General features: G+C 43.7%; 2 protein-coding genes and 1 long non-coding RNA gene across 8 annotated transcripts; 2 read left to right on the top strand and 1 right to left on the bottom strand.

Annotated features, from left to right (window-relative positions):
* Positions 1–622: 622 nt before the first annotated feature.
* Positions 623–98,148, bottom strand: LOC114668202 (dedicator of cytokinesis protein 7-like). Of its 5 annotated transcripts, XM_028823864.2 has the most exons (50): positions 98,031–98,146; positions 79,380–79,470; positions 73,172–73,347; positions 70,088–70,156; positions 69,784–69,913; positions 69,471–69,683; positions 68,646–68,731; positions 68,011–68,077; positions 66,848–66,997; positions 66,535–66,615; positions 66,233–66,389; positions 64,348–64,472; positions 63,482–63,575; positions 63,237–63,399; positions 53,676–53,793; positions 51,184–51,254; positions 50,225–50,363; positions 49,993–50,094; positions 49,367–49,453; positions 48,832–49,063; positions 47,391–47,555; positions 46,882–47,057; positions 44,765–44,869; positions 40,866–40,955; positions 36,737–36,832; positions 36,504–36,644; positions 36,211–36,324; positions 35,912–36,082; positions 35,052–35,191; positions 34,670–34,839; positions 34,224–34,378; positions 33,922–34,104; positions 32,716–32,842; positions 31,702–31,786; positions 28,743–28,839; positions 24,975–25,109; positions 24,133–24,285; positions 23,523–23,681; positions 22,345–22,445; positions 20,275–20,467; positions 19,998–20,141; positions 18,745–18,876; positions 16,323–16,337; positions 13,319–13,444; positions 12,794–12,883; positions 9,404–9,640; positions 9,084–9,227; positions 6,843–6,949; positions 5,008–5,175; positions 623–2,952 (listed from the first exon to the last, which is right to left on the bottom strand). In XM_028823864.2, the coding sequence occupies exons 1-50, from the start codon at positions 98,078–98,080 to the stop codon at positions 2,910–2,912; spliced, it is 6,363 nt and encodes a 2,120-aa protein (XP_028679697.2). In that variant the 5' UTR covers positions 98,081–98,146; the 3' UTR covers positions 623–2,909. The 5 variants fall into 5 exon arrangements, with proteins under 5 accessions (XP_028679697.2, XP_051776532.1, XP_028679694.2 ...); XM_051920572.1 differs by lacking the exon at positions 16,323–16,337; XM_028823861.2 differs by lacking the exon at positions 40,866–40,955.
* On the top strand, positions 50,360–55,936 carry LOC114668205 (uncharacterized). Its single transcript, XR_003718845.2, has 3 exons — positions 50,360–50,544; positions 53,194–53,257; positions 54,213–55,936. It is a non-coding gene; the product is annotated as an uncharacterized LOC114668205 (long non-coding RNA).
* On the top strand, positions 57,546–61,831 carry angptl8 (angiopoietin like 8). Of its 2 annotated transcripts, none has more exons than XM_028823866.2 (4): positions 57,546–58,157; positions 58,601–58,768; positions 59,409–59,516; positions 61,395–61,831. In XM_028823866.2, the coding sequence occupies exons 1-4, from the start codon at positions 57,819–57,821 to the stop codon at positions 61,404–61,406; spliced, it is 627 nt and encodes a 208-aa protein (XP_028679699.1). In that variant the 5' UTR covers positions 57,546–57,818; the 3' UTR covers positions 61,407–61,831. The 2 variants fall into 2 exon arrangements, with proteins under 2 accessions (XP_028679699.1, XP_028679698.1); XM_028823865.2 differs by having other exon boundaries at positions 57,554–58,157; positions 58,598–58,768.
* Positions 98,149–121,896: the final 23,748 nt, after the last annotated feature.

Below are 121,896 nucleotides of genomic sequence, written 5' to 3'. Positions count from 1 at the left end.
GGGGCGCCCGAGGAAGCAGATGTTTTAGATGACGGCCAGGCCTGTCAGGGGGCCCCGTGAACGCCCTCTGCCACACCTCAGTCTGGTTTTTATTAGGACCAAAGGCTAAAACGGGCAGGTCGCCCACCCGTTCGGCTAGTCAGGAAGCTGAACAGCTGTGCTGCTTGCTGCCAATCTGACAATGATAACAAATAAGATGGCCAACATGGGCAGGCTGAGCTCGAGGGGAGTGGAGCAAATCTGTGACATGTTGGAATAATGCTAACAGAGAGCAGGGGGCACAGGTCTGTGCTTAAGTGGCACTTGTTGTGGTCCAATTTGTCCATGTGTATGATTTAGCTAGATATGAGTGGATGGCAGTCGCCCATTTTAAAGGCGCTATATGAAGACTGCTTCAAATCCTCCTGTGGAATTTTCTTTCTACAACCCCAGTTAACCGTTAATTCTATGGCTGTGCACTTCAATGATTGGCTCTTGCCTTGCGCCCAGTGTTGCAGCGATAGGCACCCCCCCCCCCAAAACTGTAAATATCTGAGTTGTAGGCAGCACATGTCCATACAAGCCGATATGGAGAGGCTTGGCACTCACATGCCAACACACAGACACAGAAGAGCCGTGCCACTGCTGGCCAAACGCCACTCTCCCACTTTTATTTCTGCACAACAGCACAGCCTTGTGGTGTAAAGGAAATGTGCGCTTGGTACACAGCAGTTGAAAAACCTCATTGCAGCTCCAGAAATAATTAGGAATAAATTACAAGGAGAAGGCCAAAGAAGAAACAGAGAATAAGGCTGATGTCCTATTTAGATGCGACAAACTAGAAGTGGGGACACCTTTGGGTGTCTGGGGGTCAAGGTCTGATGTACCTCACTCAGTGATGGAAAACGAAACTGAAGGAAAAGCAGATCTCTTGGGTTAGGACGTGGGGACAAAAGCAGTCTGGACTGAAAATCACACTACACGCTCACTGGCAGGACGGGTCACTCAATAAGAGAACTTAGAATGGGCAACAAACTCTGAGAATTCCAGCCAGGAGCAGACATGAAGGCACTGGCTGGGAGAATGCTTGGCAGTGTTATGAACAGGTTAAGCCATCCGTACTTGAGGAGACCTGACTGATACTGGAAACACAGAGCTATTAAACGTCCAGTTGGAGGAATTCCAGGAAGTATTGGGAATGACGGCACCAACCTAAAGAATTCCAGTCTGCATGGACAATCAAGTGTTCAACTGAAAGAATTCCAGTCTGCGCCGGGAAAAACAAGCTTCTGGCTGACAGAATTCCATTTGGTGTTTGGAATCAAGCTGGTAGAAGTCCAGTCTGATATCCGGCAGCAATGTTATGACAGCTAGAATTCCAGTCTGACACAATTTAAATCTGCACTGGGAATAAAGCTTCCAACTAGCACAAGTCCAGTCTACAGTGGGACTTAAGCTTCTGAGCAGCAGAATTCCAGTCTGACCTTCTGGTGGACAAAATTTCAGTTGGTGTTTGGAATCAAGCTTTCAACTGGTGGGACTCAAGGCTGCATTGGGAATGAAGCATCCAACTGGCAGAATTTCAATCTGTAAATGGGAAGGGAAGTCCTGCTTGACAGAATTCCATTCTGGTTCCAGGTGCAACGTTCCAACAGACAATTCCAGTCTGCACTGGAACACCAATTTTCACCTGGCAGAATTAGATTATGCACTAGGAAATAAGCCTCCCACTCTGCACCTGGAATCCAACCCTCATCTGACAGAATTTCAGTTTTCTCTGGGAATTATGCTTCCAGATGGTATTAGGAATCAAGTATTGGATGGGCAGAATTGCCATCTGCACTGGGGTGACAAATTTCTATTATGCACCAAGCATCTAACTGGCAGAATTTCAAGCTGCAGTGAGATACAAGGTCCTAATTGACAGAATTCCTTTTTAGTTCCCAGTGCAATCTTCCATCAGACTCAAATCCAATCTGCCTTGAGAATCCAGTTTTCACCTTAGGTTACACACTGAGAAATAAGGATCCGACTGACGGAATTTCAGTCTGCATCTGGAATCCAAACCCTTGTCTCACAGAATTCCAGTTTTGTCTGGAAATTAAGCTTCCATTTGTTATTAGGAATCAGGCTTTCAGACTAACAGAGTTGCCATTAGCACTGAGATGACAAATTTCTATTATGCACTGGGACTCGAGCTTCTGACAGGTGGGGTTCCAGTCTGATTTCCTGTCCAATCCCCAAATTCTTAGAACTGGAAATGAAGGATCTGAACTGGTGGTATTCCAGTCTGCATTGCGATGGCAAAATTTCACGATACACTTGAAGTCAAACTTCCGACTGGTAGAACTCCATTGAGCACAGGGCTTCAGGAGAGCCTTTGGGGGCACCACTGTCTATTCAGAGGTCTAACGTCTTCTGAAGGGCCCTCAGGGCGCCAATGACAGTTTTCTGCTTCACTCAAAAGTGTCCGATTTATCCATCCCAGCTTCCTCCAGAGCAGAAATGAAGGCTAAAAGGTGAAATGAAATGAAGGCACTGTTGGCCAGGTCTCTCTAGACGCCATCCACCCAACTAAGACCCCTACACAAAGCCCCCAATATTGCAAGCTGGTTTCCAGTGGGTTTCTTTGGAAAGAACAATTGTTTGTAGTGCAAAGATGAGGAGCAGATTCCACCCTTCCGCCATGAAGGCAGCCCCTTGTCCACCTTCCTCAATGTCAATTCGGAAAAAGTGTGCCACCCGCAAACCACGGGGGTGGGGCTTGGGCAAGGGGTATGGTAGTGGGGGCGGGAGTGATTAATAAAAGCAAAGGCAGGCCCATCTATGCTTCAGGGCCAAGAAATAAACGCCATATGCACTTCAAGATGTCTCAACCCCACGCCAAAATGATCCAAACATGTTTCACAGCTTACAAATTCGGAGCATCTTCAACCTTCAACTTTTCGGAGACTTGATCGACTGAAGGAATTCCTATGAAAAGAGGATGAAAAACAAAGATCAACACATGATTGTGACTAAGAGTGCCATTATTGGCACATACAAGTAAAGAATTTCACTGTACTCAGTTTGACAAGAAGGACCACCATCCATCCATCTTCTATTGCTTATCCAGTCCGGGTCATGGGGGCAAAGTTGCCCAGACATTCCTTTTCGCTGCCACATCCTCCAACCCAAGGTCTCCTCCTGGCTAGACATGGCCAAAACACCTCCACAGGAAGGAGTCCAGGGGGTATCCTAATAAGGCGCCCAGACCACCTCAACTGGCTTCCTTTGGATGTGGAGGACCAGCAGCTCTACTTTGAGCTCCTCCCAAAGGTCTGTGGTTCTTACCCTCTCGTTAAGGATGAGCACAGACACCCTGTGAAGGAAGGTCATTTCTGCAGCTTGTATCTGTGATCAGGTTCTTTCCGCCACTTCCCAAAGCTCATGGCCATAGGTGAGGGTAGGAATGTGGATTGACCAGTAAATTGAGAGCTTTGCCTTTCGGCTCAGCTCTGTCTTCACTACGACTGATTGATATAATGTCTGCAGAACTGCTAATGCCTCTCTGATGTGCCCTCTCTTCTGCCCTCACTTGTGGACAAGGCCATGAGATAGTACTTCATCTCCATCCTGGACAGGGCACTACATCCTTTTCAGGATGAAGGATGTCCAGTTTGGTGACCTCAGGATTGCATCTCTGTCCTTTGTAGATGATGTGGTCACGTTTGCTGCATAAGGTGGCAAGAGTCTACAGCTCAGTGTGAAGTGGTCGGCGTGAGGTTCTGTACCTACAAGACTGAGGTCATGTTTCTTAGCCAGAAAAAGTCGGTTTGGGTTGGGGGGAAAAGGAACGTATAAGGCCATTACTTACTGCATATGTCATAAAAGAACATTCTCAGACTCACTTAACCAATTTAAGGAAATGATGGGACCAGAGCCTATCCCTGTGGCACTAGGCCCAAAGCAGGATGATGCCCGTCCAATGAAGCGACTCTTCATTTTTACATGGAGCTCTTCACGTTACTGTATAAGTGGGCAAATGATGATGAGCAGGAGAACAATCAAAAAGTCATGAGATATCACAACCTGGCCAGGATGCCCTATCAGCTTGCTCTTGACTGGAGTTCATTAAAAAAGAATGAGAATCCCTCAAGCCACTGGTGAAGAGGTGGATCAGCAGCATCTCCTGTCTATGGTGACTCAACTCCCTGCAGAGGCTCTTGGGAAGTGTAGTTTTTGCATGAGGGCTGACTTGGAAATACTCCCTGAAGAGCTAATAGGCACTAGAAGGTCTTCTTTCTCCTCAGTTAAAAGAACTTGGAGTTGGGAGAGGAGGAAGACAGGAAGCAAGGCAGGACCTCACTTGGGGGTTTAGCTACTTAACTTGTCTAACAGTGTTAAGACAGATCCAGGAAGGCCAGGGTTCAGTCAGTCATTGCCCAACCTGCTATATCCAAACACAGGGTCACGGGGGTCTGCAGGAGCCAATCCCAGCCAGGAACAAACACCGGGCAGGGCACCAGCCCACTGCAGGGCACACACTAGGGACAATTTAGGATCGCCAATACACCTAACCTGCATGTCACTGGACTGTGGGAGGAAACCAGAGCACCTGGAGGAAACCTATGCAGACACGGGGAGATCATGCAAACTCCACGCAGGGAGGACCAGGGAAGTGAACCCAGGTCTCCTTACTGCGAGGCAGTAGCGCTAACACTGCGCCACCGTGCTGCCCAAAGCCAGGGTTTCTCTTTATTATTTTTTACACTTTTTTTCTCATGTGCATTTTTTTTGAATAATAAATGAACCCCACAGCCCCCTACTGGACAGTACTGGTGTACCTCTGGGTGTGATGCCCATTCTGTCACATGTGTTAACAAACACTCATATCCGTAACACTTCTAGATCATTCCAAAATACACTACATGGAGAAGAGCTGCCACAGAAAACAAGCACTTGTGGCCATCATCTCTGTGCCCTTTGGATAACAGAGCCTGGGAGATCCTGAGAGCCCCCCCAACCTACCATACCCCTGGGCAGTACCTCTGGCTTGTGGGTGAGACGACCGGCTTGTAAAGCTGTGGAATCTTCCGGTGGATGAGGGGGTTCAAGGCCTCCTTGAGCCGGTGGTAGTTGCGCTCCAGCTCTCTGTGGTACTCCTTCTGGTCGGGACCAATCAGGGTCTTGTTCTTGCGGAGGGCATCTTCACACCTGAGAAGGTCAGCCATCACAAAACAGTTAGTGTCTGCCATGGCTAAGCCAGAGTTCCTCACCTGTCTTACATTTAAAATTTCCCAATTCTGTCTTCTTTGTTCGTTGTTTTCCATTATCTATACACAGTTGTGTGAAAAATTAAGTGCAATCCATGGAAATGGTCGTCTTTTCAACATATGTGAAGAGGCAAACAGTAGATCTTCATGTAAACAGTGCCAACCGATAAAGGGAAAAAATAAGTAAAACCGCAAGGAAAATGTTTTTGTGGAGTAAATGATGGCACATCAATGGATGTAATTAAGAGCACCTTTGGCCTCAGATGCTGGTACTACCCAATTAGAAGAAATGACTCCTTACAGTCATTTTGAAAAACTGCCCACTGGTCTCTGACATCAACAATCAAATTTTTGAACACTCAGCCATGCAAAATTCTTTCAGTTGCCAGATGTTTGTGGGTTTTTCTTGCATGCCCTGCCCATTTCAAATCCCCCTAACATTATCTGAATGGACTTCAAACCAGGGCTTTGACCCGGCCAGTCCATAAACCTCCATTTCTTCTCTTTCAGCCATTCCTTTATTAATTTGTCAATGTGCTTCAGATCATCATCTTGGTGAACAGTCCAATTCCAGTTCAACATTTGGACAGATGGCCTCACATTTACCTTGAGCAGAATTCATAGTTGACTTGATGACTACAAGCCGCCTTGGCCCTGAGGCAGCAAGGAAACAGAACATTTCCACCACCGAGCCTCATAGCTGGTATAAGGTTCTTCTCCTAAAATGCTGTCAAACATGTCTACTGTTACTGTGACCAGCCAAACAATCTGTCCAGAGCACATTGTTCCAGAAGGTTTAGTCTTTCTCTAGATGTTCAATGGCAAACTGTGGACATACCTTTCATTATGAAAATTGTAATATTTGGTGGCGACTTTAGAAGTTCAACATGGAAATTGAGCATTAATTTTAGAAGCCTGTATGAAGAGTAATCCTAATTGAAATCAAGTTGTCAAGTTTGTGGTTAATACAAACATTGGAGCAGATCCAGAAGAAGCGGACTTTATGGAATCTTTGCTTCAAATGCCTAATGGTGAACTTGAGATAAAATTTACACTACGTGACACTGCTGTGGCCATTCTGCACATCTGCATCCTTGACTATGATGAAGGACGGGATAATATTGACCATATAATGAAGGCAACGTCTGGATCATCTGCTAACCCTGAATGACTAAATGAAATAAAAAGCAGCGTGCTCCTTTGCTCTAAGAACATACAAATCACACATGAGCTGACAGAAGGCGCAGACAAGACAGACTTCGGTACAGTCAGCAAAACTTCTGAAGATGAAAGTGATCAACCAAACTTCTGCATTGAATTCATTAACTTAGCTAATTAGGGCGAACATGTCCAAAAGTGGTTTGGAGCTCCCACAAGGGGGCACCACCTGGTTTATAATGTTAACTACACTCCACAGACAAGGCTGATCTGCCTGTGAGATTTCAGAGGGCTGGCCAAGCCAAGCCAGGCAGTGTATGGCATCAAGGCTACCTACTATGGAGAATTTCCCTGACCAGCCATTTTACCTCCCAATCATTAAGCCCAGAATTTTACCCGTTGACTCCCACCCTCCACTACATGGTGACCCAACTGGAGGAGGCTCCCCACCTCTTGGTGAAGTCTTTGAAGCACAACCGCAGCTTGTTATGGTGTCGAAACAGTTTTGGATCATCGGGGATATCGGCCAGGAAGACTTGGGCAACTTCAAGGGGGCCCTGTGTAGAGAAGGGAAAGAAAACAAACAAAAAAAAAAAAAAGATGTTCAGAGTGAGTCCTGGCCAACAGAAGACCAAACCACAGCCTACAGGTGTGTCCCTCAAAAGTGCAGTGGGAATCCAAAGTTAAGTCAAGAATGCTGGGTGCCTCCTGCCATTTTCCACAAGGTCTCGCTTCTTAACTGTTACATGTTCTGCCTGGTGACAGTGGCATGCCAAAGTTGGAAATGTAGTCGCAGACTAGAAGGTGGAAATCAGTTTAAAAAAAAAAAAAAGGGTTAAAAAGTCAGAGTCATCAAAGACCTAAAGTCAAGGTCAATCTCCCTAAAATAACCTTTAATAACCAACACACAAAACATCCTTTAAAATGCAATCAGAAACTTAAGATGGTGACAACAGTGGGGTTCCATCTTAAATAGTGTTTACTGCCAGATTCTAACTTCAATCTGATAAGTGTTCACATTAACGGCAAAAACAATTTGCACAAAATGGAGGCACCCAATAACACAAATAATCACACAATCAAAAATACCCTCATAGTCAAAATAAAAATAATAAGACACAGAAATTTGAGTTTAGCACACCTCAAACCCCAGAAGTCTTTACATCAGTGAACCAATGGAGTCTGATGAACTGAATGGTCTACTCTCTATCGGCAAACCTCTCATATTCAAGAGACAGTTGACTCAGTGAAGCACCCAAATTGTTACTGCTAGCCAGCTGGCCACTGTCCGAAGTGTCCGGGCACACTAACAGCCCCACCACAAAATGGCCACCTTCACACCTTCTGCTCCTCACTGGACATTAAAACTTTACTTTATATAGCATCTTACAGTGAGCCATTGTCAATCCAGTCTGACACCACCACTACGTCCTGCAATGCGATCCTCTTGTCATGTGGCGAGGACTTGTAGCTACAGGTAGTGACCTTTCAGCGCAAAGATGCTCGGGTGCAAACCATCAAGCAACTTACTTCAACCGATGAATGTGTGCCGAGGCTTTTCAAGTAAGAAAGGCAGAAGTTTTGAGGTCAGGGAGATCTGTTAAATAATCATTAACACCTGAGAGTGGAGAAGTATGTCCTGTTGATTAGCACTTGTGAGTAAGAATTTCACTGTACCAGTAATAATAATTAATAATAATTTTTTGCATTTATATAGCACTTTTCTCACTACTCAAAGCGCTCAGCAATTGCAGGTTAAGGGCCCAACAGAGCAGAGTCCCTATTGGCATTTACAGGATTCGAACTGGCAACCTTCCGATTGCCAGTGCAGATCCCTAGCCTCAGAGCCACCACTCCACCCTACCAGTGACAATAATGACAATGTAAACCTATAAAAGACTGACAGAGATGGATATGAAAGGCACTATATAACAGGCAGAAAGAAAGATAGACAGGAATGGCATTATAATACATAGACATGAAAGGTGCAACAATATATTAGGTAGATAAATAGATATAAAAGGCACTATATGATAGATAGATGTCAAAAGTGGACTGGTAAATCTTCTCTGCAGAATGTTTATTCACAGTCTCCATTTCCCTCTCTAGAATGGAAGAATAACATCCAGAACAAAGCTGGCACCACTTCTACCCCAAGGCCCACCTCTTTCTTCCAACCAGAACAAAAAAATGCAATTCCTAAGATCTAAAAGTCATTTGAGCAAAAGAGCTGTGCAGGCAGTTTTGTAGTTATTTGTTTTTCCCACCAGAGGGTGACAAAACACCCTTTTTTCCTATTGGGAATTATTCTTGTATTTTTCTTTTTGTCTTTTCCATTATACAGGCATCTGGAGCCCCACAACTTTGGTGCTGCTGAATCTCCTTATTTACAACAGATAGGCAGAACATATATGAAAGGCACTATAAAACAGATAGGTGAGGAAGACAGAAGTTTCAAGGCAATTAAGTATTTCCCCGGACTCTGTACAGGTGATGGAGATGATGCAATGACCCTTAGAGTTTTACATACACGATGAGCGTTCACTCAGTGTATATAGGACCTTTCATTGACTCACTGGAGTCCTCTACATCTCAAAGCATTTTTGATCTTCTTTCAGTAATAATACTTTTTTGCACATATATATCACCTTTCAATGTACACCACCAGCACTTATGTCTTGCTCTGCATACCTGGTTGACAGTGGTGCCCACACACCCCTGCAGCACCATTTGCAGCATCTTGGCATCGGCAGGGTCCTGATGTGTGGCAAATGCCAGCTCCTGGGTCTTCTTCTGCATGTCTTCAATTGCCACCTCGATAGGAATGAGGATGATCTACAAGAAAAAAAGTAAGTCTAAGAGGGACTCAAAACAATGTCAGGGGGCACCTGTGCCACTCTGACTGATGCCAATCATGATAATGAATGTGATGAGTCAAGAACTACAGTGTGGTCCACAAAAGACTATTTCAAAACTTTAAAAGGGGACCCAAAGCTCCCAGTCCTACTCACCTCCTCTTTCTGGATGACGTTGATGCGTGTCTTGATGTAAGGGAAGGCGTGTGAGGTGGTGAGGATGGTCTTGCGCTTGTACTGCTCATGGAGGTCACCGTGCGCCCGGCCATCCAGTGTGAAGGGCGTGCAGAACATGAATGTGCGCAGGTTGTAATTCTTGTCGAAGTACGTGACGCGGTCCTTCAGCTCATATGTGTCAAAGAAAGGCTCCACATAAGTGATTTGGATGTAGGCCTGGGGAGAAGAGGGAAGTCAGAACTGTTTGCTCACAGGAGGGGACAATACAGAGAAGTTTAGCATTAACACCCATGGAAGATGCCATACCATTCTCAAAGCAATTCAGGGTCACAGTGAGCCAGAGTTTATCCCAGCAGAATTTGAAGCAAGTCAGGAAAGGATGGCAGCCAGTCGCAAGGCTCCCTCCGAGTTAATCTAATGTGGACCTCTCTTTGGGAATCAGAAATGGGAAGAACAAGCAAACTCCACATAGTCAACATCCAGGCATGGCATTTCAAACTTGGGATGCTAAATTTGTGAGGTGACAGCACTACCCATAACATCACCATACCACACAGACACAAATAGATGGTGACCCTGCCCTCATCAAACTGCACCCTGAATGGAGGCACACTCTTCACATGTGGGCGGGGAAAATGAGGACATGGGCACACATACCAGTCTGGGTCATCGCCCAGCACACTGCTGTGTTGTAACTCAAACAAACTACTCAGAGTTCACTCTGGCATACATAGTTGTTACCACATAAAGTCTGTGCCCATTGTAATCAAATCCAGTGGTACTTGAACACACCCCATAAGGGGCATGTGGGCAGCTGCAGCCCCCATGTTGGACCAATGCCAGAGAAAAGTCGTGCTGATTAAAACATGAAGTCCACGCCAGCTGCGTTTGGGTCCACAGGTGCTGCTAAGGCTTCATGCAGGCTGCAGTTAAAGTGACTCCTTTCTCATTTTCGGCTCATATCTCATTTTTTTGTTTGACTGTTTACATTAATTTTGCAAGTGATTCAAATCTGATATGACTGTGTCCCAATGTGTGTCCTGAACAGCCAAAATTAACACAAATGAACTCATTAGATGGGTGCAACCTATTAGACAAAAATGAAAACTAACAACACGCACACTGCAGATTACTTACAGTGCAGGAGGTGGAGAGAGGCTTTGAGTGGAACCATCACCGCTAGATTGGCACATAGAAACCAGCAGACACAAGAGACGAGAAATACGAGCATTTCAGAAAACGGGCCGCAGCTGGACTGTACTGGCAAGTTTGTTTTTTGCATGTTATATTTATGCAAAATGATTGAATCTTTGTCATATAGTGATAAAAAAAATTGACTGAGCAGTATAAATGAGCATTACAAATAGTGGCAGCCTATTAGATCCACCAGCCTAAAAAATAATATCCAACTGTAGAGCCACCACGCTGTAAGTCAGCACAGGTCTACACCAGCAGTTCCACAACAGAAGTTAAATTTGGGGGTCAATGTGGTTATCATGTAGTGAAAATGGTGTCATGCATGTGCGAGTAGGAGGACGTCGTATGGACCAAGTGAAGGTAATTCCACGGCAGGCCAGCGGGTGGCAGAGTGCATTTCCAGTTTCCCTACGTCACTTCCGGCCTTTCCACTTAAAACTGCCATCTTCCCAAACCTCAAACAGTTCATGTCTGGACTCCAACCAAGACACTTCTGTCAAACAAATCAATCCATTGCAGCCAGGGATTATATATGGGCGGCTGCCCCAAACCTTTTTAAGTGTGTTGAGTCAGATCTTTCACAATGGTTAAGATCAGGGGAAACTGGAGCCTGATAAACATATAAATTAATGTCCCCCAAATAAAATAGCCAACCTAATACAGTCACATAACTAACTGAAATCAAAGTATTTAGATAATGTACCCATAATTTTCTGTTTACAGCATCTAAGTCAGAGTATGCAAAGAATGCAATATCACTATCCAATCCAGTCAATGCATAATGTCACAAGTTTTTCCAGCGAGAGGACGACTATGGAGAACTTTCTGAGCATGAGAGGAGCAAAATTGAAGGGTGAAGTTAATAATGGTGAATGACCGAGGACGTCATCTGTGGAGTTTTAACACAAGCTTTAAGTCATGTGCATCTGAGAGAGGTTTACACTTTCAATGAAATCAGCAATGCTCTCAAAGGCCAGAGATGCAGTCCTATTACTGTGTTGATCTTTCAGTTTTATTTTATTGCATTTGTCATGACGGTTTATGGATTATCATTATTTTTGCTGTTATTCTTTGATTATTATCTTTGCTGTAGCCCCACCCCCCACTCCCCTATCAGTGCCCTGATTTGAAACCTTGCAGCGCCTGCTTCTTAATTCAAATGCTGCCAATATTTAATCTCTTTGTTGTTGTTCCTGAAGGGCTAGAGAGAGGAAAGTCACACAGCATTCTGAGAACAGTTTTCTTTGGCCAGTTTGAATTTTGTTTTTTGATTTTTCAACTTAGTATTATACATTCTTGAAGTTTTTGCTATATGGAGCCAGATTTGAAGAGCAATGGCCCTGTTTGTTACACGTATCACTCATGTTCTTTCAAGCTGTATTGTCTCTAGTCCATAAAAGCAATAACACTTGATTTCAGTTTTTGATGATGACGATGATTCATAGTTCTGTCTCTCACTTCCTACTAACCCACTCAGACAATTTCAAACACTTTTTCACTGATGTTCCCTTGGCTAATGTCGCATTCACTTTCACAGTAGGCACTGGAGACAGAAATAAGGCAGACAAGTAGCTGTGTGTTCAGGAAGAACACTCAATCCCATCTTTACTGACTCGAAGAGAGACGGTATATTTTTAATGAAAAGGACCAGGACAGAATAGAATACAAAGTCAAAAAAACTACCCAAGGTCAAAATTGAGAGTCAGCTGGACCCATCAACGAAGCTAAAACAAGAAGAAAAATCAAAAAAGGTGTGGGTCAAGAGCTAAAGATTCAAGAACTGGGAAATCAAACATAGAGGTCTTGGAAGTCAGAAAAGAAGATGGATTTGTTCGCAGCAAACCTTGATACAACATGACAGTTGATTCCACCTTTAAACCTCTTACTACTTGACCTCAAAGTCGAGGTCACAGTCATCACATCATCAGGACAGAAACCACAAAATGGCAGCGCCCAACGTAAAACAAAATGGCCGTGTGGCTAAACACAAAAAAATGAGAAGTTCCTCAAAAATGCAGGAAAACATGGAATCTGACTTCGGAATCGAAACCCATGAGATTCAAAACTTCAAAAGAGACATACAGTTAGCCAGAATTAATTCAGGACAAAGCATTTGAAAATATATGAAAAATAATAATCATAACCCTATCCTCCACTAGATGATCGCCTTACCTTGTTGGGGTCCAACTTGGCTTTGTCCACAGGGTTGGAATCCTTTATAATTTCAATCATCTCATCACCAAAGCGCTCAGCATAAAACTCCTGAAGTATTAAAGAAGAAACCACAATTTTGTGAACTAGTGACAAACTTCAATGGTCTAGCACAGCCCCAATCCTCTCACGCAACTTCTGACATGTCACCTTGCCCTTTAGGAAAGCAAGGACCACCCATACAGTTACGAAAAGGGGGTCTTGGAAGCCTCACCCAGCCACTTACAGCAGCTGAATGCCTTTCCCCCCTTCCATAGGGCCAGCACAGGCCACATTAACCACCAGTGTGTGCCCACCAGTGGATTCAGAAAGTCTTCAGTCCTCTTCACTTTCTGCACATTTCCCTGTGTTGGCGATTTAATTCTGAATTGATAAATTTGCTATTTTTGCTCATCAATCTACACTCAATAATCCCTAATGACAAAGTGAAAACATCTTTTCAGAAAGGTCTGCAAATTTTTTAAAAATCAGTTACAAGTGCCATACCTCCAAGCGATGGGAAATCTCTGCTAGCTTGGTGATTGATGGCTCCTTGTAGACAAACTCCTGTTCATCCAGATCTCCAAATTTGCAGCCATAGAAGCCAACTCGGAAATAAGTACCGAACATCCTCTGTGAAAGCTGTGGGATTGCAATAGGAGAGCAAGGTGAAAATGGGGACTAGACATCCACTGATGGCTAGGGACAGCCATGGGGCCCGTCCTGTCTGTCTGTCTGTCTGTCTGTCGGGAGGGAGGGATTCTGCTCTTTCCATCAATAACAAAAAATGCCAGTGGATTTATTTGCTCTGTACACACTTTGATTTTATGCCTACAGTAAAAACTTCCAAGTTGAAATGAGTGACCTCTGTAGACTAAAGAATCACTTACATCAAATGAAAGAAAACCAGGAGGTGCTTGCATGTCTTAACTATGACACAAAAATAAATTGTATATGCTTTGCACTGTAAGACCACCCAGTTATAAGGAGACAAACTGTGACTTACCCCATTCGGGATGAGGCAGGAGGAGTGGGTTCATGTGCAGGTCGATGAGACACAGCAAAGAGAAAGACAAAATAAACAGCAAGTCAGCAGAAGCCTAACAGAGCATCACAGCACTGCCTACATAAACTACAAGAAGGAACAGTTTTAAAGAATAGCAGAAGTCAGAGAAGCCGTTTTAAAGACTTTATAAATCTGAAGCAGAATGTAGTTCAATGAAGGATAAGGGATTATTCGGCAATTTTTTTTATACTCTGGAAAAGTCCTCCTGGCTATTTCTTTACGTGATCCTGCAGACTACAACAGTATCGCAAAATGATGTTCTGTTACTGTTATGACTCTACATTTGCCACTGACAACCTTTAAGTGTGATTCCTTTATTAATAATGGTACCTCAAAGCTGTAGAGGGCACCTACACTACTCTGGATTGTTTACAATGCACCATGAAAGGCACTATATATAAGAGAGGTTGATTAAAAAATGTATGCCATCAAATCTCTTTCACTATGGTGTTTTTTTAAAGGTAAGCCCTCCCTAGTGCTAAGAACCAGTTATGAGGACTTCATATATTTAGAATTTAATGGGCTCTATTTCTGGACAGGACTAGTAATGATGTTGCCACCAGGTGAACTATTGTTCTCCCTACAAGAGAAAATATTCTCAAGTATCATAGTGATAAATGATTTATATGATTTTCTGCTATACATCTATGGAATTTTGGCACAGCTGATGGAATCCCACAACAATTCAAGATGCTGGCCATGCTCACATGATAAATGTGTTTCAAATATAAATGCTGTGTTATAGTGTTTGGTGATAGGAAATGCGGGCAACAGTCTATCCAATAGCTGGAGAACAGGAGTTTTGAACTTGACAGCCGGACTCTCTTAGCATGCTAGCTGATGAATTTGGGCACAAGGCACGTAAATGGCACTAGAGGCTCCAAATTACACAAGCTAAAGTGCTGAAGGTTCCACACTTGACCCCTGGGGGGGTGTTAGTGAATGGCAGGGGTTGTGGGAGACAGTCCAATATGTGGCAAAAGTAAAGGAGATTAAGGGTGCAGGACCAGGCCGACCTTCTGCCCAGATGCAATAAAATGTATGCATAAATGTGGCACAAATCAGAAAATGACATCAGGCTATAAGAAAGCAATACAAGAAATACCCACAGACTGAATGGGGGTGCCTGCTTTCCAGCGGCACATGAGGGTCCTGTAGCTCACAGGCAGGTATGGGTGCCTTGCCCATTAGATCACAAAAGATGAGGGAGTTCAGTAAGCCCAGTAGCTAATACAGGCACTACATCCTGTATGGGACTTTCATTGTTTTCACATAAACGTGAACATTCTGTAAAACACGCTATATAAACTATGATTGACTGACAGTGACTGGAAGTGCAGCTCCAAGAAGTCTGGGCCAAATCACCAGAGCATGGAGTGTTTTGTCAGGAAGTTTAGGTTGCATTGTAAAGCATCTTCGTTATCGTGCTTGTTGAGGAAGGCACTATATAAGAATTTTTTTTTTGTTTACACCAATTCACCTACAATAGCAATAAATGTTTAAAAAACAAAACTAAAATGGAGTTCACACGGTGGAAAATATGAAAGGGTGAGGGATGAGGAACAGATAAAGGATGAAGTTTCCAAAAAGAGAACAAATAACCAAAGGCAGGATGAAGTGATTCATGCTTACTAAAACTGCCCCATCTGGGTGGGAAGAGAGCCCCAGTGCTAGCCCCACCCATTCTGAGGGGGAGTGGAAGGGAGACACAGAGCTAGCCCTACCATCTCAGGAGGAGGAGAGCTCCAGCACTAGTTCTACTTCTTTGGGTGGAGAGAGACTCCAGGAGTATTTATCCTTTCTTTATCTCCCCCCCAGAGTATCCAGGGACCCCAGTATGTGCCCCTCTCTTTTGGAAGTGGGAGAGCTCCTATATTAGGTCCACCACTTTTCTGGTGATGCCCAGCATTGACTCGCCCCATCAATGTGAAGCCCCAACATTAGTCTCACTGTTTTCTGTACCTTCCCTCATGAAGTCCTCAGACTGTCTCCCTTTGTGTGAATTATTAATAAGTTCCTTTCTTTAATACTTTAATAAATACAATTGTGCCTTCTTGCCTAATATTTGCATGATATTTTTTCAACTCCTCTGCTCTTTCTATTTTAAATATCTTAAGCCCAGCTGTCAGCCCTCACCTCATCCTTACCTCTGGTGAGACAGCATCCCAGACAAACTTGAATGCAACTTTAAAGTTAAGAGGTAAAAGAAATTTTAAAAAGGCAGGCAAGCGGGCAGGCAATCCAGCTGAACACAACACAGCAGAAGGAAGGCGGGCGGGCTCATGCAAGCGAGTGAACGTGATTGACTGAGAATAAAAAACTGAGCAAGTCAAGAATGAGATCCCTGTGAGGAAGCAGCAACAGCAGCACATGCAGGCAGTTGGCAGCAGGGAAGAAGAGCAGGAGACAAGACAAGGCAACAAAGTCAAACATCGGGGCGCCTACCTCCCAGCCTGAGCTCTGCGAACGGATAAGGGTTGGGGAAAAAAGACCAGAGGAAAGAAAGAAAAAAAAAAAAAAAAAAGAGAGAGAAAGACATTTAGAAGAGGTATTGAGTTTCGAGACTCATCTGAGACACATCCAGAAATTAAACCGAGATGAGAAGGAGGCCTTCTGGATAAGTGGCATTTTTTAGACTTGTTAGCAATCTTCAGTGGAAGAGGCAGAATTAGTCAGCTTAGAATCAGGCTTACAAAATGAAACAAAGACGATCAGCCACAGCCAGTAGTGTGTTTTATGGTGGGAGTGGACCAGAGGAACATTAAGTAATTGGGCCATTTTATGGACCCCACTTATCCCTTTACAGCATCAGAGGTAAGAAAGAATCCCACCTTTTTTCACACAGCAGTCCGTGCATGCATCTCAAATCAATCACACAGCAGAGTACCAGAATACCAAAAATGGAAAACGAAACACCCACCAAAATAAAAAAAAAAGGCCCAACCCAATAATAAAACCCGAGTCCTACAAGCTGTGAGGTGCCAGCATTAACCAGTTTTTGAAACATATTAAAGAAATCTGCAGGTCGTGTGCACCAAAAACATTCAAAGAAAAAGTTTATGCCCCATTTGGAATTCCTTGGATTTCTGCATCAATTCCTAACCCTGCGGCCTGATGTACAGCTAAGGCTGGTGTTGCACTGCATGTCCTTTCTTCATTGTGGGGGTTTTTTTATTTTAATTGGATACATTTGCCATTTTTGCCCATCAATCTACACCTTAACCCTAACCCATAATGACAAAGTGAGGACATGTTTTCAGAAAGATTCAGAAATCTCTCATTCATAAAAGTATTTAGACCCTTAGAAGCCCATTTGTCAGTAATTCTAACTTTAAGTCTTCCTGGCAGATCCTCTCAAGTTCTGTTAGAGTGAATGGGACCTGCCATCTTCAGGTCTCTCCACACATGTTCTATGGAGATTTAATTCTGAACCACTCAGAGACTTGCCCTGAAGCCACTCCAGGGTTATCTTGGCTGTATGCTTCAGGACACTGGACAGTCACCCCAGTCTCAAGTGACATACACTTGAGTATTTTTCATCAAGATCTCGGAGTCCTTTCAACTGTCATGTGCCTTTTACTCAAGAGTGGCTTCCACCTACCAGTCCACCAAATATGGCTGATTGAAGGAGTGCTGCTGAGATGGTTGTCCTTCTGACGGGTTCTGTCACTTCAGTAGAGGACTTGTGAAACTCTTGCCAGAGTGACCACTGGCACCTTGCTATACTCAGGTACACGTATGCCTTTCTAAATGATGTCCAATCAAATCAGTTGGCCATATGAAGACTCCAAGTTCTAATCACATCTCGAGGAGAACTGAAGCAAATGGGACCACCTAAGCACAATGTGGAATGCCACAGCAAAGGAGCTTAATAATAATAATAAAAATGGGAGATTTGAGTTTTTGATTTTTTAATAAATTTGCAAGCTTTTCTGAAGACATGTTTTCACTTACTCACTGCAGGTTATTAAGTATAGATTGATGGGCAAAAACAGCAAATTTATGCATTTAAAAGTAAATGTACAACACAATACAGGGTGCTGAAAGAGAGGGGATCTAAAGAGTTTCTGAATCGACTGCATGTTCCGTTTTATGGGTAAGCCAAACATTCTGTGAACTTTTAAAGGAAACTTACTGAGGATTTCTATTGGGCAGCCCACTCAGAATACTGATAAACAGAGAGGCACTCTCAGTAAGAAAAGGTTGAGAACCCTTGGTATGATGCATCACTATACATTTTCCGCCATTTTCAGATCTAAAGTGTGCATGTTGGGGTAGACAAAATAATGGAGACCCCACATGAAACATGAGTTGAACATTAAAATAGCTTCATCGTAACTACAGATGCAGCTAAAATCTAGGAAGCCGATTGCCAATTTATCACAAGTGTCCCTGCTAAAAGGGGTCTGACAATTGCCACTTTGATATGGGGGGGGGGGGGGGGTTTGCTTGCTGGGGAGCTTTCAAAGCAAGATATTTTGAAGTTCTAAAGAGGCCATTGATTTGTGGTACAGCAACATGACGTGAAAAAAACTGAACCCTTGTTCTCATTGAATCTGTTCTGAAAATACAAAGCACAATTAGGAAAGACATACTGCAAGAAGACAGACTGTTTATACAGATTCACAATCTGAACTTTATAAATAAACCAATGCATTTCTTTGCTTTATTTTTAAAGGGATGGGTAAAAAGTTGAGAAAAAAAATTTAAGTGCATTTTTGGCCATAATTCATGTGTATTGTTTAATGGTTCACAAAATAGCATTTATAAATCCAAATCCACTGATCAGTCTATCAGCCCACCATAATGACTGAAGACCCCATCATGTATGAAGTATCAGCCTGTGGGGCCGCAGCGCACTTATTACCTGGTTATTGATTTTGTTGAAGGCATCCTGCAGCTTGCCGTGCAACACGCTCAGCTTCTTGAAGTCCCGGTTGGCCTCGTGAATGGGAATCAACAGCTTGTAGACCTCGTTGACGGCCTCGTACATGGACCCCTGCAAACAGGTAGAGGAAAGTATGGGGGGCAATGGGAGTTTGATTGAACTGTACAAACTTCAGAGCATTTGAAAAGAGACAAGGGAGTGGGGCAAGTTTAATTATAATAATAATGCATTTTTGGATGTTGGCCCCACCCCTAACCCCACTATTTGTCCTTTTTTTTTAAGCTTTGCTGACTTGCAGATTCATGGTATTGCTGGTTTATTTTAATTACTAAGGGAGTGGGACCTCCAGTCCATTTCCCACAGGTGTTGTGGCAATCACAAGTGCAGTCACCGGAGGGAGATTTAAGACTGGCAGTTGCTGCATCTCTTTGACGTGGCATTGCTTCAGCTCCCCGCTCTAAGAGTGGGTCTCCTAGTGCTTTATTTGTGCTTCTCGTTTAAGCATTTTAACGTTCCATGATTAATACCTAGGTTGCTTCCCTGGTTCTTGGTTTATCTTTAGTTAGTTTATTTTCATTGAAACAGTTCTTTAACCAAGTCCCATTCCCACTGGTACAAGTCCTTAACTTAGTTCTACTGTCATTGCTCCATTCATGTTTCCCAGTGGTGGGTAAACTCTTTCACTGCTTGGTTCTCCTCTACCAACCTCACTAGCACAATTTTATTTCTTCACACTAGTATCTTTCCCATTTATCCATCGCTTTACCTGACCCCACTACCATAGGTCCATACCTTTGCTGCCTCCCCTTCCTGTCCTATCCCTAGTGCTCCAACCATCGCTTTATCTAACCCCACTACCATAGGTCCATATTTTTGCCCCATCCCATACTGTCCTGTCTTCAGTACCCCATTCATCTTCTCCAGAGCCACTCCCACTGTTTTGTTCTCCTAACCAGTTCCCGTTTGACTGATTCATTCTTCTATCCCAGTGTTTCATGCTTTTATCCAATGATCTTTCTCAACCCAGACCTGTCATCACTGGTCCATTTACCAATCCTAGTTGGACTTCCTTTAGAATATTATTCTCCCTTTGCGTTATTCCTGCTTTATTCGATTTATTCTCTCCACAGTTTCTGCTTTGATGGTCATCCAGTATGGTTTGGTACTTAATGCCGGTACAATCTCCCTCATCTGTTCCCTCACCCACCGATAACCCTGCAGTGTACACTCACCATAGTGAAGGAAGCTGCTGCCTGCTCCAAAAGCCCAATAAGCCCGGACTCTGTGAAATATTTCCCAGCACAGATCCCCTCCTCATCTGGTGAAAGAATGTCATCAGAGACCGCAGATTCTTCCAAGACGTTTGAAGAGATACTCTGTGTTACATAACAAAGAAAGAGAGAATGAAGGACAGCAAGAAGCGCCCTCACGTGAGCCACACTTCTAATTTAGCCTGTAGGGGTCTTTGGAATATTCCAGGAGTATACTGGAGATGCTGCTGGGTTTTACCTGGAAGGTTACACAGCCCACCGGCAGATAGCGACAGTCCTCCAGCATGTTGAGGTACTCGGCCACAAGGGCTGCCGAGTGCACCAGGCACTGTGCTGCTTCTGCATGGTTTCCCCGGTCTGAATGCTTCCCTGCCATGTTATGCAGCCATGTCAGTCGGAGGTCTGGGGAGCTCTGGTAGCCTTTGGCAATCCTGCATAAAGTACATGTTGTGAGAGGACCATTTAAAATATGTGCCCCCCATCCTAGGAATGAATAGCAAAGCATTGATGGTGACACACATACTGGAACAAACAAAGGCACCCTGGTTGGAAACCAAACACAAGAGGGTTGGGGCTCATAGATTTAAAGGGAAAAGTGTCAGTGCCAACAGTTGAGGAGGTCATTCTTAACATTCAAACAAACTTCATCCTGTATGGCACTTTCAAAATGGCCACTTCAAGAGACTTTATGAAACAAAGACGCAAAACAAGGACACTTGCTCATTTGAGACATTTCTTTAGGCTAATTGTCTAATTATATCTATATATATATTCATGGCATTCGTAGTCTGAACCACAATGAGATTGTATGGATGGTTACCTACCAGGTAACGCTTGTGGTTGGTCAGCAAGTTGGCTAACATCCACCACGGTGCCCTCTTTCAGGTGCGAGAAGCAGATCAAAGAATGGTAGAAATAGTTTGCTGTCAAATAATACAAAGAGTACGCAACATGTGTTTCGCCCTAATTCTGGGCTCATCAGGCGTACACACTCACTGCACCCCTAACCACCCATACAATCAGATTGTGATTCAGACTACGAATGCCATGAATGTAATTACCCCAATCTATATGCTGTCAAATGAACGAACCACACGCCGTGGTGCAACATGCTGACGTCCGAAGTTCGATTCCCCAAGAGGGGGGGTGCAGTGAGTGTGTACGCCTGATGAGCCCAGAATTAGGGGGAAACACGTGTTGCATACTCTTTGCATTATTTGACAGTAAATTATTTCAACCATTATACATATATATATATATATATATATATATACACACAACACACAATTTTTTTGTGCACCTGTCATGGTTACTTAAAGGGTATAGAAACAGGTTCAGGTATGTCCTGCATTTCAATAAAGAACACAATCACAAGGAGCGAGCACCCCCTGCTGGAGGCAGTAAAGAAGTGTCTCCTGCCAGCAGTCCTAAATGCCCTTCCCCATAATTTCCACTGTTATCCTTGACTATGCAATTTACAATTAAGTTAAAAGAATTCTGCTGATCTACGTTATCCAATGCCTTTGATGATTTTAAGGAATTGGAAAAGGTCCCCACACAGTCTCCTCTGCTCAGCCTAAACAGGTTTAATTCTCTGCGTCAGAGAGAAAGAACATCAAAGCCATACAAACTGCCAAACAAGTTTCAGAGTTGCGGGTGATCTTCTGCTCTTGCCCATTGTATAAGTGGATATTTTCATGGCCCAACTCTACATGTATAATGCTGGCCAGTTCTCCAAGTGGCACTGTACCCACACAAACTTGGTTTGGTGTTAGCTCGCGGTCAGCTTAGACGATCAGCACAGGGCCACGGCGGGTGTACAGCTAAACTGCATCTTTAGTGTATAGATACGTCACTCAGTAAGTGCCACCAGTCGTGGGGACCAGAGCAGGCAAATGCATATGAGCAGCTCGACTCTGCAGGCAAGTGGCCGTTGATAGCCTGCACTCACTTACAGGATTCTTCTTCCATTTACAAACAGTCAAGGTACGAGAAGTAAAGAAACAGACAAGGCTTTATAACAAGCTTGATTAACAAGTCATCACCAAATGTAACAAAGCTTAACAGGCTGTTAGTTTGTAGACACTCGGTTTTAAATGGCAATGAATCCTAATACATATTTGGGAATGATAATATTATATAATGCTTCTTCACACCACACCATTATAAATCATTTATTCAGTAGTTGTAGAACTTTTCACTGAACATAATGTGATGTTTAAACCAGTCATGCATTGTAAAGGTTTGTATAAGTTAATTAATAAAAGTAATGTAAGTTATTATAAAGAGTAACCAGGAGATGTCTCACCTGTACATCAGGTCAATCAGCATCTCGGGGTCCTCCTGGTGCTCCTTCATTTTGACCGTATCCGTCAGGATCATGTGCAAGTTGAAGACCAAATCCTGAACCTGAAAGGAAAAGCAGAAGAGATCCCAGTTAAGCTGTTCATGATAAACGGTTGGGAATGCTCTGCCCAGTGGATATAGGCCGGTGGTCTATATTGGCCACAGCACAAGATGGCAGGAACTATAGGGGGGGGTTTGGCGATTGATGTTCCCTTAGCTGTTATAGGAAAATGTGTCATTCATGTTATCATCGTTGTGCAGTCCCTTTAATCTCTTCACTTTCTATTATACCTGAATCCCTATGATGAATATTATATTCAAGGTGCAAAATACATGAGGGTCTCTGGACGTTTGGGGCCACATAATTAACACCTGTTGACCTCCTGGAAAGCCTGAATCTTAAAATTGTTGAAATTCCCCAACAAAATTAATTTAAAAATATTTTATGGTGTTATAAATCACCGAGTGCCCATTACTTGGTTTACAAGAAGGTATAATAAAGGGCAGGTGACAGACAGGTTGGACAGAACTGGACAGGTGAGTGGCAGCAGGCTGGGCAGAACTGGACTGAAGAAGCTTAAAGTATGACCTGGGTAAAGACCAGCTTTAGGAATACAATTCATACCAAAACTGTGTTACGGACAGCAGACTTGGTACTAAACCAGCTTCAGCCATGTGCCACATGCAGGCTTGGCACAAACCCAAATTTTATGGATGAGAAACTCAACAATTGTCAAACTTCAGGAATGCTCTGTGATCCAACTTGATATTAAAGAAACTACAAGGATTCAAGACATGCAGGCCTGGCATCAGACAGATCTTCAGGCATTCCCCTTACATTGTTGGGGTGTATCAGGTGTGGGGTACGGCATAAGTCATGCCAGTGATGAGGTGTGTTATTTGCTAGTTCAGTTTAGAGACTGCATCTACTGTAATCTGTGATGGAAGAGGCAGCAGTTGAAACTGTTGGGGAGAGACACTGGGTGTCTTAATCCAGGCCCGGCCATATGGCTCATGTGGTAAAATTCCGACCTACCTTTCACAAAGGTGTGTGGAGACACTTTCTAGGTAACATGCAGTGTGGGTCCATAGGAGGGGAGCTGATGAAAAATGCAGTTAAACTGAAGCAAGAAAACATACCTGCTCTGGGAAGGTAGAGTCTCGTAGGTCCAGATCCTCCTCAGCGTATGTCAGGATGGTCTTGAGAGAACGCCGCAGGTACTCCTCGTTGAAGTTCTGTGATGTACCCACCAAAGAGGAAAGTGACATGGTCACCTGCATTTTAACCCGAGCAAAGTTCTGTGGAAGAGAGAAAAAACAGAGGGGATTGGGATGGGATGGATGGCAAGCGGGCAACTGCTGCAATGCATTTTAATTGTTATGCACTTTATAAAACCACACTCAGATGTGGTCCAAGTGTCACGTCTTGGTCTCACTCATGCCTTGTCTCTCACTCCACCTTTTTCAGCCTTTTTTGTGATGTCCTTGTGCCACCTGCCCCTTATTGTTGACCACTTTCATATTCGTCCAGAGTCTGGACGGGGTCTTTACGTTGTCGGAGGCCCTCTGTTGTATGCATACAATTCTGTGTGTATTTTGAATTTCTAAGGGTTTGTACATATATAGAATTTAAATCATGTGGTTTTATATTTTAAACAAAAATGAGCAATTAATGTAACTGTCTTGATTTTTGTTGTTGATGCCAAGTCTTGTTTTTGGTCTCCTAACTGCGTTACGAAGCTTTCCTTACATTGCCAATCTCAAAGTTCTGCCTCATCAGCAGGTACAGGGAGGCACTGGCATGGCCTCGGACTGACCCCACACTGCTACTACAGTGGCGCAGGAGCCGCAGGCACAGGTCGGCACACAGCTCTGTGTCTTCTTCAAACAGCATCTCTGGATACTATGGAGAAAAAAAATGAAGAGAAAAGTCAAGCTGCAGTGTCGTCATATTACAGTGAGTTGTGAGAAGGTGTTATACCTGAAGCTGAAAACTGGCCAGTTGGAAAAATGACCAAGAAGTGGAACAACTCAATTAGGAAATGAAGGAGAGAGTAAATCAGGACAATGAAGAATCTAATGACTATACCAAAAGCTCTGTTACAGTGTGAAGCTCTGAAAGATCAACAAAGAAATACAAAGCCAGCAAAAGGCAATTCCAAAAGCAACCAAGACAGAATCCAAAGAATGGTCAGAAAACAGCAAAGAAATGGTCAAAAATCCTGAAAAAAAATAATAATAAAAAAAAACACAGTAGAACACTCATCAACTCCCTAGCGCATTTGAAATGAACTGCCAGGAACTGTGGGAGACCCTTCGGATTTACAGGGTGAAGGGCAGTTCTTGGCAGTGACTAGCAGGTGGCCCCGCCCCTTGGAAAGACCACCTACAAAACACATGGAACATAAACACAAGCATCTTACATACATAGAGAAAATCAAGGAATAACACACATCAGCAACAGCAAGTAACATTAACATAAATCAAAGAATCGGGAATGAACAAAAACAAACAAAACATGAAAGTGAAACCCAGCCAGGCAGGCGATCCTGGCTGAAATATAAGAGTTTTAGAGAGGCTGGCACTTGTTACCTTAAACACAAGAGCCCGCTGAGTAGCAAAGCAGTGCTGCAGAAAGAGGGCGCTCTGGTTACAGGCCAGACTGTGCAGCAACACCCTCAGGACGCCTCCCAGTATGCTGTCCTTGGTCTCAGACAGCATCACCGTCTAGGGAGAAGAAAAAAAAACAGAACAAATGTCAGCGGGGAAAAACTCGTCCTCACATTCAGTCATAGAGGTGTCACCAAGAAAGGCGGCGCTTTCTGCCCTCTGCACATGTCCTCATCTTGAAGCACTTCAATACACTGCTTGTGTCGGACTTCAAGTCGTTTTCCTAAAAATGAAGTGTGGGAGCCTTCAAGAAAAACCAGACAGTAGTGGGAGCATTACACGTTTACTCAGATCTTTAACTCTGCATGACGGCTCTCAAAGTGAGCATACCACCTTTTACTGCAGATAGTTCATCCTCTGTTTTCCTTTACAGAGTGAGCATGAATCCCACCCCAATACTTTTTTGACCACAAGATATGAAAATGTAATATTAACTCCACTGTACCAGAGGAGAGAGTCTGTAAAAATTCAGTTCAGAAGGAAACGAGCACAGAGTGGATGTGCTCTCAGTGATGTCCCTGCCACTTGGTTCAATGCAAAGTAGGCTGCCATTGTGTTGTGTGACTCTCTTTGCTTAATGAGTACTCATGTCCATTAATGTTACACTAATGTACACAATTCCTGTTCTTCAGTTATGTTTCAGTCAAGGACAGAAACGGGCTTGGCACACACTGGCAATCCAAAGCTCTCTGACCGACTATCAGAACTGAAATCCAAATAACTCTCTAAGACAGTGGTTCTCAAAGTGTGGTAAGTGAACATGTGTCAGGAGGTCTGTGGGCTGACCTAAGTCATATTTCTTAAAAGAACCTTCTTTGCTGATAAGGGCACACGAAATAGCACCGAGTCACGAACCATGGAGCCCCTGCATGACTTTCTTACAACTGTTAACATCTTTTGCTTCTACTCGACTCATTTCCAATCCAGTCCTGTTTCATCTCTTTTACTCAAACTTGCAGTCTTACTCTCCAATCCAACCTAACTCCATCTCCTTTTTTTTTTTATTCACCCCTGGCAATAGCAATCTCTTAAATCCACTTTGAAGGTTTTATTATGAATCACCAGCTAGAAAATGGGATTTTGAAATATAAAACCAGTATGGCTTGAATGTTATTATTGTAATGTGGCCTTTCCTCCAACATGGGCAGGGTCCAGCACCTGCTAGGCAAAAGATTGAATAGGGACAAGTGTATGCCACCCAGACCTGAGAGAAGACACCAGGCGAGCGGCAGAGACCTGTGGGTAAAGCCTACAAAAAGGATGTAGCCCACAGATTAGCAGTATGAGACAAAGAGCCCAAGGAGCAGAACGAATCTGGCAGAGCTCCTTTTCTGCTGGGTTTTTGTTGTCTTCCTTAGGGTACCTTCCAAAGACATAACAGCGGGCATAGTACTGATTTCCAATAAATGTCCCACATTTTGGCCTACTAACTCACTATATTTTAGCTTGTGTGCCAACTGTTCTTCTGAGCCCCTTGGGCCTTTACAATATTTCTCATAAGGGTATAGGGTTGGGTGGTATACTTGAAAAGTACCGAGAAATGCAAATTTTAAAAAGGTACAGTACAGGCATTTCGGGATTTTCACTACCACAAGTAAACATCCTTTCAATTTGTCTTCCCTTGGCATGATTGGGACTTCAATGGGGACCTCCTGCCCTTGCTTCAGTTTGATTGGGACTTCATGGGGTCCCCTGCCCCTTGTTGTTTCAATCTGACTGGGACTTAATGGCTTCAGGAAAGAAGCAATGCTTCATGTGGCACGATGGCCTGCAGCACTAGGGAGAACAGCAATTGGGTTTGGGTTTGGAGTTATCAGTTACTTACTTCACAACTAATACTGAAATCCAAAATCTAGCATTGATATCAAAGTAAAAATTTTAGTAGCAATACAACACTACAAAAGTACCCTGTAGTAAAAAGAACTTGATAACTGTAACGAGGAATTTACAATAATACATGGCTGCTGGCCATAGGTGGGCTTCCACATCTCTGACTTTGACAAGAGGTCCTAGATCCACAATACTTTGAGAACCATTGCTCCAAGACATATGTGTGGCTTTAAGAAACCAGACCCATTAAGGATTAAAACCCTAGGGGAGGATACAGAGCTTTGACTATAAGAACTTGGACTTGTATTATGCCTAGATGAGTGCCCCAGAGTTGAAGATCTAAGAATTTGATTGTGCTCCATCCTCATGACAATAAACTGAAGCCAGAGTATCAAAGTTAAAGTGAACTTTATTGTCATCTCAACCATATACAAGTATACAGAGATGAAATTGCGAAGCTCAGTGTCCACAGTGTAACAACATAACGTGCAAATAATAAATTAAAAATAGAATTAAAATTTAAAAACAAAACACAAACAAGACAAGACATTGTGCAAAGGCAAGAGAAAGAAATATATTGATGTGTAAGATATGTAACATAATAAATAAATAGATATAGATAATACAGAAATGATCAGTGTATGATAATTGTTGTTTAAGACGTGTGTAAACAATGACAGGTCAGAATGTTTCACAGCAGAAGGATATCAAGAGTGTCAAAATACTTAAAGGTCAGTAGGAGATTTTCAGTTCTTTTCTACCTGCACACTTGTCTTTGCAGGACAGTGGCTCACATAAATAAAAGTTCTGTTTTTAGAAGTGGTTGAGGCCGTGTGGAAGATCCCGGGGCAGCATGGTGTTAAGGAGTCTAACAGCTTGGGGGGAAAAACTCTCCTGCAGCCTGGCAGATCTGGCTTTGATGCTACAGTATCTTCTCTTGGATACCGGTTATGATATGCTGGAGTTGGACTGGCTATTCAAGTTTACATCACATTAAGCTGAAGACCATCTGCAGATACTCCAAAGTAGATATCCCTTTGACTTTTAAGCTCTGATATTACACAGGAATATATTCAAGAAAAACTGGACCCGTGTTGGTCCTCCCATGGCTATCAGACATCAACAGTTAAAGAAGAGGCCAACAGCTCTGGACAGCACATTAGAGCAGGAAAAGGGAAAGAACTTGGCTCCCCATTTCAGTTTTAAAGAAAAATATTTCCAAAATTGTGTAGAATTGTCTGCTCTGTGGGTGATGCCATTTTACAGCTCTGTACAATTACAAATACAGGCTGGCACGTTTTCATTTCAGTTTTTTTTTTCATTTTTCCACATGCTCAGCCCAGTCACTAGCAGATGCCAGGATTGTTAAAAAATAAAAAAGTTGACTTAACATGGTATGCATAAAGATGGTTCAGCTGGTAGCCCCCTGAAGGCACACCCCTCTTTTATGGCCAATGTAGAGGGAGGAGTGACTGACTGACTGGATGGGCCACTTAATTAATTGATACTTCTGCACAGACGGCATGTCAGAAACTATTGCAGAGGGATTGATATTTGTACCTTGAGGGCCGCCCTACTGGGTTTATCCAATGGGATCAATCAATCCATCTACCTACCTTGGTAACTCACTCTTTGTTACTCACATCTGTCTCACAGCAGAATTTCTGTACATTGGCTTTGAGTTCCTGATCACAGGTTACACAGAACTGGGAGAAGTGCAATTTATTTATTGGAAATGACTGGGGAGACTTTTACTGACCATTGAGATGATTTATGTGGTGGGGCCGGGGACCCTAGAGTTCCTTTAAAAGCCGTCACCTCCTCAGGTGCTACTAAAGGGAAGAAATTACCACTTATTACCTTGACAATGATCTCCAGTGTGTCCAGGACCACCAGCATGACCTCTGTGGCCAGGTTCCCATCCACAAGAGACTCTTGCTCCATTTCTGCCTTTGTCCTGCAGAGCAAAAACACAAAGAGCATTACAGATGCTACATATATTGACTTTGTGTTAAAAGTGGAGGTGAAAATGGTGCTTTACTGCTGATGACCACTTCTGGATCTCTGCTGGTTTTACCTCAGGTATAGAGGTTTTATGGGTATTGGATCTTGAATGGACTTTGCCAGGGCCTCAGGTGGTTTCATAGTTTTGACTGCTGGCTCAGCCCCAGCTTGTAACCTTGAGCAAATCCTTTATCACGAGTGAAAAACTGGAATGTAAATTACAGTTCTACAGATCTGTAGCCATAATGGATTGTGTCCACCACACATGGCGGCTCTAGAAATAAGGCTGCTTGATTAATTGTGTGCCCAGTGACCTGTCAGTTGAGTTTATTTTAATAAACCCACGCTTAACTTACATCCATACTGCACATAATTACAATTTAGAAATATAGCGTAACTAGCCATTCCCCGCGGCTCCACCCACGTAGAAGTGAAACAGGACAAACTTTAAAAATCAACAAACAAAAAGGTAACGCTAGCTAATTGGAGGCAAGTTACGCTCCAAAACACAGAGGTAGACCGACTCCCCACTCCTGATGTCACGCTTCCCCCTCCCCTTGGCCTGCAGCCTCTGTCTCAGATAAGCACGAATATATCACTCCTGCAAGCGAACTATGATTCGTAGCACGCAAAATGAAATGGAATCTTCAAGAAATATTCTAGAAAAAAACCTGATCTAAATCCATTAAGTAGTTCTCTCGTTCACTAGCTAAGCGGATGTAAGATACGTCTCGAAGCTGATGCGTGAGTCAGGAGGGCCCTGCCGTGTCTCTCTCGGATTTGCATAAATAAATCGCTACCGCAAGTGAACTATGATACTAAGTGCGATGAGATAAGTTGCAAAATCAACTGGAATGTTCAAGCAAATTATAGAAAAAAACCCTATCTAAATCTAAGAAGTAGTTCTCTCATGAAAAGTGGACAGACATACAGACAGACGTTGGATTTTATGTATATATAAAGATATAATATACCAAGTACACTGACCCCACATAGAAGTGGGAAAAGATGAAAAGGAAGAAGACTCTTTGTAACTAAAACAATCTGAGTATTGCAAATGGAGGAGGCTCAACAAGGTCAAGTAAAAGGTTTTACTTTAACAGGAGCAGTGCAGAAAATAAATGGCATGTCTGATAATGGTCACCGATGTAGTGTTCCTTATAGAAGGCTTTACTACATACAGGATTGTGTTAGGTGAAAATAAACTCTGTGTACAGTATTGGCCAGCAGATATCATTCCATTGGCTACTTGTTGGGAACCAAGGGCTGTCATAAAGTCATAATCTAATTAATAAAACTGGAAATCCATGTGTGTGTGTACATGTCTGCCATACAAGCCCACACCACTGGACCAATCTCTGCCAGCTCCCTCATTTGATAAGAGGAAGATCGTAGACTACATGCCCCAACTCCTGTTTTTGACCTGATATATCAAAATGTTTTGAGGTAAAAACTGTAGCTGTGCCAAAGTTCACCGACTGTACCACGCTGGGAAGAGAGCTCATGTGAATGAAGGGAGCAGGACAAACAAATGACAGGCCACGTGAACAGCACCACTGGCTCATGGGTGGGCAGGTGAAGACAGGGTGATGTCCTGGACAGGGAAAAACAGACAGCATAACATTAGGCATGGAAAGTGAGGTGTCATATGGAAGAAGAGCGGTCGGTGCAGCTCAAGCAATACATACATGGCAAGAGTGCTTTAAAGGTCGGTGCCTGAGAGAGCTTTGGTGAGGCTTCTCTAAAAATGGAAAGCAAGGCAACCCTGTTATTGCCAACTGTCACCCCATAAATCTGTGTCTAAGAAGCATCTCCAGTCCGATATTACAGCCAGAAGAAACACGCAGTAATACGTGTGGTTAAATGATTTTGTTTATCAAAAAGCTCATAGTAAACATTTCCAAAGCCAAAGGCCAAAATGTAAGTCCAAAAAAAAAAAAAAAAAAATCAGTTTGCATGAATTACACAACTCATTTGAACAAATACTAAATAACTCGTTCAAATTTATTATTTTTATTTTATTCCCTAGCTTTTATTTCAGTAGTGTGGAGCCCTGTTCCATATTAATTAATTTGTACATATTATTTTTCCCCCCTTGCTGTCCAGTTCTTATTACGGAGCCCTGTACGGTTCTCCTGGCATACAGCACATTGAACTGTAAGTGAACTCTGAGGTGTGTGCTAAAGCAGTGAATCGGAAGAGGAACTAGTTTGAAGACCACCGCAGTTGAAATGGTTCTTTTGAGGAGTCCAGAAACGAGTTTTAAATGCAGGAGAAGTTACAAGAATGGATTTATACAATTTTTTTTCTGAGAACGTGATATTCTGGAGTCAGCGATGCAAACATTAATAGAAGGAAAGGTAAGTTTAAAATCTAGTTGATAAAAGGCATTGAGCGGCGCAGAATTGACTGAAGCTATTGGCTGGCTCAGCTCTTCCTGTTCCGGTTCACTAAACTGCATACCAGGAAAAACAAAAGAAAAAAATAAAAATAATTTGTTTGAATGAGTTACTAATTTGCTTGAACAGGTTTTTTTTTTTTTTTTGCCAGACACGTACAGGACTCCATGGAACTTTATTAATAATATCCACAATCTTGGATAACCTGGAAGTGTACAAACGCTGACCTTCATACCGTTGCAGTGACAACGTCACACACTTCTGGCTGTCCTACCATTGCAATGACCACAGTAAACACACTGACCGCGTCCATAAGAGAGAGACATAAAATATTTTTTAAACTCTGAAATGACAGCAAAAGCGAAACATAACAGAAATTAGTACCCGGTAGCAAATAAAAACAAAATACAACTCACTTGTCAACTTTGTCGGTGTTCTGCTTCCAGTGGGTGACGTTTTTTCGCCATCGAACGTTCTCCTGATTCCCATAAGGACTTCTTTCTGCAAGAAAGAAAAAAAGACAGAGGATGAGGAGGCAGTACATGTATGCATAGCCGACAGGGGGCACTGCTAGGTGAATATGGAGCTTTATAAAGCCCCAGACAAAATACTACGGGGCATGAGGGCAGTGTAGTTGGACTCCTTGAAGGTACTGTGGAGGACATCCTGTCTGGGCTTCATATACCAAGACCCCAGAAGTAGTCTGTGTCTGGGACCTTGACCATTCAAGTCAGGCAGCACACGCAAGAGCTTGTCTGATAAAACAAAGAGAGGTCACGATGTGAAGAAGAAGGCAGTGGTGAGTGAGTAGGAAGCATTAGAGGAGTGTTGTGTGTAAATGGGCTGGCAGACCACATGGTGTATAAAATGGACTGTACATACAGGTGGGCTCTGCACAACTTTAGGTCTTTATTACAGTATTTTTATGGGTTTGTCCCTGACCCCAGTGGAGTTTCTTTTTACTTAGTCTTTTAAGTATTATTATGTTATTAAAGGGTAAGTTTGATATTTTTTTGTAAGCTGAGGTTTTACATGACATTAATTGCAGCGACACTGTGGCTTACGCCTCTGTTCTTCAGCTCCTTTCTTGTAATAGGTAAGTGCTTTTTTTCTTTCTTTCCCCACTCTGGTTGGTAACATCATTGTCAGTGGTCACTGGAGGATAAGGACACTTACTGGGAATGGGAGATAGGCATGATGGTCCATTCTACTAAGGACTGCAGGACCTCTGTGCTTCATTAAAGGTGTTGAAGTGTAATGGTCTCCCATTCAGTGTTCCCACCTGCTTATTGTCTGGCAGTGACATTGCCCCCAAGTGGCTGCTGAAACTTTGTTGAATTTTTCACATTATTTTTATTCATTTAAAGATATTCAGTAAAATCATAATGATACACCACAGCCCAGCGTGAAGTCGATGGCTAAAGGCCTACCTCTGCAGCGGCGGACCATCTCCTGTCGGGCCCCAATGGTTCCCAGAATGGCCTCTTCCAGACGGGCTTTCATATCTTGGGACTTCTTGAAGGTTAGGCTGTTTATTCGCTCAAAAGCCTTCTTCCCCTGTGCAAAGCAAGAAAAGACAGTTGAGGGTGGGAAAGGCAGCTATGTGGACACATGTGAATGTGTGTACCCTTCTCTGAGATGTTACAATGCTATTGAAGCTCCACGTGGAGTAGGAGAGAAGCTGCCCGAATGACTAAATATTGAAGTGGCCATAATAGACGGTTGGTCAATTGACCGTATAAGATTTCATCTGGAACCCAATGCAGTCGGCTGACCAAGTGTAAAGCTCAACAAATATCTTAAGCAGCCTGTTAACCCCTTAGTGAAAGTGAAGCTCATTTAATGCTGGAACACTCAAGAGCCTCACATGACCAGTATCCTACCTATCAAACTCACTGACAATCTACTGACCACAAGTGTCCAGACAGCTTACTGGCAATATGAGATGCTATCTGTGTACTCTGAGCACTTTGACTTCAAGGTAATTACCATTTGTGCATTCTGCCAACTTGATCATTCATTGGTCCACCATCACAAGTTTCTGGTTTAGGACCAGGACAGTGTGACAACACAAGTTGGGTAGTCTAACAAATAAGCATAGTGTAATGGCATGAAATATGTGCCCAATACATGGACAGCGTGACAAAATTAGATGCAGGTCTAACATGAGGACAGTATGTTGGCATCTGATGCTGGCTTAGGACCTGGACAGTGCAACAGCATGAGAAGCTGGCCTGACACATGAACAGAGGGATGAAACAAGATGCTGACATGAAATGCTGGGCTAGGACCAACACTGTGTGACAGCTCAAGATTTCAGGCCTAACGCCTGCACAGTGGGACAACTAGAGATGCTGGTCTAAAATCGGACAACATGATGGTGTGATATGTTGGTCTAAGACGTCGGCAGAGGAACAACATGAGATGTTGATGTAACAAATGGACATTGTGACAAAATGAGATGAAGGTCTCATATACAAGGACAGTGTGATGGCATGAGATGCCGGCCCAACACATGAACAGCAAGGTGGCTTAGAGAAATGTTAATCTAAATGCTGTACAGCTCTGTTGCTCTGAATGATGACAAGAATGCTGTTGAACACATGGCTCAGAGGGCTTCATGGTATAGGTGGTACCTTATACTCAAAGCAGGACACGCAGAGATACAGGAGCTCAAGGAGTCGGTTGATCTGCAGCACAGGCAGGTCAGAAAACCACTTCTCCAGGTCATCTTCATTGGCGTTCTTCAGCACCCACAGGAAACAAATGAGTAGGTTACGGCTGGACTCTGCTGACAGGGCGCTATACTGGCGGGCGGTCTGCAGACAGATAAAGCAAAATGAAGACTGAGTGACGCAAGCAGGAGTGGAGGAACAGACAGCAAGGCTGTGGGGCCTACACCCCTTTGTGGCTGCAGAGATCCCTGTGTCCTACTCACCGCAGCAGGCAGCTGGAACGCGCTCACTTTATAGTGGGGCAGCGGAGAGCCTGCAATCGCCATGGCAACTGACTGGCTAATCATGTTACCATTTTCCAAGTCAATGTCATCACTGGTGGGAGCAGAAGCATGGCGGACCCTAGGAATGTGGCTTTCTGCATATAAAACAGTACTTTCATGTGAATGGTGTCGTTGCAAGTCATTAATGAAAAGAATAGGAGTGGTGTCTGCCCACCTCCAGCACCCCCAACCCACCACATTTTAACAGTACTTAGTTGTCTTATTATGACAGATGGCACTTGAAAATGCCCTTCTCTCCTTATGGGGATGTGGGCAGTTAAAACTGTCAAACCAACCTGCTGGAACTCCAAGAAAACAAAAGCTACCACCTCAATACCCAACAAAAAAAAAAAAACAAATGCCACAATACCACCACCCCACGATACCTGTGAAGTCATACAGCTGTGGAAGGCTCTCCATGACAATTCCAATGAGTGGCAGATACAATTGAGCTATCTGGGCCCGGACTTCGGGGTCAGTGTAACGAGGGTCTGTGTCATGGGAGCACAAGAGGTTGTGGATTGAGCTGATGGCCTTCTTGTGCAAGAAGAAAACCCTGAAGGTGAAATAACACACATTAGAAGAAAAACGGAATGATCGTCTGATTCCACTGTGTTGTCTGCTGCATTTACTGAGACCGAGAGCAACAGCATCTGTATGATAACATTTGGTCAGTGTGGCAGTCGCTACTCAACTGTGTTCATTCCAGCAGCAGCCCATAGAAGGTGTTGCTGAGGTCAAGAACGGTCTTTGGTGTCTGTTTCTTACCCTTCTCCATCAGGCTCCAAAATCAGTGCCAACTCTGTAAGCTGGAGGCCTGCCAGAAAGTGCTGCTGGCGGAAAGGCACGGACAACTCAAACATGTTGGATATGCGCAAGTCCTGCACATGGCTGGAGAAGGCCGAACTCTGGGGAAAAAGAAAAAAAAGAAAATGAAAATTTCACTTGATGAGCAGAGAGTGAATGGAGCTGGTCTGGCCGGTCTAATCCCGCTCGGACTGGAACACGACTATGAAGGGAGAAGGAAAAGAAGAAAACGACAACACAGGAGGAAGGGAGAACAGAGTAGAAGGAAGAAGTAGAAAAAGGGAGAAGAAGTAAAAGAAGATCTATTCGGTTCTCTAGCCCATTATGAGTCAAACGAGTTGTGTGTTGCTGGAGAAGTGTCCTCTGTGGGGACAGACCACAGACTTGTGTCCAGCTATACCATGTTGGACTAAACAGGTTCAGAAGATTAGATGAGGTGGCCCAGGTGGTCACTAAAATCCTCCCAAATCCAAGGGAATCCAATGGTGACTATAAACTGGTCTGCTCTGAGTGAGTTTGTGGTGACCACCTGACCCCAGGTCTTGGCATCTGTTAAATAAACATAGGTAGCAATTGAAGAAATCAGCAGGAGTGCCTGCACCAGCTATGGATTTGAAAATCAATCTGAACGTCAGGGGACATGACTGGCAGATTTGGGGGCCAGTCTACAAATGATAAAGCCCATTCTATCACATTCAACTTTTGATCTCACAATCAGTGTTGTGGTGGCCCACAGATGTGTGTACCTCAGGCCCCATTGGCACAACTGCCTGTTACATCTCTGTCACAGTACAACAAATAGAATGGAACCTCCTGTGCACCTGGGATGTGGCCGAGCAGATGGAGGGGGAAGGAGAGGCTGGAGGGCTGAGGGCACTGCATGGCAGGTTCAAGGTGACGTAGTGCTCGTGGCTGCACACAATACGTAAGAAGTCCATCCGCAGAGAGATCAAGGAATTGGGATTCTGGGTCGCCTGAAGTTTGTTGCCAATCTACATCAGTCAAAAAGAACAGAAAGAAAGAAACATAAACCTCACTGGATTCCAAAATAAACCATCCTGTCTTAGCTAGAAGTGCAGAGGACAGCCTAATGGCACCCGGTTTGCTTTGTCAATCTAACCTGCTTGCAGTAGGTGCGGATGAGGCTGAAGACAAACCCTCGGTCCATCAATGAGAGCAGGTCATTCAGAAAGAAAGCCAGGTTGGCATTCAAGCGCTCCATCAGCTCCACGTCCTGGAGGAAGGAGAGAAAGAGGATGAATGTGAGGCACCATTTTGGGAAGAGGGTACAACGCTTAAGAGTCTGTGACAATGGACATTGTTACACAAAGATATGGGGAGGTATGAAAAAGAGCACTAAGAGAGACTGCAGAGGAAGAGCAAGAAAGAGACATGAAGGGTCAATATGAGTACCTTGTGGGCCCGGCTGGAAATGTCAACACTGATGGCTCCCACCAAAGCTGAAATGTCATCCACAAAACGGTCAGGGAACCTCATCTTGCGGGGAGTATCCAGCTTTTCGGTCAGGTACAAGTGGTGGGTCATGCTTTTCACCTGCACAAGTAGAGGCAGACCAGACCACAGCAGGATGGTCAGGAGTGGCAGAAGGGGAACTCCGAGAATGGATAGAGGAGTCACCCACTTACCATGAGCTGAAAGAAAAACCAGGCTTGCTGCAAGGCGGCCTCTCGGACTGAGCTGGTGCTCACCACCCACTGGAGAGCCAGCTCTTCATGAAGCAACTAGACACAGGAGACAGACGTTAGAATCACATGGTCTGGGGGACACCCCCTGACCGCCCAAGATTGCTATGGTGGGCACACTTGAGCAGCAGGGTGATTACCCCTTCAATTTAAACAAGAGGAGGTTAAGGGGGCCATACTCACATTACAAGTGATGAGCCCTTCACACAGGAAACAGAAAGTGGTAAATGACGGTTATGGGGGTGTGCAACACACACACACAGGAAATGGAGCCACCCGTGGGAGTCACATCGCTTCATTATCAAATGAAAACCCATCAGGAACAAATCAAAGAGGAAAAAAGAGGCAGCAACAGCCACCTGCGGGTGTTACATCACTTCACACACCAAACAACACTCATTATTCACTAAGACGTGTTAGTAATAAGCACACAAGAAAGAGGAGAGAAGAAGTCACCCAAAGGTGCTACACCCAGTCACCTTGACATGAAATACTCCTTCATAAAGGTGATGGAAATTAGTTTATAATGGACACTTTAAGGTGTCATACCACCTCCCACTGGGACAAAGGATCCACCCAAGGGTGCCACAGACATAGGCAGTAGCCCTTCACTCAGAGAGCAGTTGACATTTAAAAGTGTGAGTCTGACTCACACCCACCATACACGTGAAATGATGTCACTCATGGATGCTACACAACTTCATTCACAAGTGATGATCCGTGTTAGTCATACAGGTGCCACACCAACACATACCTCCAACACTGGCATCAGCCACTTTAAGGTGTGACGCTGCCACACACAGGAATAAGGAATTATTAATTAATGGAAACCTTAGGGTGCTGTGTCACCTCCCACCAGGATACAGATACCAAAAGGAGCCATCCACACATGTGCTATTAGAGTCATGGCAGCCCCTAAGGGTGATAGGGGTGGTGATGGTCGGGCCACAATGCTGCACTCATTCATCAAGCACATTAGCAGCAGCCGTTTTGAGGGGATGTGTGCGTTCATCAATTAAAACAAATTAGCAATGGAACCTTGAGGGTGCCATGCCATTGCCCTCCCTCCAGGACGCAGATGTTAAAATGAGCCACCTGTGGGTGTCACCATGTTTATATTAAAAAAAAAAAAAAAAAAAAAAGGTAGACTCAAGTAATAACCCACACTTCACCAATCACACTCACTAATGCTCTCTTAGAAAACAGCAGTCAGTGGCACTCACCCAATGGTGGGACTAGTGCCAGTCAACTTGTACTTTCAAACATTCACACTGACAGGAAGACGTTGTCATGGAGGCGGTCAGGTCTGTTTCCTGTGTGAAATGGCGTGAGAGAAACACCAAAGAAACTAGCCCTATCCTTGCCCCTCCCCCTCCTCAACCCCCCCCCCCCCCCCCAATAATTCTGCCACCCCAAGGAACAGGAAACAAGCGTGAGAACAGTGGGTGTCACACTACAGGTAGGGCAGACCAGATTTGACCCACGATTCTTAGCTGGCACTTTGGTGTCGGTGACAGGACAGGCCCAACTAAGGGTTAGCGGGTAACTGGCACCGAGAGAGACCCCAGTCAAGGAATCTACACCAATGTGTGCGCATGGCCTCACGTCTACAGCAGTGTGGTGGTAAACTATTCCCAACAGAAAAAATGACATAGCCTGGCACGGCTGGTTTCTGACGATGTGAACTGTGCAGCCAATCAAAAGTTATGAATTGGTGTCAAGAGGATGAAGGTGTACATGTTAGGGGGCAGTGGCGGGTCGGGGGTGCAGCTATTCAGTCAGCTAACATTAGGATTACCCCTTTTTTTGTGAACTTTGTAATTTTCTTTCACTCCTTATCTGGTTGTGTTTTCATGTTTTTTGCATTATTCCTAATTTCCTCTTCTCATAATTACATGTCTAGGACTTTCAAGAGTATTTTACCCGCCTGCCTACCTACCTGAGTACATTGCACAGACATTACTTAGCTTTTCCTCTGTTCTTTCTTTCGGCTTCCCTTTTGGGCTTCGCAGTTCCTTGTGTAGCTTTGGTGGTCCTACTGACCATTTTCATTAGTGATTGGTGAAATGAAATGCACAGCAAAAAAACTAAAAAAAAACAATGGTGTTTCAATTTTAGGAAATCTGTCACATGAGAAGGAAGGTGTGTGGCTCCATCGGGAAGTGTTTACATGCATTAAATCCTCCTGCATCTGCCTGTCCTTTTGAATTTAAATAAAGATCTCTAGTAAAGAAATGAGAAAAAAAAAATCACCTAATTCAATTCCTGCCATGTGCAAACATTTTTTTAGCCACCAAACATGTTCTGGTAGTATGATGCCCACTTTGCCAATTATGATAACAATTTTGGTGACTGCAATCCTAATGATGCATAGGAGACAGAAAATAAACTTGAAGCTCTTTGGCTCATGCAGCGTGTGGACTTTCACCTGCAGGAGTTAAGAAACAGGATTTAAGGACAGTTGCTAGGTGTTCTGGGGGTGCTGGGGACTCAGGGCTTTAGAGGCTTTTTGTATAGTGTGCTTTCATGTGCATTTTGGAGTGCCATCTTGTGGACACTCTGCAGCAAGCCACATTTTTGAAAAACTCACTGCACCTCTACAGTGATGTGAACGAGACACAAGCAGAGTTCATTTTACCGTTGTGGTAGCTGCAGAAAAAGCACGGGTAATCATGGAAGTGCATCTGCTAATGTTTTTTTTTTGTGCCTGATAGAAAACTTTAAATACTAAATGACTGGCAGACACGTGGAATTAGTGCATGAAAACACTACCAGGCAGGAACTGAACTCTTTTCTTCTTGTGTCAATGGTGTGAATTTTGCTGAAAGTGAAATGCCACACGTGTTGGAAATTTTCTTTGAGACTACCATTGTGGTGCAAATTCAATGTTGCATGAATGGTTTTGCTCATCAGAACTTACAAACATATCATGAAAAGTACACAAGGGCCACATCATGTGATTCTATGCCCCCTCAAACACGCGACTCCTACGTACCAACTGCGACTATGGAGGCTAAATTAAACAAAAAGGATCAGGACAAAGGGATTAGATTGCTAGTTCTGTAAATAGGTAAAGTACTGCAGAAGTAAATGTACATAAACCATTCCAAGACATTTGGTCTTTCCAGTTGCATTGTTTATAGCTACGTCTGTCTTACACTCATAAATCTGTTATTCTGTGGGTCTTCCATGGGTCATTACCTCTGTATAATCTTTTCAATATTGCTATTCATTTTCATCATGTTTCTTGTTACAGGCCATTTTCAACACGGTTTTCACAGTGTTCACTGCTGTTTTGAGGCGTTTTTCTTGATTGACGATGACTTAGTGTTGCTATCACATGACTGATCGTGCGCTCCACGTGATGTCAACACAATGCCTTTGTAGAAAGTGGTGGTGTTCACTGTAAGGTACCCAAGGCCTCAGATCGAAGGGACTTTCTCAAAACATTTCGGCCAGTTTTTCTAGTGACACAGGACAGACATTAAACCCGGGATTTTTAATTGCAATACTCTTTTTCTTTTGTTCCCTGCCTGCCATTTCCTTTCCCTAAAACCTTAATTAGGAACTATCTATCTAACCGGGAAATGATCTTTTGGCTGCTCTTTTTTGACAGTCATAACTTACATGGGTTCTCCTTACTCAGGCAGTATTTCCTTCACAGTCTGACCCCACTGTGCTCGCAGGAAGTGAACTCGGGGTCCTCACCCTGTGCGGAGTGCAGAACAAGCCTCACGCAGTCATTCGAGCCAGAACAATTCTCAATGACTCTTCTTCTTGAGCTCCACTCCAATGGCACCCTCTATCATCTTTAATGTGTGTCTCAAGGGAAAGCTTCAAGATGAGCAATCGGTCTGGGAATCGGTCAGAAGCGTTGTAGCTTCAGATAATGTTGTCGTGCAGGTTGTTTACATCAAACGTCAAATGTTTACCACCACACGGCTGTGCACGCTGACCACTTGTTGTCCTGTGCCCTGGCAGGCCCTTCTTTAACAAACACCAGCATGAACAGAGAGATGGCCACCCACCCAACCGGACACAAACAAGAGGAGAAAGCGACTGGACTGTCTACCTTTCGGGCGATCTGCCGCGCCTGGGTGGAGGTGGAGAAAGTGGAGGCGTCGACAAAAGCAGACATGCGGTTAGGGCACCGCTCGGCGGCCTGTGGGGTGAAGAGTGACAGGGATGGACCATGTGGAGGACAGACAGAGAAAGGAGACTTTCAGAGATGAATAATGATGGCAGCAGGTCATGTGTTTTACCAGTGGCAACAGCACACAGAATTGCTAGGGTAGTCCAATGCGGGCGGGCCAGCCAGCCCCCAAGGGTCTGCTCTTTGGTTAAAGAAAACATAATTAAAGCCATCGACGTACACATCAACAATTCACAATCTTCATTTATCAGATGGCAGCAGCATGATAAAATACCAAGAGAAAACTTGACCTTGGCTTGTGGAAAGACCCCTTAAAGGCCACCTCGGCCCAACCTGCTGTGGAATTCATGGGATTAAGAGAGATCAGACAGACATCGAGTTTCTGTCCTACTGGGAAATGAGAGGGGTGGGGAGATGTGGATGGCAGAGAGAGAGAGAGAGACATGCAGAAGACTACCAGCAGTGCCTGTTGAGACCCCAGTCCAGTGGGGTGTCCCCAATGGCCATGTATAATAAAAATGACTGCCCATTTGTCACAGTGTCCTACTCAACTGGAAAATGATGGCTCACCCATTATAACACCGTGGGAAAGGAACTGCTTATTCTATTTTAAAATAAAAAAAAAATCTAATTTTTGCATCTTTGGAACTAAGCGCCTTTACCAAATGGAAGGAATTTTTTAACGTTGCTCTTAATTATTAATGCTGGACTTCTGTTGATCACAGCAGTGACACCCCAACAGTTTACGGATTTTCATTTTTTTTTTTAGCTTCACAGACAGGAAGGCGTTAGATTTGATATGAAATCCGAGCCCCCAAAATCCACAAAAATGGTGTAATTTGTATCTTGTGGGAGCAAATTATTATCTTTTGAGCTCAAGGGCCATGTGCTGTGATCTGAGGCTATTGAGGTGTGCATATAAGACCATGAAGACGCATGCCACTATCATGCTAAACTGAACCTGGAAGGCCAGTTTTACATGATGGCGACCGAGCGTCTTACGTCTGTAAAGGTCAATTTGAAAGAGTCGATGAATCAGCCCTCGCAGGGCAAGGTCGCACAGATAGCTGCTCTGTTTACGGCGTCCCCCAATGTCATCCATTGGCAGCACCGCACGTCACCATGGACCTAAGGCAGCAGCTTCAGGATGGAAGAGCAGAAGTTTTTGACAATTTTATGCCACCTGGCTTTATTATTCTCATAAACATATGAGAGTTTTTAACAAATACCAAACTTCTAAAATAAGGCAGTAAAAAGGGAAGAAGCCAATCAATGAGTGTCATATAGACATGTGACTGGCAGTAAGATATTATTAAGAGAATTATTTTCATATTTCTTACTGAAAAATTAAATTACAATCTTTGAGGAAAGCATAACATTAGAAGTATGAAGCTTTCCCAAACTGTCTTTGAGTGTATTTGAATTATGCGAGTGGTGACTTGGAAAAACACAAAATGACATCAGAATGAATCGTCCGGCAGCGACTTCATCATTTCCAAGACAACCTCAAGTCTCTCAATATATTTCTGTTCGGCCCTCTAACAGAAGCCTTAAAAACGCTCCACTGTTTTCAAAACAAGTAATTACTGCCATCTTTTTTTTTTGCCATCACCTTAATTGTTTTTATTCTCTTATGTAACATTTTAAAATGAGTTCTAAAAACACTAACATAACTTCTGGTAGATGTATGGCATTTAACACAAAAGTACCTCAAGAAGGAGCCGGCCAGTCTCTGTACTCTGCTGCCCTCTACTGGTTATTGTATGAGAGACACTTTGACATTGAAATGTCTCAAAAATAGGCTCTCTATACATACTGTATGTTTAAAATTTAACAAAAACTCCCGTTTATAACAGGATTTTCAAAGTACCTTAAAGAGCAACTGAACCATATTTCAAAACAACTAGTATCCCGGGAGCCGATTTGTTTTATGCAGATTGATAGAGGAATATTAACACTCTGTACTTGCCATGTAGTATATACACAAACTGCCTAAATTAAATTGACATTTTACAAAGGAGAACCTTTACTGTGGCACTCCAAATTGTGCTCAGGTCCATTCAGTTTCCTTTAGTTGCCCTTGGGATGTGTTCACAACTTAGCTGGAGACCATCTGTGGCAAACTGAACTGACAGGACATCATTTACAAAGGCACACGTCTGTTTATAGAAAGTCCAAAATTCTCAGGGCATATCAGGGTGAAAACCAACCCATAAAGTCCAAAGACCTCTCTGTAGACCTCTGTGATCAAATTGTCAGAGATCATAGATCAGGGCAAGTGGATCAAACAGTTTCTAAAGCTTTGAGTGTTCCCGGGAACACAGTGGCCTCAAGAATTGTGAAATAGAAGAAGTCTGCAGCCACCAGGACTCTTCCTAGAGATGGCTACTCTGCCAAACTGAGTAACAACGCAAGAAGGGCCTTGGTCAGGGAGGTGACCAAGAACCCAATGCTCACTCTAACACAGCTTCACAAGTCCTCTGCTGATGTGAGAAAACCTGTTGGAAGGACAATAATCTTAGGAGTGCTCTATCAAACAGGCATTAGCAGTAGACCGGCTAGATGGAAGCTGCTCTTGAATAAAAGGTATGAGACAGGTTTACAGACTCTGAGGGCATGTGGAGAAAGATTCACTGCTCTGATTAGAAAAGAATTGAACTCTTTCGGTAGAACTCCAAGCACTGTGCCTGGTGAAGACAGGCACTGCTCATCGGCTGCCTAATGACATCCCCATTGTGAAGCATGGTGGTGGTACGGTGTTGCTATGGTGATGCAGGGACAGAGAGACTGGTCAGAACTGAGGGAAGGATGACCTTGAAGAGATCCTGCTCCACAGTGCATGCCACCTCAGACTGAGGTGACGGCTCAGTGACCCGAAGCATACAGCCAAGACAATGCTGGGGTGGCTTTGGAATACGTCCGACTGTCTTTGAGTGGCCCAGACCTCATGTGTGGACAGACCTGATGATGGCAGTTTACAGACGCTTCCCATCCAGCCCAGCAGAGCTTGAGAGGATCTGCCAGGAAGAATGGGATAAACTGCCAAATCAAGGTGTACCAAGGTTATAGAGACTTCCCAATAGGATTCAAAGCTGGAACTGAGAGGTATGCAAATAGAAAAAGTGTATTGTGAAATGTGATTATAAATAAATAAAAAACAGTATGTGAGCATAAATGTTTCTCATGAAATGTGTTTTGGTTGCTTATATCTTTCTGTATGTATTTACTTATTTCTACAATGATGTCACACGCAGTAAGAAGTACACCCTGAAATGAAGACTGTCATGGTCACTCATAACAGCTGAGTGGGTGTGCTCTGGCCATGGCCGTTTTTTTTCTTTTTTTTGATAGAGTGCACCACAACAGACATGGCCTAACCCTTAAAATCTGGCAGCCTTTACAGATTGACCTTTTCAAAATGGAAGACAACTTCTGGCTGGTTTTGCCCTGGTGACTTTAATCCCCTAAAATGGCGAGTCGAGGTGGGACAGACACAGACTTTGGGACCAAGCTGGAGGAGCACTGCTGGCTAATCAGAAGTCAAGCACAGACAGAGGATGGCAGGAGAGAGTGGAGGAGCTGGAAAGCCCTGTTTGCTTTTGCCGAGCACGGGTTCATTTAGTGTCCAATGAAGGCCACACAAGAAATTTGACTTTGGAACCTCCAAGGTCCCAGCGCCCGCCAATCTCCCAGAAACCGTACACCTTGATTAAAAAAAGCAAAGAAAAACCCAGAAGGCCAAGACCTCCATGCACTATGAGGGGTCCTGGAAATGGCAATGGTGGACGTGCACCGCCCCCCAGCTGCAGACTAAGCACCTGCTTGAGGTCACCACTGGAATTGGGCTGGTTCCTCCGCAGCACAGCCTTGGGACCACCCGGAGCATAAGCAGAGTTCACCCATGAGTGAGAGCGATCGATGCCCTGTAACCAAGAGGGGAGAAAAAAAAAACAAGAGGTGGGGGAGGGGTAGAGAGAAGAAGGGGGGGACACCCAAGGGGGGGTCAAGAAGGGGCACAGGAGAGAACAATCGAGCATCAATTAAAGCAAGCTGATGGGCTGCCAGCAGCAGCCTGAATTAACTGGGTGACATTAGAATTTCACCCCTTCAACACTGCCAAATCCCAGCGCCCACACCAAAACCCACCATTTCACTTAGTGCCACTCTGTCTTGGGAAAACATAGAAAAAAATAACAACTCAGGCAGCCATAGTTCTGGACAGGCCGAGGGGGCCCCTGTGACTCATGTCAGAACTAAGGGTCTCTTATTAATAAGAAGGAATTTCTTATTAAAAATAACAGACCCTCAATATTTACTTTGTCTGCCAGATATTTTTCAAAAAAAATAATAATAAATGTAAAGAAGCCACTAATATACTTTATACACTTTAATCACTGACAATACCATGAGATGGTTATAGACAGAATAAATGGCCTCCTGTGTCATCTTGGTAACTTGTAGTGGTCCTGCTGCCACCTCATGTACAGTGCAAGTGAAATTTGTACTTGAAAGTTTGACCGACACATTTAGTTGGCGAGCCCCTAAATTTGCCTGTTAGGAATGCAGAAAGCCCACTCTGCAAGACTTGGTAACAGAGAGGGGAAAGAATGCCATGTTCAGAAGGCACTAAGGCAAATGATTGAATGTTGAACTTTTTATGCTTTGATTTTTCTGCTCCGTAATGTATGATATACATGGACTCTCCAACAGTGCCTTGCAAAATTATTTGTCCCACAACCCCCCACATCAATTTTATCATTTTACAGAATAGCAAATCCCATGCTCAATTTTCTTCTATATAATACGTTGTGTATTATCTAATGTAATGCTTGTCCAAGCATTACATTAGTCCAGCTAGACATGCCGGACCCCCTCTTCTTACTAGTCTTCACTCATGTATGTTTTAAGAAGCCAAGAAATTGCAACAGTAAGCTCCGATGAAGACCATTTGGGTTCACTCCGGGGTAAAAGATAAGCCACCATGCAGGGTTGCATCATCCAAAAAATTTTGGCCAGACTGCTCGTCTCTCTTGGCAGCAGGATAGTGAAGGCCAAGGTGGGTGACAGTCAGCATTGATCGGCCAGAGAACCACCAGCATGACTGAATAGGAATGGCAGCCAAAAGGCAGAGGGAAAAGGGAGTGTGCCATCTGGGCATGGGCACTGCAGACAAGAGAAATGTGACTGATGCCAATGGCAGCACACTACAGTGGAAGGCCCATAGTGTGGCGAGACAACAGAAACATGGGGGCACCTGCAGAGGATCTGGGATTTGAAAGTCAAAGTTACATTAGTCCACCTTAGACAGCCTGTACAGGTTTGGCTCTCCAGGTAGCGCATGGGGGCAATGCCAAGGATTTTAGTTAAAGTACACATTCATGGGTCACAAGACCTTCAACTATGCTGAATGAGCGTTCTGTGAGAAAGAGATAAAGACAAAGAAAAAAAGAAAGAGAAAGAAAATTGTGTGCTAAAAACAGAGTGTTACTTGACTCTACAAAGTGCCTTTAACATCCAATTGTCTTCTGTACAGCATATTTGAAATACATCCATTTCTCTATAATATGGCCTCCTTCATACAGAAAATTTGGAGACTAACAAAACAGGAAAGGCACATTATAATTCATGGATAGATAGATATTGAAATATCAGACAGCCACAGTCAGTATACACTGTATGAAAGGCACTTCATGAACAGGTAGTTAGGGTGGTCCAATGCACATCTATGAAGTTCAGTATCAGACATCAGAGAGCTCAGAAGGAGCTTCATGTTGCGTTTCATTCAGGCCCCCCGCTTCACTTGCTTGTCCCCTTAAGGGTTGTCCATTGGTTTCTATCATTGTCTGACTCTACCTACTTGCATGGTGGCTCCTTCTTGAGAAGTTTCCTCCCGCATGTCCCACACCACATGTTCTCCCAAAGTGCACCCCCTTACCTTGTTCCCGATGATCTTTTGTACTTCCTCGTCTGGTGAATGTGGAGTGGTGGCCAGATCAGGATTGCTGTTACTGATGCTCTTTGAGCGAGAGAGGTTGAGGCTGCTGGGCCTCCCGGTGGCTCGGGAAAGGGTGGCATACTGGATGGGACCCCCATAAGGCGGACTGCCTGCCACTTGCACAGCAGCAAAAAGAAAGAGCAAAAAGGCTAAGTAAGCAAAGCAGACAGGCCTTCATGTCAGAGAGTGCAGGCCAACACAACTGGCTGAGAAAAACAAACAATAGACGGCTCAGGGTGACCCCGTTCGTGCCATCACGCGAGCCAGAAGGTTGGACAGGTGGGCAATCATGGTCAGATATTAACAGGAATGGCTTTATAAACTAAGCACATGCACACATGAGGGACTTCTATAAAAAGTGGAAAACTTCATAGTGGGCTGGAGCTGCTAAATGGCAAGGCTTAAACAATAAAACATGATGGAGTTTAGGTAAAGAGTGCGATACTCACGGCCTCCATGCAGTCCAGGATCAAAACTTGGCAGGTGGAAACAGTAGTGGACATAGGAAGCCAACAGGCTGTTGCGCCCATGCTGGTCCTGGTTCCCGTCCAGATTTTTGTGGATCTGATTAACAATGAGCGCCATGGCTTCAAAGGCTGCTCGGCCCAAATTCACTAAAGAAAGAAAAGGCAGACATCCGTAATTCAATGTGAGTCAAGAATACACAAAGTCGAGAAACAAAGGAAACAAGCAGTGAAAGAGAAAAGAAAGAGGAGGCAGAGGGGAATCAGAAGAAAGAAAAAGGAAGCCAGGGCAGGAGAGAGGAGAAGAACATTTGGAAAAAACAGGAAATACAAAGACTCTTAAGGAAAAATAGTTAGAAGTGGAGAAAGTGAGTCAGAGGAGAGGCAAGAGAAAAATAAAATTCAGAAAGTGCAAGAAAGATACAAGAAACGGGAGAACAAGAGCATGTCAGACAATAGAGTGAAGATGAAACCAAGGAGAAGAATCAGAGGAGAAAGAGGTAGAAGAAGTAATGTGGAGTCAGCAGAAACAAGAGGGGGCAAAAGATAAATGGAACAGAGAGACACACTGAAAATGGAGGAGGGACACAAGAAAAACAAAAGCAAGTCGGGCAATGGAGTGAAGAGGAAACAATGGGAAGACAAAAGACAAACAGAAGAAAAAGACTGAGGAGAAATAGCTGAAGGAAGGACAGATGGGCCAAAAAAAGACAAAGGAGCAAAGAAGAAATAGATAACAGTCATGGAAAAAGAGCTATAGGAACTACACGGGAGCCAGAGGAGATAAAGGGAAGACATGGGAGAAAAGAAGAAATAAAGGAAAATCAGAGGACAAAAAGCTAGAGGAAGTAGAGTGGTGTCAGAAGAAACCTGGGGTTAAAGCTAAAGAGAAATAGATGAATCAGAGATGAATTACAGAACAAACAGCCTGAAGAAGCACAGTGGAGCCAAAGGGGACTAAGGGAAGACATGGGATAAAAGAAGAAATAGAGAAGATTCAGAGAGAAAGTTTTATAAGGAAGTTGAGAGGAGACAAAGGGGAGCCATATTTAAAAACAGAGGAAAGACAGAAGAACCCGAAAAGGAAGACTCTGAGGAAGTCATGGAAAGCTCAAGAAGCTCTCAATGGAGCAGTAAGACTGGAAGAGTCAGAGAAAATGATCCATGGCAAGAAAGACTAATCAGAGAGGAAAACCTTAAGAAAGCCAAGAGTGGTTAGAGGAGGAAAAGAGCACAATTGCAATGAGAAGTAAAGATGTAGAGAAGGAGGAAGAAGGAAAAAAGTAAACAAGCAGAGAAAATGCAGAGGATCAGAAAAGATGGAGAGTAGAGGAATTAAAGGGGAGCTACAAGAGGAACAGTCAGGGAAACCATAGTAGATGGAGTACTAGACTAGCTAAACTGATGTGCCAGCTCACTGCCTTACCCATTTGCCCTCCAATGACTGGCGGGTGCACGATGAGCAGAATGAGCTTGTTGAGGATATGATGGATGAAGCACACGGTGGTTTCCAGGTTGGCACACTTCAGCTGGGTGATGCTGGACTTGAGCTCAGACTCCACATTGTTCTCTGTGATGATGACGTCTTTCAGGCGGAGCGGGAATGAGTACTCCTCCAAGACATGTACCAGTGTGAAGAACTTGTCCAGGTGGGCATCCTGGGACAACACCACAAAGAGACATGTCACTAAAGTGTGACTGCACCACAGCAGGTGAACAGACTCACACACATGCCAAGGCAAACAAATACAGACAGAGGGGCACAACCATTAAAAAGAAGCAATGTCCTAGTGGTGTGTCTCAAGGTGGGCACGCATATCATCTGTTGCCACCAGAAAAAAAGAGCAAAGAGCAAAAACAGCATAGAGCAAAGCCCCATCTCGCAGGACAGAAGCCATTCTGCTCCACCCGGACTTGCAGGTTTATTTTTAAACAAAAACATACAAAAATCCAAAAACTACCTGAGTGTGAACTGAAGAGGCGGCAGTCACGCCCACTGTGAAGACCCCCTTGTGATTGTCCACCCACTTCATACCGGGTAACTGCACCTGAAAAACAAATTACACATCTATTAGGTGGCATGAACAAAAACGGGGTGGTTTCACACTGGCGGCAGAAAGACTGGCAGGGATGAAAATTGAATCCCAAGCAGTGTGGATTCTTCAAGGTCAGGGACTCGGGTAGATGGGGAGGTCTGGACTACATAGAGGACACGGGTCCACGGACCATCAAAATCAGAGACCCAAGACCTCAACAGAGCGGCTTTAGTGACCAGAAAAAACAAATGTGAACTGAGTACCATAAAAAATGCAGCAATCAGCACTTCACAGAATCACAAAGCATCTGGAGTTCATGAGTGGCATCCAGTTGTTGTCGAAGTGGAATCTGCATGTTCTCCTTGTGTATGTGTGGACTTTCGTCCCTCCCACATCTCCAAAAACATCCGTGTTAGGTTTCATTTGTGATTGCAATTTAGCATTCCCAGTGTGTAGAACTGGGCATTGCCATGGACTGCCACTCAGTCCAAGTTTGTTTTCTGCATTTCATCCAGTGCTATAGGGAAAGGCTCAGGCACAGTGGGACTTACGTCAGGAGTGAGGACCGAGTAGCTGGGAGGAGGCTTCTCGATGGACACTGGTAGGCTGAAGACGCCGGTGCGCAGGCGACCATGCTGCATCAGTGGGATCCACTGTGGACATAAAGGACAGCAAGCAAGTAGATGGTACATTGAAAGAGGCACTCTGGCGATGAACTGGTTAAGACCAACCACACAGGACAGAGAAAAGGTCAAAATTCCTAGCAGCAAGGCACCCACTTACCGTGTAGCCGACAGGAGTCTCTAGAGGGGTGTTCTGTTTCTGTTGGCAGCTGATGTGGTAGAAGGTGAAGAGCAGGTGGTGGTTCTCAGTCAAGTTGGCTGGAATCTTCATCTTTATTTCTTCATAAAACTCTGGAGACCTGAGTGAGATAAACACACAAAGAGAGGGAGGAGGATGGTATCAATCTTAAATGCCAGCATTTAATATTAGGGCCTTAGTCTGAGCAGAGAAAGACCAGCCCACATTATCGGCAGCTGTGACAATCTAAAAAGAATGAGGCGTTCTTCCATATCACCACAGGGGGGCACTGTCACTGAAAGGTATTGCATCCAACCACCTTACCTGGTGGGGCAAAAACAACAATTTTTTTTTTTTAACCTTTTTGAGGAATAGCTGGGGCCATTGGCATTGAATTGGATGAGAATCAAATGGGTGTGTTGGTCCTGCTGAGCCTAAGGCATGTACAGCAATGATTTGCCACCAAAAAGATGCCCACTTTTATCAAATTCAAATCAGTCAGCTCATTCCTTGTATCAAAGGGCACAGATTGGCACATGTGATTTAATACACATCTACATACACAGATATTTGTGAGTATATTTGTGGCAGATATTTGTGAGTGTGCCAGACTAGCATACTGGATTTAGCTTGTGGGGGTGGGCACATGGAATCAATAGAAAGAGACCACCACTGTTTAATATTGCCGTTTAGAAGACAGAAGCCCACTTGTTCACTTGGGGAGGGGAGTTCCCTTTAGCTTAGGCAGATGGGCTGCCACTTCCTGACCTGAAGGCCACAGCTTCATGGCCAGCCTCACTACGTTAGGACATAACCGGAGAGTGGTGAAACTTATGAATGACTTCTCACTGGTGACATTCAGTAGCTCTGCCCTGGTTGCCTTTTTGACGAAACTCTTATGGGGCAGGGTGTACCCCAGACACTGTATTATTGAGCCTTACTTGCTATGATAGATGACAGGCGTGTAGGCTTCTTTATAGAACTCTGCACAGCTTGACTTTCCAAAAATCACCTGAGAAAAAAGGTGGAAAAAATGAAATTTTATCTCAATTGTATTATTTAGAACATAAAAAGAAACAGTTTTAAGGAGATCAAAATGGGGGAAGCCTCAATGAAGAAAAGGGTGGCAATGATGTCTGAAAAGAAGGTGATGGTGCAGGCAGATAGAGCAAAAGGAGGGCACCTTTATAGCTGCTGTGGAGATTAAGAGTTACTGGTAATGAATGACGGAGAACGTAGACATGAGGAAGACGAGGATGATGATGTATATAATGGGATAAGAGGATGTTGACTGATGGAGGGATATGGTGGTGGGCAGAGCCTTCCACTTTGTTTTTTGGGGCGATGCCAACCTCAGTTGCTCGCCAGTGGGACATAAACTTGGTGTCTCTGGATAGCAGAGCATCCTTCTTAGTTCTTTACCTAAACCGGGTGAGAAGTGTGTTCAGTAATCTAAATGGCCAGAGTTGAGATCCCAGTGCTGACGGAGAGAGAACAAGGAGCTGATAGGTGGGCGCCACCCGGTGTAAATTCTTTAATGGAGTCCAATGGTGCTGTGACTCGCATTCGTTTAGCGGAGGGGTAAGAGAGAGAGCCCTATACAAGGGGTCCTCTCATAGGCAGAAACCTGATTGGCCTTTGACTGCAATTCCTGAAAGGGTTATCCGGTTATCCACAGGCTCTATTAATTAATTAATTAATTTAATTAATTTTTTGCATTTATATAGCGCTTTTCTCACTACTCAAAGCGCTCAGCAATTGCAGGTTAAGGGTCTTGCTTAAGGGCCCAACAGAGCAGAGTCCATATTGGCATTTTACAGGATTCGAACCGGCAACCTTCCGATTGCCAGTGCAGCTCCCTAGCCTCAGAGCCACCACTCCGCCTGTAATGTTTGAGTCCTGCCACTGCTGTCTTACAGAGATTGAAAAGCTGGGGAGGGGCAGTTTAAAAATGATTTTCTTGGCAAAGAGAGGGGTGAGTGGGATTGGTAGGATGAATATAGAAGTAGTAGTAGTAGTATAGCAAGGCTGAGAAAGAGAGAGGCTGCTTCTAAATATGAGACCCTCTTGTAGTTAGAAACCGTATTAGTTGCTGAGGACGAGGGATTTTTAATTTGGCCCCAATAACTAAGAATAGAATTGTGTAATCCCAAGGACTTCCTATGTCTGAGGGTGGACAAGCTGCTGAGAGGAGGGCATCACCCTGATCAAAGAAACAAAAGATTTGTTTAGCAGAGGAATGAGTAGAGCAGGACTGAGAGAGACAGAGAAGGGTGTCCTGGAATCCCAAGGCTGTCCCAGGTTCAAAACTTAGCCGCTGCTGCCTTAAAAATCAAGGGTGACATTTGTGTGCAGACCTATAAATACCTGGGAGTGCAGCTGGATGATAAACTGGACTGCCAATACTGATGCTCTGTGTAAGAAAGGACAGAGCCGACTATACTTCCTTAGAAGGCTGGCGTCCTTCAACATCTGCAATCAGATGCTGCAGATGTTCTATCAGACGGTTGTGGTGAGCGCCCACTTCTACGCGGTGGTGTGCTGGGGAGGCAGCATAAAAAAGAGGGATGCCTCACACCTGGACAAACTGGTGAGGAAGCCAGGCTCTATTGTAGGCATGAGGCTGGACAGTCTGGCATCTGTGGCAGAGCGACGGGCGCTGAGCAGACTCCTGTCAATCATGAAGAATCCACTGCATCCACTAAACAGGATCATCTCTAGACAGAGGAGCAGCTTCAGTGACAGACTGCTGTCACCATCCTGCTCCACTGACAGACTGAGATCATCGTTCCTCCCCCACGTTAACATTATTCAAAGTTATTGTCTGTCTGTATACCTGCATTGTTATCACTCTTTAATATTTTCTTTATCAGTATGCTGCTGCTGCAGTATGTGAATTTCCCCTTGGGATTAATAAAGTATCTATCTTTCTATCTATCTTTGTCAAACAGGTAGGAAAATCTGATGGGGGAGTGTTCTGCAGCAAGCATGGATGATACATGACACCAGAAAAAGGTGAGAAGCCTTCAACGAGTTCAGTATCTCAAAAAAAAGGTTGGTGATGCATAGGTATGCCATCCTTAACTGGTATTGGGGAAGGTCAAAACAGAACAATTATTATAACCCTAACCCTAGATGGGAAAAGTAACACATGCAGGCATTGGGAGGAACACATTTCAGGCTAAATGGTGGCCAAAAATAGATTTGTAAAGATGTAGAGAACGATGGAAAGACATGAATTTGAGGGACAGACAATACAGGGATTTGAAGGGCAGAGCAGATGATGGTGGCAATGATTTACATAACTCAGAACACATTCACATAGAAGAAGATGAGATGACCTTGATCATCTTGGGTGTCCAGACTCGGCAAACATCAGCTATAATGACACAAAATTTGGAAATGTCCACACCACCTTCTCCAGAAAACTTACTGGCATCGCCTGGCTGGGGTCCTCGCCGCACATGAACTGCACCTTGACAGTAATGTTCCTCACAGAGCCCTGACGGCTGCTGAAGTTCAGATTGTGGGGGTAGACGTAGAGCAGGTTTCTGGAAAATGAGAACAGAGAAGTGAGTTGTAATGAGCAGAATCCAGTCCATCTCGGTCTTTCCAGTGAACTGTGACATTCACAGCTCCAGCACTGAATCTTTTGCTGTCTCATAAAAGCACTGGGAGGAAAAGCAGGCCAACAGCTGGACAGATCTGGCTCTTTGCGGCCACTTTTCAACAAGCCCTAATGGCCCAATGCTTCTAAGGGCATCTGAGAAACAAAACAATGGAGATCCACCATAACCGGTGGATGTGATTCCCCCAAAGACCTGAACAAATAACATGGATGTAACTGACCAAATTTTGTGTTTGAACCTTTCGGTGTGTTGCAGCCAGGGTTATTTCCCCAACATACCTTTATTTTCTTCTTCTTGTACTTATGTTAATATAACATTTTTGCATTCTTTGTGTTTTATAGGTGGAATCCCCAAGAGGCAGGGCCTCTATGACATCACTGCTTAAGGACCACCACCCTTAGCCTTTCTATGTGAGGCTGCCGAGTTGGCACTTCAGCAGATCACCCAGTGTTTTTCTGAGTTCTATAGTGGATATTTTCCTTTGATTTATCCGATTTTGTGAATTTTCGATTCTATTCTTGGATTTCTGCATTTGGGATTTCGTATTGGGACTTGTTCGCCTTGGGTTACCTTTACAGGAAAATTTTTCTTGCACTTCTTCCTTCCCTGTTTTCTGTTTTTGTGATTTTTTGGTTGCTTTTTGTAAATAATCCCTTGATTTATAAGGATTTGTGTCTCATCATATTTTTTGGGACATTTAAGGTATATATTGAATTGTAAAAGGCAGGGCTCCATTTTAGGTCTGTGCATGGCAAAGCCTGCCTCATGTTTGGTGGCAAGCTGCCCCCAACCACACTGCACCACATGCCTGCATTTTGGGACTTTTGTAAAGCCTCCCACTCTTTTTGCTGTGTTTGTGACTCCTATTCACACCAAAAGCAAAGGTCGGATAAGCCAACAATTTAAAAGTCAGCTAAACAGATCATTCAAAGCAGTTACAGTGGTCATTTAAGGAGTCTGTATTTGTTATTATGAAGATGTCAGGTAGCTTGCCTGAAGCAAATCTGGACTTTGGAGTCTAGAGAGTGAATCACAAAGTATACCCCTCCTGAACAGAAAGTGCCCTCCGGGGGACTGGAACTGCAATTTCTTGGAGGGAATGCTTAGAAAGAACAGGACTGGGCACCTACAGACTGACAGAGTATAAAACATAAATAGTACAGGAATAACACTCCAGCTTTACAGATGGTATACAAGTCCATCATTATGCAATCATAAAATCAGCTCAGACAAGACACACCGTGCTGCTTGCATAACCTGGCACACAATGGCTTTAGCAAACACGACTGAGTGGGTCATACCAGAGCAGAACGCAGCACTAGCGCCAGAAAGTGGGGCAAAAGACAAAGCAAGCTGGTGGGGAAGTTCAGATTGCTGTGTAAGATACCTGTTTTTGGGGCTGAAAGGGGGTATATTACTGATCAATGTACCTATAGTGACCATCCAGGCAAAAAGAAGCATCAAAATTGTGCAATGTGCAGTACACCTCAACATGTCAGACAAGAGGGATATTAAAGAGGTCTACATGACACCATGAAGACAACAAGAATAGAAGACAGACAGTATGAAACAGACTGGCAAGAAACTGAAGATTTATACAAAGGTATCTGTTACTGTCTTGAGAGATGAGGGCAAACTACATCTGACCAGGGCAGCAGCAGAACAGAAAGACCCAGATGGACAACTGCATAAGAGGAGGACATCAGAGTGTGTAGTGTGAGAAACAAACGCCCTACAGATCCTTAGCTGGACGACAGGCTGCTGCCACAATATCTATTTTAGATCTCATGGCATACCTCCATACCTCTCCCAAACACAATATACCGTATATACACACTGTGACAGGTCAGGGGGCCCTTAAGTCTTAAAACTGGTTCATGTACAGAGGAGACGCACTTTAGCCATGTGGGAGACAGCTAAGCAGTCGCATGTAAATTCCTATATGTCATGGTGGTACAAAGCTTTAAAGTTGGGTTACTTATGTTCTTTGTCCGGGCTGCTGTGTGTCTTTTAGATGGTCTGCAGCTCTGCTCCTGCCACTCTTCAACTTGATGCTTTAGAAGATGACACCTCTGAATTCTTTTAATCTGAAGGGACTGAGTAGAATAACTAAAGATGTTCTCAAGTTTGTTGTGTGTTTAATAAAAGACTGCAACTCTGGTTCTCCAAGTACAAGAAAAAAAGTCTTTTTTTGTGTAGCACAGAAATCCAAATTATATTATATATATATATATATATATATATATATATATATATATATATATATATATATTACTGTATTACTAGCTGTGTAAGTCTGCACTGTAAAAAGCCCGGGGTCCTAGAAAGTATTGAAATCATCAGGAAACCATTGAAATGTAGAAATGTCAGGTAATTGGAAGGAACTACTCAGGGTGTCTCTCTCCTAGGAGGATTCGTGTTGCTGATGTGTTCGTATCGTTTGTGCATTAGCAGTTAAGCAACAGTCTTTCTTCAGAGGTTTCCTTTTGCCAGCATGCTTGCCTCACTTGTGTATTAGCAGCAGGAGGAAAAGTAAAAGGGATACCGTTTTACTGGCATGCTCACCTCGCTTCTGTATTAGCTGCTAAGCGAGTGACTATCTTTGGAGGTTTCGCTTTGCCGACGTGCTGGCCTCGCTTGTGTATCCTCGGAGGTGGAGACCTCACCCAAACTCCACCTCTCACTTCCGGGCCGGACAGACACACACACTTCCACATGTAGACGTTTATATACACTTTATATACATAAACATATGCACAGGGGTGGACAAAAGTATGTTTACAGTTGTTTGAATGGAAAAAGACATACAGGTTACGTTTGCTACACTCAAGCATACCTAACTCTGCCTCAAGGCACACGGAGGGCTTTTTAGTAATCAACACAAGTTGGAACACCAGCACAGCAAATTGTCCGCTTCAACTTGCATTTTGCTAGTGTCCTTGTCACTACTGGTAGCATGAAGCAGTACTTGTAGCTGATTCAGGTTGCACAGGTAGTCCAGCTCCTCCAGGATATGTGCCATGCCAAGAGGTTTTGCTGTGTCTCCCAGCAGAGTCTCAAGAGCATGGGACATATACTGTACCAGGAGACAGGGCATTTCATGAGGAGAGCTGCACAGGGCCATAAAAAGGCAACAAATCAGCAGCAGGACTAGTTTCTGCTTCTTTGAGTAAGTGACACACATGTACACATGTCCAGAATGCACTGTATATGTGTACACTCTGAAAATGTGTATGCACAGTGTAGTAGGCACTAGGCAGCCCCACTCACCAATCCTGGACAGGAGTTGCATGTCGATTAGCACATACATGTCAGACCATGTTCACCGGCACCTTCATTTAACAGGCTGAGGATGGCATAGTGGGCGACTCAGCTCTTTAAGCTTTTCTTTCAGGCCTCTGCTGTGTGCCTCACCCTTGCCACCAGGCAGCAGTTACTTAATAAAGGGCGATGTACGCATTTATTTATTTTTTTTACGTGCAGCTGTGCGACACACTAGGGTTATTTTCAAAGCAAAGAGAGCCACAACGACGGGTGGAGTTTGATGCCAGGGGTCAGGGACGGCTGGGTTACAGTCAGATGTTTCAAATCTGGAGTAAGTAATACCAAGTTAATGATTGTCCATCAAATGAGGTGAGGTATACAAATCTAAAAACCCACAAACATCATTGGGGTGGAGCTCGCAGTTTGTAGCTGGTCCCTCGCCTTTATAAACTGGAGCACATCTCCTTAGATTGCTAACACACCTCACCAAGGGGTCTGTGGGATTCTGAAGTTGCTTCTTGAAACCGAGACTACACTGAGGGCTTTGATTCAGTAGTATTTTCAGGTGACCACTCCTAAAGTTTAAATTTGATTTAACATTTAATTCAGCTCTTGCACTGCTCATCTGTCATAACACCCCACTGGCATCCGGGAGTTTCATTTCAGTTCTCACTGGCTTCGGGATGAGACGGCACATCCATCTCTGCTTGATGGTCACATTGCTGCGATCTCTGTGCCAAGCGATACCCACTCCTCCTCCACCACCACCTCGACTGGGAAGAACTGCTAAGCCCAGTGGGGAGCCTCGGACAGCCCTGACAGAAGATGTGAATATCCTGATGTATGGAGTGCTGCAGTTCAGCCAGGGCCTTCATGATGTCTACCAAAGCACGAGCAGTAAGCTCACCCGCATCTGGCACAAGCTGGACATCAATGATCTGCGAGTGGGTGCACTGCAGCAAATGCTGGCAGAGTCACAAAATGCCAAGGTGGCACTGGAAACAAAAGTTTATCAGCTAAAGGTAAGCACTTTATTACAAGATTTATGGATTCTGGGTGTCAGCAAATCAATAAATAATCTGGAGGACCACTAAGCATTGGGGTGCGCTCGGGCCAGAAACGGACACTTCTTACGTTGCCACGTCCTTCCACACTGTACGTTAAAACTGCAGGGGAGTGCCTGTTATGATCAGCAGTTTTAATTAATTTGATTTAATTTTTGCATCTCTGCAATATTTAGGATAAATATTAAATGTCTATTATGGGATTTTAGCACTCATGGAGTTTAAATTATGTGTTTTGTTTTATTCACAAAGTCTTCGCTTTAAAAACTGATGGAAATTTCTTAGTGGGTATGAAAAGCCTGCTGGCACTGGCAGTTGGTACTAGCTGCTGGGAGAGCCTTCCGTGTTGGCTATGTTGGTGGCTTCTTTAATTTAAATCAACTCTCTGTCTCTCGTAGCAGGAAGAGATGCAGCTAAGCAGTCACACGACAGAAACAAAGAAGCTCTTTCAAGATATGGCCTACAACCAGCGGGTACTGCAGGGCCAGGTGGCCAATCTGGAGAAGGTGCTGGATGGCATGGAGGAGGTCAGGTGGCAGTCTGGGAGGCAACAGATCGCCGAGCTCAAGGTACTGACATAACTCATACACCCTGCTACCTCCTATAAAGAATGTGGGCTGAAAAAGCAAAAAGGATTGTCCAGAGGGACAGAATGGTCTGAATGTGGCAAGCAATCAGGAGCGTCCTAAAACATTACAAATGTTATCATTATTCAAGTGCAGCTAGCACAATTACAAAATTATTTTTAATATTCTGCCCTACACTGGTATTTCCATTTGTACCTACACCATGATCAGTTCTGTATATTTTATAATAAAGGCAAAGGGGATGCATCACAGCCTGACAAATTCAAGAGAATAGGCTTGAATCCTGGGCCCAGTCATGGTCAGTAAGGACCCTGCATAGCCTCTCGTTATTTGAGGTGGCTCAGTGGTCTGTGTTGCTGCTTCATGGCTGCAGACACTTGGGTCTGAACCTTGGGCCCTGACACTGACCATGTGACAATACAGTCATTACATTTGGGTGGCACAGGTCAACCAACCTAGATGAAAAAAAAAAAAATGAAAAGAGTTCATGACCAAAAGCCGGCCATCCTCACACAGGGCATACTGCAGCAATCCAGTGAGCTGGAGGCTAGACATCCCCAGATTCAGGAGGAAACTGCCGCGCAGAGCTAATGGTGGGTCACTCTCCCTCCTCACCCTACAGGAGCTCAGCGAGACACACGGCCTCCTGCTCCAGCATCTCCAGTTTCTGCTCAACAGGCAGCAGGACCAGCTGAGGGAACAGAGAAGGAAGCTGCTCAGGATAAAAGAGGTACGTGAGTGGAGCAACTCCATGATTGGAGTGTAATGGTGCCAACTTCAGATGTACCATATAGTGGCTTATTTATAAAATGGGTTTGATTTTGCTTGTTATCTACCTCCATTTTCCACTGAAGGACATATACAGGTAGCAGAAGCTAAGAATATGACATACGATAGTCGATATATAAGATAAGATAGATGATATGATATATGATGGATGATATATGTATGATATGATAGACAAGATAATATACAGTACAACATGATAGTTAATAGAAAATATAATAGATGATATAATAGAAAATATATGGTGTATAACATGACAGATGACAACACTACAATATGATAGGATGGTGTATCATATGGTATAACACTGCATGAGTGACAAAATATGGTAGACAATGACAATAAGTAGACAATATGGTATTATTGACAACAGATAATATAGATGTCATCGATCATAGTGAATGTCATGATAAAATATGATAAACTCTGTATGATACGATGGACAATAAGTATGATATGACTAACAATATGTGATGTATGTTAGATGACATTCAATTTGATATACCATTATGATGCAGAGTGCAATGTAATAAGACAAATGACATATTACAATGTGATAGATGAAAAATGATAGACAATATATGATACATTATATGATAAATGACATGATATGGAAGATGATATATGATATATAACATGGTATGACATGATAGACCTAATATAGTGGATTATATATGCTACAATAGATATGGGATGATTGGCAATAAGATAGTATGACAGATGATATACATTATTGTAGATGACATAGGACATGATATAATAGACAATATACTGAAAGATATGAAGGATGACACACAGTATGATATGCAATATAACAGATGATGTATGAAGTGTCAGATGATATACGATATGACAGACAATATGGTACAGCATGATAGACAATATACTAGATGGCATACAATACAATCGGAGACAGCAGATGATACACAGCATGATATGACAGAAGATATAATATGACAGACAATGAGAAGATGATTAAAAGTGTTTGATATGATAGATGGTATACAATATGATATGACATCACATATGATACATAATATAATAGAAGATATATATATATATATATATATATAATATGATAGATTTATTGATCCATTTTTGAGCCTGCTTAATTAATTTCAGAGGGAGCGCAGCCATATCTACATAGCATTAGGCATAATGCAGAAGTTACTTCAAGATGGGTACCAGATGGTCACAGGGCCCACTCATGCCACACCAAATCACTCATACAGAACACTCTGCACTATTGGCCTTACTGTCACTTTTTTGGAATGAGGAAGGCAAACCAGAGGGCAGAAATGGCTCATTCCCCGAGTGCCTGAAAGGCTTTTCCTACCACATCCTCAAAGATGTCCAGGTTAATTTAACATGTGAATATGGAATGTGTGGATGAGTGTGACCCTAATTCAATGTTAGATTGAAGTTAGATTAGACTGACCTGACCAAGTTTGAGAAGAGGATGACATGTTGCGATAGAAGGTACACTGGATGATGATTTTAGTTCTCTCCTGCTCCCTAATACTCAATACAATGTTCAATTTTAGTTTTTTTTCCCCCTTCATCTCTGCCCAACAGTTCAGGTCCACTGATCACAATGGGGTTTTATTTCTCCAATTATGGCCACATATTACCATGAATGCTCAGTAAACAGAGTTGAGGTCAGGTTTCTTCTCTCTCATCTCTCTCACTCTCAGTTTTTCACTGTTGCTCCAGCTGTGCCACCTGCCACTGTGCCCTCTGGCACTGACCACAACCTCTGTTGTAGAGCAGTAGATATTTTGTAAGTGGCACACACACTCATATGAATTTCTTTAACTGGCAGAATCACTTGTGAAGAGCACCTGGACAGTAAGAGGCAGCGGTCAGCATCAAACCAACTTGCCCACCGGGCAAGTGTGATTCTTTTCCATGCTGCTCCCCAGCTGACAACACATTGGCTACCTTTCCAGATGTCTGCTGGCTTCTTAAGCAGTAAGAAGAGAAAAGGGACGGTCAGCATTGTCATCAGGATGGTGCCTATGAGCAGAACACGGGTAACTTGAGAGGAAAAGGAGGCATGAATGAGCAGGACATAACCAGGGCAATGAACAAGGGTCAAAGACCCCCAACCCCAAAAAGGTTGATGTTTCCCTGGGCTGCACTCTTAATGGGACTGCTACGCAACTTTTGCTTATTTTACTTGTACTGTATGTGTTTACATTTATGATTGTTAAATTATTACATCATACAATAAAAATAAAGTTTGTATCTGCAAACCAATTTATTATCAACTTGAAGGGCTCATCCTGGGAATTTTCAAGTATCAACAGTCTTACAGATTTAAAGCCATCTTCACATGGCAAGAAATGACAAACAAAGTAGCCTGTCGGAGCGCAGAAACCCAAGAAATAGACAGTGACAGGAAAAGACAAAGCCTTAAAAATCTAAATTTTGGGGGTTTCTTGAAAACAAATGTTATGTTTTAAATAAAATTTAAAAACATTATATAGTATTATAGATGACTCATTACATACTACTGGGTTTGCAACAAAGTATTGTAGCAGTTAATGGACAGGTCAGGCTAGAGTGGCAGCCTGCTAGACGGGGCCGGAGGCAAATCCATGTTAGGTTAGGTTTAGGTTAGGTTAGGTTTCTTTATTTAGTCACGTTTACACAGGAAAACATGAAATTTGCCTTCTCAGTTGCATCTAATAACAAGTAACAGACAGAATGAAATAAAACAGACAAATAGAAATAAGAAAGGTTAAGGTAAGGCAATTAGATAAAACATATCTATACCAAAAAAAAAAAAAAAAGGTAACAGGATATATATCAAAACCTTAAACATTATCTCCGATATTTCTTATTGAAAAGTCGTATGGCACTAGGATTGTATTGCAATTCATCAGCTTGAGACGTGCATATCCTAACTGACAGCATTCGCCATGGCTAATCGATTCTGTAGTACCAGTGTCAGATTTCATGTTTTGACGATTTCCCCCAAATTTAGATAGTTTGACACTGGTGGTTAATTTTCGCCTGAAGATGGCACTATTGAGCAATGTCTATTGCAGCGTTTCTCAACCTTTAAGTATTTGTGACCAGAGTTTTCATAAGTTTTAATCGTGCCCCCCCTAACGTTTTTTTGAAACCTTAATAAAATGTATTCCTATATTTTTTGCTGCCGATACACTGCTACAAGTTTAAATTTTCTCTACGAATACCAAAATTACGCCACATATGGCAACATTCGCGCCCCCTTTTTTGTTACTTAGGGGGGCGTGCCCCACAGTTTGACAACCGCTGGTCTATTGTTTTTTTTTTTTGTTACTAGTGGAGTCTGTGGAAAGATATAAAGTAATAAATATATTACTAAACCTTCCTTTACATTATTGCATTTAGTACATAGCTATTGTTGATATTGGAAAGCTTCAATGTTTACAATATTATTGCTTTTCTGGGTAAAAGAATTGCAATAAATGACTGGTGATAACAGTCATAAAACCACAGTTCAAGCGTTTGAAGCATCTCACACATGTCCACCCTACTCTCTCAAAGAGTATTAGCAAATAAAACAACTCACCCTGGAGTGAAACACACTCTTAGTATTACAAACGGCTTGAGTCACACAGGTGCAAGCGGTGGGATTTAAATCAGCTACATCATGGCTTCAGTGTCCACTAACCTATAAGTGGTGTATGGGATGTAGACCTCCCGGGCAGGGAATTCCAGCACCTCCTTGGTGGGTCTGATGCGTAGATCAGGATAAGGCTTGACGTGCAGCAGTTCTGGGGACAGGCAGTAAGGAGGGCTGTCTGGCACTGGGGAGATGTCAATCTTCAGTTGAGCTGCGACAAGGAAACAGATGGAACGGTTAGTGGCCTTCCTCAGTGACACAGCGCATAAAAGAGCATCTCGATGGATACCTACCTGTGACGGGCCGCAGTCGCCTCAACACTGACGAGGGTCTCCGCATATCCGCCAAGAACTTGTACAGGTCTTCATCACGCAGGCGGTCACCCTCCTGAAACAGCAAAAGCAAAAGTTGCAGGTGATATTCAAAGCAGTGTGTTGGCACCATGGACTGGCAGAAAGAAAGAAAGCACATCCAGTGCCAGGTAAAGTGAACAGTCTGTTTGTCCACCCATTTCATCCTTTTTGATCTCAAGACACTAAACAATTACTTTAACTTATAGCTATGGAGTGACAAACACCAGGATCACCTATTACATTGGATGTAGCTCACAGCCACAGTGCCACACACTTACTAAAGTTATAATTCCAGAGGTACTGATCAGTTTTCATTTTCAAGGGTAGCACACAGAGGGCGCCATTTCAATTGGAGCGAGTCAAAACACAGGCCAGCTGAACTTGTCTGTGCTCCACACCCGCAGCTTCCCAGTTTCCCAGCTTGCCGGCTCTAAGAGCCCAGAGACCAGCACCAGCTGGTTCATTCTCCCCTTAGTGACCCCAGTTAATCACTGGCATGTGTCCAATATAATCAGAATATTGCAAAACCCACTTACATTGCCTGTCTTGGTGATGATGTAACTGAACCACCATTTGTCATGCTGCATGCTCACTGATAAGCTTTCCCATTTCCAAACATGATGCCCTTTGGCCAACAAAGGCTTCTGCAGACTTCAAGTTACGTAATTGGAAGGGTGCTTACAGCACAAAGTGGGCTAAGCACTATACACACTAGGAACACAGACAAGGCGTCACAGAACATCATCACAAGCAATGGAACAGTGGGACTGGTGTGCTGTGTGCCAGTGCCTCCGTGCTGGACTCACCTGCTTGAAGAAGTTGGTCACGGTGAGGGTGGCAGGTCTGAAGGAGGTGAAGCTGCATAACTCTTCTCCCACACTCATCCTTTCAAATGTCTTCCTCTTGCGTTCCGTCCACGTTCCCTTCCGTTCTGGAAGTAATTACAATGTGTTATATAGCTCCTTTCCTTTGTGCACCTCATCCCATGACACTTTATAGCAAAATTGTTCACACACATATTTGATTCGCTTAACCAAAGTTCAGACAATGAGACGGAACTGGGGAATGAAAATCTTATTTGGTAAACTGCACTGGGGGCCGGGCTGCTGGCAAAGGGGATGAAGTCATTGGGAACTGAACCCAAGTCCTCACATAGTACATGCAAGCCATGCACTCCACCACGCTGTGACTAACCACTGGCCATAATTGCTTGCTATCACACTCTTGGCACAGAGAGAAAGGTAGTCAAAGCTAGGAGATATCAGCTTCCAGCAGGCACATACCAATGAGTGCCAGCTAACAGCAGGTATTAGTCAATGTCAGTATACAGCAGCCCTGTCCTCAGACTGCTCCATTAGTGCCACATCATACTATGGTAGCATATGCCAGTTTAGACTTATGGATGTGCTCCACTCCTACTTACATGCCAGTTGGCCTTAGCATAAAGGACAATGATAATATGGTAAAGGGCACACCCACTCCCACGCCAATCAATGCCACCAAAAGTCTGGGCCCAACCACTCATATGCCAGTATTCAGCAGATAATATGTAAACACACACACACACACACACACACACACACACACACACACACACACGAGTATTGACCCTTGGTAGTTAGTGAATGCCAGTATATACCAGGCAATAAACACATACTGTATGTCAGACAATGCCAGGATACTACAGAGTCTGGGACCATGCCAATACCACAATACCAAGTAATGGGTAAACACACACATGCCCCTCAACCCTATTATCAGGCAGTGGGCCTTGCCACTCTACTCTCAGCAACACCTGCCAGTACATGTCAGTGTGACACAGGTTAACTGCATGCAGGCCGCAGCCACTCGCATCCCAGTATACAACAAGGAAATGTAAATCAGATAACCCATATCCATAACACACATAAACACACTACTCTGCGAGTACTCTGCCTGTCAATGCATCCCGAATAAAGCCAGCAAAGAACATGCATGTCCATAGAGAAACAAAACACAAAATTCAATGGGTATTCCACTCCCAGCCATGTCTAGTTTTCCTGTCATTCAATATCACTGCTGCACACCAGTGCTTAAAAATATAAAAGTCAGTGCCAGTACAGACAAGGGCATACATGCAAGACCATGACCACAAAATACCCTAACGAGTCCACACAGGCTAATGAATGGCAGCATATGCCAAATACCAAACACACATTTGACAATGCCAGGATTTGCAACTTGCACAGGAATGTCAGACCAGTCAGTCCACATGCCAGTCGCTGCCAGTGTTAACCAGGACCCAAACCCAGCACTCAGTACCAGTATGTGTGGTCCTGTCCATGCCAATGACATTATTTCAATTCTCACACACACACACCCAGAGCAGTCAATACCAGCGTAGATGCACGAGTTTACTTGCTTATAGTGCCAAGGCTACCCAGAATACAGCTCCACATAGTACACAGGGTTACCTTCCTGAATGCAAGAAGCTATTTCAAGCTACACCAGACTATGGTTGCCCATGTTAGTTAACATGGTGTGTACATTGGATAATGCTGGCCCCAAGCCCACACAAATAAAAGTTAGCATTCCATGGGCAACGGCCACTCAAACAGATTGTACCCAACCAATTCAACACTGGGAACAGCATGCAGTAATGCCAGTTAAGAGCCCACTTATGCCAGTCACTAGCTCCCACCCAAGGCTCACCACTTTCCGAGTCAGAGTCACCACGATCCAGGCTTCCAGCGCTGCTCACAATGTTCATCAGGTGAATGGCCGTCCAGGCGAAAGGCATGCGGTATTTGCCGAGCCGTGTGCAATACTGCTCCGCCTGACACCGCAGCTTCTCCACCTTCTCCTTATGCTGAAAAGCAAGGGGCACACGTCACAAAGTAAGCTGGCACAAGGCACCACATGTTGGAAGTGTCAGCATTACAATGCGACTAAACATGGCACCCCAAGTGACTAAAATGAAAACGAGTCTAAGCTGGCAGCCCTGGGTCTCCTACCTTAGTGGAGTCCGACTCCTTCATCACCATATATGGCTCGCAGCACTCGCCAATGTCACCCTGCTGTAGGACCTTCTCGAGCTGTAGAGGGGAGAACAAAGTGTGCACATCAGAAGTGAAACTAAGGACGACCAGAGTTCAAATGGATGCCTTCATTGGGAGCAGACCAGACACTAGTGGGCTCCCTAGTTAAAGTCACCTCTCTTAGGAAGCAAATGGAGGTACAGATGGTGACAACCCGGCTAGCAGGTGAACTCTCGCTAAGAAAGAGGAAGTACTAAAAAAAAAAAAAAAATACAGCTGGTGGGCTCACCCTGATGACTAGGAAGATCTCTGGGGAGGGGTAGGTGATAGAAAAGATGGCCGACCTCGACATGGTGGAGATGGCAGTGTGAGGACTGTGTGGCCGTAGCATTGTCTTCATCTGATCCGAGTTGAGGTCAAAGTAGAACGTCTCTGAGATCTGTGGGGCAATGGAAGAAAACAGATGAGGAGCTGACCAAGCAGCAGGGCAGCCAGGCAGCGGAATATCATGGCCCTAGCAACAGCCAAGTCAAGGACATGGAGATATGCAGAATTTTGATTAGCAAAAGTAAAAATTAATGGTATTAGCCTACATAGATGTGACAATAAGGACCTTATAAACACACACAATGTCTGTCTGCAGATTATAAAGTCACTGTACAGCCAGTCAAAAGATACACATGAATGTATAGATATGTGAACACACATTTACACACACACAGACATAAGCATACATATATACATACACATAAATAGCTTTGTGTGTATGTTATGCATGTTACAGATTTCTGTTGCTGCCATTGTATCACAGTCACTATTCTGAGGAGACAGACTGTGACCAGGCACAGATATGAACACCAAGCTCAGGTGTAGTGAGACAGCAACACGAAAAGCTGTACTACTGTGATACCTACAACATTTTTACCTGTTTTTTTTTTGTAAAGCCCCCATACCAAGTGGAAGGCACTATATAAATTGATAAATCACATTTAATGAAAAAAGCCTGCTTTCGTTTCGAAATACACTGCCCCCTAGTAATCACTTGAAGCATTACACCAGACTGTCTCCCTAGCCCTGTGATCAAGAAGACAGTTATGTTTGCTGACAGACAGGATGAAGAGAGCCTCCAGACCCCCACAAACTTTAAGCAGGTTTCCTTTTTGGAGAAGCGTTTTGCCTCACTTCCATTACCCAAAGTCCTTAAACGCTATCCTTGGAGTAGGTGACTGCTTCCCCCAAATGGTGATCCAATAAAGCCAAAGGACCCCAAATTTCTTGAACAAACCCCTTTGGTCCGCATCCTTTGAAGGTAAGTAATACGTTGATCAAAAAACAAACTAAACAACTTTAGTTGTACTGATTTTTCATTTGGCCGGTGCACTGCCCACCCACAGCCACACGCTGTTTCAAAGCTTTATACTCGGGACGAAGACATAATAGGCAGAAAGGTACCTTCTTTTTTTCTTTTACATCATAGAGAGCGAGGCTTCCAAAGATGGGCTCAATCTCAATTTCAAACCTTAAAGAAAAAGAGACAAACCTAATGAGTGACAATACTATATGGCAGACATGGGCACAGCCCTGTGAACGTGTCCAATTTCTTACTCAGTTCAGGCAGTGCCTGTCCTGTCAGGCTTCATACATTTGTGAGAGATTTTGCTTGAACCCCCGCACTGCCATTAATGATGCTACCTACAGTCTGGCTTTTTTCTGGTGAGCCAGAACTTGCATTGGCAGCAGTGGGCACAATGGGCTCAGACATTGCTTTGTAATACTGCATTACATTTAAAATAGCAGAACTGGGAAATGGGGAGAACATGCACACACCATGCAGATGACATCTCAGCAGATCCCAGTTCCAGCATGCCGTCCAATCAGATTTTCAGCTTTCAGAATCAAGGCTGCCCTCTCTGTTCTGTTTTGAGTGAGGTGGCTGGTGGGCTTATGAATCAGCAATATAGGCAGGCACCCACTATGAGTTTGGCAAGGGTGTGAACTGGCATCAGTCACTGTACACACAATGAGCTTGGGCAAATCTCCTCTGCCACAACACCCTAGGGCCCCTCTAGCAGCAGCAGAACACTCACTTTAATGACAAGCATTTGACCATGATCCTTTGCCCCAAGTGCTCCTTAGGGACCTCTGGAATTGTGCAGCGCTCGATCGCTTCATCCTGTCATGAAAAAGCAGCAACACAGAAGTGTTAGGGAGAGCTGTTGTTGGGGGAAGAAGATGGATTCCACATCACAAAGAGGAAGTGCCAAGCTGAAATCCTGGCCAGCTCTGATGCTTCCTCTTCTGCAGTGTAGTTTTCTATTTTAACTTCTACTGGTATAAAAATAATCCAAACCAACAGGAAGGCTCAAAGCACGCAAGTGCCTCAGAGTACGGAAATGGAGTCAGGTTTTTGAACTCTAGATGCCAGGTGGCATACTCTTGGTTGGTCACCTTTGCATGTTATGTGTGAGCACACCCAGTAAGAGAAGCTCCAGCTACAGTCTCCATTTCATCTGTTTTTGCTCTACACTGAAAGCATTTGGGTTTGAGATCAAAAGATGAATAGGAGATGAGAGTTCAGGATTTCAGCTGCTACTTCAAGGTATGGACATCAGGAGGTGTTCAACAACATAGAAGATAGCACCTTTGTAGCAGACCAATTGACTCTCCCTGTCCATAACAGGCCCAGTGTATGCCTGTAAATGTACGTCTTCCTACACTTCATTCCAAGACACCAACTCTTAGATTCCTACTACTTTACAGAATTAATCAATTAAAGCAGGAATGAGCTTCAATTAGGACAAGCAGCTCATCGTGGGGCTTAGTTCCTAATCTGAAGCTCTTTTAAGAGGATGTGAGAAGAGAGACAGAATATGAGCATTGGGCCACCACACAGACACAATTTCAGTGCTCACCTCATCAGGAGCTGGGAAAAGGGATAGCAGCTCGGGGAGCCGATTGTCCTTCCTCTGCTCCTGGTTACGCCGGTCGATGTCGTCCACTGCGGTGCGATCCAGTAGACTGGGCAGCAAGTTGTCAGCGGTCGAGTTCTTTAGGTCAAAGATGCTGGAGGCCCAGCTGCCTCGTGGCGTGTCATCCAAGGAGACAGAGCGCCGCTTCAGGTCCTCCTATTCGTCAGAGAGAAGATTTGCTCTAACTGCAGACAGAGGTCCAGGGAAGACCTCTAAGACCTTCGATTATCACGGACATGGAGCAACCTAAACATACCTGCTCATCCTGACTGCTGCGGTCATCCACAACTTCATCCAGCTCAAAGGTTTGCTTCGTTAAGCCTTTCTGCCTCTCTCTGAGTTTTTCCGATATGTTGGCATTATAGATTGTGCTAAACTGTTGATACCTGTGGGGGTCACAGAGATGCCAGATAAACTGTTTAAGTAATTGGAAAGCAGACTCCATAGACACCTAAACAAAGGAGTGGATTAAGAGGTGGAATTTAAAAAAAAAAAAAAAAAAAAGACTGTGTGAATAAGATAAAGGGAACACACAGAAACAGACTGAAAGTGTCACCTACTTCCGATGGACAATGAGCCAATCATCTGTGTACACTCCCAGCGCGTCCCTCACTCGCAAATCCAAGATCCTTAAACAGAAATAAAATACACATTTCAGGTAAAGCAAAACATGTTGCTGTAGCTGTTGCCATCTTCCATCTCAGAGAAACAGAATATCTACAGTGACCTTGACATCATCCCACCCACCTTGATGCCATTCCTACAAAGCCCGGTGTATATGTAACATTGCTAAGCTTCTTTATTAAAACACCTTAGCCAAACTCTGTTCTCATCACCGTCATGCCTACAGCATCCCAACACTATTCAGAAGAAGTGATCTTGCCAACTACTCTGTCAGCACCACTGCTTCCTAAGTAAATGTGGCAAGAAGGTTGAATATAGTGAAGAAGAAATAGGTAGAGAGAGAGAGAGAGAGAGAGAGAGAGAGAGAGAGAGAGAGAGCAACAGGTTTCTGCCTGTGAGGGCAAGCAAGCTGATTGGTCAAGATTGACAACTAAAGAGAGAAAGATCACCCTTGCAGTCAGAAATCTGATTAGTCCAGAAAGTCAGTGAGAGAAACAGTCAGAAAATGTATTGGTCAAGATTAAGAGAGGGCTCTTGCAATCAGAAACCTCACTGGTTGAGCAACAGAGAGATAGAGAGAAACAGAAATCTCATCTTCTGCAGTCAGAAATATTATTAGTCCAGAGAGAGAAAAGGAGAGGGAGCCCTCACAGTCTGTGAATTGTCTACATAGAGAGAGTGAACGAGGTCAATCTTCTTTATCTCGATTGGCTAATATAGTTGTACTCCACACCCAGTGGTCTGAATTCACATTGGGGAACTTCAAGGGAGGATGTGCAACTGAGAACTTTCTTGTTGATGTTAACAACATAGCCATTACTTCCAAACACTGTTGCTTCCTAAAGGTTGCACCAACTACATTAGCCTTCTAATCTCTGCCTAGGATCAAGAAAACTACTCTGCAATACTAGGAGCTGCACATGACAATATTGACCACACCATAACACCTTGCCCCATGAATAAGATCTTTCACATCCTTCCAAAAAATTTAGACGTCACTGTGTCCACCATAAAGAGCACAGCAGAAGTTCGCAGGTATTGTTAAAAATCAGGCTGACTACATCAGGAAGCCTTGCTTTCTGTTAAATGGAGTCCATTCGAGAATTTCTCTCTCCTAAGTACGCGTGTACAAAGAATTGGTCAGATGTCACATTCACATGAAAGCAAGACCACCAAGTCTGTAAGTGGCAGATTATCTATTTGAGCTAAAGAATAACTCCTTTGGTATGGTGGCAGAGAAGACTACTCTGTAATCCACATGTCTCTGGTTCGTGTTCTGTTGCTGCTGCATCATCTTGAGTGATCAGGGTGACCAGGTCGAGTGTAATGAGAGGGGTAAGCACATTAGTAGCTGAGGGGGAAGGAGAGAGCATCGCTGTGCTGTGCAGAACACTGCCTACTGACTCACAGGTCCTAGGTTAATGGAGAGACTCTATTTGAGGATATGAAATGGAGAGGCACAGGGCCTCAAGTTATTTCTCTCCAATTTCACATCAGCCACTTCCCAACTTTCCCTGGTGCACCTCACTGACAAGAACCCAAGCATGTGTCATTTAAGATAGTGGAGCTTTGTCTTTCAGACTCTTCTGTTGCAAGGCAACAATTATGGGTTGCATTGCAGCTCACCACCTACCAAAAACAACACTCAGCCAGCGATCAACTTCAAGGTTTCCTCCCAGCCTCACTCTGAACTGTTAAGGCATCTGTCAAGTCTCCCTGTTTTCTCAACCTCTACAATGAGATTTCTTTCAGCAAATTCTAATTCTATGGTCCAACATTTGACTTTCTTTATTTTACTCACTTGTATAAAGGATCCCACAACACTGGCCATTACACTGCAACAGTATCTCACCAACTATAGTGGTTGGTTGTTTAAGACAAAAGATCAGGAGGGTCGGGCTGTTCCTTGAGTGTTATAATACTATTCTTTCCCAAGTATCACACAATTTGCATCCCAAAACTCCTTTCACAATCTGGCTGTAATCTCGCTCAAGGATCACATTATCTACATACTCCCACGGCTTTCCCAGACACTGCTCTGGAATGAGGATTAGCACATCCTCCTATCTAATGATTGCGCCGACTATGCCAAAATCCAACTCTCCCTTAAGGACCATAGAAGGAGCTCCTTGGCTCTACTCTATTAGTATTTTGTTCACTTCATCTTGAGTCTGCAACATGCAAGACATGATGCTCTGCTCACTCTATAAATGGCCTTCATGAACACACCAGATGGCAGTTTGAGATCAATGAATGCAGACAGTCTGCACTCACCAGAAATTGGAAGCCCTGAAATATATGTGGATGCCATCAGTAATCCCAGAAGAGGACAGCCTTGAGTTACCATCAAATACCAGTCTTCATTCCAGTAGAGGGAAGCCCTATGCTACTGTATTTACCAGTAGATTGCATCTGTAGTGTACTAGAACGTACAAGTATGCATTCACCAGCAGGGGGAAGCCCTGAGCTACCAGTCTGTATTTACTAGAAGAGACCACCCCTAATATACTTTGAGGTACCAGTCTGTACTCGCCAGCAAAAGACATCCCTGAGATACTAGCAGGCACTAATCTGGATTCACCAGTGCAGGACAGCCCTGACCTGCAGCAGTTTACCAATTTGATAATCCAGAAGATGGCAGCCTTGAGCTACACAAAATTAAGTATGACTGCTAGGCATATACGATACATAAATTATGATTTTTTTTATGAGACTGATTCAGTCAAGTGACCAACAGATACTGGTGAATGCAGACTGATAACGGGCCACCCTGAACTACTAGCAGGTATCAGTCTTCATCTATCAGTTAAGGTCACCCCAAACCTACAAGGGGGTATCAGTCTGCATTCACCAGCTGAAAGCAGTACTGGGCTACTAAAAGTTTACTAGTTTGATTACCCAGAAGATGGCAGCCTTGAGCTACATGAAATTAAGGATGGCTGCCATGTAAATATGTAAATTATGACCCAGTCTTTTATAAGTGATGTATCCCAGCATGCACTTTATTCATTCCCTCTTACTCCTCATCAGGCAGGGTGTTTTCCAAAGTGCGGCACTCCTTAGGCTCCAGCACCAACTCAATGTCATCGGAGGGGAACTCAATGAGCTCCCTGAGAGGCCCAGGCTCAGCGGCAGGCGGATGTGTGCTCAGATAATCTTCAAAATCGATGGGCTCCACCACCTCAGTCAGGGGCACCTGAAGAAAGAGGGCAGGTGATATGAAGACAGGATACTCGAATACAGTGTTATAGCGATGGACCTTAACTATAATTAAGAACAAAGAGTGAAGGGCTTGAAACACTGGGGGGTACTCTCATAGTGGCTGTTCTTACTCAGAAGGTTGTTTAGGAGGCAATAGTATACAAGAATCCATCCGTTTTCTAAACCTGCTTAGCAGTGCCTATCCTGAGCAACACTGGGTGCCAATCAATTACAGGGCATATTCACACACTCCCAACACCCCATGCAAACACATGTACAAATTGGAGTTGCTAACTAATCTAATGATTAAATTATTAAAATAAAAAATAACCACAAAAAAAGAATGAATAAAGGGAGAAATATAAAGTATCAAATGAACAAAACATGCAGAAAATCCCAGAACTGTCCCCGCTGAACTGGGACATGGCTTCAAGTCCCCGTCTAACTGTTAGGGGACCCTGTTTACTCATCCAACAGGGTACAGAATAAAAGCCCCACCCCCATCACCCAAAACCGCACCAGTCAAGCCTAACTGGCATGAGGTGGCTTTAAAAGCTGCCTTCAGTCAAGCCTGGAATTACTTCTGGAATTGGGGTACACAGTGCCCTCTGGAGGCCTTGAAAACCACTGCAGGCTGGAAAGAGCTGGACCACTTCAATAAAAAGAGCCATACGTTGCCACTGCTTATGCCCTGGGAGATTCTATGTGACCACCTTAACAGGCTGGTTGGACTCAACTATAAAAGGATATAATTCTGCAATTCATGTGGGTGCCCTCTCTTATCCACTAGATGTTTTGATCCTTCAAGACCATCCAGGCTCTTTTCCAGGTGGCCTGCTAAACCCTGGCAGTGTGCAGCGCCAACATATCCTCCCTTAACTCCCACTGTCTAGCCAGGCTGCCTATGACAGGTGGCATAAAGATGACAGTGGTGAAAATTTTGATGCACTTCATCGTGTGCTATTCTGCAACAGCCAGCCAAGGTCTCCGCAGTTGTCACTCACGGCACCAAAGACTGGTGACATCTTGCAGCTGTTTCCACAGCTGCTGTTCCTGAGGCTTGTAGGATTTTTTATTTTTTTTTGGCTGCGATTCTACTATCATCTTTCCTTTAGCAACCTCACCCAGATCCTGAGAGCCTGTAATATGGCTGTAAGCGTAGGTAACCGGGAGGAAAGGAATAACATTGAGTAAATAAATAAGACCTCCATTTTAACAGCACCAGCCCACAGGCATCCATTTTGGGGTGATCCTGAGGGGTTAACATGGAGTCATGTTTTAGTGGTGACATTCACAAATCCACCTTAGGAATTTCAGGGACGCAGAGGGCCCAAGTATAGCAGCATCGGGTGGAAGGTTCAAAAAGACCCAGGATGGGGTGGCAGGCCAGTGCAGAGCCCACTCACACCCAAACCGGACCAATTTGGAGTTGTCAATCTACGCAACTTGCTTCAGCACCATAAAGGGTTTTAATTTGTATGCTTGTTATGTGCCACAAATTTCACATGACAAGATTTGGCAGCTTTCTAAAACAATAAAGATGAATGGAATATTGGAACATTTGGCATCCAGTATCCACCTCGTTTGTACTTTTGCTGATAGACAGAATTTACCAGTAAAGAGCAATCGTGACCTACCAGCAGATACCAGTAAGGTAACCTAGAAAAAGGCAGACTGGAGATACCACCAGGTGCCCTTCTGTATTTGCCACCAAAGGGCAGCACCAAGTTATTAGCAGGTACCATTATGGATTCTGCATCAGAGGGCATCCCTGGGCTACCAGCAGATACCAGTCTAGAGACCCAGAGGAGTTCAGCTTTGAGCTACAAACCCATCCACATTCAACTGTAGGGGTTATAGCCTTCAACTGCCAGAAGGTACCATTCTGTATTTTCCACCAGGGGGCAGCCCTAGTGTACAAGGAGGTTACCAGTCTGGAAACCCAGAGGAGGGCAGCTTTGAGCTGCCAGCAGGTATCAGTTTGAATTCACCAATAGTAGTCAACCCTGAACTACTAATAGGTAACAATCTGCATTTACCAGCAGAGGGTAGTTTTAAGCTGCCAATAGGTACCAGTTTGCATTCACCAGTAGAGGGCACCCCCAAGCTACTCACAGATGGCAGACAGCAGTGACCAGCATACTGAGTCACTAGCAGGTTACCAGTCTGCTCCAGTATAATAACTCAGAAAATGGCAGCCTTAAGCTACCAGCAGGTACCACTCTGTACTCTCCACAAAAGAGTAGCACCAAACCACTAGAAGGTACCAGTATGCATTCTGCATAAGATGGCATCCCTATACTACTAGCAGGTCACCAGTCTGGAAACAAAAATGGGCAACCTTTAGCTAAAACCAAGTACCAGTCTGCATGTACCTTTAGGGGGCAGCCTTGAGCTGCTAGTATGTACCATTCTCTATTCACCACCAAAGGAAGCCCTGACCTACCAGCTGGTACTAGTTTGCATTCACCAGTAGAGGGTACCTCTGAACAATTGATAGGTACCAATCTATTTTGTACAGCAGAGGGAAATTAAATGACCAATAGGTACCACTTTGCATTCATCAGTAAAGAGCACACCAAGCTACTAGCAGATAAAAGACTGTAGTGACGACCAGCAGAGGGTGGTTCTGATATACTAGCAGGTACCAGTTTGCATTCACCAGCAAAGGAAATTCCTTTACTACTAGCAGTTTACCATTCTGAAAACCCAAGGTAGGGCAGCCTTATGCTGCCAGCAGGTGCCATTCTGTATTCACCACCAGAGGATAGCTCTGGACTACTAGAAGGTACCAGTCTGCATTCACCAGCAGAGGGCAACCCTGAGCTACCAGCTGGTACCAGTTTGCATCAACCAGTAGAACTACTAATAGGTACCAATCTGCATTCAACAGCAGAGGGCAGCCTTAAGTTACTAGCAGATACCAGACAGTAGTGACCAGCAGAGGGCAGCCCTGAGCTACAGCCACTGGCCCACCACTTCTTGCCTGCTACTCAGCATTTGTGTAGTAGGACAGGACATGGCTGAGATAAAGTCAATTGTGTGTCGAAGTTATGAAGCAGTGACTGAATCCTGCACCAGACAGGCAAGAGGATTCGACTCCAGTGACCTCCCACTTCCTCCCATCTGCCTCAAATCTTTAAAGAACAATGCAATGTGGGAGAAGGCGGGGTGGTCATCGTTTCCTGCCATTCTTGTTGAGCTGCTTAGTGGATTTGGAAGTGTGTGTGTGTGTGGAAGGGCGCACAATGCTTTCCTTTCCTCTCCATGTGCACAAAATAAAGTAGCTCAACAAGTCACACACAAGGCAGGACCCATGAGGGCAGTTGGTTAGGATCCACAGGCCTGTAATACATGACGGGGGTGACAGTGAATGAGGCTGTTAGACTGTTGGACATCGGGGGGGCTAGCTGTGCTACCTGTCTAAGATGGCTTGACATCAAAGTAATCAACGTAGACCACAGCACTTACATTTGCAGTGCACAATGCAATGCCTAAGTCTCTGTTATTTGGTATGGGATTTGTAAAAAGCCATGCCAATGTTTGTGATGCGCCATCTTTTGGAATAACAGAGACATACCAACTGGATGGACACACAGACAGACAGACACTTATCCTTTAATTAAGATGAATGGGAGGACAGGGGGCTTTGTCCACATTGGACTAGGACACGGTGTGACAAGACCTGGCATATGACTTAAAGGAGGCAGGGGGCAGCCTGGTATCAAGTCAGATAAAGCCCTGAAGCTCCAGGATGTCTTGGATTTGAATCACATTAAAATGTGTTGCATTGTCAGTTGTTTTATGTTGGGGGTGTAACAAAAATTCAGCAGATGTTCACTGTGAAAGACGCTACATAGATTAAGAATCGCTTGACTGAAGGTGTGGGTATCATTAAATCATCAGACATGCCTGCACTTTGATTCCAAGCATGCATTTTGGACACAATGCACTACCCAGGAGCATTTACTGTATTGTGAAAGGCTCTTTATAGAATACACACTGATCAACTGTTTGGGGGCACAGAAGATTGTTCTCCCCCCCCCCCCAATGCAGGCATGTAATACAGGTTCAGGGGAGAGCCACTGTGAAAGGCCCTATATATTATACTACTTGCTTGCTTGGTTGGTTGAGTGAACAATTGAAAACAACTGACTGACATTATAAAAGACACTATTGAACACAGACGGATATGTAATGCATGTTCAGAGGATGTTCACAGTGAAAAATGCTGTACAGTACAGTTACTTGATTGACCGGGTGGACATTAATTTACATTCTAGAACTGCTCATTGTGAAAGGCACTATATAGAATTCCAGATTGACTAACTGACTGTGAGGCCCAGAAGACAACTGTTTATATCTACATAGTGTTAAATATGTAATGCAAATTAAGGGTTAACTACCGTTGAGTTGTATATGAAATGCAAGTTCAGGACTGTTCATTGTGAAAGACACTATATAAGAGAAGGAATGCTTGTTTGGTAGGGTGGACAATTAGTAAGCCTCTTCCTGTGGCTACTCCTTTATTCCACTTATATGTCAGTCAGTCAGTCATTGTCCAACCCGCTATATCCTAACTAAAGGGTCACGGGGGTCTGCTGGAGCCAATCCCAGCCAACACAGGGCGCAAGGCAGGAAACAAACCCCCGCCAGCCAACCGCATCCACTTATATGTCCTGTAACATAATGTATCTTCCTGGAATGCCTGTTGTGAAAGGTGAAATACACAATACAGTTTAATAAACCGACAATGCAGCTCAGAGGAATGCAACTGTGTGTCTCTCCAAGTGCTTTTCTACCATACCTGTAATTCAGAGGTCGTTCACCATGAAAGATGCTATATAGGTTAATGGATTCTTGTTTGAAAGGGTGGACATTTGTAAGTCACATTGCATGGATGACCATTTATTCCACTAATAGGTCAGGTACATAGTGCACCTGCCTGAAATGTTCATTGTGAAATACACTATAAAGAATACAGAATGATAATCTGTCTGTATGGTCCAGAGAAGTACAAATGTATGTATTTATTTCCAAGTGCTTTTATATCATACCTTTAATTCAGACGTTTTTCACTGTGAAATGGGCTATACAGGTTAATTAGGATTCGACCATCTTGGTGGGCATCGATACATCCAGATGCTGCCATATAAGGGAGGACAGGCAGATGAGAGAGAGCATCTGTGATTAGCTGAGAGGACCCACACTGTAGATACCTTGTTGGGCAGATGGAAACGTCCCTTAAGCTGAGCCAGACAAGCCCCCACTTCCGTCAGGTGGGACTTGCCTTTGAAAGCATCATCTCTGAGCGAGGACATGAACTTAAGAGGGTCAGAGGTGGTTCTCCCTGGTGACAGACGGAATGGATTAGAAGCTCCCTGAAGAATCCCAGGAGACAGATTATGGGATGTGTGTTGGTGGGGGAGCTCCATGAAGAACCCTACTGGGTGATTTTCTGTATACGAGAACTGAACTGGTGTGACCAGATATTCCCTGGATATTTAGTGGAAGTCAAAGGTGGATGAGAAGCTCCTGCTGATGTGTGTGGAATGGGACGAATGGACATTTGGCAGGCATGTGGGGTGTGAAAGGGTGGTCAAAAAGCACCCTGAATATTCCTACCAATGAAGAAATGCATCATCAGCGAGAAATCAATTAGTGTCCCGGACCCTTTCAATTTCATTTCCTCTCATGGAATGGCTAGCCTTGAACCCAGGGTCACCGAGTCAGTAAACAGCAGCTCAGCCAATTTAAGCTAAATGAGCGAAGGGCCTTCCGACTTGCACTACGACTGCATGGGTGGCTCACATGGTCAGAGGTGCTCCAATGCAGACGTCTTATGGACCAGGACTGCTGGAGATGCCTGCTGGATTACTAGAAATTTTATGGTTATTTTGGGGGTGGGATTGGTGTGTGAATTTACTTCCAGCAGCTCTCTAGAGACTCCTATCAGATTTCTGGATATGTCATGGGCCTGCTGGGGTGACAAACTGATGATCTTCCCCGTGTGACCCGGCTACTTACTGACTGCTGAGAGCTGCTGCGCTTCTTTGACAGCTGGGGTGAGCCGCCATACTCCCGAGACACTTGCTTCCTGACATCAGCTGCTACAGTCCTGTAAGGAGAGAAAAAAAGAAAGATAAGAAAGCCACATTTGACATTTTAGAGAGGCCAATGTGGCTCAGATGGCATAACAGAGAATGGTGGGGGAGGGGAGGGATGGATGGATGGATGGAGAAGGAAGAAGAGAAGAACAAGAAATTCATAATGAACTTCACCAGTCACCCAAAAAACACAATGGATGGAAGAACACATCTTTAAGATCAAGAATGACATCAGAAGTACTTCATGAATACAACAAAATCTTCTTAACACATAAAGCTGACTGTGCGTCTAAGGTTTACAAATCCTCACCATCTCTGCCAAATTTTACCTAGATTTACCATACAAGATTGTTGGCTGTTTCATTAACAATTTTTTTCCTTAATTGATAACTGCATCTATGGTTTATGCCACCCTGGGTATTGCTGGTTGTGTGTGTGTGTAAATTTTATATGCACACACACACACACACACACACACACACACACACACACACACACACACACACACACCTGTTCACACAGTAGGCGATGGATTAGCGCTTAGCAGTTCAACTGATCTGCCACTAGAGGGCCTGGCTGCCTGTTATGACCCCACTCTAAATGTCTACAATGTACAATGAATGGGGTTGGACAGTTGCCTGTCAGGACCAGTAGATAACTGGCACAAGGATGAAATGAAGGGTGGTATCCATTAGTGCATACCATCCAAAAGTGCCTGTTTAAATGTAACCCTGACAAAGTCGCTTAATCTGCCACTCCTACAATAGCTTTGAATACTGTAATAAGAAAATGCACTATATGAAATAAGGAGGTCAACTACAAAGTGTGTCACTGTAAAAGGCACTATATAACTCAAGTATGGATTCTAAAGTATGCATGGGTGGTGGGGTATTGTAAACATCTGGCATTGCCCATAAGGACCAGTAGATAACAGGCACATTTGGTCTACCACTGCTACAACACCTTTGAATAATATGAAAACACGCTATATGAAATAAAGAGGTCAAAAATAAGGTGTGTCACTGTGAAAGGTGCTATATAATACAAGTATAGATTCCACAATATGGGCGATGGTGGGATCTTCAAACCAAAATATTAAATAACTCAAGTTGACTTCAGTCATGGAAAAAAGAAATGCCCTCATCATTGGGATGGCATTGTCAACAGCACCCCCAGAAGCTCAAATACCAATTATTCTTTCTTCATAAAGAAATTAAAGATAAAACATTGCCAAGGCACAGCTTCACATTAAAAGGCAGGCAGCAGTCGTCGAGGACAGCGGGGCGCACAGTAGCAACAGATGGCACTTGTCTGGAGAGCACAAAAGCAGCAAGAGACTCCCCACTGAGAGCAGTAGTGACCCCTGCATTGAGCAGCTGCGGCATTCAAAGAGAGAAGTGGCATTCAAAGCAGAGCGCTGAATGGCATACAGGTGGCGGCTGCCTGGCTGAACACCTCACAGCTTTATACAGAGGTGCAAGGGGTAGCGGGCTGACTACGAAATGGGCACCCACCTCAAATAGGAATATGGTGCCAACTGCCCATTAGGATGTAAAAAATGTCTGAGAGAGGTGCCAGAATTACATTCACTGTGAAGTCAAGCTGTTGCAAAAAGACTCAGAGGATCAGATGGGCGTGTCAGACATCCGATTGGATCAGACAACCCTGGGTGGGCACCCAGAAAGAACAGCTCTAATGTGAATGAAATAAAAAAAAAACCAACATGGGCACAGGGACAAATTCCTACTTCCAAAGGGTACTACAAGTGTCCATAGCAGGCAGTATGCAAGTAGCAAGTGGCGACCAGCCAACCAATGATTACATGAGTGCCCTTTCAGGAAAGCCAGGGTGGGCATCAAAGAAATACCCTCATGAAATGTGGAAGGAGGTGCCGATGACATACAGTACATGCCAGGTATGTCTGGCATTGCCTTACACTTGGAAGTCCTGCAACCAAAGGTCATGAAAAGGTGTTAAAGGATGTCAGACAGCAGCAGGTATTATAATAGACACCTTAAACGGAGATATTGGCCCATTGACTGAGACTGGCCCAGAGGTCCAAGGCAGGCAACACACCTCTGTAGATGGTGGAAGGTCCACAAGATGGCAATAGAAAAATCACAGTGTCTGTCACAAAAAGGATATGGAGATGTCAAATAGCATTGTGACAGTAGGATCAGGACACCAGAATGTGATGGAGTCAGACAAAAAGTAGCTAAAGCTGCAGAACATGAAAATGTCGGGAGGGTTGGAGTTAGAATATGTAGGACACTACAACATGACAAGAGGAGTGAAGCTATGGGACTAAAGAGGTTTTTAGGGGATGGGGTAAAAGCTGCAGGACACTGGCAGGATCAGACTTAATATGGCTAAATGTGCTGGGTATGAAGATGCCAAAGAGGGTTTAGATAGAGGCTGCTGGACACTGAAATCTTTTAAGGTCAAACACAATAAAATGTGGTATGAGGAGATGTGGGTAAGAGATGCAGAATACTGGCATATGACAGGATTAAGCCGAAAATGACCAAAGCTGCAAGATACAGGGCTGAAACTGGTGTTCAAAGTAAAAGCTACAGGCCACTAAAATCAGACAGGGTTACACTCAATATGGTTAAATGTGCAGGGTGTGGTATAGCAGTAGAAGACCCCAGGCATAGGTATCTGATCAGGGCAGACACAGATCTGCAACACATGGTGATGTCATGGAGGATAGGGTTAGCAAATATTGGGCAGAAAATCCCAGCTGGAGTTAAAAGACATGGACATGACAAAGAGATTGGACATTGAAGCTGCAGGATACTAAAACTGTAATAGGGTCGAGGACAACAAACAGTTCAGGATGTGAGTAGAAGGTGCAGAATGCTGGGATATGACAGGATCAGATCCAAAATGGCCAAAGCTGCAAGATACAGAGTTGTCACCAGTGTTCACAGTAGAAGCTAAAGTCCACTAAAATCAAACAGGATCAGATTCAATATGGCTAAATGTGCAGTACGCGGAGTAGCAGTAGAAGCCGTTAGGTTGGATACAATATGGCCACAGTGGCTAGACAAGAAGATGTCATGGAGGATGAGGTTAGTTTATAATGAGCACTACAGCATCACAGTCAGACATAATATGGCTACAATTTTAAGAAGTGGAGATCCCAAAGAGGCTGAAGGTAGAAGCTGCAGGACACTAAAACTGGTTTGGGTTAAAGCTGATAAAGATTCAGGATGTGGTGATGTAGATAAGAGCTGCAGAACCCCAGGATATTACAGGATCAGATTGAAAATGGCCAAAGCTGCAAGACATGGAGCTACCACAGGTGTTCAAGGTAGAAACTACCAGCCGCTAAAAATGTCACAGGGTCAGACTCAGCATGGCTAAATCTGCAGTAGCAGAAGAAGCTGCTGGCACAGGTATCTGATCAAGTCAGACACAATATTCCCATAGCTGCAAGACAAGAAGATGTCATGCAAGATGGAGTTACTAGACCTATGTTAATAGAACCTCACAGCTAGATAAAGCTAAAGGACACAGAGATGCCAAGGAGGGCATGGGTACAGGGTGTAGGATAATGAAACTGGAGAGGGTTTGACACCATACAGTTTCAGGATGTAGGTAAGAGCCGCAGAACACTGGGATATAACAGGATCAGACCCAAAATGGGCAAAGTTGCAGGATACACAGCTGCCACCAGTGTTGAAGGTAGAATCTACAGGCCACTAAAATCAGACATTATGGAGCAGCAGTAGAAGGTGCCAGGCACAGGTATCTGATCAGGTCAGATACAATATGACCATAGTTACAGGACAAGGACGTGTCATGAAGGATGGGATAAGTAGATATGACTGATGCCATATGGCTAAAATTGAAAGATGTGGAGATGCCAGAGGGTGAGGGTTCAAGTTCCATGATATGAAAATATGATAAGAGCACTGGGATCGGACAGGAGAAAAAGCTGCAGAATTTGAAGAGACTAGAAAAGTGTGCATGGAGGCAGCGGGACATCTGAACATGACAACAACATCAGGCACCACATGTACTGTATAGAGGAAAAATACTAAGATACAGTAAGATAGGGCAGTTAATTTGAGAAAGGGGCTGCAGGATACAAAAGATCAGACACAAAATGTCTAAAGCTGCGAAATCCATTGTAGCTAGACGATATGGAAAACTAGAATGTGACATTATCAGGGTTAATATTGTTAAGGCGGTAAGACTTTTAAGACCTGGAGGGCTCGGGTCAGTGGCAGGATGATGGAAGCTACTGTACATAACACTTAGATCAGTGTTAGACACAATGGGAATAAATCCAAGGCAGGTGGGATACGAGGGAAACGGGAGACTAAAATCTGGTAGGATCAGACTCTACATCACTAAAACTTCAGGATATGGATATGTGAGAAGACCACAGGTGCCTAAAGATGACCCTCCATGGGATCAAATGCTAACATCTTACTGGATCAGGAACCGAGCAGAGTCCAATGCTCTGACTTTGTCTCTCACAAGCCAGTAGTTTTGCATCACGCCAACACCAAGCAGCACACACCCTCACATTTGCACAGCGGCACTGCCAAGCAGGGTGGGACTCGGGCTGGTTGTGCGGCTCTCATTGCTCTGAATGTGAGGAGTGTCTCATCTGCTTCTGGCTAAATGTGTAATTCTTACCAAAATTGCTTCAGTGCTCATGGGAAAATCCACAGCTCCAACACAGAACAGAAAAGGAGTTAAAGTGTGCCTCAGTCTCGTGCAGGGAGTCAGCTCCCCATGATCAGAGATACAGACAGCAGCCACCACAGACATGCCCCCTCAGGCCCATAACACTGTGACGATCGTCCTGATGCACACTGCGTACTTAGTCACAGCCGCTCCATTTTGGCGCTTGGCTCCGCCAACTTTGTCAACAAATAACAGCTGCTGTGCTGACAGACGTGATGTCTGTTCTGATGGCAAAATATTTCACACATGCAGGCAAGTGTCCAACACATGGAGGGGACTAAGCAATAAATCTCATGATGCACAAGTGCTGAAGTGAATTCAACATTCAGCTACAAGTTAGGGTTGGGGATCCTGAGAGGACACACCATATGTTGGGCTTAACGGGCAAAAAAAAAAAAAAAAAAAAAAGATATCAGACAGCCATGCCAGATGTATAATGAGGCCTGTTGGTCCATCTAAAACAAAATGGAAAGGGTACGACAAGGGGCGCAGCTAGAACTTTGCCTCTGATGTGTCTTCATGTCTGTGATCAAAAAGGATGAGAAGGCGGCTCCTGTGTCACCTTGAACTTCTTCTCCCCAATGTACCCTGCAAAGGATAAACCTTCCCTATACATCTGACAGGGCCCAGTGGTTTGAAGTGAGGCGGGCAGCAGGATGAGGGAGTTTCTGCTGCAATTCAACAAGGCTTTTTGAAGCTGATGGTGATCTGTTAGACCTCAGACAGAGGATTACCAGTGGACAGCCCATGATGAATGTGAACCTCCACGAATGAAAAGTTCAATCTCAGATAGAGGATCCTAAGCAGATGGAACTGACAATCTCAGGAAGAAGACTACAAATGGACATTTGATAAAATTGAGTGAGAAGATTTCAAACAAACAACACCATGGCATAGTTTCACATAGATAACAATTTATGGAACTCAGTGAGAAATTAATGATGACATGTTCACCAATGATCAGATCAGCACATGTCAGACAACATCTCTAAGCAAGACCTCCCAGAAAAAACTGCAAGTGGACAACACTTAACAAAACACAACAAGAAAATTCTATGTACACAATGGTGAAGAGAAGCGAAGGAGAAGATGTAGAGTGAGGCACACTTCATGGACCCCAATGGTTTAGGGAGCTAGCATGAGGACCCCATAAGGACAACATTGGACATAACTAGACTAGGAATAAAGGGGGCAACTGCTGTTCCTCATTGAGTAAAGTCCATATAAGTGACAGACGGTAGACCTCAGTTAGAAGATTCCAGATGGACGCAACTTCATTGACCTACGAAAGAAAACTCCACAAGGATAACATTTAACAGAATTCAGAAAGAAGTGTATGGCAGCAAATGTTATTATTTAGAAACTAATCTAATGAAACTCGGTACCAAAGGTCGGACAATGGTTAGAAGATTCCAGGTGGAAAATACTTTAGGGAACCTGGGATGAAGAAACACTGAAGACAACATTGGACAGAACTCAGTGAAAAATGAAGGACAGCAGCAGCCAGTCAAGTTCCTCTCAATATCAGATGGTGGACTCCAGAAGATTCTAGGTGTACATTTGATTTAACTCGAGAAGAAATGAATCATAGTACCTTCATCTGTGATTAAGTCAGAGTGTGGTGAACCACGGATACAAGATACTGAGCTGATAGCATCTGCTAGACCTCACTGAAAGGACAAATGGACAACATTTGACAAAAATTCAGGGAGAACATTCCAACGCTTAACAGAACTGGGGACATGTCATGGACTATGTTGAGAAGATTTTAAGTGGACAAAAGTACAGAGAATTCAGTATGAAGATGCCATGACAGCATAGGGCAGAACTCAGGAGAAGTTAAGAATGAACCATACTTCATGGACCTCAATGAGAAGATTCTAAGTGGATCACAGTTTAAGAAACTCTGTGAAAAAGATTCCAAGTGGGCAATCCTTCAGGAAACTCGGTGAGAAGACTACGTGAGGACATCAATTGATGGAGTTTGATGAGGCCTGAATGGAACCACTTGCTATTCATCAGCGAATAGGGTCCATGGCAGCACCAGATGGTGAGCCTCAGTTTAAAAAGTCCAAAGGGGACAATGTATCATGATCCTTGGTGAGAAGATTAAAAGTTGACAATGTGTCATGGAATTTAGTACGAAGACACAATGATATCAACATCTTGAAGACATTTAGTGGGAAAGTTATGGCAACAGCTGCCGTTCAACAATTAGTACAGCCCACCTTGGTATCAGATGTTAGACTTCAATAAAAAGTTTCTAAATGGACCATGCTTCAGAAAGCACAGTGAGAAGATTCAGAAAGAAGAACATGTAATGTGAAGTAATGAGAAAAGTCCAAGTAGCACTTTAGTAAAAGGAATCCAAGCCTACAAAATCTGTGGGCCCTCAATAAGAAAGACTCTAAGAAAATGAGAAAGAAGGTTTCAAGTGAGCCACTCTCCTGGAAAGATATGGAAAGACTGCAGTTGGTCAAGGTTCTGATGGCGCTCCAAGCGAGCAATATTCTTGACTTGGGTGAGAAGATCCCAATTATGCAACATTTGATGGAGCCGAGCATAGAGATTCCAAAAAGGAAGGACCTATTGGACTTTACTAAGATGGCCCTAAGCTGGTAGCAACTGTGGGTCACCAGTTGGAAGAGCTCAAGTGTGATGTGAATAGTAGCAGCGGCCATTCTTCATTGGACTAAGCCACAGCATGTGTGGAATCTTAAAGAGACAGTTCCAAAACAGGCAGTTTCTGATGAATCTTTGTTACAGAAGGTCATGCTGGCAGTGCTTGATGAAGATCTGTTACTAGACTGGACACTACCTACCCGTACCTCAGGCCTGAGCTGTAACTTCAGTGCAAACACTACAAGCTGCCAGTGACAGATGGCTCTCAGGAAGGAGATTCCCAGCTAGCAGTACTGGCAAATATGAATGAGAAGAATCCCAAGTGGGATGCGCCAGCTGGACCTCACGTACCGTCTATCTCAGTCTGTGCTCTTCACTCTTCAGGGCCTGAACAGGAAGACTAGCAGTTTGCTCTTTAGCTACAAACTAGCACTTCACTAGGAAATGAGTGCCATTGCCTTCCTCCTCCTTCTCCTCCCTTTCCTGTCTCTTACCAGGATACAACAGACCTGGAAACTAAAAAGAATCTGAAAGAAACATCAGAGTAAGGAAACAAAAGGTCTCGTCCTGTCACTTTCTCTGATTGGGACATGACACTCTGACATAAGATGGCCAATGTGGTGCTCCCTGCTGGTAAAGTCAGCCATACCAGACAAATACAAACAAGAATTCCATGGTTTTTGTTACATGTACAGAGCACTTGAGTACCACTGGCGGCAGATTACAGCAAATTATGATTTACAATCCCACCGCAGGCTCATTAGGCCATACACACCAGTTATTTTAAGTCACCTGCACCAAAACAGCAATCACAATAAGCAGTGTGGATATTCAACCAGAAACCTAAGGCTGATTAGGACCCAACCTTATTTGCACTGTACTGGCACCTTGGTGGTCAGAGCATACCTTAATTTGCCATCTTTAACAGACCAGAAACATTATTACTACTACCACTAATTGTTTGGCTGATGCCTTTATCCAAGGCAACCTAGAGTTGGTTCCATTTCTATTGTTTCTCCAATTGAAGCACAGGTAAGTGAAGTGACTTGAGCATGGTCACACACTGCAAGTAATTGGATTTGAACACATAGACTCAGGGTTTGAAGTCCAAAGCCTTAACTACTACACCACATTTCCCTTAAAACATTCTGAAGGTAATGCCATGCTTGCTTTGTTTAAGAAAACCAATGACATGGATGACCAAACAAACAGCAGGCCCACATACACGTGTATATTGTAAATAGAAAATGGCACACGTACACACACAGTGCAAACAAATTCAACAAATAGAGAAGCACACACATGTACATGTATACATGTGCATACATCCACACACACAAACTTACTGTACTGTATATAAACACACAAGTACATAAATATGCCCATACATACAGTATCTCACCTCATTAAACATTTGATTACTGTAATCAAGGTTTTAGTCACAGGAAGCCAAAGCCTGTCCCAGCAGTACTAACTACAGCGCAAGGCAGGAGACAGATGTGCCGAACAGCCCTGGAAGGTGGTAAAGGGGGCTTTCAAAATACTAATCCCAAAAATATAACTAGTAATAGCAAAGTGGAAAGTATATGCGTGTTGGATTGACATAATATTTGGGGGGGCTTAATGATTCCCAGGAGGCAGGCCTGGTCCCAACCACATACATATGTAATGCATATAGAAACACACACATATTGTATGTATTATATATAAACATACACCTACATATTACATCTTATACACACACACGTTATATATACACAGTATATAGCCTATACTAATATTATATAGATAGGCTATATACTGTACATATAATGTGGGTGTGTACAAAATGTACTATGTAAGTGTATGTTTATATTTAATACATACAATATGTGTGTGCACGCGTGTATGTGTGTGCATGCATATATTATACACATACATACAATAAATGTATATGAGCATATATGATACAAGTATATGTGTATGATATACTGTATATATTTTTTATAGTTATATTCAATCTGTCTATATAAACATACACACTGTATAAGACATGCACACACTACACATATAATCATACATTATTTACAAATACACACATGAATATATGAATATATAAAAACACACACATGAAATTAACGCATAAAGGTACACAAATTCAAATATACACACACACCCCTTTATTGTATTCACACATATTGTAATATACAGTATATATATATATATATATATATATATATACACACAGTATATTATATATATATATATATATATATATATATATATATATATATATATATATATATATATATATATATATATATAAAACACACAAACACACATAAAACAAACTATACAAATATACACGCGCATCCTTACTGTGTACACAAACACACACACATGCTGTACAGTACTTCACAGAGTTTCACACATATAATATTGTATACTCTGACTATAAGTTAATATTTCTAGATTTTCCTTGGTCTTTCCAACATAAAACATTTCTGACCCTTTCATCTCTGCCATTCAGGTCACTTGGAGTAGTAAATTTGTTGCTGGCCAGTCATCAAGGGGATAAATAATGAAAAAATAAGGAAAAAAACAAAACCATGAAGGCCATTAGCTCCCTAGTAAGCCCCGTGAAGAGCAGATTCCTCCAGGATCTGCCAGACCTCCTCACTTTCACAAGGCCTTCCTCACCGAGCCCAGAGCTGCCCTAAAGGGCCTCACCGTTAATAAACGCCATCTCTGTGCTGGCCAGGCTACACCAGCTGCCAAGGTCATCTGTGTTCAGGGTGAGCCAGTAATTTTGGGCCCATCTTGTCGACAAGGCAACGCTCCTCAACGCACTGTGCTTCCCCCACATCCCCCCACTTACAGTATACCAGTCCAGACACTGCAAAAAAAAAAAAAAAAAAAAAAAAAAAACAGCTGGGCCAGGGTGGGGGTGGGTGGTGATGATGAGGCAACCCAGCCCTGCAACTTTTTAAAGTGTGAAGGGTCCAGGACCACCACTTGGAGTGTCACCACTACTCACTGTACTGGTTCAAGCCGCTCACTTGGCTGTTGACCTCACAACAGCCTGAATTGTGGATATACTTAGTGTGTAGAGATGGGCAATTTGACCTGTGTATTAAAAACATACAAGGAATTACTACTGGGGGTGATTTCACACTGCAGTATCTGATGAGGTTTGAAAACACCAAAACTGGTCACTGGTGGTCCACCAACAGAGGTACCAGAACACCCCTGAAATATGGGTTTAGAGCAGGAAAAAAAAAAGAAAAAGCAGAAGGTGTAATTCAGAGAAGTCAGGGGGCACTGTACAAATATCGGATGAAAATGAGATCCCTTGTTTGTGGAACAGGCAATGTGATGGCAGATGTGGGTGGCACCAACAATACAAAACACAAACTAGTGCAACTGCCTGTCTAAACTCTAGGGGGCATCCTCCAGAACATCTTTGTGTTCATGGGCACCTCTCCACCTCTCTACTACACTACCCAATGGTCGTATGGAAAATTAAATTATACATTTAAAACGACACAAGAGTGGCAAAGTTTCCCAACTCCCACTATATAAAAAACAAACTGCAGCAATTCTAACACTTGCTGCTCCCGTCCCCTCCCCCATACACGCGCCCCGGCAGGAGACGAGTGACGGCTCTGCCAATAGAGATTAAAAAAAAAAAAAAAGAAGAAGAAGCCGTAATTCTGACAGCCTCTCACAGCCGAAGAACAGCGCAGCTGGCGTGAGACAAACACTGCAGTGTCGCTCTAAAGGCAGACAATAGGCACAGAACTGCCCAACAGCTTGTGTCCACACGATGGGTGGGGGGGGGGGGGGTCGGGGGGTGCTCAAGATAGAATAACAACCTCTCACAGCCAAGGGTACACGTCCTTGGAACAGCCTCTTACTTAGCCTCGCCTGTCAGATGGCACAAAGCAGCCAGGCAATGCCAGGGATCTGGGCATGGAAGAGCAAGACAGCACAGGTTGATAACCTTGTGCAGGAGGGTCTTATTCTGTACGAAGTGGGAGACACCAGGGGTCTCAATTCATTGGCCTTACAGATTTCAGGCTGCTACTCCCAAGACACAAGGAGTGAGTACCTTGCTGGTTTTGTGGATCCACAATGGTGGATCGTTAGGACTGGAATCTGGGAAGTTCGGTGATGCATGGACAGGCTACTGATGACCTGACCTTTACCATCTACGTCCCAAAGGTCCCCCAGGGCTCATGCTGCTGATGCACAGGGACATGGATTGTGGTCTGCCTGGTTTGAACTCGCTGAACCACCTGGTCTGCGCTGGGTTCCAGCTGTTATGACTCAGGGATGGCACCATCCTTTTTGTCCTTCGCAATTAGGGATGTGGGTGACATGATGACACACCTGAAGTACACACAGCAAGACCAGGCAGGAATGGGTACCTTTTGGCTTTGGACTTTCTGCTCAAGCAGCCTCATGTCATCTGCGGAGCTCAGGAGGACACACTGAAAGTATATTAGTGAACACATATTGGTGCCCTATCCTTGGCAGGTAGCATGGACTTCCTGGCATTCAGGTTATGACTGCTTAGAGATGATTGTGGATCAGAGATGAGATGACTGAATCGCACAACTAGTGGTGGCCAATGAACTGAGATGCCAGTGGAACCTAGTCCACAAGGGTGCCACTGATTTAGAACTTTCAACCTGCTGGGCCACATACTGTAAGCTACACTGATGCCAGACTGCCAGGAAGCAGGAAGGGCATACTGGAGGTCTGTTGGTGAACTGCCAGAGATCTGCTCTACACTCACATACCTGTATTTGGTGATCAGGGATGATACAACATGGTGCCAAAATGTACTAACAGGGTTCAAGGACAGACTTCCCATCAACAGATGCATTCGGACCCCAGTGGTCTCTGGTTCACAATGGCGCCCTCAAAGTTCAGGTTGACTTAGGACTCTCTATCTGCTGGGCCACACGAGTTACACAGATGTCTGGCTGCCAAGCTTAGGGATGGCATAGTGACTGCCTTTATCTGACCACATGGATTATTTCAGATGGAGGCTCATGCAGCCATGCTTTCCAGCAGCAGTGCGCCACTCCTCATGCTCCGTATCACAAGGCTGTTGCCCAGCATATTGTTCTTTGTCTTTTCTTTGTGCTATTCTCCATTGTTTTCACGATGAACTGCTGGGATGGTCCAACAAAGGGATGTATCATCAGATTACTCATCGGCACGAGTGTGCCAAATGACTCCAGACCAGCTCTCATTACTCTGAGCCCCGAGGTGATTAAACGGCACTGGACCTTCAGGGTTTCATTTGGACGCAGGGCAGAAGAAGAGCTGATGGCTTAACACGAAGGAGCTTGCAGATTAAAAGGGGTCGCTGGTCTGCAATCAAACTGGATTCTCATCCTCTACACTGAAATCCCAGCTCAGCTGAGGACTCCTTATACAACCCTTAGCAGGGTCTGCAGGTTTTCCAGTGCCAGCATCAAATTCAGCTTCAACCTGGCCCCATGTAATGTGACCAGTTCGTGCTCCATCCTTCAAGTAAACTCCAGTTTAGTGAATCATGCAGGTTCAAGCTCCGTTCTGAGAACTGAAAAGGACTCATCATGGCCACTCATTCCCTGGGATGCCAAGATAGCCGCTACGTATTTCAGAGATGACCCCACATTAAGAATGGTAATGCTTTCCTTCAGACCAACCCCTCTGCTTCATCTTTCAGAGGAGGTCGCTTATTTATAGCTCAGGGACACCACATTACCATCTTGTGCTCCTCCCTGGATCACTCTCGTGTTCTGTTAAGTCTCCAAGGTGATCAAAAGAAACCTCCAGATCCATATGATGAGAATGTCAATTTAAGCTGATGAGGACCACATCAAAATTCTGAGCTTATGCATGAATTTCTGAACAGTTGACATTTTTTCATTCCAAGAAAGAAGCCTTCTTATTTAAATCCATCCACACCAGGGAGCTCAGGATCACATCACTTTCTACAACTCCCTTTATGAGCCTCTATGGTTTATTGTGCTCATCAGAAGAAGCCTCCATCCCTTTTACCCTGAGACAGATATGCCATGCCCTTGAGCTGCACCTTTTAGAGAAGGCTCATACACTTGTCACTGTTTGGGCCAACATTTCCTTGGGCTCCAACCTTCAGAGGAGACCACTGATCTCGGTCCAACTACATTTCAAAATCAGTTTCACCTCCTCTTACCCCTTCTTTCAGAGGAGTCTTATATTTCAATTAGACAACATTCTCTCTCTGAGTTAGGAGCTTTACCTCCTTGTGCTCCACTTTTCAGAGGAGACTTCTTATTTAAATCCTGTCCACACTAGTGGAACTCTTCTTCAGTCCCGTCCTGATCACATCACCTTCTCCTGCTCCTTTTATGAGTCATTACAGCTTGAGACAGGCACACAATGGCTCTGTGGTGCACCCTTTAGAGGAGACTCACACACTTGTCACTGCTTGGCCCAATACATCTCCAAGCTACAGTCTTCATAGGAGACCTCTTAACTCGATTCAACCACAATTCAAATTCATTTTCAACTCTCCCTGCTACTTCTTCCAGAGGATAAGCTGCAAACTGGTCACATCACCTCCTTGTGCTCCACACCTGGCTATACGTGCAGCTTTCTGTTTCACCCAAAGCGACCTCCTTTAGCTCCTTGTGCTCCTCTTTTCAAATAAGCTACACTTATATCCATTTTGCCCAAAGCAGACATCTTTCCCTTCTTTGTGCTCCAGCCTATGGAGTAGACTTCACTTTAGATATAACAGTATTCACCCAGTTTTGTCATATCACCACCTTGTGCTCCCACATTCAGGCGACTTTACGCCCCACCAACGTTTCTGTGTGCTCTGCCTTCAAAACCCTCTAAACAGGCCACACGCCTCCCATTGAGATGCATGCGGAGGATGGCAAACCCTGGGTCACCTCTGCTAAGACACTGGATTAATAAAGGAGGCCTTGGATTTGCAAAGCTCCTTTTCTTTAGCATGTCCTTCACAAATCAGGCGGATCAATCATCAGCTCAACTGATGAGGACAACTGCTATGAAAAACAGGAAGAATCACAGGGCAGCCAGTGGGGGCAGCGACACTGATCACAGCACTTGTATGACTCCCAGTGAGCTAATCTACAGTGCATCAGCTGAGCAGACTGGTTCAGACTGGTGTGGATGCAACTGGCTAGTTTCACTCATGGGGGGGAAGGTGGGGGCTTGTGTGTCTGAATGCACTTAACATATTTATTTCAACAAATCCATGTATAAAACTACTTTAATGGTGATATAAACTGTATATAGCACCTTTCACAATGTAAATGACAGCAGCACAACAGGAAGCACTTCAAGGATTTATGACATAAAGTGGAAAATATTCAGATCTTAATGGCATGAAAACAAAAAATAAATAAATAACAGAATGTCATCTGGGTGCCCGCACTCACGTGGCAAGGGCATAGGTGGAACATAAACCCCGAACACACTCTGACATGGCAGACAGCAACGGGTGGGAGTACAACAGTCTGCTGGGACTTCAGTAAAAAGAACAAATTGAACAAAAATGTTCATCCCCCTGCAGTCGCATCCACCCTAAAGCACCTTCAAAGGTCCAGTTCAGCCAACAGATCCGATTAAAGGGATGCCCAGTATTAATGGCCAGTCCTTCACCCGTTGTCAGGCTGTATAGTTTGGAGTCGTGGTCATAATGAGTATGGTGGCTCAAACCTGCCACCTGAGATAACGTAAAGGGCGGCCACTCTACCGCCTGCAGCCTGAGTCAACAGGTAAGGTAGAAGGGTGGCAGTCACTGGTCAGTTCCACATCTAAACTCCCATTATCTATAAAAACATGGAGTGCACCACTTCAAGGAACACAACTGGTTGGCATTCTGGGTAGATGATGCTAGAGGACTGCGGTCAGAATGGCCACTCAGACTGTTTTATCAGAACTATAGCATAGTGGCTAAGGCTTTGGACTTCAAACCTTGAGGTTATGGGTTCAAATCCCACTACTGTCACTTCACCTGCCTGTGCGCCAACTGGAGAAAACAACACAAAATGGAACCAAGTGTATAGCAGATGACGGGAGTCACCATAGATAAAGATGTCAACCAAATTTGTAAATAAACAACAGCAATTATCATTAGACACCAATCCACAAATTCCAGACTACAAAAATCACATAGTGTGTGAGCACAGGGTTAAAGCGCCTGACACCACACACAGCATTACAGCAACTTGGCTAAAACCCTTGTCCAAAATAAGTTTCAGGAATATACTTTAAATTGACATATAAATATACTATATATTTTATTGCAATTCAACAACAGCATTAATGTTTGAACAAGTAGTTTACTTGTTATTTATAACTGGTTGAAGAAAAAAAAAAACAGTTCATAACATTTTGCTTCTACACATAACAGTATGAATAACACCACCACTTTAATCCTCAGCTCGAATGTTTGTAATTGATATTCTGACGCCGAATGTTCTTCACGTGTTAATGCGCACCGCGCTGTCCGGGGCCCTGCGGACTTTCTGGCCGCCTCTCTAAATCAAGCTGGACCGGATTTTCAGCCTGCATGGGTGCCTCACACGACACACGGAAGAAGATCGTCTTAAATGATAGTAATTCTAGCGCTCTACCTAAATATGATATCACCACCCTCGGAGGATGCGTCTCTCTCTGTGTGTCGCTTATATTCTTCCCTATGCGTTTAAAACGCCCGGGCAGCTGCATAATCAGGCGCAGGACCCTCGTAACTAACATACAGTAAGCTCCGCGGAGTCAGGGCCGCCGGCAGTGTTTACTTTGGGATTTGTCGCAGCAAATTGAAGTTTCAAACCACCGTCGAGTCTTTTTTTTTTTGCACTTCCATGCTTTGATGTTAGCTCGACCCCCAAAGCACATGTGAGATCAGCGGCCTCGGATTTGCTGTATGTGGGTCTAGCATCGGTCTTAAACCGCATTGTCCCGTATCACCTCAGTGAGCAAGCGGCCCACCTCGACGAGTGCCCCGAGTTTAATACTGTCCTGCAGCCTTTACGCTAAACGAAGCCCTTGAGTAGCACCTTCCGTTATACCGCCTATGTTAAATTATGAGGCATACCATTTTAACACTAAATACTTTCATTTTAATTTTGTCATATTTTGTCGATTCGATTTACAGTTTAAACGCCTTTAAAACGATTTTAAATACTAAAAATTTTACAAATGGAATTACACATACTGTATTTATTTTGACGGGATAAAACTGAATTGCAGATACAGAAAATTAAACTTTAGTTAACTTTAATTCAAACTCATTACAAGATGAATTTATAATTTTGACCAATTACCATAAAAAACTCCGATTCAAATGTGTTGCTATCAAGATTATAATTATGGAAATCTCTAAATGGATGTTCCAGAGCAGTTTCTCGAAGCAAAATAGAATTTCAGATATCTAGGATGAGAGCAACCGCGAGACTATCAGTTTTATTCACATGAGGATACTGTGCTTTAGAGCGCTTTCCAGCACATCCGGCTCCATGGGGTGAATATTTACCTGGGCTACCAACATCCCCCATTTCGTATCACGTCAAGCCCCCCGCTTTCGGGTATAATGTCATTATTGTGATTTTGTTGGACCTTATCACACCATGGGCTCTCTTTCGCATTTCTAGTGTCCCTCTTACCATTTTTATCTGGAGCCATGATTGATTGCCTTAAAAGTTTATTAAAAAAAATCGAACATCTTGTATAACGTAATATATTTCCTGCACTTCGTCTTTTCATTGTTAGAACCTAAAATCGAATGTAATCTCTCTATTTATTGCGCTGACAAACTCTCGCTTATTTACTATAGGATGCTTATACGCGTTTCGATCATTTCTACGCGGATTTCCTTTTACTTACAGCACCTCTATGTGAAAACAAACTTCCCTATTTATATCGCCGTTTTGTGCACAGAGGACTTGTTTTATAGCGCCGTGCTACCTGTCAAGTGCTTATGAACAACCATAAACGTTCGTTTATAACGCCTTGAAATACAAAAGGAAACTATTTTTGATAACCACGGTGCCGAGTCCCTTTCATTTATAGTGCTTACATTTATATTGCCGATGTGTGCAGAGGCCTTGTTTTATACAGCCATACATGTAACGTCTCAAGAATTTATGACTAACCATACAGTCATAGCGCCTTTTAATGTTTATACTAAAGGAAACTCTCGAGTTTCATTTATACTGAGAACGTGAAATCTTATTTATAGCGCCTCCACGAGAAAGCTGACGTCGCCCTCATGTGCGTAGAAGCCACATAACTCTGACACAGTTATAGGATTTATGACGACCACTCTCGAATACGAGAGAACATCCTCGCAATTCGATCACCTTTGCCTGTGGGCGGAGCGAACACCTTTCATTTATACCACAGCTGTTTTATAGCGTCGTGCTTCCTTTTTTAGGTTTGGATAGGGATACTGTTCCTGTTTATAGCGCCCTTCACTCTAGGCGCTTAAATCACCTCTACATCAAATCGCTTTTATATCGCCTTGCACTAATTACCCCCCCCCCCCCCTTTTTTTTTTTTATAGCGCTTTACTTCGCACCCCGCGAGCCCTGGCTCCTCCCCCATTAATGCCAGTCACAGCGGTGCGTCTCCCGAACAATAAAGAAACCTGACACAGGAAAACAGGAAATAGGAGTTACGGCGATAACATGCTCCTGGGTAGCAAAGCAGAAGCACAAGCACAAAAGCGCAGCGGCACACCCCCACTCCCCTTGCCCTGGACCCACTAGGAAACTCAGCGCCGTCTTCACAGTCCTCAAGCTCACTTTCATGAAGATGGCCTCTGAAGAATGATTAACAAAGCCCGTGCGCACTTGGTGTGCTGCACTTTTAATCGTTTCTTGGCAAAGTTTCCAGCGAAGCTCCGATTGGAAAAAAGTGATAAGAACAAAAGCTGAGGGAACTGCAGGGAACAATAATGTAGAATTCAAATCTTAAATAGTTCATATTCGTCGAATCTCCCCGCCCGGTAGACGATGACAGCGTTACAATAATAAGAAGTCAGCGCCAGCCTACCGCCCTACCTGCCGGCAGGTGAGCTGTGCTTACAAGCCTCGAGAGCGACTTCTCTTAAAGTTAACAGCTTTCGCTTCATTCATTGGCAGTTAACGCCACCTCCATCTCATCTCCCGTGTCCAGACTTCGCACCAGATTCATCGTCTGCGTGCAGTAATGCGTGAAGGTTCCGTTTCCCGCGAGCACCTACCTGTTAATTTTGTGAGCGAAAGCCCTCCGTTCCGTCCCCGTAGCGGCCATCCTATTGCTGGCCGGCTCGATCTCCAGTGCCTCCCTAGCGCTCGCGCGGTCTGTCAATTCATTGTGTCTTCACCGCCCTCTTCCTGCTGCGGTGGCGCTCGCCAGTGCTGCCCCCTGTCCGGGAGGAGCACAACTGCGGACCTCTCGAGTTGCGGTTTTTCGATAGCGTGTTGTAGATTTTGGAGATATGTAGCTACTATAACAAAAGAAAAACGATATTCATAATTTTGACATATTTTTGTGATGGTATAGTTACGGGCTTAGATTAATTTAGATTGATGGCATCACTCTGAATAACAACTTTGGCACTTTTATTTCTAAGAGTGTATCACGAGATCCTGGATTCAAATCCAGTGGCTGCATGAGAATTATCTATATTTGTCTGTTCTCCCCAAGTCCATGTGAACCGGTATTTCTCCTGTATCCCTAAAACGTGCAGGTTACGTTAATTGGTCACTAAACTGAACCAAGTGTGGATGGGTGCTTGAGTGGGTCAGAACGGCTTGTACCTTTGTTTAGAGCTGTTTCCTACGTTGTGCTCAGTACTGCCAGAATAGACCCTGGACCCCTGTGACCCTGCCTCGTATTGCGGATGTTATGAGACGTGTGTATATGTGCTTGTGTGATTGTATATAAACATTATTCATTTTGTAAACCTGCCTGAACAGGGTCACAGGGGAGCTGGAGCCAATATTCCAGCAAGCATTGGGCACAAGGCAGGAACAAGGATAAGACGCCATGACGTTCTGTTAAAGTTTACTGAACAGACATGGGCATACTGCAAATAAAGCATACAGTTCATAAATTCCTCTTTCAGGAGATTAAATCTCTAGGTTAAGACACACTGTGTATGTGAGATTGCGCAGAAGTTAACTTTCCAGTTCAGGAGATGACACAATAGGGGATTCCCGGGGAATCATACCTCAAGTGCAAGGGTTAATGAGGCGGGCTCAGGTGTTCTGATTGTGCTGAGACAAGAAAACAGCAAAACCAATTCAAAAAGACCAGGATGATCTTCATAAAGTGGGACAGTGTCAACAGGCTGGTAAAAAAGGGAGGGCGGGGGCATACACAATTTTTAAAAGGAAGGAGGCACAAAACTAGAAGAAATTCTGAAAAGGGTTTAGGGACTTGTTTTAACTTAACTTCAGTTCTTCTTGTACTTTACCTCAATTTGGATTAAGCAGGTTTAAGTTTGAAACGTTATGTGTGCAGATGTGATGTTATATAATAGGGATGAGGGAAAGAGAACATTTGTGAGGCCATCTAGTGTCAGAGAGGTAGCAGTGTACAGCCACAGGCTCGAACGGCCAACCCTGAATCCACCTTAATAAAAGGATAATGGTCAGTGTGTTTGTGTATTTTTGCGTCCATCCCGTTGCTATGTCTCTTTCGTTCCAAACAAACATTTAATAATAATCTGTTGGAATGACAAATGCAGTGCATTTTATTTCTACAAATGTTTGTGAAGCACCATCTGTTGGAATGAAAATGCAATACATTTTATTTCTGCATGCATTACAAAATACATTCCAATAGATGGTGCACTGCAAACGTTAATGCTGAGGTCTACATTGATTACATAGATTTCAACCCATCTTAGAGGGGCAGAACAGCTAGTGGCTCAATAAACCTGCCTGTAATGCAGTTACAGAAATGGGGAAAAAGTAGTCCTATACTGATGAACTGGTGTTGCTAAATCAGCCCGAGTGTTCGTATGCATGTATGTTCACCCTACGATGAACTAACATCTTGTCCAAGGATTATTCTTGCCTTGTGCCCAGTGCTTGCTGGGATAGGCTTGAGCTGCCCCATGATCCTGTTCAGCATAGAGTGAGTTCGAAAACAGATGGATGGATAGTAAAATGTCTCAGTGTGATATCCACTATTAATGGCACTTGAATATCATAAAGTTCACTCCCCATGAGGCCTGCTATGTGTCCTTGGCAAAGCTGCTAAGCCTCCCTCACACAAACTGAGCAACTAGTGGTACGGAACCAGTAAGGTGCCATAGGCTGGCATTCATTATAAATGGCACTATATAAAGCCACTTTCTGTATGGCTTGGACCAAATATCTAAAACATCCTAACAAAGCACTGGCTATGAAGAGAGGTATATACTGTAAAATAAGACTTAATGTATGATGCATGAGTCACTTATACATCTTCTGATGCACTCTGATGTAGCCTGGGGTCACTGGCTGTTTCAAATCTTTCAACATCATGCACCCTTGGCCAGGTGACCCAGCAGAGGTTGATCAAACTCCTGCCAGTGTTTTTATAGAATTAGCCCACGGCTCACTTAATCCTGAACCACGGCCTTCTCTGCTGCCTCTGTGTATTTCCTGATGGCCTGCTTTCATTGTTCCCCCTTGATGCCCAGGAGATGGAATACCTTGCAGACTATTTATCCAGGAAGCTTTCAACGGCTCATTTCTATGGGCAAACACCATGTCCTCCATCTTCGTCTGCAGCACTCCTCCAACAAATTTATATACCTGTCATGCTTCCTCTCTGTGGCTTCCTCCTGTCTTCCCAGGAGGCTGTGAGCTCCAGCATGACCACCTGTCTTGTTGACTCTGATAGCAGCACTATGTCTAGTCTGAGCATGGTCTCTGAGAGACTCTGGAAACCACAACTGCTTCCCCAGGTCAACTTTCAATTGCCAGTACTGGGCCATTTGTGAGGAGCACTGTCTTCGGTCCTTGGTTGCACCTGGGTCTTTTCCACCACTTTAACAAATTGAAGCATCTGCTGCACTGGCTGCAGGGGCTTGTGCTGATGGCCAAGCTGATGGTATCCAATACCATCTTTAGCACTTGATCATGGTATCACCAATAGCACCCTTCTCCCAGAGCTTTTGAGGAACTACTAAGATTCTGTGTCACCATCCTGGAGCATAAGTGGCATGCTGGTGTGTAAGGTATGGCCCAAGTGTAGATGTTAGATGGACAGGGGAGCACGTCATAGACTGACCGGACCAGCAATTTTAATGTGTTGGTGATTGGCCTGCCATAGCTCTGCCCAAAGTATTTGGCGGCCCAATGCCTGATACCATTTTGTCCATGCTCCTTGCATTGGGCCCTTTCATAGCTGACCGATGGAAAGCTACCCAGTCCAGTTCATCCTGTTGGCATTTGCCCCACCAGCTCTTTACGTAGCAGCCATGTTTCAGACTGGTCTACAGCCACCTGGGTCCATCACATTCCTCCTGTCCTCACCAGACTTCAAGTGTCATAGCAAAGAGTCTGAAAACATCTGTCAATGCAATATTTCAGTTATTTTTAATACATTTGTGAAAATGTCTAAATCTTGTTTTCACTTTGTCATTCTGTGCTATTGAGTGATATTTTTATTAGGGAAAAATGTATTTAAACAATTTTAGCACAAAGAGGCAACATAAAATAATATGAAAAAAGTGAGGTGGTCAGAATACTTTCTCAAGGCACTGTAGCTCTTAGGGTAGTCCCTAGTATAAAAAATCACTTGATTCAATGCCCTCGTCAGGGTCTCCAGGTATACTTCGGAGACTCATTTTAGACATATTATATGGAAATCATTTTCATCAGCATGTAAAACACCTGATAATAAATTTCACCATAAAAATATCCATCCATTCATTTCCAAATATGTGTAATCCAAATTTAGGACACTGCAGATTACAATTTAATCCATCCATCCACTTTCTATTCAGTTCTTAATTGCGCTGAGTCGTCGCCTATCCCAGCAGCTTCGAATACTGGATGGACAGCCAGAATATCACAAAGTATGAAATGTTATAACTTAAGATCCATATTCTCTCAGGGACTGGAGCCTATCCTGGCCATGTCCCAGGTAAGACAGAAGTCCCTGGGGATGGAGCTGCTAGTAAGTCATGGACTGTTCATTAGATGTTGCATAAAATAACAATTGCTGTGTGATCTGTGGCCCTCTAGTGGCAAAGGTGCTGTACTACATATTCAATACCCACATCTGGAAGAAAAAGACATTGCATTTATCGCAATTATCCTTACTACTTGAAAGCTTTACAAAGAGAGTGGGGAGCCACTTCAACCACCACCAATGTGCAGCATCCATCTGGATGATACGATGGCAGCCATTTTTGTGCCAGTACTCTCACCACACCTTAGCTATTAAATGGTGAATGGGTGTGAGACATGGTGTGAGCCTGAGAGAACTATAAAGTGTGACTCAGCACCCATTGTAGGAATATACAAACAGCTGTGCTAAGAATCAACACACACAAGAAAAAACAAGCAAAGGGCAAGTCCTACTTCTACAGACCTGACAAATTCAGCCATTTTAGTCCTCAGGCAAGAAGAAATCCTCAGCATGCAATAAAAGTCTTCAGACTTCTAAAAAGTGTTAAACAATAGAGCCAAACTTCTCAGTGGCAAACCTCAAGTGGACATCAGGTGTGTCTATAAAGGGAAATCAATTCAAGGCTGAAATTAGAAAGCTATGTGGTTTACTGGGACATCAGAATTCTCGAGATGTGGTAATCAACACTTTTCATTTGCCTCCTTCAAGCATAAAACCTGGGAAATTCCCAGATTAACCAACTCTGGGATTTATTACTACAACTTTATCAGGATATTTTGGTAATTTAATTGTTGATTGTATTCCCCAGTGGGACTGTGAAAGTCTAATAGTACATCTTACTGGTTCTTTAATGGTACTTTACTGGGTTGTGTGGTTCCTTGTTGACCAATTGCTTGGCAAAGAACAATTTCATTCTGTGAAGGGTTCTCTGTATATGAAATTGGTTCTTTGGGCTTTGAAAAGGAATATGTGGCTGAAACAGAAATCTTTAATGTCTAGTAGACTAAACCTACCAGGATATGACAGATCAAGAAAACTTGAATTTAGCCTGTAGTGGTTGTATGCAGTGACAATCATTTTAAAATCAGGAGCCCACTGGAACTTCACAAAGTTGTTATGGTCTCTTTGTGATTATTTATGGAACCTGTTATGGATCTAAATAAATAAAAAGTTCTTTTTGGAACCTTCCCTTGGATGCTTCTTTTGACATTGTTCTGGAGAACCACTTTGGCACTTTGATTTTTAGGAATGTATTATGGTGGAGACCAGTGACGTGCGGTGAGGTTCACGGCTGGTGAGGCACTGACTCCGTCAGAGTCAGATTTACAAAAATATGAACTAAAAAGAGTAGCTTATTCACTACTCAATTTGCAGCCTGCACTTTGACTACTGGTTATGTTTCATATTTCATCAGCATTCTTTACACACACACATAGGTAAGGTACATATTTGGCTAAGAAAGAACGTTACATTTATATAGTGGAGAGAGCGCATTTGCTCGGCACCCACCATGTGTTCTACAGTTGCCATTGCAAGTCCACAATTCATACTCATTTAATACAAGAGTATAGAGTGGTGTACAAAAAACGGATTTCAATTGTGATCTTGAATGAAATATTTAGTTGTTTTTAAAAGCTTTTAATTCTGACACTTTAATTAATTTTAATATAGGCTGATCAACAAAAGGATAACAAGAAAAACAAAAGAATATTTAAGGTCAAAATTTAGTTTTTAAATATTTTATTGTTTTTTTCGTAGTTTGATCCGATTTTTTATAAAACTGAAAACCGTTTATGGTCTTACCTTTATTTGTAAATGAAGTCCATGTGCCTGTCCTTCTCCACGAAAATCTCCGTCACTTTCTTGTAAAAGTCCTCCTTATTTTCCTTTAGTTTTAAAAGTCTTAATCATCTGTTTTGGCAGTCAGTTGGAACAAACAATAAAAAATAAACGGACCGCTGCAGTGCCCTTGACTTTCTGATATCGCTAACTTATTTGCACCTCTGCGTAGAGGAACAGCAGCAACAAGCACCTGTTGGGCTCACATGCGCACCCTTCAGGGTGTCATGGTACTGTCTGCCTCACCTTGTGCCTTCTCACTGTGGTTTAATGTCCAATCAGCAAGACTAAATATGTCACACACATTCATTAAAGATATCAGCCAGACTGTGGAAAGTCAGGGTGTATAACAAACGTGTCTGCAAACATTATATTGGCGACATACAGAGAGACAGCAACAGGCAGGTGCCAATGGCAGACATCAACCCCGCGTGTGAGGGAAAGTGCAGTCTGAGGTGAGGTGAGGCTTGTTGCTGCTGCACCTCGTGTTTCTCCCCTGTGTTTGAACAGGAAATGCGCCAATTCAGTGATTTTGCCTATAAAAATTATCAAAATTTTTGGAATCATACAGAAAACAGATTTATAGCACAGACCAGTGGACATATTTATTTTATGTTAACATTATTAGTTTTTTTTACTTTTCATGATGACCTCCTCTGACCACACGTCCATGGTGGAGACACTGAAATCTGCTGACCTTGTTTGGAAAGTGGAGGCATTGATGTTTAATTATACAGACTGATAAAAATGACCAGAATGGATAAGAAATTTAAAATCAGGAAATAAAAAGTAGCCATGCAGTGCATGTGGTCTATTCAAGTAATGCAGCATATCACATTCTGCACGATGGCTTTGAGAGCACTGACTGGAATATGCTTTGTGAGGACATTGAGGGGCTCCATCACCGCATTGTAGATTACATCAAGCTTTGTGTGGAGAACACAAACATTCCCACAAAGACAAAGTGCTTTTTCTCCAACAACACACCATGGGTCAAAAAGGACCTGAAAGCCCTGCTGAATAAAAAGAAGAGGACCTTCAGGTCAGGTGATAAGGAGGAGAGCAAGCAGATGCAGTCAGAACTGAGGAAGCAGCTCCATGACTGGACAGTTTGCTACCAGGACAATTTGGAGCGGAAGCTACAGCAGAACCACATACAAGAAGTGAGGAATGGGATGAGGAATATCACTGACTACAAGGTTGGGAGCATGTGCTGATAGCGTGTTGACGCACCCACCACGCGACAGACCCCCTGGATTGGGACCCAAGTGCAGCAGGTGACATCTCAACAAACAGACTGTAAAATGTGTGGAGGAAGGGAACAAGGACAGGATAAATGAAGGGGTTTGACTCACTCTCATCATCCTCCAACACCATCAGCCTCTGTATAGCAGTTGGGGGCGTCTCAAGCTCCCTAATGCCACCTCTTCCCCATATGACCTTTGTACCTCTCTGTGACGTCCCTTCCAATGACTATACACCTGTGGTCTCCGCCCCCAGTTTGCCTGACCAGGTAAGGAGAAAGCTGGGAGAACTCTGCATTGACAAGGCTGAAGGCCCCAATGGAATCAGCTGCAGGGAACTGAAAATATGTGCCAGTCAGCTCTGTGGCGTGTTTCAGTACCTGTTTTCTCATACCCTGAGTTTGCAGAAGGTTCCCCTGCTGTGGAAAACACCTTGTGTGATTCCATTGCCAAAGAAGAAGCACTGTGGCACTCCCAAGGACTTCAGACCCAATGCTCACACTTCATATATTATGAAGACCTTTGAGAATCTGTTTCTGAAACAGCTCAGGCCTCTGGTTACACACCATCATGATGCTCTGCAGTTTGCCTGCCAGGCACATACAGGTGTGGAGGAGGCTCTGAAGTATATGGTCGACAGTGCCAACTCCCACCTGTACAAACCCAGCACTTTAGTCAGAACAATGTTCTTTGATTTCTCAAGCGTCTTTTAACGCCATCCTGCCACTTGGACTAGGGCCCAAGCTAAAGGCTATGCATTTTGATGCCCCCACAGTCTCCAGAATCATGGACTACCTGATCAACAGATGGCAGTTTGTGAGGTGTAAGGAGGGCCATGTTTCAGAGATGGTGGTGTGTAACTCTGGGGCACCTAAGGGGATCATCCTGTCTCCCTTCTTGTTCACCCTCCACACAACAAACGTCCAGTATAATGCCAGCTCTTGCCATCTACAGAAGTCAGAGTACAGGAGGTTGGAGGATCACTTTGCCTTGTGGTGCAGACAGAACAACCAGCAGATCAACATCAACAAGACAAAAGAGTTGGTGGTGAATTTCTACGTTGTTAAGGGGCCCTGAGACCAGTCATCATCCATTGAGAGGAAGTGGAGGTGGTACAGAGCTACAAGTACCTGGGGGTCCATATGAAAAACAGACTAGGCTGGACTGATAAGACAGTGGCACTGGACAATGTGGGCCAGAGCAGACTGGACATCTTGAAGAGACACAGGCCTTTTAATGTGACCAGGAAGATGCTGGAGATGTTTTCCCAGTCTGTTGTAAGCAGTGTGTTGTTCAGCGCAGTGGTTCCTGGGGAAGCAACTTGAGTTCAGGCGAAGCAAAACACCTGAATACACTTATCAGAAAAGCCAACTCCATCATGGAATTGACCCTGGACACTCGTGAGACTGTTGTGGAAAAAAGGAGTGTATCTTAGAGGGCTCTCCTAGCTTTACCGTATATGTAAATCCCTGCCGCCAGATGCCTCTCAAAACTTCTAGAAAGGGGCTGTGGCATCCGGTAACCCTCCACAGGACCAAGCGGCAGCAGAAAATGCCTGGAGATTGCATCACTTGTGACAGTTTTCTAATGAATGTCTACACCTAATGCCGAAGAACTGTATATTTGAGAAGGTCCAGAGGGGTACTTGAAATAGAAACCATCAAATATTTGTTAAATTAAGCAAAGAGGCATGCATCTTATTTAACACACCTTGGTAGTATTTATGTACACTATATGTGAGTGATTAGTGTAACTAAACACGTACTGAACAGATATATATGTTACAGAAATTGTGGATCTTCATTTGTTTAAATACAGGAATAGCACAATCAACTGCACCAGAAAAAAAAATCTGAATACACCTGGAAGTTCCTTCATTATGTACGTTTACCCTGAAAAAGAAGAAAAAGAAGCAAAACAAGAAAATGTTTGTTTCCCTATAGTGGAGTCTGCTTGCTTGTTCTTCCTATGTCATGTAGAATTTAGATTTCCACCTTTAGTTTATTTTTACAAACCTGTGAGTTTCAATAAAAATGTTGTGACATTTTCAGTAGTGTCAAGAAGCAACTGTAGACGTGTGTCCTATGCTATACATCCATCATCATCATCATTATTCAGACATGAACCAATTTATCTATCTATTTATCTGTCAATCATTAATTTTATGTAAACTTTATAAACCATTTATCCATCCATTAGTCCTTCAATACATTTATCCATCCATCACTATTATTATTTAGACGTTGTTCATCATCCATCCATCCATCATTATTTAAATATCAACTATTCATCCGCCCATCTATCCATCTATTGCTATTATTATTATTATTTAAACATGATTCACCATTTATTCACTCATCCATCTATCCATCCATCCACCATCACCGTTATTATTATTATTATTTAAACATCATCCACCATTCACCCATCCATCTATCCATCATCTCCATTATTATTATTTAAACTTCATCCATCATTTAACCATCCATCCATCGTTATTATTATTATTTGGACGTTGTGGTGAAGCAGTGGGTAACGCTTCAAACCTCAGCTCAACGACTTTTGAGTTTATTAAGTTAAAATAGGCAGCTCTAAATTAAATGGTAAACGGGTGTGTTCTGTGATGCACTAGCGCACATTTCACGTAATTTGACGTGCAGCTCTCGGTTTCCCTCACATGTTGTGTGTGATATTCTTTTGCGACAGATGGTGGCTCCCTTTACCCATATCTTAAACTCAAGGTTTAAGATGATACTTTCTGTCGCTAAGATTCTTAAATTTGGATTGGGTTCATAGATTAAAAATAACGCCAAGCGTGTTGCAAGCTTTGCAAAAGCACTCGCTAAAACTGAAAATAAAACTTGATGAATGTATATATTTTTTTCACTCTTGCTGCCTCGGGGCACTTGATCGTCTTTATACTGACACAGTGGCAAAACAGTGCTAGTGTCTATAGCAAAGGCACACATCGGGACTCAAATCCAGGCGCAGATACCGACGGTGTGCATAAGTCTACAGGTATATGCGAGAGTTTTCGAGTATATTCCAATTTGCTCAGCTCTTTAGACAACCTTGCCTCTCCAAAATCCCGTCCAGGGTTGAAATGCATTTTGGCTTGGCCAGCATTTTGTAGGCGACTTTACAGAGGCTCTGCAAGAGCTAACAGCACTCCTTTAGAAGGGGGCAACATCTGACTCTGACAGGTCAAGCTCAAGCTCCATAGATGAAGGGCCCCACCCAGGTCAGCAAAGCTGTCAGTTATTTCATCTTCCAGCTGTTTTGCAAAGGGTGTGCCACCCAAGCCCTCATAGACCCACTGTTCAGTCAGGCACACATATGCACTGAACACTTCAAAATGGACAAGAGGCTGAATGTCATCAACCAGCGACTTTTTTGATCCTAATATTTCACAGTCTGTTGACTGCACGAGTAACAGCCGGGGAGCTGAAATAAGCGGAAACATACAGAACATTCTGCCATTCACCATTACGGAATGCCACCTGAGACTCTTTCTAAGTTTGCCAGGGAAGCCCCCAGCTGGGACCCACTCCACGTGACAATGTGAACAATGTGAGATTTCCAGAGGCCCCTGCTGAAAGATTTGAGAGGTGCGAAACTGCTGGGGTGCACTCTTAAAAATTAAGGTGCCACCGTGGATGTTCAGAGCAATTCCATATGTGATTGCCAAAGGAACATCTGCATGAAGGTCTCAGAAATAATCTTTTATTTAGATCTGTAACAGGCACCATAAATAACCATAAATAAATGATAACGGATTTGTGAAATACCAATGTGGTCCTGATTTTAAAAGGATTCTCACTGAATGCAATAATACTGGCTCAGTTCTGGTTTAATTGATTTGTTAGTAACCTATAGGTATATCTATATACGTTAAAGATTTCTGTTGTGTGCACATATTAGGAACCTTTTCAAAGGCCAAAAAGCCAACTTCATATGCATGGAACCCTTCTCAGAATGAATTGGCTGTTTGTTATGCAATGGGACCACTGAAGAACCGTTATTTTTAAAGCGGGTGCTTTCGGTTTCTTGCTCTATTTGCACCTGCGCAGTGTGAGCATGTCAACTATAAAAAGAGGGTGTGAAAACAACAAGAGAATGAAACTGTAAATAGATTGAGGGATAGGAACAAAACAAAATATTCTCTGTGTATTAAGAGGGAGTTTAGTTCAAATAGAAAATTGACCTCCACCAAAACCTGCGGCCATCTGCGCTCTCGCTTTGCCTGGTTAGGTGGTGGGTATGGAAGTCTGAAGACTAAGGAAACACTAGAGACGTGAGAGGTCAGCACAGCGGCCCCGATTCTGGAGAGACCTCACGAAAGTTGCAGTTCTCGAGGTTCTGTGTCACGTGACGTGTGTCCCGCGGGTATAGCGCACCTGTCCTCCGCATCAAGTCGGGAGTTTGGACAGCAGGAGGTTACGCTCGGTTCGGCGTTTGCCAGCAGGCATTGCCGCGCCTTTGTCTGCAGCCTTACAGCCAGCCTTTCTGCGGCGGTGACAGGATTTACCAGTCGATCGTTTGCACGGGGGGCTTTGCCCCACTCGCACCCTCACGTGGTTGCGACATCTCCGAATCGCTTTTTATTTTGGTTTGTTATCTGTTCAGAATGACACCGGTCTGCATCCTCCTTCGTTAATTGTGCTATTTGCAGGGTTCTTCTCGAATCATCCAAGACAAAACGGGGTGTTGTGCCACGTGCGTGCGTGTCACATATGGGAAGTACTAAAAGGTGTAGCTGGTATGGAGAATGTGGTGTGTGTTGGGGGTGAGGGTCTGTGTTCACCGATTTTCTGTAGAAATCCTCGTAAACCTTAATAACATTTGGAACGATGATCAATCGAGTAAGCCGGGCGATTGTGGTAGCGGGGGGTTGTGGTATTGCAGATAAACATTGCCGCCTACAGCACCACAGAAGCGGGTCTGCTCGCTGCACCCGTCGCTTCCTCTCGCTTTACATAGAACGAAAGGCTGATGAAATGCCAGCTCAATTAAAATGCGTTCCGTCGGTAGAAGCGCCTGACTACTGAAGCGACGCACCGCGTGAAGAAGGTCGTGATTTTGCAGGAAACAGTCAAATAAACACAAAATTCTCAGGGGGGATCAGCTATTCCGTGCCTATACTGTATTATTCATTGCATGAAGGGTCTTTCGCTATAGCTCACGATCACTGAACGTTTATGAGATTAGGTTTTGTTTTAGTATTACAAAAATTCATTCATTATTCTTAAATCTAAGACACGCCAGTTGTCAAACTGACATATAAGTTTGGAGCAGAGGTGCTTGGTGTGATTCTTCTTAAAACAATGCAACCTAAAAGTTAAGAGCGTGTCCATGAATTAACGAAGGACACCAAGGGCAATGAAAATTAGTGACTACGGGTGGGCAGTCGGTGGCATGGACTGGACTGGCAACCACATAGTTTCAGTTTTCAAACTCCCAGTAGAGATTAACCTAGTGAGGTTTCACTTGCAACCCACTAGTGTATCAGTAGGGGGCGTTGGGGGCTGAGAGCGGTGGGGGCCAATAAAGAGCCTTGCTAGTTATATAGTGCCCACGGTTGCCTCCTTTTCTGTCTTCAGGGGATCACCCCTAGCCCCTTTCTCCCTGCCAGGTCACTGCAAACTGAACTACAACTCCCCATCTTCAAGTAAATAGTGACTGAGATGCATCATTAAGGGGCGTCTTTTCCACACTTACTTACTCACAAAACTCAAAGTGTACAGATGATCAATTGACTGACTCTGATTGATTTCGTGTCTTGCATGGATAAAGAAATTGACGGCTCAACATAAGGACAGGGGTTCAAAATAATATCATGGAGATTAGGACAACAAACATAGAGCAAAAGTGACCAAGGAATATGACGTGGAAGAAGTAGAGGTTAATGGTGGAGTGGGCTGACATTGGACTGTAAGAAGACTCCCACGGTGAGAGTCTCCAATTAAAATGAAAATTAATAGGATTTCTGTTGGAGAAGGCTAATGAAAACGGAGAGGACGGGGCAAGGGGTGGTGGTGGTCGTTAGACGGGGAATGGCCACAAGAGTACACACAAAGGAATACCAAAGGTTTAGGCAATGAAGTGTAAGAAAGATATCTCCCAAAGCTTTTTTGGGCCATCCTCTTTTCTACAGCTTGGTTTGATGGGATTTGTCAAACATATTTAATGTTCAAGCCACTAGAGGGCACCCTTCAACTATCTTGTATTGAAATACAGTATCATTATTTTTTTTTATTATTATTTTAAGTGTCCTCGTGACGCATCATGTTGGCATTTCTCATCCTTTAACAATAAATGGAGAAAGCGTGATTTAAACCTGTCCAAGTATTTAACAGGCATTGGAGAATAAGAATGCCATGTGCCATTGAACAAAAATACCACCTATGCGACTCAGGTAATAAAGAAAAAAATATCAAGTAATCTGTTTTAAAATGGACCTCTGGTGCCAGACACTTTCCTCCACGTGGACTTTTCTAAACAGAGAAGGTAGGAAACCCCCACCAAGGGAGCAGTCCACTGGTGTTTAGCTGGCCTTGTGTAGTCTTTGTAGTGATTAGGGTTACAAACAATATTATCTGTTCCATTTTGGGAAATTTGGCTTTTTGCTGAAGCTCAATAAATGAATAAATATAACAAACAAGTGCACACAAGAATTACTAAAAAGAAAGAAAACGTCTGACTTCACTAAAGATAAAAGTAAGCAGTCCCAGTCACAGTGAGGCACTACAAAGACGTATTGCTGAAAGCATGAAGGAGTCCCAGTCATGTCTCTTACTACACTTCTGCTAAATAATTTGTTGTGCTGAAAATCTTCAATCTGGTGTGTCACAGAGAAGACATGCAGCACTGTTCAAAATGGCCATCATGTTTGTCTTCATTCTCTCTTTCAGTACAACCTCCAGCAGGTCCAGAGGGCATCCCATAACTAAGCCTGCTTTTATAATCAGCTTGTTGATTTGATGGGCCTCTTATGAAGTGATGTTACTATCCCAACATCCCACACTAGCCATCACATACTGTAGGTCTACAACAAGCAAAGGATATCACTACCTAACATTTGAGGAATGCAGTCTCCTTAGAAAAAAAACAGTCTGTTCTGCCCTTTGTTTACTACTTCCTCTGTTACTAGACCAGTCCAGCTTGCCATTGATTTGGAATCCCAAGTTCTTGTGCCAGTGTACCATCTCCACATCCATTCCCTGAACAGCACCTGGACATGGATTCTTTGGTGTGGTGAATGTCAATAAGCAGTTCCTTGGTGTGCTGATTTTGAATTTCAGACAATTCTCAAAGTTCTCCACCTGACTCCTCTCCTTTGTCTCTCTCCCCCCCCCCCCCCCACCTTGTCAATTCACTCCATTAATGCAGAATCATCTGAGAATTTCTGCAAATGATATGACCTGGTGCTTTATTTCTAGTCTGGGGTGTACAGGGTGAAACTTAAAGGAGACAGAACTGTTCATTGTGGTGCTCCAGTGTTGCTCACACAGCTAACCCTAACCCTAATCCTCACAAACTTGGGTTTGCCAGAGAGACAGCCTATTATCCAGGACACCAAGGACTCGTCCACCTTCAAATCGCTGGGTTTACCCATTAACAGACATGGAACAATGATAATGAGTGAATTGGAGAGATCAAAAATCATAATACCTGCAGTGCTGCCTGCTTTGTCTATCTATGGTAAATGTTCTTATTTTACTGGATCATCTTTATGAAACAGCACCTCTGACGATACTGGGGGTGGGGGTGGGGGGCGGGGTATTTCAAGACACACCTTTTGGCCTGGATCAGTTTACAACTTTTAAATTGTGAATTAGAGGTGGGCTAAGAATTATGAAGGAACTACAGTGAGGAAATGTTGCCATCATACCTACTGTAGATGGAATCCACAAGGAACTCAGATGCAGCAGCCCACGGTATGGGCAGAAGGCAGACCATGAGTTTCAGGCCTTTGGTTTAGCCAAGCTGTAAGCTGTTTGAGTGGCTCAAGAGAACCTCAGGTGGTGTTCCACTCTGCATGTACTGAAGAAACCACAGCACCCTGAGGAGCCCCAAAGATTGGTGGGAGGGTTGTGTGGAGCCAAAGAAGGTCTGAGCCAAAGGCAACCCCCAGATAATACAATAAAACTAGGAACTACTGTGCCTTATAATGGAACTTTGATGCTAGGCAGCTACCGGGAGTTCAGCCCAGAAAATCCTCAGCAGAAGCCACCAGAGAGGTTCATGTCCTTTCCAGTCAGGATTGGCCAACAGCTTATAACAGTCACAAGAGGAGGAGGCTATAAAGCCAATGTCATATCATATGACTTCTAGTCGCAGGATACGTCAGACTTACTAACTGCAGTTACTGATCTTCTCACAGGAGCATGTCAGTTTATGCAACTGAACATCTATGGACATGACAAATTTAGTGAATGCATGATGACCTTCCAGCACAGTCGTGCTCACCCCCGTTTTGTGCTGCCTGATGGACCCAGTGCTGTATGAGGGGTTGACAGATACGGCAAGTTCGGCCAAAAATCTCGCCACCTTTTTCATCAGACAGACAAGTGTCTCTCCTGCTGGTGAGATCCAGAACACCTGCGTTTCTTAGTCCTCATTGTTGCATTATATGCATTGACCTTCTGACTGAGCCCACATTGATTGACAGTTTTCACACACACAGAGGCCACTCATTGTTGATTTTGTCAGAGCGAGTCGCAGTCTAGTTGGAGTGAGTCAGAGTATGTGACTGGCCTTCACAGGAGCACACCGTCGATTATGAAATGAACTCTATGACTAGAAATTGCTGGAAAAGTTGTCAAATGTGACATGGACTTAAGGACTGCAGTGTAGTTAAGGAAACTATATGTAAAGCAGATGTCTGCCTTGAGCTGAAATGTCCATTCCTTTTTTAGACACCTTCTTCCTGTACAGGGATGAAGATTAAGTTCTGACAGAATGAGCCAAACCTGCAGAGAATGGTCATCCACTACATCCACTCTCAGTCACACTGGGCACATTGCTGGTATCTGGAAGGAAAGTGGATCTGGTGAGAGGGCCATGAGAGGACACAGGTCCCTGGCGCTATGAACCAGCTGCGCTTACCACTTTGCTCTTATACTGTCCTTAGGTTAAACTATCCATTCATCCATTCTGTAACCACTTTATCCGATTCAGTGGATGGCCCAGGTGTGTTTGGCGTAAGACACCCAAATAGAGCACCAGTCCTTTACAGGGTACATTCACTCAAACCACAACACGTAGGGATGAGCTGTGGCAAGGCTCATGGTCAGGTTCGTATGAAGAAAGGCAGGCAGCAAGCCTTGTGACTGGGGTGGGTGGCATCAGGCTCGGTGATGGGGAGTTACACCACCCCTCTACTGGCCCTGTTTGCTAAGGGAAAGGCCTCTGCTGTTTTCTAGTGCTTCCACAGAGCTCATGCAGTTTGTCAGTGTGACATCTAAAAAAAAAAATGTCCCCAAACAGGACAAGGACACGCTTGCATACAGAAAAATGTCAAGCAGACATTGTGTGAGTAGAAGGGAAACTGCCTAATTAGAGCTGATAACGTCATTAAAAAAATACCAGGCCGCGAGCTGTCCAGGAAACGCCGTGATGAATCTTTAATTTGGAGCCAGCTGCAGAGTGCAGAGGACCTGCCATTAGACATCTGGTCCCCAATGCACACTTCTGCCGAGCTGAGATTGCAGTCTGGCCTGTGGTTTGAAAGGTGGTGCTGGTGGTGGTGGTGATGGTGAGGAGGCGTTAGACAGAGGTAGAGGTGAAATGGGGAGAGATGGAGGAAAAGTCAGAAAAGAGAGAAAAAGAAAAGGAAAGAACAACAAAAATACTGACAAGAGGGCCTGAAGAGAGATGGTGGACCACCGAAGGGCAGGACACTTCTACAGTTTACTATGTTCAATTATTATTTTTCATATTAATTCTGCTTTTGGTCTTGATTTGTTGTTACTGTATGTATGTAACATTGTGTTGTTTGTGAATTATTTTGTATTTTTGTGTTGCTAATTAATTGACACTCCTATCTCCAATATGTAGAGCCAAAGGGGTATTGGCCTAGCGAATATTTAAAGGAAAGCTCCCATTTTGTTTCATTTTTTTTATTGTTGTTTGTGTTTTTCTTTCTTTTAATTGTCTGTATTTACTGGATTTGACTCCTGTTTCATTTCAAGGTACTGCATTTTTGATTTTGTCCTTTGGAATTGTTTGCTGTGGGTTTTACCCTTTCAGCTTCTTTGTTTTTCTTTGCTCCTTTTTTGAATTTTGAAAGTATTACATATAAAGGAACTTTATTTTTGTTGTCCTTTGGAGCAGAGGTTCACAGTTTCCCTCTACTCCTTTCTGGACATTTTGAGACTTGATATTTTAAAGTCTTTGTACCATTTTGGGCCTCTGCAGGCCAGAAGCCTGTCTTTTTTGAATTTGGGAATAGGCTGCCTGGGGCGAGGCCTATTCTCGGATGTCAGACCTGGGTAGCATTTATTTTTTGAGGTCTTCTCTTCATTTTGGCAGGAATCACAGCAGCCTGACCCTTTAAAGCAGGGCTATTCAATTGCAAATTCAGTTAGGCCAGATTTTCAAACCAAGATATTTAGAGCCAGACATTGTCAACAGCCAGTAAGCAGCACATAATGTCACATTTTAAATCAGCACAAATGAATGTATTGAAAAACAAATAACACTTATTTATTGTTTCCCTTTTAAATTTGGTCACATCTGACATAGGCACATCAAAAAGTGCATAAATACAATAAAAAAGCTATAAATGAACAGAATCTGAGGTAGTAGCAATACTTTTTTCCACAACTGAAATGGAAAAAAAAAATTAACACTTTGGTCATATCTGACCTGGGCACATCTCAAAGTGTATGGAAACAAAATAGTGCATAGTATTAGCAATAACATCTATTTCCCCTTTATAATAAAATAAATATTTTGGTCATACAGTCGACCCTTGATATACGACCGGCCTGACATGTGAACAACTTGCTTTATAACCAAAATTTTTGTTTTGAATTACGACCCGAATGCGGTCACGTGTATCCACTTGTGCGATTGTAAACAAACAGCCGAGAGCATTTGTAAGCGTCAGTCGGAGCCCAGATACATGTGTTTCTGGACGTAAATCAGTGCAGTGCGTTATATAATTTATTTTGATAATTGCTAAGGAAGGAAGCGAAGGTAACGAAGGTAAAGAAAGCGATCACAATCGAAAAGAAGAAGGAAGTTTTGTGGAAATATGAGAGTGGCGTTCGTGTGATCGATCTTGCTAATATGTACAGCATGTCGAAATCCACCATCTCGACTATTTTACAAATAAAAGATTTGTATAAGGAAACTCCTTCCAAACAATAACCATCTTCCATTTCATTCTCCTCCTCCTTTCTTCCTGCAAGCCAAAGATGTCAACTTAAATGGTGAGTACAGTATGAAATTGTTGTTTCTGGTAGGCTAGGCACTTTTTATAACTTTTTGGTTAGTACATTAGAAAAAGTATTGGTGTTTTTGGTAAATTATGCACATTATACAACCCTTTTCTATTAAAAAAAGTTAAGAAAGTGTTGCTGTGGGCGGTTCTGAACACATTAAGGGCATTTCCATTATTTCTTATGGGAAAAATAGTCTTGACTTACAACCAACTTGAGTTACAACCAGCCCTCGCGAATGAATTGAGTTCGTAAGTCAAGGGTCCACTGTATAATGATAATTAAACCTTTAGATTTATACAGCACTTTTCTCACTACTCAAAGTGTTTTTTTGCTCCATGCAGGGAAGACCAAGGACATGAACCCATGACCTCCTTACTGCGAGGCGGCAGCAGTACTATTGCGCCACTGCTTATAGATGACCCAGTCACATCACAAAGTGCATTCAATAGAATAAAAAAGAACCATCAAAGCTATCAAAACCATCAGTGCACAAACCTATAACAAGTGAGAACAGTAACTAAAACACATGAACATAATGTCTACTGCCCACTAAGGGAACAAAGGTTTGTATTAAATCACCATGTGCGTGATTAGGCATTCTTTGCTACACATCCCACATTATGTTGATATTGTGACGTGTCTCGCTACAGCATGGGCTGTGGTGGGGTGGAGACTTGGGGAAAACACTTTGAGTGGGCTCAGGGCACCTCCCTAGAAAGAGCTGAGTGACAGGATCAGAGTGAATGGGGAGCAAACAATAAAAGAGTAGGAAGAGGCAGAAAAGCAGAAGGCTACCTTTTTTTTTGTTTCAAAATGTGTTTCTCTTGGTTTTTCTCAGTGTTTCCGGCTGGCCCCTGGGCTGGGCCACTCAGAGGTTGCTTCTGGGCCTCATGTGGCCCACGGGTTTAAAGCAACCTTTAAAAAGAGGGTACAGAGAGAGTACAGTCAAAGAGGCAACAATTCCTGGCCACTAGAGGCCACAAGTTCACATTGGGGATTGGGACTCTGCTACACCCCCTGCAGGCTACAACAGCTATTAAATAAAGAATTCAAAATTGAAAAATACTGAAGGACAAAATCTATCTATCTATCTATCTATCTATCTATCTATCTATCTATCTATCTATCTATCTATCTATCTATCTATCTATCTATCTATCTATCTATCTATCTATCTATCTATCTATCTATCTATCTATCTATCTATCTATCTATCTATCTATCTATCTATCTATCTATCTATCTTATATTATGTAGTTTCAATGGAGAATTGTTGATATAATGAATGTGTGTTGGATTACATCTTGCTGTAGGATTCCTGCTCCTCAATTCATGGTAGTTTCCTTTCCACTTTTCTGCATAATGCCAATGCTTGCTTTCACATTACAGTACTTTCCTTTATTTAGCAAATGTCTAAGCCAAGTCCTCTATCCATCCATTTATTTGAAGCTGTCCTATCAATTTAAGGATTATAGAGAAAAGCATCAAGGGCAAAGCAGAATGCAGCCCTGGATGGGATGCCTATCCTTCACTGGCGACACTCACTTATGCCAAGGCAGTCTAGAGTCACCAATTGAGCTAGCCAGCATGATAATTCTTTCCCCTGACTTGTGCTTTCCAATCATCTTTTCATGGAGTTGCTTGGTGTGTTTTTTGCCTTCATTATGTAGGTTATGCTACTATACTGACTATAACAAGCTTGTATACTGCAGTCAATTGAAACCCCAGACAGGTAATCTCCATTGAACTAATTCTGTGACTTCAGTTTTTGGAACAAAAGTTCAGTGGACAAAGGAAAAGTATGCAATGTCCACACAAGCAGGGCCCAGGGAGGAAGAGAACCCTGGACTTGTCACTATCTACTGCGTTACTCTGCCGCTCTGAATTAAGCACGTCTCTGTAGGAATGCCAGACAGTTTCTTTCAATGGAAATTCTGTTTGCAAAATTTTTCTTTCATACTGGCCATTGTTAGGTCACTTCACTTTTCAATGTCCTTCAGCGTAGTGACCATTCTAAACCCCAGTACTGTGACCATTTGCCATTTGATTTCTGTTTATTCAGGCACATTGTCAGTCAGTGCTGCTCCTTGAGAAAGGTGCTTATGTTCACTTTGACTTTACACCTTTCCTAAATATTTTTATGTATTTGGTGACCTCAATTTTCGCCTTATTAAGCTGATGCCACTGCTGTACTCTGGGACTGAGGGGTGTTGGATTTTTGATGCTGTGAATAATGAAAGCCAAGAGATGGCAGAGGACGAGGAGTTCTTTAAGGAACAGATGCAGTGCACATCATCAGCAAGCTTCGACGTGTTTATTCTCCATGTCCGCTGACTCAGATTTATTGAAAGATGGGACTGAAAGATGATTCCAGACCCCCACCCCCACCCAACACCCCCGCCACCATGTTGCGGTGTGCATCTCAGGTCTCATTGCCAGGCACTCTTGTTGTGCAGTCCTTGAGCTCACTCTGATTAAATGAGCCGATCCCTATTGATATGATAGGGGGGGCTGGGTGGGGGGCCGCTGTAACGTCTCTCACTATAAAACTGAGAATGACTGCCAACCAGCAAGATTAAATATTCATTGAGTACAGAGAGAGCGACTTCTCCAGTAATTTCTTTTTCAGAACGACAAGCCTGAAATTGGCTCAAATGGCTGATGTATGAAGAGGGGGGTGTTGCTGATATTACCTGGAGGAGACCATCTTCGCCTTGCTATTTGCATATTCAGGAGCAGGCATCCCCTCCATTTTCATCTTTGTCAATTCCGTAGGCAGAGTAGAGATGAGCTTTGCATTTGGAATGCAGAATGGTTACCCACCATCCCCCCCAGCCCAGATCCCCCTCAATCTTTAATCTTGGGCATGTGTTATTTGCACAAAGCTCAGGGCTGAATCTGAACAACAGCCACAATGCAACAGGATCTGCAAAAAGAGCAGAACAAAGGGGCAAGGAAATCAAGTTATTGGTGAAGGTAATCCGATCAATAAGGCGCCATAATGAAGGACACCCAGATGTGACTGGGGGAGGGCCCATCATCTGCTCATATAAGAAGAACCTCCGAGTGGGCTTAGATCTGAATGAGATCTGACTTTGTTGACAACAGAAGGAACTGCCATCAAAACAGGGCACAAGAGCAAAACTGGGGTACTGTACTTGGAATAGCACTGCATGGTAGCCCCTGTAGGATTAAAGAGCACAAACAAACACAGCAAAGTTCACAACATCCCACAGAAGTGACCTGACATGCCGCTTCCTGGCAGATGATAAGAAGAAATCTAACAGGGCTGCGCTGAGGTTGTCTGACGCGATTTGTCACCCAGACGCTGCATCTTCTTGTCTCTTAAGTTTGCAGGAAATGTGTGCCTCTGCCAGGCTGGCTGATCTCCGTGCTCTCAAGCCACTCTCCATATAATGCCTGCTTAATGTTGTCTACTTAACTTCAAGAGCCTTTGTCTCAATTTCACAGTAATCCATTGCAATACACATTTCTGGTCATCAGGGTGCTTCTTGGATCTTTTCCTTTGTTCCTTCCTTTTTCCCAAGTTGTGGGCAGGGGTGGTGCAAAAGGATTGGGTCACTCCTCAGAGACTTCAACCATCACTGCATTCTGGCATCCAAGGGACACTCTCATGTTGTGGGAGGTAAACGTCATCCAAAATACAGAGAGTCATAGGGAGTCAGGGCCTGTATTATATTATCCATCCATCCATCCATTATCCAACCCGCTATATCCTAACTACAGGGACATGGAGGTCTGCTGGAGCCAATCCCAGGGTGCAAGGCAGGAAACAAACCCCGGGCAGGGCGCCAGCCCACCTCAGGGCACACACACACACCAAGCACACATTAGGGACAATTTAGAATCACCAATGCACCTAACCTGCATGTCTTTGGACTGTGGGAGGAAACTGGAGCACCTGGAGGAAACCCACGCAGACACGGGGAGAACATGCAAACTCCACACAGGGAGGACCCGGGAAGTGAACCCGGGTCCCCTAACTGCAAGGCAGCAGCGCTATCCACTGCACCACCGTATATTATATTATATTATATTATATTATATTATATTATATTATATTATATTATATTATATTATATTATGGTGGTGCAGCAGTAGTGCTGCTACCTCACAGTAACAATACTGGGGTTCATGTCCTGGGACATCCCTTTGTGGAGTCTGTATGTTCTCCCCATGTCCATATGGGTTTCCATTAGGTGCTCAGGTTTCCTCCCACACTACGGAGACATGCAGTTTAGGTGAATTCTCATTGCTAAAATATATTATATTATTACTGTATATTATATCTAAGTGTGGTGTAGTAATGGCGCTGCTTCTCCACAACAAGAAGACTGGGGTTAACTTCCCTGCACGGAGTTTATTGTTCTCCCCATGTTCACACTGGTTTCCTCTGGGTGCTCCGGTCTCCTTCCACAATCCTAAATTTATGCTAAATTGGCCCATGTGTGTGTGTTTTTCTGTGCATTCACCCTGCAATGGACCAATGCCCTGTCCAGGGATTGTTCCTACCTTGCGCCCCATGTTTGATGGAATACCCTCCAGCTTCCCCATAACCCTGCTTAGCATAAAGAGGATTTGTAAGATGGAAAGATATATTATATGTGTTTTTTACACTAAAAGTAAATATACAGGCAGAACTGGCCCCTATGTAATATCCATCCATCCATTCATTGTCCAACCTGCTATATCCTAACACAGGGTCACGGTGGTCTACTAGAGCCAATCCCAGCCAACACAGGGCGCAAGGCAGGAACAAACCCTGGGCAGGGTGCCAGCCCACCACACTACACACACACCAAGCACACACTAGGGACAATTTAGGATCACCAGTGCACCTAACCTGCATGTCTTTGGACTGTGGGAGGAAACTGGAGCACCCGGAGGGAACCCACGCCATGGGGAGAACATGCAAACTCCACAAAGGGAGGACCCGGGAAGCGATCCCAGGTCTCCTAACTGTGAGGCAGCAGCACTACCACTGCCGCCCATCCTATGTAATATAATATATGATATACCATACCTGTTTAATCCTGAGTAGGGCATCAGGGGGCTGGAGTCTATTACAGCAGATATAGGGCACAAGACAGGAACAATCCCCTGCACAGGGCACCAGTCCTATAATATAATATGATATGATATGATATGATATGATATAATGTGAATTCCCCTTGGGATTAATAACGTTTATCTAATCTAATCTGTAGTACTAGGGTGTTGTACCGTGTTAGCCATTATGAATGTAGAGAAAAGCCAAGCAAAATGACACCTTTTATTGGCTAACTAAAAAGATTACAATATGCAAGCTTTTGAGGCCTCGAAAGCTTGCATGTTGTAATCTTTTTAGTTAGCCAATAAAAGGTGTCATTTTGCTTGGCTTTTCTCTCTAATCTAATCTGATATCCATTCATCTTTGCATCACTTTGCTGAACTAGTTTTT

This window comes from Erpetoichthys calabaricus, chromosome 17 (assembly GCF_900747795.2).
Source record: "Erpetoichthys calabaricus chromosome 17, fErpCal1.3, whole genome shotgun sequence".
NCBI lineage: Eukaryota > Metazoa > Chordata > Cladistia > Polypteriformes > Polypteridae > Erpetoichthys > Erpetoichthys calabaricus.
This window is presented reverse-complemented; position numbering and strand designations above follow the sequence as displayed.

What these genes read in the sequence shown, in the direction of transcription:
- angptl8 (XM_028823865.2), top strand. Translation starts at nt 57,819, where the DNA reads ATGAGACGGCACATCCATCTCTGCTTGATGGTCACATTGCTGCGATCT. An exon ending in CAAAAGTTTATCAGCTAAAG is followed by an intron (nt 58,158 to 58,597) that starts GTAAGCACTTTA and finishes TGTCTCTCGTAG; the next exon opens with CAGGAAGAGATGCAGCTAAG. An exon ending in AACAGATCGCCGAGCTCAAG is followed by an intron (nt 58,769 to 59,408) that starts GTACTGACATAA and finishes CTCACCCTACAG; the next exon opens with GAGCTCAGCGAGACACACGG.
- LOC114668202 (XM_028823864.2), bottom strand. Translation starts at nt 98,080, where the DNA reads ATGGCCGCTACGGGGACGGAACGGAGGGCTTTCGCTCACAAAATTAAC. An exon ending in GCAGCAGCTCTCAGCAGTCA is followed by an intron (nt 73,348 to 79,379) that starts GTAAGTAGCCGG and finishes CTCTTTCTTCAG; the next exon opens with GTGCCCCTGACTGAGGTGGT. An exon ending in TGGGCTGTGTAACCTTCCAG is followed by an intron (nt 20,142 to 20,274) that starts GTAAAACCCAGC and finishes TATGTAACACAG; the next exon opens with AGTATCTCTTCAAACGTCTT.